The 144,179-nt window shown below is 47.1% G+C and overlaps 3 pseudogenes; all 3 read left to right on the forward strand.

Moving 5' to 3' along the window:
- The first annotated feature begins 4,897 nt into the window (after positions 1-4,897).
- Positions 4,898-5,117, forward strand: LOC139230682 (U2 spliceosomal RNA; annotated as a pseudogene).
- A 1,746-nt stretch (positions 5,118-6,863) lies between these two features.
- LOC139230673 (U2 spliceosomal RNA) lies at positions 6,864-7,096 on the forward strand (annotated as a pseudogene).
- A 24,932-nt stretch (positions 7,097-32,028) lies between these two features.
- On the forward strand, positions 32,029-112,703 carry LOC139230649 (uncharacterized; annotated as a pseudogene).
- The last annotated feature ends 31,476 nt before the right edge of the window (positions 112,704-144,179 follow it).

Consider the following 144,179-nt stretch of genomic DNA (forward strand, 5'->3'; position numbering starts at 1 on the left):
AGGTCTAGAGTCTCCAGCCAGAGGAGGCATCCTCTCAGCATCTAGCCTGTCAAGATTAGTGAAAAGATTAGTGAAGATAAACGTAGGTCCCTTGCAGTCAGATTCAGGTGAATTTATAATGGGGAACAAAGAAATAGCAGACCAGTTGAACAAATACTTTGGTTCTGTCTTCACGAAGGAAGACACAAATAACCTTCCGGAAGTACTAGGGGACCAAGGGTCTAGTGAGAAGGAGGAACTGAAGGATATCCTTATTAAGCGGGAAATTGTGTTAGGGAAATTGATGGGATTGAAGGCCGCTAAATGCCCAGGGCCCGATAGTCTGCATCCCAGGGTACTTAAGGAAGTGGCCCTAGAAATAGTCAATGCATTGGTGATCATTTTCTAACAGTCTATCAACTCTGGATCAGTTCCTATGGACTGGAGGGTAGCTAATGTAATACCACTGTTCAAAAAAGGAGGGAGAGAGAAAACGGGGAATTATAGACTGGTTAGCCTGACATCAGTAGTGGGGTAAATGTTAGAATCAATTATTAAAGATAAATAGCAGCGCATTTGGAAAGTAGTGACAGGATCGGTCCAAGTCAGCATGGATTTATGAAAGGGAAATCATGCTTGACAAATCTTCTGGAATTTTTTGAGGATGTAACTAGTAGAGTGGACAAGGGAGAATCAGTGGATGTGATGTATTTGGACTTTCAAAAGGCTTTTGGCAAGGTCCCACACAAGAGATTGGTGTACAAAATCAAAGCACATGGTATTGGGGGTAATGTACTGAACTGGTTGGCAGACAGAAAGCAGAGAGTCGGGATAAACGGGTCCTTTTCAGAATGGCAGGCAGTGACTAGTGGAGTGCCGCAGGGCTCAGTGCTGGGACCCCAGCTATTTACAATATACATTCATGATTTAGATGCAGGAATTGAATGTAATATCTCCAAGTTTGCAGATGACACTAAACTGGGTGGCGGTGTGAGCTGCGAGGAGGACTTGGACAGGTTAGGTGAGTAGGCAAATGCATGGCATTTGCAGTATAATGTGGATAAATGTGAGGTTATCCACTTTGGGGGCAAAAACACAAAGGCAGAATATTATCTGAATGGCGGCAGAATAGGAAAAGGGGAGGTGCAATGAGACCTGGGTGTCATGGTACATCAGCCATTGAAAGTTGGCATACAGGTACAGCAGGCGGTGAAGAAGGTAAATGGTATGTTGGCCTTCATAGCAAGGGGATTTGAGTATAGGAGCAGGGAGGTCTTACTGCACAGGGCCTTGGTGAGGCCTCACCTGGAATATTGTGTTCAGTTTTGGTCTCCTAATCTGAGGAAGGATGTTCTTGCTATTGAGGGAGTGTAGCGAAGGTTCACCAGACTGATTCCCGGGATGGCGGACCGATATATGAGGAAAGACTGGATTGACTGGACCTTTATTCACTGGAGTTTAGAAGGATGAGAGGGTATCTCATAGAAACATATAAAATTCTGACGGGACTGGACAGGTTAGATGCAGGAAGAATGTTCCCGATGTTGGGCAAGTCCAGAACCAGGGGACACAGCCTAAGGATAAGGGGTAAGCCATTTAGAACTGAGATGAGGAGAAACTTCTTCACTCAGAGAGTTGTTAACCAGTGGAATTCCCTGCCGCAGAGAGTTGTTGATGCCAGTTCATTGGATGTATTCAAGAGGGAGTTAGATATGTGCCTTATGGCTAAAGGGATCAAGGAGTATGGAGAGAAAGCAGGAAAGGGGTACTGAGGTGAATGTTCAGCCATGATCTTATTGAATGGTGGTGCAGGCTCGAAGGGTCGAATGGCCTACTCCTGCACCTATTTTCTATGTTTCTATGTTAAGCCCTCTAAGAATTTAATATGTTTCAATGAGATCACCTCTCGTTCTTCTAAATCTAGTGAATATAGGCCCATTCTACTCAATCTCTCCTCGTAGTTCAGCCCTCTCATTTCCAGGAATCAATCTCGTGAACCTTTGTTGCATCCCCTCTAAGGCAAGTACAACCTTCTTTAGATAAGGAGACGAAGGGCCCGAAATTCACCGTCCCCGAAGGGGCGGCTATCGCGGAGTTTGAGCGGTCGATTGAAAACATCAATGGGCTGCCACGTTCGGGTACTTTTCCCTCCTGTGGCCTGGAGTGGCTCATAGCCTTTGAAATATTTGTGAAACATGATATTTCATTGTCCCGCTCTCAGGCCTTGCATCTGGAGAGAGAATGGGTGCTGATTACTAGATGTCTCATTTCCTGAGTTGATGGCCCCCATTAGCAGGTGATGGATTTTGATCTCAAACTGATCTTGCTTAACTGGCTTATCTCCTGGAAGACAATGGCCCGGCCATTTCCTGCCTTGCACCAGTTTCGGTTGGGACTGAGTCGTGACTGTGCGTTAATAATGCAAAGGCATAGTCATCATCATAGGCAGTCCTTCTACTCCCAAAGTGAGTTCTTTGGTGGCTGAACAATCCAATATGAGAGCCACAGTCCCCGTCACAGGTGGGACAGACATTCATCGAGCGAAGGATTGGGTGGGGCTGGTTTGCTGCGCGTTCCTTCCGCTGCCTGCGCTTGACCTCTTCACGCTCTCGGCGTTGAGACTCGAAGAGCTCCATGCCCTCCCAGATGCACTTTCTCCACCTCGGGCGGTCTTCGGCCATGGTCTCCCAGGTGTCACTGGGGATGTCGCACTTTACCTGGGAGGCTTTGAAGGTGTCCTTGTAACGTTTCCCCTGCCCACCTTTGGCTTAGAAACATAGAAACATAGAAACATAGAAAATAGGTGCAGGAGTAGGCCATTCGGCCCTTCTAGCCTGCACCGCCATTCAATGAGTTCATGGCTGAACATTCAACTTCAGTACCCCATTCCTGCTTTCTCGCCATACCCCTTGATCCCCCTAGCAGTAAGGACCTCATCTAACTCCTTTTTGAATATATTTAGTGAATTGGCCTCAACAACTTTCTGTGGTAGAGAATTCCACAGGTTCACCACTCTCTGGGTGAAGAAGTTCCTCCGCATCTCGGTCCTAAATGGCTTACCCCTTATCCTTAGACTGTGACCCCTGGTTCTGGACTTCCCCAACATTGGGAACATTCTTCCTGCATCTAACCTGAGTAACCCCGTCAGAATTTTATATGTTTCTATGAGGTCCCCTCTCATTCTTCTGAACTCCAGTGAATACAAGCCCAGTTGATCCAGTCTTTCTTGATAGGTCAGTCCCGCCATCCCGGGAATCAGTCTGGTGAACCTTCGCTGCACTCCCTCAATAGCAAGAATGTCCTTCCTCAGGTTAGGAGACCAAAACTGTACACAATACTCCAGGTGTGGCCTCACCAATGCCCTGTACAACTGTAGCAACACCTCCCTGCCCCTGTACTCAAATCCCCTTGCTATGAAGGCCAACATGCCATTTGCTTTCTTAACCGCCTGCTGCACCTGCATGCCAACCTTCAATGACTGATGTACCATGACACCCAGGTCTCTTTGCACCTCCCCTTTTCCTAATCTGTCACCATTCAGATAATAGTCTGTCTCTCTGTTTTTACCACCAAAGTGGATAACCTCACATTTATCCACATTATACTTCATCTGCCATGCATTTGCCCACTCACCTAACCTATCCAAGTCGCTCTGCAGCCTCACAGCATCCTCCTCGCAGCTCACACTGCCACCCAACTTAGTGTCATCCGCAAACTTGGAGATACTACACTCAATCCCCTCATCTAAATCATTAATGTACAGTGTAAACAGCTGGGGCCCCAGCACAGAACCCTGCGGTACCCCACTAGTCACTGCCTGCCATTCTGAAAAGTACCCATTTACTCCTACTCTTTGCTTCCTGTCTGACAACCAGTTCTCAATCCATGTCAGTACACTACCCCCAATCCCATGTGCTCTAACTTTGCACATCAATCTCTTGTGTGGGACCTTGTCGAACGCCTTCTGAAAGTCCAAATATACCACATCAACTGGTTCTCCCTTATCCACTCTACTGGAAACATCCTCAAAAAATTCCAGAAGATTTGTCAAGCATGATTTCCCTTTCACAAATCCATGCTGACTTGGACCTATCATGTCACCTCTTTCCAAATGCACTGCTATGACATCCTTAATAATTGATTCCATCATTTTACCCACTACCGATGTCAGGCTGACCGGTCTATAATTCCCTGTTTTCTCTCTCCCTCCTTTTTTAAAAAGTGGGGTTACATTGGCTACCCTCCACTCCATAGGAACTGATCCAGAGTCAATGGAATGTTGGAAAATGACTGTCAACGCATCCACTATTTCCAAGGCCACCTCCTTAAGTACTCTGGGATGCAGTCCATCAGGCCCTGGGGATTTATCGGCCTTCAATCCCATCAATTTCCCCAACACAATTTCCCGGCTAATAAGGATTTCCCTCAGTTCCTCCTCCTTACTAGACCCCCCGACCCCTTTTATAACCGGAAGGTTGTTCGTGTCCTCCTTCGTGAATACCGAACCAAAGTACTTGTTCAATTGGTCCGCCATTTCTTTGTTCCCCGTTATGACTTCCCCTGATTCTGACTGCAGGGGACCTACGTTTGTCTTTACTAACCTTTTTCTCTTTACATATCTATAGAAACTTTTGCAATCCGTCTTAATGTACCCTGCAAGCTTCTTCTCATACTCCATTTTCCCTGCCCTAATCAAACCCTTTGTCCTCCTCTGCTGAGTTCTAAATTTCTCCCAGTCCCCAGGTTCGCTGCTATTTCTGGCCAATTTGTATGCCACTTCCTTGGCTTTAATACTATCCCTGATTTCCCTTGATAGCCACGGTTGAGCCACCTTCCCTTTTTTATTTCTATGCCAGACAGGAATGTACAATTCCTTGTTTACCATGAGGGAGCTCTGTGTAGAGCATTTGCTTAGGGAGTCTCTTTCTCGGCCTTTTGGCTAAGATCATGCGTAACTGACCTGACCTCAAGGTGGTTCTCCCTGGATCAGGAAGGTATATGCTTGCTTTTTTGGAAACAGGAGGTGGGTGGGGTGGCTTGACCCATCCACCTCCACGGAGGTGTGTGGGGGACCTGACCCATCCACCTCCATGGCACGAACCTGGTATTGCAGTACTTCCAGGAACGGTGCAGTGGCTCTAGGCCTTTTGGCTAAGAGCATTGGCGCAGAGTGATCCTTGACGTGTGCAAGGTGACCTCTGGCGTTTGTGATTTGACAAAGAATTGGAACGATTGGCTACGAATTTCCCCCCCAAAAAAATTGCTTAGGGAGTCTCGTATCTGGCATGCGAACTATGTGGCCTGCCCAGTGAAGCTGATCGAGTGTGGTCAGTGTTTCAATGCTGGGGGTGTTGGCCTGGACGAGGACACTGATGTTGGTGCGTCTGTCCTCCCAGGGGATCCGCAGGATCTTGCTGAGACATCGTTGGTGATATATCTCCAGTGACTTGAGGTACATCGTCCATGTCTCTGAGCCATACAGGAGGGCGGGTATCACTACAGCCCTGTAGACCATGAGTTTGATGGTAGATTTGAGGGCCTGGTCTTCGAACACTCTTTTCCACAGACGGCCGAAGACTGCGCTGGCACACTGGAGGCGATGTTGAATCTCTGCATCAATGTCTGCCTTTGTTGATAAGAGGCTCATTGGAATTCAGAAGAATGAGAGGTGATCTTATCGAAACGTATAAGATTATGAGGGGACTTGACAAGGTGGATGCCGAGAGGATGTTTCCACTGATGGGGAGACTAGAACTAGAGGGCATGATCTTAGAATAAGGAGCATAGTGTCTCTGAGTTACATCCCAGTGTATTGTTCCCAGTAATCACTTTAGATGGTGGTGACATCAATCGGCCTGGGTTCCCTTCCACCCAGCCTATCAGTGTGAAATGTCCGTTTGCATATGAATGTACCTAGTGCTACGCCCACTTTATTGCAAAGGGGATGGAGTATAAAAGCATTGAAGTCTTGCTACAGTTATACAGGATATTGGTGAGGCCACACCTGGAATACTGCGTGCAGTTTTGGTTTCCATATTTACGAAAGGATATACTTGCTTTGGAGGCAGTTCAAAGAAGGTTCACAAGGTTGATTCCAGAGATGAGGGGGTTGACTTATGAGGAAAGGTTGAGTAGGTTGGGCCTCTACTCATTGGAATTCAGAAGAATGAGAGGTGATCTTATTGAAATGTATAAAATTATGAGGGGGCTTGACAAGGTGGATGCAGAGAGGATGTTTCCACTCATAGGGAAAACTAAAACTAGGGGACATAGTTTCAGAATAAGGGGCCGCCCATTTAAAACTGAGATGAGGGGAAATTTCTTCTCTCAGAGGGTTGTGGATCTGTGGAATTTGTTGCCTGAGAGAGCTGTGGAAGCTGGGACATTGAATAAATTTAAGACAGAAATAGACAGTTTCTTAAACGATAAGGGGACTAAGGGGTTATGGGGAGTGAGCGGGAAGTGGAGCCGAGTCCATGATCGAAACAGCCATGATCTTATGAAATAGCGGAGCAGGCTCGAGGGGCTGTATGGCCTACTCCTGCTCCTATTTCTTATGTTCTTATGTCGTACAGTTCTTTCTTGGAGGTTTTGGTTTTGAGAATTCAAAGTATTGTTCATAAAAAATGGCCAGAAAGCTGGTGCTACAGCTCCGTTCTCCTTGCTCCAGTTCAGTGATGAGCAATGCCTGCGAAGGCTACGATTTCGGTCAGAAGTACTGAGGGAGCTCTGCACTGTCCTGGGAGAAGATCTGCAGCCTCAAACACGCCTCAAGACCGCTCTCACCGTGGAGACCAAGGTCACCATCGCCTTGAATTTTTATGCGACGGGGTTTTTCCAGTCTGCTACTGCAGACACTGGCGACGTCTCCCAATTCTCAGCACATCGGTTCTCGGCCTTTTGGCTAAGATCATGCGTAACTGACCTGACCAGCCACCATGACCTCCGGGTGGTTTCTCCCTGGTCAGGAAGGTATATGCTTGCTTTTTTGGAAACAGGAGGTGGGTGGGGTGGCTTGACCCATCCACCTCCACGGAGGTGTGTGGGGTGGCTTGACCCATCCACCTCCATGGCACGAACCTGGTATTGCAGTACTTCCAGGAACGGTGCAGTGGCTCTAGGCCTTTTGGCTAAGAGCATTGGCGCAGAGTGATCCTTGGCATGTGCAAGGTGACCTCTGGCGTTTGTGATTTGACAAAGAATTGGAACGATTGGCTACGAATTTAAAAAAAAAAAAAAAATTCTCAGCACATCGGTGCATCCGGCAGGTCACAGATGCACTGTACAGGAGAAGGGTCCAGTACATCTCCTTCCCGATGACAAGGGACAAACAGGTGGAGTGCCAGGATGGATTTGCCCGAATTGCAGACTTTCCGAGGGTGCAGGGTGCCGTTGACTGCACACACGTTGGGCTGAGGGCACCACATCATCACCCCGAGATCTTTGTGAACCACAAAGGCTTCCACTCACTGAGTGTGCAGCTCGTGTGTGACCACCAGTATCGGATCCTGGCAGCTGATGTGAGGAACCCAGGCAGCAGCTATCATTTGTTCATTCTGTGCCAGACCAGTGTGTCCGCCATCTTCACTGGCCTGAATCAGGATTGTGTTTTACTGCTTGGGGACAAGGGGTATCCCCTGTCAACTTGGCTGCTGACTCCACTGTGGAACCCCAGGACAGCGCCAGAGAATGCATCATCTTCTTCGGCGGTCCCTCGTATCGAGGATGTCATGTATGTACATTTGGGGTTTTGTAGCCACTAGATGGCGTCATTGTTGGAGGCCACTGGGCTTCATGCACATGGTGCAGCCCAAGTATAAAAGACCAGCCATTTTGTGTGTCAGGCACTTGGTATAAATAAAGCTGAGACAAGGTTGTACCTTTTGGAGTTAAGCAGTACTCAGTTTAACAGTTATTGCATACATAACGGAGGATGACTTGTTTCCATGCCAAAAAGGGATGAGTTCACAGATGTTTCAATGAAGGACCTAATATTCCAGGTCCCGAACTACATGTTAAAGGGTGGAAGATGCCTGTGTATGGATTTTTTTTTTTAATGTGTGGTGGCTGTTGCACACCAGCCACCACACGGGCCTGACAGAGCTCGGCCTTTATCCTGTGGCAAGGGTTAACCAGGACGGCTGGAGACCTGCTCTGCTGCACGGACCCAGTGCGCTCACATATCGCAGTGTGAGCTGGCCCTCGGCTCTTCTGGGCCTCGAACTCACGCCTCTCCTGGGCCCCGATCACATCCCTCTACAAACTCTCACCGCTCCTTCGCCCCAACCTCACCGCTCCTGCTGTACCTGCTCACGCTCCAATCTTGTCTTGTAACACTGTCTTGGGACATTTTACTATGTTAAAGGTGCTATATAAATAAAAGTTGTTGTTATAATTGGCTTGTTAGCAAAATTGAAGCAGCATGGATACAAAAGTTGCTCCGGGATAGAAAACAGTATTGTGGTGAATGGCTATTTTTCTGGAGGGAGGTATACAGTGGTGTTCCCCAGGGTTCAGTACGAGGACCACTCATTGTGCCACCAGGTGCATCATTGAGCAGTGTATCAGCATCCTCAAGCAGAGGTTCCGGTACCTGGACGCTCTGGTAGCACCTTGCAGTACTCTCCTCAACGGGTCTCCATAATCGTCGTGGTCTGCTGTATGCTGCACAACCTGGCCATCATGAGGGGACAACCACTGGAGGTTGAGCCAGCAGTACCACCTCAGGAGGAGGAGGAGGTGCAGCAGGAGGAGGAGGAGGATCCCCGTTGCCCCAGAGATAGGAGGCATCGTCCCCATCGCAACCCTAGAAGGGAGGTGCAGCTGCGTCTCATAGCTGCTCACTTCAGATAATCCCATCCACACATGTCCCTTCAGCTCCCACTTTCAATGGCCATCGCAATTAGTGCCTTAACGCAGAATTACCCACTCCCAGATGAAGCACCTGGCCAGATATATGTGCCAAAAATAAAGATTTATCCAATTATCCAAATCACTGCAAAAACAGACCATAAAGAATATAATAGTACTGTTATCATTTATAGCCCTGTGCATCTCACTGTAACACCTGTTACGCGTGACTACCCTAATACTAGGCCTAAGTGTTATCCCTGTGGCTGCATCATGGTCTAGGAAGGCTGCTGCGGTTGTTGTCTGGGACCTACAGCTGTCCTTCGAGGATGCCCTGGAACACCTCGGAGCCTGGAAGGGCTGGGTGCAGACTGGCCAGCACACTTCTGGGAGAGTATGTCCTCACATATATGGAGGTGCGTGACACCTCCCCTGCAAACTCCCTCCATGCATTATTTACTGCCTCCTGTCAGGTCTCCCCATGTCAGGAAACAGTATTTTTCTTCTGTCCTCCATACCGTCCATCAGTGTCTCCAGCTCCATATCAGTGAACCTGTTGGCTCTCCTTGCACCTCTTACACCAATCATCCTTCCAAATTCCTTCTCCCCTCAGGGCCTTGCTGCAAACCCTGGCCTTATGCAGTTGGCTCATTAGAAACCTTGCCTGCATGCTGAATTTCTCAGTGGTGATAACGCTCGAATTAATACAGCCACACCGCTGAAAAATCCACTTTGGAAGGCTCATTAGCGCTGGAACACATTTGCTCACTTTTGGAGCTGAATATGGGGTGGCCCAGCCACGAAAACATTTCAGCGCTGATGGCCCCAAAAAGGTGGGAGAGCACCAGCTTTCCAGTGGTACTGAATTTCGGGCCCAAAAACTGTACACAGGTGTGGTCTCACCAAAGCCCGATATAATTGCAGCAAGACTTCCTTACTCCTATACTCCAACCCCCTTGCAATAAAGGACAACATATCATTTGCCTTCCTAATCGCATGCTGTCCCTGTGATTGGTGTACAGGGATTAGTGCAGGAGACCCAGCTACAACTTGGAAGAGATACATGACCTCTGACCTCACCACACTTGTGGCCAGAAGTACATACTGGGCAAGATCTAATTAAGAATGACCTATTTATTTTATTCTACCGTTTCCATTCCCACGTGTGGCGAGGGAGAGAATAACCTGGACTTGCAATATCCATTGCGTGCGAGTCCTTTCAAACTCCATCATGGGTTCAACGAAACCCAAGTAAAAAATATTCTTCAACTCAAACATGGTCTTCATGAAAGAGGCGCTTCTGGCCAATATTTCACCGCTTAGCATTTATGTAAAAGGAAAGTTAGAATAATTCAAGATGCACATTGCATTCCAGGAACTGGCTTGACTTCAAAAGCAAAAGTTCCCTCTTGATTTCAGAACATCAAAACAAAGGGAAATGCACAATGGAGGAGCTGGGAATGACAGCACCACTGCCTTGTATTGAGACAGCTTCTAGTTGCAATCTGCAGGGAAATGCACTGCATCAACAAAGTGCAATATTGAAAATACAAAAATAAAAATCAGCTTTCTCTGTAAAAAAACACTTGCATTTATATACCACCTTTCACCTCAGGACCACCCAAAGCACTTTACAGCCAATGAAGTACTTTTGGAGTGTAGTCACTGCTGTAATGTGGGAAACATGGCAGCCAATTTGCGCACAGTAAGCTCCCGCAAACAGCATTGTGATAATGACCAGATAATCTGTTTTTGTTGTGTTCATTGAGGGATAAATATTGGCCAGGACACTGGGGATAACTCCCCCTGCTCTTCTTTGAAATAGTGCCATGGGATCTTTTACATCCACCTGAGAGAGGTCGGTTTAACGTTTTATCCGAAAGAAGGCATCGGTGGTGGGGAAAATGTTTGAATCAATTATTAAAGATGAAATAGCAGCGCATTTGGAAAGCAGTGACAGGATCGGACCAAGTCAGCATGGATTTATGAAAGGGAAATCCTGCTTGACAAATCTTCTAGAATTTTTTGAGGATGTAACTAGTAGAGTGGACAAGGGAGAACCAGTGGATGTGGTGTATTTGGACTTTCAAAAGGCTTTTGACAAGGTCCCACACAAGAGATGAGTGTGCAAAATTAAAGCACATGGTATTGGGGGTAATGTATTGACGTGGATCGAGAACTGGTTGGCAGACAGGAAGCAGAGAGTTGGAATAAACGGATCCTTTTCAGAATGGCAGGCAGTGACCAGTGGGGTGCAGCAGGGTTCAGTGCTGGGACCCCAGCTATTTACAACATATATCAATGATTTAGATGAAGGAATTGAATGTAATATCTCCAAGTTTGCAGATGACACTAAGCTGGGTGGCGGTGTGAGCTGTGAAGAGGATGCTAAGAGGCTGCAGGGTGACTTGGACAGGTTACGTGAGTGGGCAAATGCATGGCAGATGCAGTATAATGTGAATAAATGTGAGATTATCCACTTTGGTGCCAAAAACAGGAAGGCAGAATATTATCTGAATGGTGACAGATTAGGAAAAGGGGAGGTGCAACGAGACCTGGGAGTCATGGTACATCAGTCATTGAAGTTTGGCATGCAGGTACAGCAGGCGGTGAAGAAGGCAAATGGCATGTTGGCCTTCATAGCTAGAGGATTTGAGTATAGAGCAGGGAGGTCTTACTGCAGTTGTACAGAACCTTGGTGAGGCCACACCTGGAATATTGTGTGCAGTTTTGGTCTCCTAATCTGAGGAAGGGCGTTCTTGCTATTGAGGGAGTACAGCGAAGGTTCACCAGATTGACTCCCGGGATGGCAGGACTGACATATGAGGAGAGACTGAATCAACTGGGCTTGTATCCACTGGAGTTTAGAAGAATGAGAGGGGATCTCATAGAAACGTATAACATTCTGACAGGATGGGACAGGTTAGAGGCAGGAAGAATGTTCCCATTGCTGGGGAGTTCCAGTACCAGGGGTCACAGTCAAAGAATAAGGGGTAAGCCGTTTAGGACCGAAATTAGGAGAAACTTCTTCACTCAGAGAGTGGTTAACCTATGGAATTCTCTTCCGCAGAAAGTTGTTGAGGCAAGTTCGTTAGATATATTCGAAAGGAAGTTAGATGTGGCTCTTACGGCCAAAGGGAGCAAGGGGTATGGAGAGAAAGCAGGAATGTGGTACTGAGGTTGAATGATCAGCCATGACCTTATTGAATGGCTGTGCATGCTCAAAGGGCCGAATGGTCTGCTCCTGCACCTGATTTCTACGTTTCTATGTTTCTAAGGCACCTCCGACAGTGTACACTCGCTCAGCAGTGCACTGGAGTGTCATCCTAGATTTTTGTGCTCCAGTCCCTAGAGTGGAACTTGAACCCGCGACCTCCTGACTCAGAGATGAGAGTGCTGCCCACTGAGCCACGGCTGACACTATATAAGTTGACAGATGTGGCTCAATCTGATTCCCCTCCTGATTTTCCGGCCAGTCAGACCCCCACCACCCTCTGGGTGAAAACATTTGCCTTCATATCCCCTCTAAACATCCTACCAATTACTTTAAATCTATACCCCCTGGTTATTAACCTCTCAGCTAATGGAAATAGGTCCTTCCTATCCACTCTATCGAGGCCCCTCATTATTTTATACACCTCAATAAAGTCTCCCGTCAGCCTCCTCTGTTCCAAGGAAAACAAACCCAGCCTATCCAATCTTTTCTCATAGCCAAAATTCTTCAGTCCAGGCAACATCCTCGTAAATCTCCTCTGTACCCTCTCTAGTGCAATCGCATCTTTCCTGTAATGTGACGACCAGAATTGCATGCAGTACTCCAGCTGTGGCCTAACTAGTGTTTTATACAGTTCAAGCATAACCTCCCTGCTCTTGTATTCCATGTTTTGGCTAATAAAGGCAAGTATGCCTTCTTAACCATCTTATCTACCTGTCCTGCTACCTGCCCTCCTGTATGGTTCAGAGACGTGGACTATTTACAGCAGACACCTCAAAGCGCTGGAGAAGTACCTGCCTCCGCAAGATCCTGCAAATCCACTGGGAGGATAGACGCACCAACGTCAGTGTTCTCATTTTGGCTGCCCCAAAAGTTCGTCACCATCCTGCGCCTGCTCCATGACGACATGCAAGCCGTGATCCTGACCAATGGATCCACCACAGACCCAATCCACAGCCGGACCGGGGTCAAGCAGGGCTGCATCATCGCGCCAATCCTCTTCTCGATCTTCCTCACGGCAATGCTCCACCTCACGCGCAACAAGTTCCCCGCTGAAGTGGAACTAAACTATGGAACCAGTGGAAACCAGTTCAACCTTCATCGCCTCCAGGCTAGATCCAAGACTGTCCCATCCTCTGTCGTCGAACTACAGTGCATGGACAACGAATGCGTCTGCGCACATTCAGAGGCTGAACTCCAAGTCACAGTCAATATCTTCACGGAGGCGTACAGAAACATGGCCCTTACACTAAACATCTGTAAGGCAAAGGTCGTCCGCCAACCTGACTCCGCCACACAGCACTGTCTCCACTCATCAAGATCCATGGCACGACCTTGGACAACGTTGTCCACTTTCCATACCTCAGGAGCCTATCATCAGCACAGGGAGACATCGACGATGAGGTCCAACACTGCCTCCAGTCCACCAGCACAGCCTTCGGTCGCCTGAGGAAGAGAGTGTTCGAAGATCAGGCCCTCAAATCTGCCGGTCTACAGGGCTGTAGTGATACCTGCCCTCCTGTATGGCTCAGAGATGTGCACCATATACAGTAGACACCTCAAATCGCTGGAGAAATACCACCAACGCTGCCTCCGCAAGATCCTGCAAATCCCCTGGGAGGATAAATGCACCAACGTCAGTGTTCTCGCTCAGGCCAACATCCCCAGCATCGATGCACTGACTACACTCGACCAGTTCCGTACGGCGAGCCACATTGTCCGCATGCCCGACACAAGACTCCCAAAGCAAGCGCTCTACTCGGAACTCCTACATGGCAAGCGAACCCCAAGTGGGCAGAGGAAATGTTTCAAGGACACCCTCAAAGCCTCCCTGATAAAGTGCAACATCCCCACCGACACCTAGGAGTCCCTGGCCAAAGATCGCCCTAAGTGGAGGAAGTGCATCCGGGAGGGCGCTGAGCACCTCGAGTCTCGTCGCTGAGAGCATGCAGAAAACAAGCGAGGTGGGGTGGATTGACCCATCCACCTCCACGGAGGTGTGTGGGGGGCCTGACCCATCCAGCTCCATGGCACGAACCTGGTATTGCAGTACTTCCAGGAACGGTGCAGTGGCTCTCGGCCTTTTGGCTAAGAGCATTGGCGCAGAGTGATCCTTGATGTGTGCAAGGTGACCTCTGGCGTTTGTGATTTGACAAAGAATTGGAAAGATTGGCTACGGAAAAAAAAATGCAGAAAACAAGCGCAGGCAACGGAAGGAGCGTGCGGCAAACCAGTCCCACCCTCCCTTTCCTTCAAAGACTGTCTGTCCCATCTGTGACAGAGACTGTAATTCTCGTATTGGACTGTTCGGTCACCTGAGAGCTCCCTTTTAGAATGGGAGCAAGTTTTCTTCGATTTCGAGGAACTGGCTATGATGGTGATGTGGAGAGGAGACGGTAGAGTTCACAGTTCAGGTTTTTAACCTTCTGTCAGGGCCGTAACAGTGCCACCTGTTGGATTACACAAGACCGTGTTTGAAATTTAACTTTTGGATTGTAATCACCAATTTAAAAATGGATTTAAAGATTGCATCCATTAACGTGCGTAGCATTAAGTCAACTACGCGATGTGTTTCCACCTTGGGGTACCTCGCCAAGGTCAAGGCAGACCTGCTATTCTTGCAGGAGTGGGGCCTGCCGCACTTTAGCAGTTACCGGCAGTGGTGGTCTCACGGACCATCCGTCTGGTCAGGAGGCAACGATTGTCGTTCCTCCGGCCTGGGCATTCTGCTGCGGGGAGACCACTTCACCATCACCGAAGTTAAGGAGGTGGTGGGCAGCCGCCTCCTCGTAGCAGATGTATTGTATAAAAATGTTCCTCTAAGGCTAATTAACGTGTATGCCTCGCCTCTCAGACGCGAGCGGCTGGCCCTCCTCCAGCAGCTCCCACTGCTGCTGGCGACATCCAGACCGGTCGTTCTGGGCGGTGATTTCAACTGCATCATCGATGCAGCTTGACGATCCAGCAGAGCTGACAGCAAACTGGACGCCACGTCAAAACTCCTGATGGACGTGGTAAAAGATGCCAAGCTGTGCGATGTCTTCAGCAACCCTGCAGATGGAGCACCGCGCAGATACACTGGTCGAGACCAGACGGGTCCGTCCGTTCCAGAATAGACTTCCTGTTTGTGTCCCACACACTCAAGGTCAGATCCACCGACGTCATGCCGGTGTTCTTCTCTGACCACTGCCTCCTACTGGCCGACTGCCTCCCACAGGAAGACCAGAAAGTTGGCAGGGGGATATGGAAGCTGAACATGAAACTGTTGACCCCGGAAAACGTTGAGGAACACAAGAGGGATTATAAAGGTTGGAGAACTGTAAAACCTCTCTGTGATTCCCTGATGCACTGGTGGGAAACAATCAAGACAAACATCAAGAGGTTCTTCATCCTCAAAGGTGAGACAGAAGGAATCGTCCCAACTCCGGAAGAGTATGCAAAACCTGCTCCTGCTGCAGTTGATGGGGGTCGCGGAGGAACTCCCAAGAGGTGAAGGGCCAGCAAGCCTCGCTCTTTGCCTCAGAGTCCTCCAAAATCATTTTCCGCTCCAGAGTCTGCTCCGTCGAGCAGGATGAAACGTGTTCGCGTTTCTTCTTCCAAAAGGTACACGGAGAGCTCTGTGATCAGCAGCCTAAAGGAAGAAGATGGTTCTGTGACGTCGTCGCAGCCCAACATGCAGAGGATCAGCGAATCCTTCTATGCCGGGCTGTACGACGTCAAGCCCACAGACCACGCAGCCTCCCAGTCTTTCCTATCGTCTATCTCAGAGGTCTTAGACGACAGCGAGCGGGTGAGTCTGGACCAACCGCTAACTCTGGACGAGATGACAAAGGCCGTCCGGTCTCTCGCGACGAGTAAAACTCCCGGAAGTGACGAGTTGTATTCGGCTCTGTGGGCCCAGACCTGCTGGAAATGTACGGAGGTATGCTTATGGCCGGCAGCATGTCAGAATCAATGAGGAAAGACATCATCACCCTCATCTACAAGCAGAAGGGGGAGAGGGAGGAAATCAAAAACTGGCGGCCCATTTCGCTGCTCAATGTGGACTACAAGATCCTGCCGAAGGTCATCGCCAACAGGGTCAAGTCTGCTCTGGAGCTGGTGATCCACCCGGACCAAACCTGCGCTGTCCCCGGCAGGAAAATCTCTGATAGCCTCGCGCTACTAAGGGATACGATCGCCTACGTGCGGGACAGGAGGGTAGACACCTGTTTAATCAGTCTGGACCAGGAGAAGGCCTTTGACAGGATATCGCACACGTACCTGATGGACGTGCTCTCCAAGATGGGGTTTGGGGAGGGTATCCGCAATTGGATCCAACTGCTCTACACAGACATCAGTAGCACAGTTCTAATCAACGGCTGGGAAACTGAAAGCTTTCCGATCAGGTCTGTAGTCAGCCAAGGCTGTCCCCTCTCCTCTGTCTTGTTTGTGTACTGTATCGAGCACTTTGCTGAGTCCATCAGGAAGGATGCGGGCATTAGGAGGGGGTGACAATCCCAGGCAGCAGAGGCGCTCAGGTCAAGACCTCTCTGTACATGGACGACGTCGCCGTCTTTTGCTCGGATCCACAGTCGGTCCACGGATTGCGTACAATCTGTGACCAGTTTGAACTGGCCTCGAGAGTGATGGTAAATTGCAGCAAAAGCGAGGCCATGTTCTTTGGAAACTGGTCCGACTGATCCTTTATTCCCTTCACCATGAAGTCAGATTACCTGAAGGTTTTGGGATTATGGTTCGGAGCGGACGAGGTGTGCGTCAAAAACTGGAAGGAGCGTATCGCGAAAGCGAAACATAAACTGGGATGGTGGAAGCTACGCTCACTCTCCATTGCAGGAAAGAACCTGGTCATCGGGAGTGAGGTGCTCTCGCTGTTGTTGTACGTACCGCAGGTCTGGCCCATACCCCGCTCCTGTGCTGTGGTAGTCACCCGAGCCGTCTTCAACTTCGTCTGGAGATCGAAAATGGACCATGTCCGCAGAGACTCGATGTACAAATCTCTGGACAAGGGGGGAAAGGACGTTCCGAACGTGGCCCTCATCCTGATGGCCACCTTTGTGTGCAGCTGCATCAAGCTGTGTATAGACCCTTTGTACACAAACGCCAAGTGTCAGTAAGTGCTGAGATTCCGGTGTTGCAAAGGATGGGTCTGGCAAGGCTGCCGCATAACACTACGAGCAGTTGGACTATGCCTCAGCACCTGTCCTTCGTGGAAAAGTTTTTCAAGAAAAACACTTTTGACCACAAGGCCATAAAGCAGTGGTCAGCACGCAAGGTCCTGGACGCCATACAAAAGAAGGCGATGATCGATCCTGTCGGACGGTTCCCCGAGCAGACTATCGAACCCGTTTAGCAGAATGTCTCATCACCAGAGCTTTCACACAAGCACCAAGACGTAGCTTGGTTGGCAGTGAGAAGGGCCCTACCCGTCAGATCCTTCATGTTGCACAGCCGGGGTTTCAGAGACTCGGCACTCTGCCCCTGTGTTGGCTGTGGTGTGGACGAGACTGTCATCCATCTCCTTTGGGACTGCCCCTTTGCAAGGCAGGTCTGGAAGGAGATGCAGTGGTTGCTGTCGAGGTTCATGCCAAGCAGCTCCGTAACACAGGACTCTGTGCTCTATGGACTGTTCCCAGGGACACACACCGAGACAGACATCACCTGCTGCTGGAGGGCCATCAACTCTGAACGACACAGTTTGGTCTTGCCGAAATTTTCTGGTCTTCCAGAGCAAGGAGATATCCACGTCTGCGTGTTGCAGACTGGCGCAATCCAAGATCCAGGATTACGTGCTGAGGGACGCACTTAAAATTGGTGCAGTCGCCGCAAAGGCACGATGAGGAAGGGCCACAGTTTAAAGCCCTTCCGTCACGATAAACCCAGGGGCTGGAATCAGTATAAAACTCCCCTCGGGCTGTACTTGTAAACCTTTGTATACATAGAGCACCATGATCTGAAAACACCTATGCAATGCCATGTATAATGCAAGTTCAGCAACTGTTTAGTAATGTATGTTGTAAAGAAATGTAACTGTACCCTCACCCATTCCGTGTACCGTATAGTGCCACATGTAACGTAATCTGATGACTATTACAATGTATCCTGGATTGTACTGAATTGTACCCTGAAATGTAAAGCAAACAAATGTATTGAACGGAACTGCCGTCAGCATCCAAATGTATTGTATGCAATTGCTGACTGCATCCAAATGTACTGGACTGCCTTTCAATGTATCATGCAAATTTATATATGAATAACGTATATATTTTGAAATAAAAAAAAAACAAGACCGGTCGAGTTGTATTCAGCTCTGTGGGACTGGATGGGCCCAGACCTGCTGGAAGTGTACAAGGGTATGCTTCTGGTTGGCAGCATGTCAGAATCAATGAGGAAAGGCTTCAGCACCCTCATCTACAAGCAGAAGGGAGAGAGGGAGGAAATCAAAAACTAGCGGCCCATTTCACTGCTCAATGTGGATACAAGATTCTGTCAAAGGTCATCGTAAACAGGGTCAAGTCTGCTCTGGAGCTGGTTGTTATGTATGAAACCCTATGTAACCTGCACACTACCGCCACCAGAGGGTATATCAGGGAGTCCCAAGGGATCCCAGCAACCCTTGGGAGCACTGTATATAAGCATGCCTCCCATGCTTTACCAGTACTCTGGAGTTAGAATAAAGAGACTAAGGTCAGACTTACTCACGTCTACAGTACTCAGTCACATTGTTTTATTAAAGAGATAACAATTGATGAGATAATGAACCATGCAGAGAATGCAGAGAACTGTTGGTATCCTGGAGAAATTCTCAGAAGGGGATGATTGGGAGGCTTTCGTGAATCGACCAATACTTCGTGGCCAACGAGCTGGAAGGGAGTGTGAACACTGCCAAACGAAGGGCGATCCTCCTCACCGTCTGCCGGGCAACAACCTATGGCCTCGAAGAATTTTCTTGCTCCAGTGAAACCAACAGCCAAATCGCATGAAGAACTGTGTATGCTGGTCCAGGAGGACCTAAATCCGAAGGAGAGCATTCTGATGGCAAGGTATCGGTTTTACACATGTCAACGGTCTGAAGGCCAGGAAGTGGCGAGCTACGTCGCCGAACTAAGGCGCCTTGCAGGACATTGCGAATTCGATGGATTCCTGGAGCAAATGCTAAGAGACTTTTTTGTACTTTGCATTGGCCATGAGTTTATTCTCCGCAAACTATTGACTGTTGAAACACCAAATCTGAGCAAAGCCATAACATTAGCCCAGGCATTTATGTCCACCAGTGATAACACCAAACAAATTTCGCAGCATAAAGATGTTTCGACAAGTACTGTACACAAAGTAACGTTGTTTTCAGGCAGGAATGCATATGGCAGAATGTACACGCCTACAGCTGCACAACCTCAGATGACCCAGAGTCCGCCATCAAGAGTGAAATCGAGGCAATTAACCCCTTGTTGGTGCTGTGGAGGTGATCATCGAGCCCATCAATGCCGCTTCAAACACTATGCATGCAAAGGCTGTGGAACAATGGGACACCTCCAGCAAATGTGCAGACGAGCTGCAAACCCTGCAAACCACCACATTGCAGAGGAAGACCGATCCATGGCAGATCAAACTGAACTAGAGACTCAAACCGAGGAGGCAGAAGTGTACAGGGTACACACCTTCACCACGAAATGTTCACCGATCATGTTAAAAGTTGAACTGAACAGAATTTCAGTATCCATGGAATTGGACACGGGTGCGAGTCAGTCCATCATGAGCAAAAAGGCCTTCGACAGGCTGTGGTGCAACAAGGCACACAGGCCCAAGCTGAGCCCGATTCATACCAAGCTGAGAACTTACACTAAAGAGCTGATCCCTGTAATTGGCAGTGCAGCAGTAAAAGTCTCCTATGATGGAGCACTGCACAAACTACCACTATGGATTGTACTAGGAGATGGCCTCACAGAGTTCGGCAGAAGCTGGCTGGGAAAAATCTGCTGGAACTGGGACGACATACGAGCGCTTTTATCCGTCGATGATGCCTCATTCTGAGCAAGTTCCCGTTGTTGTTTGAGCCAGGCATCGGAAGTTTCTCGGGGGCAAAGGTGCAGATCCACTTGATTCCTGGTACACGACCCATCCACAAGGCACGGGCGGTACCATATATGATGCGAGAGAAAGTGGAGATCGAGTTAGTCAGGCTGCAACGAGAGTGCATCATCGCACTGGTGGAGTCCAAGGAGTGGGCCAGTCCGATTGTTCCGGTTCGCAAGGGCGATGGCACGGTCAGAATTTGTGGGGACTATAAAGTAACGATTAACCGTTTTTCGCTGCAGGACCAGTACCCGCTACCCAAGGCAGACGACCTATTTGCGACACTGGCAGGAGGGAAGACGTTCACCAAGTTGGAAGTTAATTCCTGGATTCTTTTACTTCAATCTGGTTCAGTAAAATTACTGAGTCGAATACCTCTTGTGCTTTGAACAAAGCAGTCTTTATTACCGGCCAGTAAGACCTATCAGACAGAAGATATACTCTCTGGATAGAGCGTACACACTCCCTACGGATAGGTGAAGTTACATCGTAAAGCGTTAACAGTTATACAGTTTTGAAATCAGATAACAAAATACAAATGGATTGACAGTCTAACTCAGCCACTCATTAGTCAATCTATATGAGATGTTCTTCTTGAAAGCTCAAGTATTGCCTCCAAATGTTTCAATCTAATGGTGTGACTATTTACTGAGACCTTGCAATTCTGCAGATGTATTTCATGTTACAATTATATATTATTGGCAGGATTAGTGACTTGAAACCTTGAGACAGACTGTTAGCTAAGCTGATGTTGCACTATTTGCAATCTGACATTCTCCCAGCTATTCTTCCATGGCTTATACATTTTCATATATCCCGTTTACTTTACTGTTCTTAATTCCATATATTCCGTTCAGATATCCACATCCCCCCTTTTATCATTCTATGATAACATTTAGGATCATTCTATGAGTATTGCATTGTTGAGTAGTTCTCTAGTTTGTTGGATCATAACCCGGGAACCCTTGACCACAAGAGGGTCTGCTAACCTTGTCATTGCTTTACAGCAGAGGTTAAGGCAACCAACAATCAAACAGCAGGTAATTATTATGATGAGAACAATTGCCCCATGTATTAGATAGGATCTCCAAGATCCACCCAGAAACCAATCAAACCTGCTAAGTTCTTTTGCTGGTGTGGATAACTTTTTCACCTCCCTCCTTATGTGATCGGCAAGGTGGGTTATGTTTTCTGAACTATCAGGAATGTAAGTGCAACATTCAGATCCTATCAGGGCACACGTTCCCCCTTTCTCAGCTAACAGGTAATCGAGGGCCATTTTCTAATGCTACGGTCCTTATCGCTACCATTTCAGCTGTGATGCCCTCCAGAGCCTCAGCAGTGCGGTTAGCTACCTGTTCCAATATCGTTTCTTTGAATCCATCTAACAGTCTCAGTTAGGGTCAGGGGAACGGTGCGCAAAGGAATTCCCCCTTTGGAATGTATAGGGATATGTGAACACACCCAGCATCTAGTGAAGTGCCCTTTTTCCGCATAAACGTAAGACATATACAAAAAGGTGTTTACATGGAGCTCTCGCCTTTGTCTTCCTTCCCGTGCACCAAAACTGTCATATCAACACTATTATGCAGACAGTAGCATACAGACACAATCTCATCTTATAAATAGTCCAATTATTTAGCTGATAAAAAGAGTTCTGTTTTCACGTTTCCCTTCAGGTCTCCGTCAGTGTATTTGGTCAAACTGATCCTCCTTCAACTGCCTTGTTCAGCTATAGGGAGGAGGAGATCTGGAACAGAAACAGGAATTAGACTAACCAGCAAAATTTGTTTAAATGGTGATGAGCTTGCAGTGGTGCAGGTGAACCCAGGCATTTTTCCCCTCAAACTTGGCTGCAGTGGGGGTAGTGAGTGACACCTAAAAAGGCCCCTCCCATTGTGGCTCTAATCCCTTCCGAATCCATACTTCCCTGGTGCCACGAGGGACAATTCGGGTAAAACTGGGAGGTCGAGGTGAGCATCTTGAACCTGGTTGTGAACTAGTCGCAGAGCCTGAGTCAGAGAAAGAACATAGGTGGTCATCAGTCTAGCTGAGATCTCATATCTAGGAACAATTTCCCTCATTAACACCTTAACAACAGTCTGAGTCTTATTGTCCAGGTTAGGGTAGGCTTCAATCCATCTGCTAAACACATCTACTATTACTAACACATATCTGTAACACTGAACTTTTTGCAACTCAATGTAGTTCAACTAAAATGTCTCAAAGGGACCTTCGGGTAGGGGCGTTTTACCCCAATCACAGGGGACTCCATTCCCTGGATTATGTTGCTGGCCAACCAGGCAACGACTACTGATGTTCTGGGTGAGCGCCTGGAGTTTAGGGTGCCACCAAGTAGCCAAAAGTGTATCTCTTGTTGCCCTTGCTCCACAATGAGTAGCAAAATGCAGACATTCTATAACCCATGAAGCCAACTCGTCAGACATGCAAGTCTGTTCCGCGGGAGTGGTCCAGAGTTTAGAAACATTGTCATAAGTACATGCATAATATTTCCACAACAGTTTATCTTTTTCAGGAGCGTCCCCCTGTGCTTTTATAACATCTTGGATGGTTGGCATTGGTTTTTCCGAGGCTAACTTATCCTTTGCAGGATTTTTAATCTGACTCATAATTTTGGGCACTACCATCTGTTGGTCACGAGAGGCCTGTTTGGCCTCTTGGTACAATGGCAATGCGTTTGGGGAACATGAGGGCTTGCAACAAATCAGATACTAACTGTTTATGAGATATCTCATTCCCCTGTGAGGTTAGGAATCCCCTATTTTTCCATAATTGTCCGAAATCATGCGCCACCCCAAAGGCATACCTAGAGTCGGTATAGATATTGACTTTGAGATCTTTGGCCAAGATACAGGCTTGGGTGAGGGCGAATAGTTCAGCTTGTTGAGCAGAATAGGCGGTTTCAAAGTGGCAGATTCCAAGACCTGATTCTCCTGGTTTACTATGGCGTATCCTGAGATTCGTGTATCTTCTGGATTAATAGAAGTACTTCCGTCAACATACATAAACAATCATGACTGGGTTCTTCCTCATCTTTGGTTGGCTCAGTAAGAATACAGTCTGGATCTTCCATTGGTACATCAACTAAATCTTCCCTGACTGATGTGGCCTCTTAAATTAAAGATAAACAATCATGACTGGGTTCTTCCTCATCTTGGGGTGGCTCAGTAAGAAAACAGGCCGGATTAATTGCAGTATAGTGCCAAAAAGTCATTTTAGGATTGCCTGTGATTTCAGTGGGTTCTGTCGGATTGCCCTGCACTGAGATCTCAATCGGATCAATGGGAGTATAACCCACTTGGGAGGGGTTCTCTGCCCACACATAGTCAGGTATGCCGGAGCCAGTATGATGCTGTAGAGTCGTTAAGACCTTCTCGGGGTCCCCATGAAATTTGCACATCCCGGCTGGTAGGGTCAGCCTCATCTATGGCCTTGCGTACCATAACTCCCAAATCTTTAGCATGGTGAGGGGCTAATACTTCACGAGCAATATGCGGTGCCATTGTTAGGGGCTGTTTCCACAGATTCTTATCCACTTCCACAAAATCTGCCTCTCCAGTCCAGTCACTCTAGCCCTTAATAGAATTCCCTTCATTTCCCCTTCGTGATCCTGATAAAAGTTCTGCAGGTCCTGATTCTTTCCACTGGGATCGTATGCTAGGGTCACGTGACAGGGTGCCTGCGGCAGGTCCAGAGACCACCACTGAGGGGTTCTAGTGGTATAATACTGCCGCTTAAGGGTTTCCTGTTTTACAATAATCCCGTTATCTCCACACTCCAAATGCAACTGGAATTTGCAGAGGATGTCTCTAGCCATCAAGTTACAGTCCAGATTGGTTGTGATAACAAATCGATGTTCCACCGATTCTTCCTGGTAACCCATTTTAACCGGTTCTGACACTGGGAATGTCGAGATTTGTCCCAGGAATCCTGAAAGTTCCTGTGTTTCAGTAGAAGCAGGGAGTTTAAGCTTTGATTGTACAGAAGACATGAAGGCTCCCGTATCTATCAAAAAGGGTTGCCATTCATTCAGAATGGGTTCGTCGTCCGGGGAGGATCCCTGCACAATCAAGCTGCGTAGTCAATCGGGGGACAATTGACCAAAGGGGTTGTTCTGGGAGAAGTTAGTGTAAGATCCTCCTCTCCCCCCTTGCCCCCCTGTTCTTCCTCCTCTTCCTTTTCCATGCTGACGGTAGGGGCAATTTTTATTCCAATGTCCTTCCTGCCCACAATTAAAACAGTCAATTCCTCTTACCCAGTCCCGGCCTCTTCCCATACCATGCCGGGGACAATAGGGAGGTTTATTAGCAGGGCTCGGGCCGTTTGGTTGTTTAGTATAACCGTATCCTTGCTTATCCATCCAATCCTGTATGCAACACTGCGGTTCTATTGATCCTTCCTCCCGAGATGGCTCTTCCTTTCTAGTCACGTATTCAGTTTTGACCCGGGTTGGGGGCGCACCTCCCCCCTCCCCTTTCTTTTTCTGCCAATAATATTTAACTGCCCTTTCCATCTGTCCGGATAGCGTGAGCAATCAAATAGTTGTTTGAAGATCACAGACATCTATAGAGAGGTGGTCTGCAGCTTGTTGTGCATCAGGGTTTGGCATTGGTCTGACAGGGAATTGGTGTCGGGACTTTGGGATCTTGGAAATCATTTCCAGGCCGGAGGATGTTTCAGAGCTGTCTGACTGCTTGACAGTTCTGCGTCTCGATCGGCGGGGGTGTTTGCTATGTCTTTCACAACTTGGACTGGTAGGTTGACTAGAAGATTTACGGGACTGTTTGTGATGTTGAGATATAGTTCTGCCCTTTCGAGTGTGAGATCTGGTCCTTTCGGCTGTATTGCTTGTAAACTGGGGATCCGAATCGCTATCAGAGGATGAGGAGTCAGTTTGGGTTTGTTGCTTTGGTGATATGTGGTTGTTCCTAACTTTTTTTTACTGGAGTGTTAGGTGGAGGGTGTTGGGAAGAGGACTGGAGCAAGAGGCCAGGGGGTGCGGGAGGCGCCGTTGGGCGCTGAGTCAGTGGCCACTCATCAATTTCATCATCAGCCTCGGTTAACACAAAGCCAGCCATTTTAACTTGTAGTTGATCAATACCTTTCTCAGAGGTCCCAGAGGATCTCTTAGCAAGTTTCTCGTGCGCACATTCATTCTTTTTTTTTAAAGACGTCTACAGTTTTAACATGTGTTCCCTCTGTCAATGCAAGTCCTAATTTAATAGCATTGTTTGCCAACTCGATAGAAGTGATGCATCTTTTAATTTCTGACAATAATGTCGCCAGGTTGCAATTAAATTTTTTTATCCCCTTTTCCTCGTCCCCTTCTCCAAATTAATCCCTGTGCTTTTTTTTTTACCTCTACGCTTCTAGTGTCACTTAGAGGCCACTGGTCATCCCCTAATAATTTGTTCAGGGCTCCTGATAATTTTCTAAAGTCTTCAGCTCTTTCAGGGAATTCCTCACATAACTTTTGTAGCGGACTATCCGCATCCGTGGTTTTATCTAACTGATTTCCCATTTTCACACTGCCCCTCGTATTACTGTGTCGCTACGCGTTCGTGTCGTCGTGCAATTTAAACAAACTTACAAATAGACACAGACTTTACAGAACTAACACGGACTTTAACTAACTCCAAATCTAACACTTACCCGCATCACCGCACGGTCCGCGTCGCCGCACGATCTTAATACTAAACTACCACGTCGCCTCGCAGTTCACGTCGCCCCGCAATCCGCGTTGCCTCGCAGCTCACGTCGCCTCGCAATCCGCGTTGCCTCGCAGTTCACGTCGCCGCGCAATCCGCGTCGACCCGTGGCTCGCGTCGCCGCGCGAGTTAAGATACTTTAACTTTACTTTAAACACTTACCCGCATCGCCGCACGGTCCGCATAGCCGCGCGATCTACAAAATAGACAAAGACTTCTAACACGTACCCGCATCACCGGACGGTCCGCATAGCCGCACGATCTACAAAATTACCCGCATCACCGCACGGTCCGCATAGCCGTGCGATCTTAATACTAAACTTAAAACTCTAAACACTTTAAGACTTACAGACTTACTGCCATTAGCACTGACTTTCGCGATTCGCGTTGCTGCGCCTCTGCGTCACTACGCGTCGGCGTCACTGCGCGTTTACGTCACCGCGCGTCTACGTCACTGCGCGTTGACGTCACTGCGCGTTGGCTTCACTGCGCGTTTACGTCGCTGCGCGTTCGCTTCGGCCCTTCTCTCGGCCGCGCGTTCGCGTCGGCCCTACCTTCCGAGTTGCTGCGGGGTTTTTTTTTAAAATTCAATCAGAGCCTAGACGGGCCAAGTGATATACAAGGTCGACGTCGTACCTGAGTTGAACACCTATCCTCTATTTAAATCCCCATTTTATTCCCTGTGAGCCTAATTTTCTAATTTTGATTTCTTATGAGCCTCAATTAATTTATTTTAGTCTCCAAATTTCCCTATCCTTTGACGTTACTGCGCAGTTTAAATTCAATCAGTCAATGAAAGCCCTAATTTAATGGAGTTTTTTTTTTCTGCCAATTGGACAGGAGTGATTTTATATTTTTCATAATTTAAAATCTCAGAACATTTTTTTCTTTCAGCACCTATTTAGTACGTTACTTTTTTTTATAACTAGAGAGAAGTCTGGCACGTAGGCTGTGGACTGCTTTTCGTTATCTCAATTGTTCCAGCCTCAAGGTCGTGTTATTTAATATAATTTTTTTTTAAATCCTTTTAAATCCATCTCAGTTGTTTTGCTGTGCCTTCTCTGAATGTTTGTTTTCAACAAGTTTTTCTTTTTTTTTTAACCACCGGGACCATGTAATTTTTTCTTTTTTAACAAATCTATCCTTTGGGCATTTCCTGGCTCCGCAACTTATCATCCGAATATACGTAATTCAATAAGGTTCACACTCTTAAACTTCCCACATACAGGACAACACTACGAAGGGTTAAAACAAACTTTCATTCTGTTTGAGATAAAACAAACCACAACTCCCCGGCTTTTTTTTTTTACAGTAAAAGTCACAGAAGCATTTCTCATTTAAACAGACATTCATAAGAGTCTCTTTTCTTTCCTATTAATTTTTTTTGGATCCATGATTGATCATCTATCCCTATCTAGCTCTAACTATCTTTCCCTTTCCAAGTCGCCGCTTGGTTTGCGTCATCGCACAATTTCCCTATCTCTATCCCTATTCTAAGTTTGAAAGGTATTCACCAGATTGTCCTGGATCTCGTTCAGACACTACCTGAGAACCAGCGAGTGGCTAAACTTTCCTCAGACTTTTGAAACCGGGGGAAACTGGAGCAGTATTGAAATCATACTCACTCCAGTGGCCATTTTCCCCTCGTCTCATCCAAGGCTAGTCTGGCTCTTAATTCGCAAGTTTTCGGCAGTCGTCCGTTGAGATCCCACTTCTGACACCAAAAGTTAATTCCTGGATTCTTTTACTTCAATCTGGTTCAGTAAAATTACTGAGTCGAATACCTCTTGTGCTTTGAACAAAGCAGTCTTTATTACCGGCCAGTAAGACCTATCAGACAGAAGATATACTCTCTGGATAGAGCGTACACACTCCCTACGGATAGGTGAAGTTACATCGTAAAGCGTTAACAGTTATACAGTTTTGAAATCAGATAACAAAATACAAATGGATTGACAGTCTAACTCAGCCACTCATTAGTCAATCTATATGAGATGTTCTTCTTGAAAGCTCAAGTATTGCCTCCAAATGTTTCAATCTAATGGTGTGACTATTTACTGAGACCTTGCAATTCTGCAGATGTATTTCATGTTACAATTATATATTATTGGCAGGATTAGTGACTTGAAACCTTGAGACAGACTGTTAGCTAAGCTGATGTTGCACTATTTGCAATCTGACATTCTCCCAGCTATTCTTCCATGGCTTATACATTTTCATATATCCCGTTTACTTTACTGTTCTTAATTCCATATATTCCGTTCAGATATCCACAGGACCAGACCTCGGCCTACATGACGCAGGAGCTGGCGGGATCTTCGAAAGGCCTCACCTGCAACAACACGCACAAAGGTCTGTTCATCTACAGTAGATGCCCCTTTGAGATTCGATCGGCCGCGGCTATTTTTCAAAAGAACATGGAGAGTCTGCTAAAGTCGGTTCCGCGCACCGTGGTTTTCCAGGATGACATATTGATCACATTTCGGGACACCATTGAACACTTGCAGAACCTGGAAGAGGTTCTAAGTCGGCTAGATCGTGTGGGACTCAGGTTGAAATGCTCGAAGTGTGTTTTCCTGGTGCCAGAGATGGAGTTTATAGGGAGAAGGATCACGGCAGACGGCCAAGACGGAGGCCATCACGAACGCGCCAAGATCACAGAACGTGATGGAGCTGCGGTCATTCCTGGGACTCAATTGTTTTGGTAATTTCCTACCCGGGTTAAGCACCTTGCTAGAACCCCTACACGTGTTGCTACGCAAGGGAGATGACTGGTTATGGGGGAAATCACAAGAGACTGCTTTTGGGAAAGCCCGAAATCTGCTATGTTCCAACAAACTGCTTGTCTTGTATAATCCTTGTAAACGTTTAGTGCTAGCTTGCGATGCGTCTTCGTACGGGGTCGGGTGTGTGTTACAACAAGCAAACGAATCAGGAACATTGCAACTGGTCGCTTATGTGTCCAGGAGCTTGTCCAAGGCCGAAAGGGCCTACAGCATGATTGAAAAAGCAACTCTGGCATGGGTTTACGGGGTGAGAAAAATGCATCAGTATCTGTTTGGGCTTAAGTTCGAGTTAGAAACTGACCAGAAGCCGCTCATATCGCTATTCTCAGAGAGCAAAGGCATCAATACCAATGCCTTTGTTTGCATCCAAAGATGGGCGCTACGCTGTCTGCATATAACTATGTAATTCGCCACAGGCTAGGCACGGAAAACTGCGCTGACGCCCTCAGTCAGCTACCATTGCCCACCACCGGGGTGGAAATGGCACAGCCTGCAGACTTGCTTTTGGTGATGGATGCATTTGAAAATGAAAAGTCACCCGTTATGGGCCACCAGATCAGGACCTGGACCAGCCAGGATCCTTTACTGTCCCTTGTAAAAAAAACATGGGAGCTAGTCCAGTGTCCCAGCGGAGATGCATGAAGAGATCAGGCCGTTCCAGCGACGCAAAGACGAAATGTCCACACAGGCGGACTGTCTTTTATGGGGTAATCACGTGGTTTTGCCTAAGAAAGGCAGGGAAACGTTTATACGCGACCTACACAGTACCCACCCAGGCATAGTAATGATGAAAGCTATAGCCAGATCCCATGTGTGGTGGCCCGGCATCGACTCAGATGCCAATGCAACACTTGCTCTCAACTGAGCAATGCACCCAGGGAGGCCCTACTAAATTTGTGGTCATGGCCCTCCAAACTGTGGTCTAGGATCCACGTTGACTTCGCTGGTCCGTTTCTCGGCAAAATGTTTTTGGTTGTTGTGAATACTTATTCAAAATGGATTGAGTGTGTAATAATGTCTGTAAGCACATCCACTGCCACCATCGAAAGCCTACGAGCCTTGTTTGCCACACACGGCCTGCCTGATGTCCTTGTCAGCGACAATGGGCCGTGCTTCACCAGCACTGAATTCAAGGAATTCATGACCCGCGATGGGATCAAGCACGTCACATCTGCCCCATTCAAGCCCACATCCAATGGCCAAGCAGAATGGGCAGTCCAAACCATCAAGCAAAGCTTGAAACGCGTGTCGGAAGGCTCCCTGCAGACCGCCTATCCCAAGTCCTGCTCAGCTACCGCACCAGACCCCACTCGCTCACCGGGGTTCCCCCAGCCGAGCTGCTCATGAAAAGAGCGCTCAAAACAAGGCTCTCTCTAGTCCACCCTGATCTCCATGATCACGCAAATTTGTCATACGATATTGAGGTCAATGACACTGTATTTGTACTCAACTATGGACATGGTCCCAAATGGCTTGATGGCACTGTCATAGCCAAAGAAGAGAGTAAGGTGTTCCAGGTCAAACTCACAAATGGACTAACTTGCAGAAATTATTTGGACCAAACCTAACTGCGATTCACAGACAGCCATGAGTAACCTGAAGAGGACACCACCAACTTCGACCCTCCGATACACACACAAGTAGCAACCGACATCACGGTTGACCACGAAGCTGAACTCATCATCCCCAGCAGCCCAGCAAGGCCAGCTGCACAGCAGCCCAGTGAAGAACCAACCAACTCACCTGCACCTGCTTTTGTACCAAGACAATCGACTAGGGAGCGGAAAGCCCCAGATCGTCTCACCCTGTAAATAAGTGACTTTGGAAGGGAGTGATGTTATGTATGCAACCCTATGTAACCTGCACACTACCGCCACCAGAGGATGTATCTGTTGGAGTCCCAAGGAATCCCAGCATCTCTTGGGAACACTGTATATAAACAGGCCTCCCATGCTGTACCAATACTCTGGAGTTAGAATAAAGAGACTAAGGTCACACTTGCTCACGTCTACAGTACTCAGTTACATTGCTTTATTAAAAATATAACACTGGTGATCCATCCGGGCCAGACCTGCACTGTCCCTGGCAGGAAGATCTCTGATAGCCTCGCGCTACTCAGGGATACGATCGCCTACGAGCGGGACAGGAGGGTGGACACCGGTTTAATAAGCTTGGTCCAGGAGAAGGCCTTTGACAGGATATCGCATGCGTACCTGATGGACATGCTCTCCAAGATGGGGTTTGGGGAGGGTATCTGAAATTGGATCCAACTGCTCTACACAGACATCAGTAGCACAGTTCTAATCAACGGCTGGGTAACTGAAAGCTTTCCGATCAGGTCTGGAGTCAGGCAAGGCTGTCCTCTCTCCTCTGTTTTGTTTGTGTGTTGTATCGAGCCCTTTGCCGAGTCCATCGGGAAGGATGCGGGCATTAGAGGGGTGACGATCCCAGGCAGCGGAGACGCTCAGGTCAAGACTCCCTGTACATGGACGACGTTGCCGTCTTTTACTCGGATCTGCAGTCGGTCCGCAGGTTGCTCACAATCTGCGACCTGTTGGAACTGGCCTCGGGGGGCGAAGGTTAATCGCAACAAAAGCGAGGCCATGCTCTTTGGAAGCTGGTCCGACCGATCCTTTATTCCCTTCACAGTGATGTCAGATTACCTGAAGGTTTTGGGAATATGGTTCGGAGCAGACGGGGCGTGCGCCAAAAACTGGAAGGAGCGTATCGCTAAAGCGAAACATAAACTGGGATGGTGGAAGCTGCGCTCACTCTCCATTGCAGGAAAGAACCTGGTCATCAGGAGTGAGATGCTCTCGCTGTTGTTGTATGTGGCCCATACCCCGCTCCTGTGCCGTGGTAATCACCCGAGCCGTCTTCAACTTCGTCTGGAGATCCAAAATGGACCATGTCCGCAGAGACACGATGTACAAATCTCTAGAGAAGGGGGGGAGAAAGGACATTCCGAACATTGCCCTCATCCTGATGGTTACTGTTATATATGTATGTTAATGTAACACTAGACCACTGAATGTACCTTCACCCTGTATACACCATGCCTGTACCACCAGAGGGTGCTACTGCTGGAGACCTAAGGGTCACCTGTACACTGCAGGTAACCAAGCATAAAAGGGAGCTCACCTCTTGGTGTCCTCACTCTAGGAGCTGCAATAAAGGACTAAGGTCACTACAGTTCAAGTACTATACCCTTACCACTTGGAGTCGTTATTAGAGTGCTTGCATATACAACAGTTACCTTTGTGTGTGGATGCATCAAGCTGTGCATAGACCCTTCGTACGTAAACACCAAGTGTCAGTACGTGCTGAGATTCTATCTGACCCCGGTGTTGTGAAGGATGGGTCTGGCCAGAATGCCGTGGAACGCTCCAGTTGGACCATGCCTGACCATCTGTCCTTCGTGGAAAAGTTTTTCAAGAAAAACATCTTTGACCACAAGGCAATAAAGCAGTGGGCGGCACATAAAGTCCTGGACACCCTACGGAAGGAGATGATGGATCCTGTCGGACGCTTCCCCGAGCAGACTATCGAACTCGTTTTGCAGAATGTCTCATCGCCAGAGCTTTCACACAAGCACCAAGACGTAGCTTGGTTGGCGGTGTGAAGGGCCCTACCCGTCAGATCCTTCATGCACAGCCGGGGTTTCAGAGACACGTCACTCTGCCCTTGAGTCAGCTGTGGTGCGGATGAGACTGTCAACCATCTCCTTTGGGACTGCCCCTTTGCAAGGCAGGTCTGGAAGGAGATGCAGTGGTTGCTGTCGAGGTTCATACAAAGCAGCTCCGTAACACAGGACTCTGTGCTCTGCGGACTGTTCCCAGGGATGCGCACCGAGACAGACATCATCTGCTGCTGGAGAGTCATTAACTCGGTGCAAGACGCACTTTGGTCTTCCCGAAACTTGCTGGTCTTCTAGAGCAAGGAGATATCCATGGCCGAGTGTTGTAGACTGGCGCAATCCAAGGTCCAGGAGTACGTGCTGAGGTGCAGTCGCCGCAAAGGCACGGTGGGGAAGGGCCACAGTTTAAGGCCCTTCTGCCACAGTCCCCCTCAGGCTGTACTTCTGCTTATATACATAGAGCACCATGTACTGAAAAACACGTGCATTGTGCCATGTATAATGAAAGTCTCTGCACTGTTTAGTAACTTGTAAAAATATGTAAATGTATTCTCATCCGTTCCGTGTACTGCTTTCAACTGCATAGTGCTACATGTAATGTGATTCTTGATCAGTATTGAAATTTATCCTGGAATGTAATGTAAACCTGTTTTTATCTGCTCCATGTAATACCCTCATTTGCACAATACAACATGTAACGTGATTTACAGATTGTACTAAACTGTACCTTGAAATTAAATGTACACTAGTGTATTGTATGGAACTGCTGTCAGCATCCAAATGAATTGTATGGAATTGTTGACCGCAATGTACTGAACTATTTTCCAATGTATTTTGAAAATTTTATATGAATAAAGTATATTTTTGGGGAAAAAAAGCATCATTGCGCGAGTATGTTTTCCGCAGCACCGCTCTCTACCGACGTGTGGTGTTGCAAACTAAGAAAATAAAATGTTCCAGATGATGGAAATATAAAACAAAAACAAGACGCAAGAGAAACTTTGCAGGTTAGATAGCATTCGTCGAGCGAACACAAGTCAATCTCATTTGGGATGTTGTACAGTGCAACAGCGCCATCTGTTGGATGAAACTTCTCGGCCTTTTGGCTAAGATCAAGTGGAGTACCTGTTGATTGGGCATTCATATGCAAATCGACTGACTGCAGAAACTCGTTTTTCCAGTTTTGCTGGCTCTGGCCTTTGGCTTGAGCCAGGCGCCAATTGGAGAGAGGAGACAAAATCTGCATGTCGACTAACGATTCGACGGGCCCTTGGGCCTGTCAGGGGGCGGACACGGAGGTCCGCCCGTGCCCCGGACTGGGGCAACGAGAGAATGAAGGCTTCGGCCAAAACTCACAGCGAAAGGAGGAACCTGCAACCCGGATGGCGGCCAACCGAGCGGCGAACCAGGGAGTCCGAAACACCATCCGAGTGACGGTAAAGAAAGTGGAAGGACAGACAATGATCAACCGGGAACTTTTCGTGAAGAAACTCCTGCTGGGAACATGTGGCATGAAACTCGCCGACGTCTTCGCCTTGCAGGACCTCCCGAAGAGAGGTTACTTCGATGTGACCTTCAGAACCGTCACCCTCTGCCTGAAGTTCCTGAAGGGTTTGAAGGAGGCGAGTGAACCGGTGCGCTCAGTGCTAACTTGGGAGCCGCTGTTCACCCTCCCGTCGCAGCGAAGACGCACTATCACAGTGCAAATGTTCGACCCCCACATCCCCGTCATCGATGTGCTGACTTTCCTCAACAGGTTTGTCGATGGGGCAGGAAGCAGCAGTGACGTGAAAGACGGGTACGGAATATGGACCAGCAAGCGCCAGATCCAGGCCACCTTGAAGGTGGACGCCAGCGGAACCATCCTGCACCCACCCTCCAGCTTTTCCATCGGAGGAAGCCGGGGCTACATGGTGTACGCTGGCCAACCCAACGTGTGCCGCACCTGCGGGAAGGCAGGCCGTGTGGCGGCAAGCTGCAAGACGGTCATCTGCCGAAACTGCAAGAACGAGGGCCACCAGTCAAAAGACTGCAAGGAGACCAAGTGCTGCAACCTCTGTGGTCTGGCTGGGCACCTTTACAAAAACTGCCCCAAACGCAATCGCAGCTATGCGCAGGCAGCAAAGAACTTTGCACCAGAGGAGGAGGAAGCTGACGAACACAACGCTCCAGAGGAGAGCCACACCCTCCCCCCGACCATGAACTCGGGACAAGACGGCGAGGAAGAGAAGACTGCTACCGCGAGCTGCGAGCCACCAGCAGCCAGCAGCGAACCTCGCCCCCAGAGACGAGCTGACATCAGACGAGGAAGCGGAATGGCAGATAGTCGGGAAAAGGCGCAAGGCCAAGAGGCGACCACCAAGCTCGGCAGAAACCAGCGACGGCAGCTTGTCTGATGAGGAAAAGTGCCACCGCCTGAAGAGGCAATGCGCCATCCCACGGCCACGGAAAAACAGGAGCAGGAAAGCGACCAACACAGCCCTGCCCCAGGAACCAGAGAGCAACAAAGGTCCCAGCGCACACGAGCTCCGGGAAACCGGGAGCGAAGGAGAAACCAACGCAGACCAGCCCCGGGATAACGGGAGCAGCGAAGTGCCCAGCACACCCCACCTCCGGAACACCGGGAGCGACGCAGCGGTCGACGCACACCAGCTCGACACCGCCGCGACTGAGGAAAAGGGGGAACCACCAACACCAGGCGAGGACAGTGCAGAGAACATTGAGGACTTAATCGCAGAACTGCAGCAGTCCCCTGGTCAAAACATCCCCACAGCAGAGGACGACGATGACCACGCCACCCCAGGTGCAGTAAATGTTGAATTTGATGTAAATAGTAATAACTTAGACATGCTGGAAATCGCCATTGTGGAATATGGGGAAACTGAAAACGGTTTACCTGAAATTGAAAACGATGTATCTGAACTGCAATGTATGTAAATGTAAAACATAGCGTAAAAATGGATTTAAAAATTGCTAGTATTAACGTGCGTAGCGTGAAATCGACTACGCGATATGTTTCCACCTTGGGGTACCTCGCCAAGGTCAAAGCGGACCTGCTGTTTTTGCAGGAGTGCGGTCTGCCGCACTTCAGCAGTTACCGGCAGTGGTCACGATGGTGGACCCATGGACCATCCATTTGGTCAGGGGGCAACGACAGCCGAGCTTCCGGCTTGGGCATTCTGCTGCGGGGAGGCCACTTCACCATCACCGAAGTTAAGGAGGTGGTGGGCGGCCGCCTCCTCGTAGCAGATGTAATGTACAAAAACTCCCCTCTCAGGTTAATTAATGTTTACGCTCCAGCTGTGAAGAACGAGAGGCTGGCCCTCTTCCAGCAGCTCCCACTGTTACTGGCAACGTCCAGACCGGTCATTCTGGGTGGTGACTTCAACTGCATCATCGATGCGGCTGGACGATCCAGCAGAGCCGACAGCAAACTGGACGCCACGTCCAAACTCCTGATGGATGCGGTAAAAGATGCCAAGCTGTGCGACGTCTTCAGCAACCCTGCAGACGGAGCACCGCGCAGATACACCTGGTCGAGACCAGACGGGTCCGTCCGTTCCAGAATTGACTTCCTGTTTGTGTCCCACACGCTCAAGGTCAGATCCACCGACGTCACGCCGGTGTTCTTCTCTGACCACTGCCTCCTACTGGCTGACTGTCACATGCAGGACAACCAGAAAGTTGGCAGAGGGATATGGAAGCTGAACGTGAAACTGTTGACTCGGGAAAACATTGAGGAACTCAAGAGGGATTACAAAGGTTGGAGAACCGTAAAACCCCTCTGCGATTCCCCGATGCACTGGTGGGAAACAATCAAGACGAACATCAAGAGGTTCTTCATCCTCAAAGGTGTTCAGGAGGCGAGAGGGAAACAGAGGGAATTATCCCGACTCCAGACAAATATGCAAAACCTGCTCCTGCTGCAGTCGATGGGGGTCGATGTCGCGGAGGAACTCGAAGAGGTGAAGGGCCAGCAAGGCTCGCTCTTTGCCTCGGAGTCCTCCAAGATCATCTTCCGATCCAGAGTCCGCTCCGTCGAGCAGGATGAGACGTGTTCGCGTTTCTTCTTCCAAAAGGTACACAGGGGGAGCTCTGTGATCACCAGCCTAAAGGAAGAAGACGGTTCTGTGACGTCTTCGCAGCCTGACATGCAGAGGATCAGCGAATCCTTCTATGCCAGGCTGTACGAAGTCAAGCCCACAGACCGCGCGGCCTCCCAGTCTTTCCTGTCGTCTATTTCGGATGTCTTAGACGACGGCAAGCGAGAGAGTCTGGACCACCCGCTAACTCTGGACGAGCTGACAAAGGCCGTCCGGTCCTTCGAGACGAATAAAACTCCCGGAAGCGATGGCTTACCGGTCGAGTTGTACTCGGCTCTGTGGGACTGGATAGGACCGGACCTGCTGGAAGTGTACGGAGGTATGCTTCTGGCCGGCAGCATGTCAGAATCGATGAGGAAAGGCATCATCACCCTCATCTACAAGCAGAAGGGGGAGAGGGAGGAAATCAAAAACTGGCGGCCCATTTCGCTGCTCAATGTGGACTACAAGATCCTGTCAAAGGTCATCGCCAACAGGGTCAAGTCTGCTCTTGAGCTGGTGATTCACCCGGACCAGACCTGCGCTGTCCCCGGCAGGAAGATCTCTGATAGCCTCGCGCTACTCAGGGATACGATCGCCTACGTGCGGGACAGGAGGGTGAACACCTGTTTAATCAGCTTAGACCAGGAGAAAGCCTTTGACAGGATATCGCACACGTACCTGATGGACGTGCTCTCCAAAATGGGGTTCGGGGAGGGCATCCGAAATTGGGTCAAACTGCTCTACACAGACATCAGTAGTGCAGTTCTAATCAACGGGTGGGAAACTCAAAGCTGTCCAATCAGATCTGGAGTCAGGCAAGGCTGTCCTCTGTCTTGTTTGTGTGTTGTATCGAGCCCTTTGCCGAGTCCATCAGGAAGGACGCGGGCATCAGAGGGGTGACGATCCCAGGCAGCGGAGGCGTCCAGGTCAAAACCTCGCTGTACATGGACGACGTCGCCGTCTTTTGCTCGGACACGCAGTCGGTCCGCAGATTGCTCGCAATCTGCGACCAGTTTGAACTGGCCTCGGGAGCAAAGGTCAACCGCACCAAAAGCGAGGCCATGCTCTTTGGTCACTGGACCGACCGAGCCTCCATTCCCTTCACCGTCAAGCCAGATTTCCTGAAGGTGCTGGGAATATGGTTCGGAGCGGACGGGGCATGCGCCAAAAACTGGGACGAGCGCATTGCCAAGGTCAGACAGAAACTGTCATTTTGGGAGCAGCGCTCCCTTTCCATCACAGGCAAGAACCTGGTCATCAGGAGCGAGGTGCTCTCGGTGTTGTTGTACGTGGCGCAGGTCTGGCCCATCTCACGCTGCAGCGCCGCGGCAGTCACCCGAGCCGTCTTCCACTTTGTCTGGAGATCCAAAATGGACCGTGTCCGCAGAGACACGATGTACAAATCTCTGGACAGTGGAGGAAAGGACGTTCCGAACGTGGCCCTCATCCTGATGGCCACCTTTGTGTGCGGCTGCATCAAGCTATGCACAGCCCACCAGTACGCAAACACCAAGTGTCACTACGTGCTGAGGTTCTACCTGTCCCCATTGTTGAGAAGGATGGGTCTGGCCACGCTGCCGCGAAACGCCCCCACCAGTTGGACCATGCCTGTCCACCTGTCCTTCGTGGAAAAGTTCTTCAAAAGAAACCCCTTTGACCACAAGGCCATCAAACAGTGGTCAGCACATAAGGTCCTGGACGCCCTCCGAAAGAAGGAGACGGTGGATCCTGTCGGGTGGTTCCCTGAGCGGACTGTCGAACTTGTTTGGCAGAACGTCTCATCGCCAAAGCTCACACACAAGCACCAAGACGTAGCTTGGTTGGCGGTGAGGGGGGCCCTACCCGTCAGAGTGTTCATGCACAGCCGACGCCTCAGCAGCACGGCACGGTGCCCCCGGGCCGGCTGCGGGGCGGACGAGACTGTCACCCATCTCCTTCAGGATTGCGCCTTTGCAAGGCAGGTCTGGAAAGAGATGCAGTGGTTGCTGTCGAGGTTCATCCCAAGCAGCTCCGTAACACAGGACTCTGTGCTCTACGGGCTGTTCCCAGGGACACACACCGAGACAGACATCACCTGCTGCTGGAGGGCCATCAACTCGGTCAAAGACGCTCTTTGGTCTTGCCGAAACTTGCTGGTCTTCCAGAACAAGGAGATATCCACGTCCGCATGTTGCAGACTGGCGCAATCCAAGATCCAGGATTACGTGCTGAGGGACGCACTGAAAATTGGTGCAGTCGCCGCAAAGGCACGGTGGGGTAGGGCCACAGTCTAAAACCCTTCCGCCACGGAAAACCCGGGGGCAGAAATCAGCACCAAACTCCCTCGGGCTGTATTTGTATTTGTATGTGTAATTTACACTTTGTGTACATAGAGCACCAAACCTGTAAACATCAATGTAGTGCCATGTACAATGTAAGGTGTGTTATGAAATGCAAGTTTGAAAAGAAAAAATGTAAATGTACCATCACCCATTCCGGGCTCTGTATTGTAACACATGAAATGTAATTTGAGTAAATGTACCACAATGTACCCTGTTTATTGTACTGAATCGCAGTTGAACAGAAAAACGAGAAATGTAACGAACGAAACTGCCGTCGGCACCCAGATGTATTGTATGGGATTGCTGACCGCAGCGAAATGTAATGAAATGCCATTGAATGTACTGTACAGATTCTTTTTATGAATAAAGTATATTTTGAAATAAAAAAAAATCTGTTGGATGAAACTGGCATATTTCTCCACAGTGCCGCTTTCAGCCAGTAGGCAGCAGTGTTGTACCCTGTAAAAATCGATATATTAAAAAGTAGCTCCTATATGCATCAAAGACATGGACCATGGTCCAGGCACCTCAAAGCACTGAAGTACCACCAACGCTGCCTCCTCAAGACCCTGCAAATCCACCGGTAGGATAGATGAACCAATGTTAGTGTTCTCGCTCAGGCTAACATCCTAGCATTGAAGCACTGACCACAATCGATCAGCTCTGTTGGTTGGGCTACATCGTCCGCATGCCCGATACTAGACTCGCAAAACAAGCGCTCTACTCGGAGCTCCGACATGACAAGCGAGCCCCAGGTGGGCAGAGGAAACGCTTCAAGGACACTCTGAAAGCCTCCGTGAAAAAGTGTAACATCCCCACCGGCACCTAGGACTCCCTGGTCCAAGACCATCCTAAGTGGAGGAAGAGCATCCAGGAGGGTGCCGAACACCTCGAGTCTCTTTGCTCGGAGCACACAGAAGCCAAGCAAAAGGAGCGGAAGGAGCGCACGACAACCCAAGCACCCCACCCACCCGTCCTTCCAACCACCGTCTGCCCCACCTGTGACAGAGACTGTAGCTCCCGCATTGGACTCATCAGTCACCTGAGAACTCCGCATGGAAGCAAGCCTTCCTCGACTCTGAGGGACTGCCGAAGAAAAAGTAGCAGCGCAATCTGTTGGATAAATATGTTCCCGCAGTACCGCTCACTGCCAGCGGGTGGTGCTAATGCACTGGTTATTTTTCAACTGCAATTAAAAGCTTATTGTGAGTCAGAGATTGCTGGAAATATTGGGGGAGGGGGAGACTGTGGGTGGATGATAGGTTAAAGTTTGGACTGAACGATCTTTATTGGTCCTTTTAAAATATCCAACAGGATAACCTGCTGTGGAAGAACATAAAATTGTGGGGAGGGAAGGAAACGTTTTGGCATTTGCCTGTTTTATGAAGGGTACTGAAGATTTAGCATTTTGCTCCGACAGTACTGGCTGTGATTAGATATTAGGGACCAAGGGAAGTGCAAATAACTAGAACCATTGTAGTCCCCTTGATCATTTATGTACACAATATTTAACATTAACTTTCTGCTGCTGTTACTCTCCCTGGTTCAGGCCCCCTTACTCGCTGACATTGCAAATGGTTCCACCTCCTCGGGTACTGTCCGCTTCCATTTCAAATCTTCCGTCATCAGTCCCCACCTCAGAAATCCACCCTCGGCCCCTCTGTCCTTGCAAATTACCGCCCCATCTCCAACTTCCCTTTCCTCTCAGGTCCTTCAACAAATCCAGGTCCATCTTTCTCGCAATTCCTCTGGAATCAGGTTTTCACTCCTGTCACAGCACTAAAACAGCCTTAATCACATATCCACTCTGTCACCATGGTCAGCTATCCCTTGTCGTCCTGTCCGCAGCCTTTGACATGATTGACCACACTATCCTTCTGTAATACCTCTCCTCCATTATCCAGCTCAGTGGGACTGCCCTCACCTTGTTCCCTGCTTAACTATCTGATCGTAGCCAGAGTATCTTTCTGCCCCCACGCCGTTCCCTCTGGAATCCCCCAAGGATCTATTTTTATCCCCCCCCTCCATTCCTCATGTCCCTTCGCAACATCACCCAAAAACACAAGATCAGGTTCCACATGTACACTGAACGTACCCAGCTCTACCTCACTGGGACTTCTCGACCCCTCCACAGCTTCTGTGTTGTGAGTCTGCTTGTCCACAATCCAGTATTGGATGGACCAAAGTTTCCTCCTGTTAAACATTGGAAAGACAGAAGCCATTGTCTTTGGCCCCCACAACAAATTTTGTTCCCTTGCCACCGACTCCATCCCTTCCCCAGCCTCTGACTCTGGTTGAATCAGATTCTTTTCAGTAGCGTCCTATTTTACCCAGAGCTGAGCTTCTGACCACATGTCCTCTCCATCACAAGACCGTCTATTTCCACCTCTCTAACTTTGTCCGTCTCTGCCCCAGCCTTAGCTCATCTGCTGAAACCCTCAACCATATATTTAAATCACCTCTATATTCAACTATTCCTTCAGCTGCCTGGGCCCTAAGCTCTGGCATTCCCTTCCTAAACCTCTGTCTGTCTAGCTCTCTCCTCTCCTTTAAGACACTCCTTAAAACTTATCTATTTGACCAAGCCTGTACTAATATCTTCAGTGGCTCGGTGTCAAATATTGTTTGTTAACACTCCAGCGAAATGGCTTGGGCCGTTTTACTGCGTTAAAAGGTGTTGTATAAATGTAAGTTGGCGTTGTTTCTCTCTTGGCTGGCCTCCCATCTTCCACTCTCCATAAACTCCAACTCATCTAAAACTCCTAACTCACATTCACCCATCACCCCTGTGCTCACTGACCTACATTGGCTCTTGATTCCCCAACATCTACAATTTAAAATTCTCATCCTTGTGTTTAAATCCCTCCATGGCCTCGCCCCTCCCTATCTCCATAACCTCCTCCAGCCCTAGAAATTCCTCGGGACTCTCTGTTCCTCCAATTCTGGAATCTTGTGCATCCCTGATTTTCATCGCTCCACCATTGGTGGCCGGGCCTTTAGCTGCCTAGGCTCTGAGCTCTGGAACTCCCTCCCTAAACCTCTCTACCCTCCTTTAAGACGCTCCTTAAAACCCACCTCTTTGAGCAAGCTTTTGGTCACCTGTCCCAATATCTCCTTATGTGGCTTGGTGTTCACTGTTGTCTGATTCTACATCTGTGAAGACTTTTTTCTACATTATACCGCTGTATAAATGCACATTGTTGCTGTAATGAGGGCAATAATCTCCCAGCTATGCCGGGGGAAAGTTCAGTGGACAGTGTAAGAGAACGTTGGCATTGTATTCTCTTACCTTCTACTGACTGGGCTTGACCTGGTCCCTTCCTCCATCCATGGTTCAGTTCAAATTTGGAAGCTCACCCTGTGAGCACCAGCCTGAGGCCTGGTCCTTTGCTGGGCACAAGACTGGGTGCACTGTATGATCTTTAAAAAGGGGACGTCCGACTGCGCCAACTACAGAGGAATCTCCCTGTTATCAGCCACTGAAAAAGTCATCGCTAGAGTCCTCCTCAACCGCCTTCTCCCTGTCGCCGAGGAGCTCCTCCCGGAGTCTCAGTGCGGATTTCGTCCCCTCCGGGGCACAACGGACATGATTTTTGCAGCGCGACAACTGCAGGAAAATTGCAGGGAACAGCACCAGCCCTTATACATGGCCTTCTTCGACCTTACAAAGGCCTTTGACACTGTCAACTGCGAGGGTCTATGGAGCGTCCTCCTCCGTTTCGGATGCCCCCAAAAGTTCGGCAGCATCCTCCGCCTGCTTCATCCGTGATACTTACCAACGGCTCCATCACAGACCCAATCCACATCCGGACCGGGGTCAAACAGGGCTGCATCATCGCCCCAACCCTCTTCTCAATCTTCCTCGCTGACATGCTCCATCTCACAATCAACAAGCTCCCCGCTTGAGTGGAACTAAACTACAGAACCAGTGGGAACCTGTTCAACCTTCATCGTCTCCAGGCTGGGTCCAAGACCACCCCATCCTCTGTCGTCGAGTTACAGTATGCAGACGACTCCTGCGTCTGCGCACATACAGAGGCTGAACTCCAGGACATAGTCGACATACTTACTGAAGCGTACGAAAGCATGGGCCTTACGCTAAACATCCATAAGACAAAGGTCCTCCACCAGCCTGTCTTCACCGCACAGCACTGCCCTCCAGTCATCAAGATCCACGGCGCGGCCCTGGACAACGTGGACCATTTCCCATACCTCGGGAGCCTCTTATCAACAAGAGCAGACATTGACAACAAGATTCAACACTGCCTCCAGTGCGCCAGTGCAGCCTTCGGCCGCCTGAGGAAAAGAGTGTTCAAAGACAAGGCCCTCAAAACAGCCACCAAGCTCATGGTCTACAGGGTTGTAGTAATACCCGCCCTCCCGTATGGCTCAGAGACATGGACCATGTACAGTAGACACCTCAAGTCGCTGGAGAAATACCACCATCGATGACTCTGCAAGATCCTACAAATCCCCTGGAAGGACAGATGCACCAACATTAGCATCCTCTACCAGGCCAACATCCGCAGCATTGAAGCACTGACCACACTCGATCAGCTCCGCTGGGCAGGCATTATAGTTCGCATGCCAGAAACGAGACTTCCAAAGCAAGCGCTCGACTCGGAGCTCCTTCATGGCAAACGAGCCCCAGGTGGGCAGAGGAAACTTTACAAGGACATCCTCAAAACCTCCCTGATAAAGTGCAACATCCCCACTGACACCTGGGAGTCCCTGGCCAAAGACCGCCCTAAGTGGAGGACGTGCATCCGGGAGGGCGCTGAGCACCTCAAGTCTCATCGCCGAGAGCATGCAGAAATCAAGCACAGGCAGCAGAAGGAGCATGCGGCAAACCTGTCCCACCCACCCTTACCCTCAACCACTGTCTGTCCCACCTGTGATAGAGACTGTAATTCCCATATTGAACTGTACAGCAACCTAAAAACTCATTTTAAGAGTGGAAGCAAGTCTTCCTTGATTCCGAGGGACTGCCCATGATGATGATGGGATTGCCTCGTGATCCCCATTAAGTGTTTATCCCTCTGTCTGTTCTGAGGGGAAACTGCTAGAGACCTGTGACTGCACATGCCAGGAAAGTTTTTGACTGAGCCTGAAGGTTTTATTTTCATCTTCTTTTCCCCCCTCCATTCCTGAAGGTGCTGACCCAAGCTGGAGGCGAAGCTCCGGGGGCTGGAGGGGGCGGAGCTTCGGGTGCTGGTGGGGCCGCAGCTTCGGGTGCTGGTGGGGCCGCAGCTCCGGGGGCTGGAGGGGGCGGAGCTTCGGGTGCTGGTGGGGGCAGAGTTCTGGGGGCTGGTGGAGGTGCAGCTCTGGGGCTGGTGGGGGCGGAGTTCTGGCGGCTGGTGGGGGCGGAGCTCCGGGGTATGGTGGGTGCGGAGTTCCTTTTCAAGCCCCCTCATAATCTTATGTTTCGATAAGATCACCTCTCAATCTTCTGAATTCCAATGAGTAGAGACCCAACCTACTCATCCTTTTCTCATAGGTCAACCCCTTCATTTCCGGAATCAACCCAGTGAACCTTTTCTGAACTGCCTCCAAAGCAAGCATATCCTTTTGTAAATATAGAAACCAAAACTGCATGCAGTACTCCAGGTGTGGCCTCACCAATACCCTGTACAGCTGTAGCAAGACTTCCCTGCTTTTATACTCTATCTCCTTTGCAATAAAGGTCAAGATTTCATTGGCCTTCCTGATCACTTGCTGTACCTGCATATTAACTAATCTTTTGTGTTTCATGCACAAGTACCCCCAGGTCCCGCTGTAATATGGCACTTTGCAATCTTTCTCCATTTAAATAATAACTTGCTCCTTGATTTTTTTCTGTCAAAGTGCATGACCTCACACTTTCCAACATTATACTCCATCTGTCAAATTTTTGCTCGCTCACTTAGCCTGTCTATGTCCTTTTGCAGATTTTTTTGTGTCCTCCTCACACATTGCTTTTCCTCCCATCTTTGTATCATCAGCAAACTTGGTCCCTTCTTCCAAGTCGTTAATATAGATTGTAAATAGTTGGGGTCCCAGCACTGATCCCTGCGGCACCCCACTAGTTACTGATTGCCAACCCGAGAATGAACCATTTATCCCGACTCTCTGTTTTCTGTTAGTTAGCCAATCCTCTATCTATGCTAATATATTACCACCAACCCTGTGAACTTTTGTGTTGTGCAGGAATCTTGTGCAATGGCCCACTCCTGCTCCTAATTATTTTGTTCTTATGAGAGATCAAATCCAGGGATCAGTACCCTAAGAATCGGAGTGGCCCCGGAACCGATGAATTTGGACTCTGGAACTTTCTGAAGCCGGTCTGTCTCGGGGCGCTGAGGCATTTACCATTTGTTCCTCTCGCGCATGCTCGTCTCTCCTCCAATCACAGCATCCCATTTCTCCTACACGCGCTTTGACCATTGGGCTTTGAACGCTCTGCCCCTCCCCCTGCACACGCTCGCTGCTCCACCAATCACAGCGTCCCATTTCTCCCGCACTTTCCTGGTTGCGCTTTGACAGTTGGTCTTTGAGCACTCAGCCTCCTCCTCCCGTGCATTCTTGGCTGTACACCAATCACAGCCTCCCATTTTCCCCACTCTCCCTCTTACGCTTTGAGCGCCCCGCTCCACTCATGCCCGCTATCCAGCCGCCTTCACTCACTCTGCAATGGGGCCACACATCTTCACTCGGCAGTGAAACACCACTTAAAGTCAGACACATCTGATCATAAAAGGTGGAGCAGGAAAATGGAGAAGCCCAGGGGGTTCGACGGGGACAGGGTCAGCTTTGGCGCCACATTAACATAACCAAAAGATGAAGGCAGAAAAAAGACAGAGCTGAGAAAAAGGCGAGAAGCTGGTTGAGGGAAGCAGCCTGGGATGAGGAGGTTCTGACAGCGAACTTCCCTCTGAGACCAAATCCAGAGACCACATACACCGAGAGACCAAATTCAGCGACCACTGAGAAAAGCAGAGAATTTTTTAAATAGTGAGAGATTGCAAAATGTTGGTGTTCAGAGGGACCTGGATGTCCTTGTACACGGATCACTGAAAGTTAATATGCAGGTACAGCAAGCAATTAAGAAAGCAATTACTATGTTGGCCATTACAGCAGTGACTACACTTCAAAAGTACTTCATTGACTGTAAAGTGCTATGATGGTTGTGAAGGCGCTAGATAAATCCAAGTCTTTCTTTCTTTATTCCAAGAGGATTTGAGTGCAAGATTAAAGACATCTTACTGCAATTATATTGGGCCCTGGTGAGACCACACCTGGAGTATTGTGCACAGTTTTGGTCTCCTTACCTAAGGAAGGATACACTTGCCATAGAGAGAGTGCAACGAAGGTTCACCAGACTGATTCCTGGGATGGGGAGATTGTCCTATGAGGAGAGATTGAGCAGATTTGGCCTATATTCCCTAGAGTTTAAAGAATGAGAACTGATCTCTTTGAAACATACAAAATTCTTACAGGGCTTGACAGGTTAGATGCAGGGAGAATGTTTCCTCTGGCTGGGGATTCTCGAACCAGGAATCATAGTCTCAGAACACAGGGTTGACCATTTAGGACTGAGATTAGGAGACACTAAAAACATCCCAATAGTGGATAATCAAGGGACTATAGGGAGGGAGGAACTTAATGCAGTCACTATCAGTAATGAAGTAATACTCGATAAAATTCTGTAATATCACTTGATCATTTTGCTGCAACAAGAACTGAGCATCTGGAAATGGTATCCATTGGTAAGGTTCAATCTGCAGCTCTTCCACTTTTGCATCATAAACGGACAACAAAGAACCCCCCATGAAAGTACGAGCAGAGCGGGTATCCTCATCTGGACCTTTGTCTGGGAAAGTTGCGTGTAAAATCTCTCCGGTTTTCACATTTACACCTATTCCATATACTTGGACAAGTCTCCTGGACATGATGGCTTACATCCTCGGGCCTTGAGAGACGTGGCTGCAGAGACAGTGGATGAATTGGTTGTAATCTACCAAAATTCCCTGGATTCTGGGGCAGACCCAGCGGATTGGAAAACTGCAAATATAACGCCCCTATTTAAAAAAGGAGGCAGACAAAAAGCAGGAAACTATAGGCCAGTTAGCCTAACATCTGTCGTTGGGAAAATGCTGGAGTCCATTATTAAGGAAGCAGTAGTGGGACATTTGGAAAAACATGATTCAATCAAGCAGAGTCAGCATGGTTTTATGAAAGGGAAATTATTTTGTTTGTCAAAAGTTTGACAAATTTGCTGGAGTTTTTTGAGGATGTAAAAAGCAGGGTGGATAAAGGGGAACCAGTGGATGTGGTGTATTTGGATTTCCAGAAAGTATTCGATAAGGTGCCACATAAAAGGTTACTGCACAAGTTAAAAGTTCATGAGGTTGGGAGTAATATATTAGCATGGATAGAGGATTAGCTAACGAGAAAACAGAGAGTCGGAATAAATGGGTCATTTTCTGGTTGGCAAACAGTGATTAGCGGGGTGCCGCAGGGATTGGTGCTGGGTCCTCAACTATTTACAATCTATATTAATGACTTGGATGAAGAGACCGAGTGTAATGTAGCCAAGTTTGCTGATGATACAAAGATGGGTGGAAAAGAAAATTGTGAGGAGGACACAAAAAATCTGCAAAGGGATACAGTCAGGCTAAGTGAGTGGGCAAAAATTTGGCAGATGGAGAATAATGTGGGAAAATGTGAGGTTATCCACTTTGGCAGAGAAAATAGAAAAGTAAATTATAATTTAAATGGAGAAAAATTGCAATGTTGCACTACAAAGAGACCTGGGGGTCCTTGTGCATGAAATACAAAAGTGAGTATGAAGGTACAGCAAGTGATCAGGAAGGCCAATGGAATGTTGGCCTTTATTGCAAGGGGGATAGAGTATAAAAGCAGATAAGTCCTGCTACGGCCTTTTGGTCTAAGATCAAACACATTGGCGCAAAGTGATCTTTGGCGTTAAGAATTGATCTGGAACGAAATTGGATAATTTAAAAAAAAAAGCAGATAAGTCCTGCTGCAGCTGTACAGGGTATTGGTGAGGCCACACCTGGAGTACTGCGTGCAGTTTTGGTCTCTGTATTTAAGGAAGGATATACTTGCATTGGAGGCTGTTCAGAGAAAGTTCACTAGGTTGATTCCGAAGATGAGGGGGTTTGATTTATGAGGAAAGGTTGGGCGCTCAGAAGAATGAGAGGTGATCTTATCGAAACATATAAGATAATGAGGGAGCTTGACAAGGTGAATGCAGAAAGGATATTGCCACTCATAGGCGAAACTAAAACAAGGGGACATAGTCTCAGAATACAGACCCGCCCATTTAAAACTGATATGAGGAGAAATTTCTCCCGAGAGTCGTGAATCTGTGGAATTCTCTGCCCCAGAGAGCTGTGGAGGCTGGGTCATTGAATAAATTTAAGGCGAAGATAGACTGATTGTTGAGCAATAAGGGAATAAAGGGTTATGGGGAGCAGAGAAGTGGAGCTGAGTCCATGATCAGATCAGCCATAAACTTATTAAATGGTGGAGCAGGCTCGAGGGGCCAGGTGGCCGACTCCTGCTCCTATTTTATGTTCTTAAACTTCTTCACTCAGAGGTTGGTGAATCTTTGGAATTCTCTATCCCAGAGAGCTGTGGAGACTCAGTTGTTGAGCATAACCAAGACAAAGATCATAGATTTTTGGATATTGAGGGAATCGAGGGATATGGGGATAGTGCAGGAAAGTGGAGTTGAGGTAGATCAGCCATCATCTCATTGAGTGGCCGAGTAGGCTCGAGGGGCTGAATGGCCTCCTCCTGATCCTAATTCTTATGTTCTTATGAGAGATCAAATCCAGGGGCCACTTACCCAGAGGCTATAAAGCGAGAACCGATCAATGTGGACTCTGGAACTTTCTGAAGCCGGTCTGTCCCGCGGCGCTGAGCCGTTTACCGTTAGTTCCCCTCGAACATGCTCGCCGCGCCTCCAATCACAGCCTCCCATTTCCCCCGCTCGCACTTTGACAGTTGGGCTTTGAGCGCTCAGCCTCTCCTCCCCCGCGCATACTTGGTCATTGTCCAATCACAGCCTCCCATTTCCCCCGCTCGCACTTTGACAGTTGGGCTTTGAGCGCTCAGCCTCTCCTCCCCCGCGCATGCTCGCCTCTCCTCCAATCACAGCCTCCCATTTCCCCCGCTCGTGCTTTGACCGTTGGGCTTTGAGCTCCCGCTCCGCTCGCGCCCGCTCTCCAGCCGCCTTCACTCACTCTGCAGCGGGGCCGCGCTCCTCTGCTCGGCAGTGAAACACCGCTTAAAGTCACACACAGCTGATCGTAAAAGGTGGAGCAGGGGAACGGAGAAGACCAGGGGGATCGACGGGGAGAGGTTCAGCTTCGGCCCCACATTAAAGTAACCAAAACAGGAAGCACCAAAAAGATAGTCGAGAAACAGATGAGAAGCTGGTTAAGGGAAGCGGCTGGGAAAAGGAGGCTGTGACAGTGAACTAGCTTCTGAGACCAAATACAGAGACCACTTACACTGAGGGTCCAAATCCGGAGACCACTTACATTGGGAGACCAAATCCAGAGACCACTTACATCAGGAGACCAAATCCAGGGACCACTTACACCGAGAGACCAGGAATCGGGGAAGTTATCCAATTTGGTGGGAAAAATAGAAAAGCAGAGTATTTTTTAAATAGTGCGAGATTGGGAAATGTTGGTGTTCAGAGGGACCTGGGTGTCCTTGTACACATATCACTGAAAGCTAATATGCAGGTACAGCAAGCAATTAAGAAAGCAATTAGTATGTTGGCCATTACAGCAGTGACTACACTTCAAAAGTACTTCATTGATTGTAAAGTGCTTTGAGACATCTGGTGGACGTGAAGGCACTATATAAATCCAAGTGTATCTTTATTGTAAGAGGATTTGAGTATAAGAGTAAAGACATCTTACTGCAATTATATCGGGCCCTGGTGAGACCACACCTGGAGTATTGTGTGCAGGTCTGGTCTCCTTACCTAAGGAAGGATATACTTGCCATAGAGGGAGTGCAACGAAGGTTCACCAGACTGATTCCTGGGATGGGGGTATTGTCCTATGAGGAGAGATTGAGGAGACATGGCCTATATTCCCCAGAGTTTAGAAGAATGAGAGCTGATCTCTTTGAAACATACAAAATTCTTACAGGGCTTGACAGGTTAGATGCAGGGAGAATGTTTCCTCTGGCTGGGGAGTCTAGAACCATAGGTCACAATCTCAGAATATGGGGTTGGCCATTGAGGACTGAAATGAGGAGACACTAAAAACATCGCAATAGTGGATAATCAAGGGACTATAGGGAGGGAGGAACTTAATACAGTCACTATCAGTAATGAAGTAGTACTCGGTAAAATAATGGGACTAAAGGCGGACAAGTCCCCTGTACGTGATGGCTTACAACCTAGGGCCTTGAGACGTGGCTGCAGAGACAGTGGATGAATTAATTGTAATCTACCAAAATTCCCTGGATTCTGGGGCGGTCCCAGTGAGTTGGAAAACCGGAAATATAACATCCCTATTTAAAAAGAAGGCAGACAAAAAGCAGGAAACTATAAACCAGTTAGCCTAACATCTGTCATTGGGAAAATGCTGGAGTCCATTATTAAGGAAGCAGTAGCGGGACATTTGGAAAAGCATAATTCAATCAAGCAGAGTCAGCATGGTTTTATGAAAGGCAAATAATTTTGTTTGTCAAAAGTTTGACAAATTTGCTGGAGTTCTTTGAGGATGTAACGAGCAGGGTGGATACGGGGAATCAGTGGATGTGGTGTATTTGGATTTCCAAAAGGCATTCGATAAGGTGCCACATAAAAGGTTATTGCACAGGATAAAAGTTCACGGGGTTGGGAGTAATATATTAGCATGGATAGAGGATTGGCTCACGAATAGAAAACAGAGAGTCTGGATAAATGGGTCATTTTCCGGTTGGCAGTGACTTGTGGTGTGCCGCAGGGATTGGTGCTGTATCCTCAACTATTTACAATCTATATTAGTGACTTGGATGAAGGTACCGCGTGTAATGTAGCCAAGTTTGCTGCTGATACAAAGATAGGTTGAAAAGAAAATTGTGAGGACACAAAAAATCTGCAAAGTGACATGGAAAATGTGAGGTTATCCACTTTGGCAGAGAAAATAGAAAATTATAATTTAAATGGAGAAAAATTGCAAGTGCTGCATTACAGAGGGACCTGGGGTACTTGTGCATGAAACACAAAAAGTGAGTAATCAGGAAGGTAAATGGAATGTTGGCCTTTATTGCAAGGGGGCTCGAGTATAAAAGCAGAGAAGTCCTGCTACAACTGTACAGGGTATTGGTGAGGCCACACCTAGAGTACTGCGTACAGTTTTGGTCTCCGTATTTAAGGAAGGATATATTTGCATTGGAAGCTGTTTAGAAAAGGTTCACTAGGTTGATTCCAGAGATGAGGGGGTTGACTTATGAAGATAGGTTGAGTCTATACACATTGGAATTCAGAAGAATGAGAGCTGATCTTATCAAAACATACAAGATAATGAGAGGGCTCGATAAGGTGGATGCAGAGAGAGTATTTCCACTCATAGGGGAAACTAAAACAAGGGGACCTAGTCTCAGAATAAGGGCCCGCCCATTTAAAACTGAGATGAGGAGGAATTTCTTCTCTCAGACGGTTGTAAATCTGTGAAATTCTCTGCCCCAGAGAGCTGTGGAGGCTGGGTCATTGAATATATTTAAGGCGGAGATAGACAGATTTTTGAGCGATAAAGGAATAAAGGGTTATGGGAGCGGAGAAGTGGAGCTGAGTCCATGATCAGATCAGCCATGAACTTATTAAATGGTGGAGCAGGCTCGAGGGGCCAGGTGGCCGACTCCTGCTCCTATTTCTTACGTTCTTAAACTTCTTCACTCAGAGGTTGGTGAATCTTTGGAATTCTCTATCCCAGAGAGCTGTGGAGACTCAGTTGTTGAGCATAACCAAGACAGAGATCGATAGATTTTTGGATATTGAGGGATATGGGGATAGTGCAGGAAAGTGGAGTTGAGGTAGATCAGCCATCATCTCATGGAATTGGGGAGTAGGCTCAAGGGGCTGAATGGCCTCCTCCTGCTCTTAATTATTTTGTTCTTATGAGAGATCAAATCCAGGGACCACTTACCCAGAGGCTATAAAGCGAGAATCGGAGTGGCCCCGGAACCGATCAATTTGGACTCTGGAACTTTCTGAAGCCGGTCTGTCCCGCGGCGCTGAGCCGTTCACCGTTTGTTCCCCTTGAACATGCTCGTCCCTCCTCCAATCACAGCCTCCCATTTCCCCCGCTCGTGCTTTGACAGTTGGGCTTTGAGCGCTCAGCCTCTCCTCCCCCACGCATACTTGGTCATTGTCCAATCACAGCCTCCCATTTCCCCCGCTCATGCTTTGACCGTTGGGCTTTGAGCTCCCGCTCCGCTCGCGCCCGCTCTCCAGCCGCCTTCACTCACTCTGCAGCGGGGCTGCGCTCCTCTGCTCGGCAGTGAAACACCGCTTAAAGTCACACACATCTGATCATAAAAGGTGGAGCAGGGGAATGGAGACGACCAGGGGGATCGACGGGGAGATGTTCAGCTTTGGCCCCACATTAAACTAACCAAAACAGGAAGCATGAAAAAGGTGAGAAGTCGGTTGAGGGAAGCAGACTGGGATGAGAAAGTTCTGCCAGCAAGCTTCCCTCTGAGACCTAATCCACATACACCGAGAGATCAAATCCAGGGACCACTTACACCGAGAGACCAAATCCAGGGAACACTTACACCGAGAGACCAAATCCAGGGAACACTTACACCCAGAGACCAAATCCAGGGACCACTTACACCGAGAGACCAAATCCAGGGACCACTGACATCCTGAGACCAAATCCAGGGACCACTTACACCCAGAGACCAAATCCAGGGACCACTTACACCCAGAGACCAAATCCAGGGATCACTTACATCCAGAGACCAAATCCAGGGACCACTTACACCAAGAGACCAAATCCAGGGACCACTTACACCCAGGGACCAAATCCAGGGACCACTTACACCGAGAGACCAAATCCAGGGACTACTTACACCCAGGGGCCAAATCCAGGGACCACTTACACCCAGAGACCAAATCCAGGGACCACTTACACCCAGAGACCAAATCCAGGGACCACTTACACCCAGAGACCAAATCCAGGGACCATTTACACCCAGAGACCAAATCCAGGGACCACTTACACCCAGAGACCAAATCCAGGGACCAGGGAAGATATCCATTTTGGTAGGAAAAATAGAAAAACAAAGTATTTTTTAAATGGTGAGGGAATGTGGAAAGTTGGTGTTCAGAGGGACCTGGGTGTCCTTGTACATGAATCACTGAAAGTTAAGATACAGGAACAGCAAGCAATTAAGAAAGCAAATGGTATAGCCTTTATTACAAGAGGATTTGAGTACAAGAGCAAAGACGTTACTGCAATTATATAGGGCCCTGGTGAGACCACACCTGGAGTATTGTGTACAGTTCTGGTCTTACCTAAGGAAGGATATACTTGCCATAGAGGGAGTGCAACGAAGGTTCACCGGACTGATTCCTGGGATGGTGGGATTGTCCTATGAGGATTGAGTAGACTGGGCCTATATTCTCCAGAGTTTACAAGAATGAGAGCTGATCTTATGTTCTTATTGAAACATACAAAATTCTTACAGGGCTTGACAGGGTAGATGCAGGGAGGATATTTCCCCTGGCTGGGGAGTCCAGAGCCAGGGGTCACAGTCTCAGAATAATGGTTGGCTGTTTAAGACTGATATGAGGAGAAACTTCTTCACTCAGGGGCTTCTTTAGAATTTTGTACCCCAGAGGGCTGTGGAGGCTCAGTCGTTGAGTATATTCAAGACAGAGGGTTAGAATTTCCGATCAGCCCGCAGTTCCGGATCACCTCCCAAAAAACCGCTAAAACTGGGAAGATTATTGCCGGTGAAAACTTCCCCCGAATAAAAAATCTGCCGGGCAAAAACATGGGCCTTGCACCCCCATTCTGGGCGAAAAAGTGCAATTTAGGGTCAATTTGGCGGTTGGTAAATAGAATGGGCAAAAAAATTAAAAATGAATAAAAATTTACCCCGAGGCTGCGGGTTGGGCGTAACACCAGAAAAACAATTAAAATAATTTTTCAACTAAAAAAAAAAATTAAAAAAACATTCCCAAGACACTTTAAAACTAAATCACCAGAACACATTTTTATAATAATTCGTAAAAAAACAATAACTAACCTTTTTTTCTTGCAGAGGTACTCACCTGCCGCCCAGCTCCGCTGATCCTCGTGGGCTTTTTAAAAAACTTACCTACGGGTCACCACTCAGCCAAATATCTCGCCAGGGCGATCTCAGGATGTTGCACGCCGGCGGTCTGCTCCCCAGCGGTACCTCGCAACCGCCGGCGTAACTCAGGTAAGGACATTTTCACTTACCTGATTACTGCCCACAATGGCCAATACAGCCCAGAAACCGGGCGGTAAGCCAAATGAAATTCTGGGCCGTTGATCGATAAGATTTTTGAATATTAAGGGAATCAAGGAATATGGGGATAGTGAACGAAAGTGGAGTTGGGGTAGAAGATTAGCCATGACCTTATTGAATGGCGGAGCAGGCTAGAGGGGCCGAATGGCCTAATTCTTGTTATATTGTACTCTATCACTCTGCATCTGTGTGTCAATCTATCTGTGCATCACTGTCCCATCACTGCATCACTCTGTATCTCTCTCTCACTGTGTGTCACTCTTTATCACTGCGCCACCTGTCACTCTGTCACTGCATCACTATCACTGTGCGTCACTCTTTATCACTGCATCACCATCAGTGTGTGTCATTCTGCATCGCTATCACTCTATGGCATTGCATCACTCTGCAACTCTCTATCACTGTGTGTCACTCTATATCACTGTGTCTCTCTATCGCTGTGCATCACACTGCATCACTCTATGTCACTCTGAGTCACTGTGCGTCACTCTGTATCACACTGCTTCACTTGATCACTCTGAATTGCACTCCTCTGCGTTGCTGCATCACTTTGCGTTGCCCATCTCCATTTGCCCAAATCCAGGGATCACTTACACAGAGAAATCAAATCCAGGGACCACTTACACACAGAGACCAAATGCAAGGACTACTTACACCGAGGGACCAAATCCAGGGACCGCTTACACCGGGACTGTAAAGTGAGAATCAGAGTGCCTCAGTGTGGGTTTTAGCCATGTTGGGAAAGCAGCTGGACTGGCGGGGAAAGGAAATACCATGGTGGGATCAGTTGGGATGAAACTGTGTGTTAGACACCTGCTGGTCTGAGAGTGAGTGAAGCCCACGGTCCTGACACCTGGGAGGAAGAAACTAAAAGTTGTTTTGTTAAAGCGCCGGAAGAGGTGAAGGATGAGATGGAAGTTAAGACCCGGAGAGCGGGAATCCATCGGAAACGCGGCAATGTGGCGTCACCATCTGCCTGTGGAGCAACATTACAGGCAGGAAGGTCAGCGGGTTCCTGCAGCTCACAGCTCATTCCACGCAGTGAGTCCCTCTCTATAATTCACCATCGATTTGTTTCTTCTCTCCCCTCCTTCTTTCCCCCAGCCCTACAGAGGCCCTCGCTGAACTTTCAGTTTCCAGTTCCCATGCAGGATGTATACCCAGAATGTATCTCTCTTTTCCCATTCACTTGCTTCACTTTCCCCTGTGTATTTCCAGCATTTGTCGATCAGGTTTCCAGCTGTATGTTTTTTTATTATTTTGATTGTTCAGGGTGTGGGAATGGTTATTAATTTCATGTTTACTGGTCCTTAGTTCACCTACAATAATAATTTTATGCAAATAGAGCAGGAAAACTTTCTTCAGTGAAGCAAATAAAGTGAAGAAATTGAGTTGCCAAGAGCCAGCTTGCCACAGTGCGAATTGTCCTCAGAATTGATCCCATATCACCTGTTACTGTTTCAGTTTGATTTTACCCTGTGTTGGTGTCCCAGGTATTTTTATGTTTGTCACTGGAGGTGTGAAGAGCCAGGGTAGAATTTAAAAGGCTGTGGTGTGGGCAGCTTATCAGAAAATTGAACTTTCAGTGCTGACGTTTTGCATCGTGTGATGTGGGAGGGTGGGAAATGGAAGGCAGTGTGCCCACAATGCTGTGTGCGCTGCATGTGAGGTCCCACTGGTGAGAGGGACAGCCGGAAATTTCACCTCAAATGACATCGTCCTGAAGAACTAGACTGAACGGGGGTGAAATTGGTCTTTGGGCAGGTGATTCAGCAGCCCGCTTTACACCCAGCAAGTTTATTTTCCATTGAGTGAATTCACTGCAATATCACAGTGAACATTTTGGGGCACAAGCCCAACTAACGGGTTTCCTCTGGTCAAATTATAGAACTGACTAGCCCTGGATGGTTGTTTGTGTGTTCTATCATGTGACCTAAGGCAAGTTTTCCCAAAGAAGTGGTTCGATATACTAAAAATAATAGAAATTTCAGCAGTGTTTGAAGAGCATGGACACGCCCCCTTCCTGCCATGCATTGGACATTAAAACATACAGAACTTTGAAATGCACCAGACATTACTTCACTGGTCAAGCCCGTGTGGTGGCTGGTATGCAACAGCCACTACACGTTAAAAAAATCCAAGCACAGGAATCTTCCACCCTTCACGATGTAGTTCGGGATTTGAAATATTAGGTCCTTCATTGAAGCAACTGTGAACTCATCCCTTATTGGCATAGAAACAAGTCATCCTCGCTTCGAGGGACTGCCTATGATGATGGTGGTGGTGTTCAGACAGCTTCTATAAACCAAATTGGTGGACCTTGTGGGGAAATGTAGACTTATTTTTGAATATTTGGGATTTAAAGTTTTATTTTCCAAGCTCTTACAAAGGGCAGACCGATGACAATATAGAATCATGGCCACTAACTTTATTAATGTGACATTGTTGGCATAATAAAATGGGAATAGAAACATTTTGGTAAACGATAGATTTACATAAAACGTATGCAAAGAGCCTGCATTACTTTTCACTCCGATAAGCTGCCTTCTAATCTAATAAACGCAGACCTTTGCACACACTGAGTGTTCTGTGGTTAATGCATTGTCAGGCATGTAACAAGATCAATCATCAAAGTGACTACAGATGTGTCAATGCCTCAATATTCTCGCTGAGTCAATGCCAGAAATTAAATTCATGTGGAAAGTTACATTTCTGTGTAGTTATGGACATTGACATGAAGTAAATTCTACTGACACTTGTAAACATAAATGGGAACCAAAACAAGATTCCAAGATCATTACAGATGACGAAGGCCATTCTGCCCATTTTGATCCATCCAGAGAGATCTTAACATCCCCACTTTGTAGCATCAAATTGTTTCCTAACTGATTCCCGGGTGTTTGTCTCTATTGCTCGATCTGGAACTTCACTCCACATTTGGTGACTAATTAGGGTGAATTTTCAGGGCTCCGGCAGGCGGAAACATGTTGGCAGTGCCCTCCAAAAAACCAGCACCGAGTCAGGTGGTAGGCCCATTTAAAATGCACATCAGGGTCATATGATGTACACATGACCCCCGATTGCCAATTTTTGACTGAACTGGGCAGAGTGTACACTGTCGCACTCCGAGTACTATCAGCTGGCAGCCCGACCAATTGGGGAAACAAATCTGAGAAAATTCCTCTCCGACCCATCCAGGCGATCAAAACTAGTTCAGGAGATCACCCTGGCCATATTCGATTCCCTGCAGTACTTACCGTTGTATCTGCGCCAGCCAACAAGAGGTTAGCCAGTTTAATCTCACTTACCAGCTCTATATCCGTAACCCTGCTTTAAGTGCCCATCCAAGCACCTTTTAAATGTGGTGAGGATTTCTGCCTTTACCACCTTTCCAGGCAGTGAGTTCCAGACCCCCCCACAACCCTATGCATGAAGAAGCCTCCCTTCAAATCTTCTCTGAACCTTCCACCAACCACCTTAAAACTATGCCCCCTCGTAATTCACCGCTCCACCAAGGGAAATAAACCCTTGCTATCCACTATATCTGTTATATATGTAAACTTGTATTTACTCTGTACAGCCACCAGAGGGCTCATCCCCTGGAGTCCCAAGGGATCCCATAATCCCTCAGGAGCACAGGTATTTAAGGAGGCTTCACAGGCTGGAGAGGCACTCTGGAGACCTGCAATAAAAGACTACGGTCATACTTTACTTTGAGCTCACAGTGTTCAGTCTGACTCTTTCTCCATACACAACAACTGGCAACGAGATACAGATAGCGAACCCATAGATGTAGAGAACAGTGGGCATCCTGGAGAAATTCTCGGAGGGAGATGATTGGGAAACCTTTGTGGAGCGACTCGACCAATACTTCGTGGCCAATGAACTAGATGGGGAAGAGAGCACTGCCAAACGAAGGGTGATCCTCCTCACCGTCTGTGGGGCACCAATGTATGGCATCATGAAGAACCTGCTCACTCCAGCGAAACTCACGGAGAAATCGTACAACGATTTGTGCACACTGGTCCGAGAGCAGTTGAACCCGAAGGAAAGCGTTCTGATGGCAAAGTGCCAGTTGTACAACCATAAAAGATCTGAAGGCCAGGAAGTGGCGAGTTATGTCGCCGAGCTGAGACGCCTTGCAGGACATTGTGAATTTGAAGGACATTTGGAGCACATGCTCAGAGACTTTTCCGTACTTGGCATTGGCCACGAAACCATACTTCGCAAACTTTTGACTGTAGAGACCCCAACCTTGAGTAAGGCCATAGCAATAGCCCAGGCGTTCATTGCCACCAGTGAAAATACGAAGAATAGTGCAGGGTAGCGATAGAGGTAATGATAACCAGAGTGTTACCGAGCATATAAACATTAGAGTGCATCGAGAAAGTGGGGTCAGAGTAAGAAAAAATGGTAATAAGACAAAATTAAAAACTTTATCTGAATGCAGCAGCATTTGTAACAAGATAGATGAGTTGACGGCACAAATAGAAATAAATGGTTATGATCTGGAGATTCGATGGTTTACATCAGACTCGGCTTCGCCAGTACATTTATACACCGGTGGACAGGATCGACCTAATGTGCAGGACAAAGCTTATCAAGGGAGGACGGAACTATTTAAAGAGGAGTTTCCCCGTGGAAATGCCTCTCTCAAACTGAAGAACATAAAAGCATCAGATGAAGGGAGCTACACGTGTTCCATTGACTCCAAAACATACCATGCGGAAGCTGTGATAGATCTACAAGTTGGAGGTTAGTCCCTCGAGTTGGAAACTACTACTGGATGCTGGGTATAAGACACAATATTCAAGTTCCAGTATTTTTTAAATCATGATTGACAATTAGCAAGCTCCATGTTATTTGAAAATGAAAACAACAAACAATTTACTGGAAAATTCAAGATTTTTGCTAATAATTCAAACTGCTATCTTTGGCACAGACTGGAAATATATACTAATTAAAATAAGGTCATGTCCCCTAGTGTACAGACAAGACAGGGAAGTGGAAGGTGTAATTGGACTCCACTCACCCAGGATTCGGCCTGGAATTTGATCCAGTCAATGGTAGTCGGGCCGCAGGCAGGCAGTGATGATATCAAGCTCTGCTCGACTATGCAGAGATACCAAAGTATAACGGCACTGCAAGCATAATCTTTCAGAGTTCAGACAACACAGCGCTAACACTCCTGAGTTCAGACAATGCCAGGCCAACACAGCAATTCACTTGTGAGCCCATTCAAATATGTGACCCCATGAACTGGCATGATGTCACCATTGGAAACCTTTTATCCATGTGCAGAGAAAGATGTCATCAGAGGGCATGTACAGAAGGGTAATATCATCGGCCGACTGAAAACCGAAAGTATTCACACTGTCGCTATTCATGCTGCTAATATAATTCAGTTGCCCAATTCATATTTTAAATCTAATGGGGTAGAAATTCATGGACCTTGTATGGCATTTCTGAGGCATCTCTGCCTCTTTTTGCAGACAACGCAAAATTCCAATGGAAAGGGGGAAGGTGCTTTGTGTGTCCACAACTTACTGGTGCTAACTTTGAAGAGGTGATGCCAGAAGTCCCTGTGCTTCATCTTGACTTGCACCCCATGAAAAGTAAACCTCCATGACATAGGTATACTTCTTTGCCAGGACAATATTCTGGCCTACAATGCCAGTTTCCTACCTATATTTGATTGTGGACAATTGACAAAGTGAAAAATTGCCCAGTTATATCCTGTCCTCAAAAAGCAGGACAAATTCAACCTGGTTAATGACGACCCTATCAGCCTACTTTCAATCATCATTAAATGGATGGAAGGACTCGTCACTGTGAATTCCACAGGTGAGATGAGAGTGAGTACCCTTAATGTAAGGCAGCATTCGGCTGAGTGGAGCACCAAGGAGCCCTAGTGAAACTGAGGTCAATGTGGACTAACTGGAAACTTTCCTGTGACTGGAGTCATAGCTGGTGAGGGATGGAGGTTCTGAGTGACTGTGCATGGTAAAAGGTAATGATTGACGGAAAATGCAAAATCGTCACTGGCAGAGGGTATCAGAAGAGTCATCATAGGCGGTCCCTCGAACGAGGATGACTTGCTTCCATGAGCGTTCACAGATGTTTCAATGTTCTGAACTCCAGTTGAGGGGGTGGAAGATGCCTGTGCGTGGATTTTTTTTTAACGTGTAGTAATCATTGCACATCAGCCACCACACGGGCTTGACCGAGCTAGGCTTTTATCCAGTGGCAAGGATTCACCAGGACGATCTGGAGACCTGCTCTGCTTCATGGACCTAGTGCGTACACATAGAAACATAGAAAATAGGTCCAGGAGTAGGCCATTCGGCCCTTCGAGCCTGCATCACCATTCAATAAGATCATGGCTGATCATTCACCTCAATACCCCTTTCCTGCTTTCTCTTCACACCCCTTGATTCCTTTAGCCGTAAGGGCCATATCTAACTCCCTCTTGAATATATCCAATGAACTGGCATCAACAACTCTCTGCGGTAGGGAATTCCATAGGTTAACAACTCTCTGAGTGAAGAAGTTTCTCCTCATCTCAGTCCTAAATGGCTTACCCCTTATCCTTAGACTGTGTCCCCTGGTTCTGGACTTCCCCAACATCGGGAACATTCTTCCTGCATCTAACCTGTCCAGTCCCGTCAGAATTTTATATGTTTTGATGAGATCCCCTCTCATTCTTCTAAACTCCAGTGAATAAAGGCCCAGTCGAGGGGATTTGAGTATAGGAGCAAGGACACTGGCTTTGCATGACTGAGTATTATTGTAAGGTAAAAATGGCTTCTGCTCCAAATGTTAATTCATAACAGCACCTGAGGTCCAGATGAATTCCAACCTTTACCTGGACGCAGGGCTGCAGGAACAGCGTGAGAAGGAGCAAACAGCACTTTGGTCTTTATCATTCTAGAATGAGAACCTAAATTAAGCAGTTGTTGATGATTAAGCCTGGTAGCCAACATTGGACTTGTGCATCTAGAGCATTAAGGTGGCTGGTAGTGCTGAAATATCCTGCACCTACCTTCCACCAGGTTGAAGATATTCTGCTGATCCACCACACTTCCAATTAGTGAGATGAATATTTATTTTCTTGGTATGAGCCTATGCTGTGGTCAGGAGAATGTTGGCAGTGCACCTGTTCATTGCATGGTAAAATTTAATTTCAGTTTTTCTTTTTTAAGCTGGAAATAAAGTGACCATGAAGCAGTTGGATTGTTCATTAATGTCCTTGAGTGAAGGAAACTTGCCATCCTCACCTGGTTTGGCTTATACTCAACACCAGTGCGACACCATTGTGGCTGACACTTAACTGCCCTCTGAAATCTCCTGGTAAGCCACTTTGTTGCATGAAACCACAAAAAAGCTGCGAGCTAGGCATTCAGTGAGATCATAAGAACATAAGAAATAGGAACAGGAGTAGGCCAGATGGCCCCTCGAGCCTGCTCCACCATTCAATAAGATCATGGCTGATCTGATCATGGACTTCGCTCCACTTCCCCGCCCGATCCCCATAACCTCTTATCCCCGTATCGTTTAAGAAACTGTTTTTCTGTCCTAAATTTTTCAATGTCCCAGCTGCCACAGCTCTCTGAGGCAGCAAATTCCACAGATTTACAATCCCCAGAAGAAATTTCTCCTCATCTCTGTTTTAAATGGGCAGCCCCTTATTCTAAGATCGTGCCCTCTAGTTGTAGTCTTCCCCCATCAGTGGAAACATCCTGTCTGCATCCACCTTGTCAAGCCCCGTCATAATCTTATACGTTTCAATAAGATCGCCTGGAATTCAGAAGAATGAGAATGAGTAGAAACTCAACCGACTCAACCTTCCCTCATGTCAACCCCCTCATCCCCGGAATCAACCTAGTGAACCTACTCTGAACTGTCTCCTAAGCAAGTATATCCTTTCGTAAATTATGGAAACCAAAACTATACACATTATTCCAGGTGTGGCCTCACCAATACCTTTTATAGCTGGAGCAAGACTTCCCTGCTTTTATACTCCACCCCCTTTGCAATAAAGACCAAAATACCATTGGCCTTCCTGATCACTTGCTGTACCTGCATACTATCCTTTTGTGTTTCGTGCACAAGTACCCCCAGGTCTCACTGTACTGCTGCATTTTGCAATCTTTCTCCATTTAAATAATAACTTGCTCTTTGATTTTTTTCTGCCAATGTGCATGACCTCATACTTTCCTACACTATACTCCATCTGCAAAATTTTTGCCCACTCACTTTGCCTGTCTATGTCCTTTTGCAGATTTTTTGTGTCCTCCACACATATTGCTTTTCCTCCCATCTTTGTATCGTCAGCAAACTTGGCGACGTTACATTCAGTCCCTTCTTCCAAGTCGTTAATATAGATTGTAAATAGTTGAGGTCCCAGCACTGATCCCTGCGGCACCCCACTATTTACTGGTTGCCAACCAGAGAATGAACCATTTATCCTGACTCTCTGATCTCTGTTAGTTAGCCAATCCTCTATCTATGCTAATATATTACCCCCAACCCCATGAACGTTTACCTTTTGCCAGTAACCTTTTATGTAGCACCTTTTCAAATGGCTTCTGGAACTCCAAAGACACCACATCCACTGGTTCCCCGTATCCACCCTGTTCGTTACATCCTCAAAGAACTCCAGCAAATTTGTCAAACATGACTTCCCCTTCATAAATCCATGCTGATTCTGCCTGACCGAATTTTGCTTTTCCAAATGTCCTGCAACTGCTACTTTAATAATGGACTCCAACATTTTCCCAACCACACATGTCAGGCTAACTGGTCTATAGTTTCCTGCTTTTTGTCTGCCTCCTTTTTTGAATAGGGGCGTTACATTTTCAGTTTTCCAATCTGCTGGGACCTCCCCAGAATCCAGGAAATTTTGTTAAATTACAACCAATGTATCCACAATCCCTGCCGCTACTTCTCTTAAGACCCTAGGATACAAGCCATCAGGTCCAGGGAATTTATCTGCCTTTAGTCCCATTATCTTACTGAGTACTACCTCCTTAGTGATTGTGATTGTGTTAAGTTCCTCCCCCCTATAGCCCCTTGACTATCCACTGTCGGAATATTGTTAGTGTCCTCGACCATGAAGACTGATATAAAATATTTGTTCAGAGTTTGTTGATCTGATCTATTGCCTAACTCCATATACCTGCCTTTGGCCCATATCCCTTAATACCTTTGGTACACAAAAAGCTATCGATCTCAGATTTAAAATTAACAATTGATCGAGCATCAATTGCCTTTTGTGTAGGAGAGATCCAAACTTCTACCACACTTTGTGTAGAAGTGTTTCCTACTTCACTCCTGAAAGGCCTGGCTCTAATTTTTAGATTATGCTCCCTAGTCCTTGACTCCCCAAACAGAAGAAATAGTTCCTCTCTATCTACCCCATCAGTTCCCCTTAATATCTCGGGCAAGGAATCCTCCTTCTGATTACCACTTACCATCATTCCTTCGTCGTCATCAACAGTGCTATTAAGCAGCACTTACTCACCAATAACCTGCTCAGTGTGGGTTCAGCCAGGACCAGTCGACTACAGAACTCATTACAGACCTGGTCCAAACATGGACCCAAGAGCTGAATTTCAGAAGGGAAGTGAGAATGACTGCCCTTGACATTAAGGCGACATTCGACTGTGTATGACACCACGGAGCCCAATAAAAGTGAAGCCAATGGAGACCAAAGGACAACGCTCTAGGGCTGCGGTCATACCTAGCACAAAGGAAGATCGTTGTGGTTGTTGCAGGTCAATCATCCCTGCCCCAGGACATTGCTGCAGGAGTTCCTCAGGACAGTGTCTTAGGCCCAACTATTTTCAGCTTGGTTGTAATTTACCAAAATTCCCTGAGGAGGTCCCAGCAGATTGGAAAACTGCAAATATAACGCACCTATTTAAAAAAAGAGGCAGACAAAAAGCAGGAAACTATAGACCAGTTAGCCTAACATCTGTGGTTGGGAAAATATTGGAGTCCATTATTAAAGAAGCAGTAGCAGGACATTTGGAAAAGCATAATTCGGCCAGGCAGAGTCAGCATGGATTTATGAAGGAGAAGTCATGTTTGACAAATTTGCTGGAATTCTTTGAGGATGCAACGAACAGGATGGATAAAGGGGAACCAGTGGATGTGGTGTCTTTGGACTTCCAGAAGGCATTTGACAAGGTGCCACATAAAAGGTTACTGCACAAGATAAAAGTTCATGGGGTTGGGGGTAATTTATTAGCATGGATAGAGGATTGGCTAACTAAGAGAACAGAGAGTCAGGATAAATGGTTCATTCTCAGGTTGGCAATCAGTAACTAGTGGGGTGCCGTAGGGAGCAGTGCTGGGACCCCAACTATTTACAATCTACATTAATGACTTGGAAGAAGGGACCGAGTGTAACGTAGCCAAGTTTCCTGATGATACAAAGATGGGAGAAAAAGCAATGTGTGAGGACACACAAAATCTGCAAAAGGGCATAGACAGGCTAAGTGAGTGGGCAAAAATTTGGCAGATGGAGTATATGTTGGAAAGTGTGAGGTCATGAACTTTGGCAGAAAAAATCAAAGAGCAAGTTATTATTTAAATGGAGAAAGATTGCAAAGTGTTGCAGTATAGCGGGTGCTGCTGTTCTGAAGGAGGGCATAATCCTAAGGATCACCTCCTGCTCTCCCACTAGGCATAGAATCAGGATATTGGTTGTTAATGATCTGCAGGAAAATGGACCTGATGGGACTAATATTCCTTAATCCCTGGGTGATATTATCTTAAATATCTTGCAAACCCTGTGCTGAAGATCTTGGTTATCCAGTAATTAATGCTATCTCCATTCTCATCATCCGAAGCCTGAGTGTTAGCGGTCAACTCCTGCCCATTGGAGTGATGTCTGGGTCTCTGTGTTCTGTGGGACATAATCAGATTCCTGCAGGTGCCACTCACTCGAGGCTGCTCTGAATTGTTGAGAAACTCTCTCTGATAATGCTGCAAAAGGGTCTTGGACTCTGTTGCTGGCACTACCTTTTGCTGCACATTTTCAGAGAGGCTTTGCAGTGCCTTTGTATGAATTTGATGCTCTGCTGACATTTTTTTCATGACCAGACCATTGAGATCGTTGTCTAAATATCTGAACATTCGTACTTGTTTGCACAAGCCAACTGTGGGACAAGGACCTCCCATGTCTCCTTCCCCTATTGCCATAGCTGAGTGGGATCCCAGAATTTCAAATGCCTCCTTCAGCTATTCAGTTAATGGGTGAATATCATGTCTTCGTTACTTCTAAACTTGACAAGATAATAAGAACATAAAAATTAGGAACAGGAGTAGGCCATCTAGCCCCTCGAGCTTGCTCCGCCATTCAACAAGATCATGGCTGATCTGGCCGTGGACTCAGCTCCACTTACCCGCCCGCTCCCCGTAACCCTTAATTCCCTTATTGGTTAAAAATCTATCTATCTGTGATTTGAGTACATTCAATGAGCTAGCCTCAACTGCTTCCTTGGGCAGAGAATTCCACAGATTCACAACCCTCTGGGAGAAGAAATTCCTTCTCAACTCAGTTTTAAATTGGCTCCCCTGTATTTTGAGGCGGTGCCCCCTAGTTCTAGTCTCCCCGACCAGTGGAAACAACCTCTCTGCCTCTATCTTGCCTATCCCTTTCATTATTTTAAATGTTTCTATAAGATCACCCCTCATCCTTCTGAACTCCAACGAGTAAAGGCCCAGTCTACTCAATCTATCATCATAAGGTGACCCCCTCATCTCCGGAATCAGCCTAGTGAATCATCTCTGTACCCCCTCCAAGGCTAGTATATCCTTCCTTAAGTAAGGTGATCAAAACTGCACGCAGTACTCCAGGTGCGGCCTCACCAATACCCTGTACAGTTGCAGAAGGACCTCCCTGCTTTTGTACTCCATCCCCCTTGCAATGAAGGCCAACATTCCATTCGCCTTCCTGATTACCTGCTGCACCTGCAAACTAACTTTTTGGGATTCATGCACAAGGACCCCCAGGTCCCTCTGCACTGCAGCATGTTGTAATGTCTCCCCATTCAAATAATATTCCCTTTTACTGTTTTTTTTTCTAAGGTGGATACGCTTAACCTATCTAAATCTCTTTGCAGCCTCTCTTGTGTCCTCTACACAACCCGCTTTCCCATTAATCTTAGTGTCATCTGCAAATTTTGTTACACTACACTCTGTCTCCTCTTCCAGGTCATCTATGTATATTGTAAACAGTTGTGGTCCCAGCACCGATCCCTGTGGCACACCACTAACCACCGATTTCCAACCCGAAAAGGACCCATTTATCCCGACTCTGCTTTCTGTTAGCCAGCCAATTCTCTATCCATGCTAATACATTTTCTCTGACTCCGCATACCTTTATCTTTTGCAGTAACCTTTTGTATGGCACATTATTAGAAGCCTTTTGGAAATCTAAATACATCACATCCATCGGTACACCTCTATCCACCATGCTCGTTATATCCTCAAAGAATTCCAGTAAATTAGTTAAACATGATTTCCCCTTCATGAATCCATGTTGCGTCTGCTTGATTGCACTTTTCCTATCTAGATGTCCCGCTATTTCTTCCTTAATGATAACTTCAAGCATTTTTCCCATGACAGATGTTAAACTAACCGGCCTATAGTTACTTGCCTTTTGTCTGCCCCTTTTTATAAACAGAGGCATTACATTAGTTGCTTTCCAATCCACTGGTACCTCCCCAGAGTCCAGAGAATTTTGATAGATTATAACGAATGCATCTGCTATAACTTCCGCCATCTCTTTTAATACCCTGGGATGCATTTCATCAGGACCAGGGGACTTGTCTACCTTGAGTCCCATTAATCTGTCCAGCACTACCCCCCGAGTGATAGTGATTTTCTCAAGGTCCTCCCTTCCCACATTCCCATGACCAGCAATTTTTGGCATGGTTTTTGTGTCTTCCACTGTGAAGACCGAAGGAAAATAATTGTTTAAGGTCTCAGCCATTTCCACATTTCCCATTATTAAATCCCCCTTCTCATCTTCTAAGGGACCAACATTTACTTTAGTCACTCTTTTCCGTTTTATATATCGGTAAAAGCTTTTACTATCTGTTTTTATGTTTTGTGCAAGTTTACTTTCGTAATCTATCTTTCCTTTCTTTATTGCTTTCTTAGTCATTCTTTGCTGTCGTTTAAAATGTTCCCAATCTTCTAGTTTCCCACTAACCTTGGCCACCTTATTCGCATTGGTTTTTAATTTGATACTCTCCTTTATTTCCTTGGTTATCCACGGCTGGTTTTCCCTTCTCTTACCGCCCTTCTTTTTCACTGGAATATATTTTTGTTGAGCACTATGAAAGAGCTCCTTAAAAGTCCTCCACTGTTCCTCAATTGTGCCACCGTTCAGTCGGTGTTCCCAGTCTACTTTAGCCAACTCTGCCATCATCCCACTGTAGTCCCCTTTGTTTAAGCATAGTACGCTCGTTTGAAACACTACTTCCTCACCCTCAATCTGTATTACAAATTCAACCATACTGTGATCACTCATTCCGAGAGGATCTTTTACTAGGAGATCGTTTATTATTCCTGTCTCATTACACAGGATCAGATCTAAGATCGCTTGTGCCCTTGTAGGTTCTGTAACATACTGTTCTAAGAAACAATCCCGTATGCATTCTATGAATTCTTCCTCAAGGCTACCCCATGCGATTTGATTTGACCAATCGATATGTAGGTTAAAATCCCCCATGATTACTGCCGTTCCTTTTTCACATGCCTCCATTATTCCCTTGATTATTGTCCGCCCCACCATGAAGTTATTATTATGGGGCCTATAAACTACGCTCACCAGTGACATTTCCCGTTACTATCCCTAATCTCCACCCACAATGATTCAACATTTTGTTCATTCGAGCCAATAACGTCTCTCACAACTGCCGTGATATCATCCTTTATTAACAGAGCTACCCCATCTTCTTGTCTATCTTTCCCTGTATGTTTAATTCCCAGTCTTGGCCACCCGGCAACCATGTTTCTGTAATGGCCACCAAATTATACCCATTTGTAATGATTTGTGCCGTCAACTCATTTACTTTATTTCGAATGCTGCGTGCGTTTATGTAGAGTGTTTTAATACTAGTTTTTAAACCATGATTTTTAGTTTTGACCCCTGGTTCCAGTCCTGCTCAGGTGCAGACCGTCTGGTTTGTACTGGTCCCACCTCCCGCAGAACCGTTTCCAATGCCCCAGGAATTTGAATCCCTCTCTGCTGCACCACTGCTCAAGCCACGTATTCATCTGAGTTATCTTGCGATTCCCACTCTGACTAGCATGTGGCACTGGTAGCAATCCCGAGATTACTACTTTTGAGGTCCTACTTTTTAATTTAGCTCCAAGCTCCTGGAATTCATCTCGTAGGACCTCATCCCTTTTTTTACCTATATCGTTGGTACCAATGTGCACCACGACAACTGGCTGTTCACCCTCCCTTTTCAGAATGTCCTGCACCCGCTCAGAGACATCCTTGACCCTTGCACCAGGGAGGCAACATACCATCCTGGAGTCTCGGTTGTGGCCGCAAAAACGCCTATCTATTCCCCTTACAATTGAATCCCCTATCACTCACTTTCCCACTCTTTTTCCTGCCCTCCTGTGCAGCAACTACTCCAATGCACTGCTGGCTGGCCTCACACATTCTACCCTACGTAAACTTGAGGTCCTCCAAAACTCAGCAGCCCATGTCCTAATTCACACCAAGTCCCGTTCCCCCATCACCCCTGTGCTCGCTGACCTACATTGGCTCCCGGTTAACCAACACTTCGATTTTAAAACTCTTATCCTTGTTTACAGATCCCTCCATGGCCTCGTCCCTCTCTATCTCTGTAATCTCCTTCAGCTTCACAACCCCAGAGATATCTGCGCTCCTCTAATTCTGCCCTCTTGAGAATCCCTAAATATAATCGCTTAACCATTGGTGGCCGTGCCTTCAGCTGCCTGGACCCCAAGCTCTGGAACTCCCTCCCTAAACCTCTCTACCTTTCCTTTCTCCTTTTAAGACGCTCCTTAAAACCTACCTCTTTGACCTCTTTTGGTCATCTGCCGTAATTTCTTTTTATGTGGCTCGGTGTCAAATTTATTTGTTTTGTCTTAAAACACTGCTGTGAAGCGCCTTGGGATGTTTTACTAAGTTAAAGGCGTTATATAAATGCAAGTTGTTGTTGTACCTTCTCCTGTTGCTTATCATTCCTGCTAGTTGTGTGCATTGTTTTCCTGCATGAGAATAGAGAGCTTGTTACAGAGTGATTTGTTTAACAATTATTGGATAATTTGTATCACACCACTTGCATTGATAAAAATGTTAATATAGTGCCTTGGAAAGTTGTTCTTTTGTTAAAGGCACTATATTAATACAATGTTTCTCTCTCCACAGAGGCTGCCTGACCTGCTGAGTATTTCCTGCATTTTCTGTTTTTATTTCAGATTTCAAGCACCGCAGTATTTTACTTTTATATTAATATAAGTCTTTGTTATGACTAATTTTATTTACCAATATAATGAAGTTCTCAGAGAAAATTATCCTACAAAAGGATATGCAAGCATTGCAGGATTCTCCAGTTATATAATTTCATTGTTCTATTCTGTAGGAGTCTGTACAATCCACTTAGTTGATATGTTTATACCTTTTTTGGGGGGGAAATTGCCCCCTTTAAGGCCCATTACTGCCTCGAAGGGGTAGTAAGGCCTTTCGGTCCGGGGGCAGGTGGCGGGGCCGACCCATCCGGAATTGCCCCCGAGCCAGGGGCGGTGGGAACGGATTTCCTCCCGGTCCTTTGTTTCCGCCCCGCCCGGCATGCCGATCCGTTGTTGGCTGTGCGCCGACCCCTTACCGACCAGCAACAGCTACTTTTCCGCCCCGTGGGGGAATTTGTCTCGCAGTGCATGGACAGCGCCGGTTCGTGCCACTGACAGCTTCAAGAGTCGGGAAACTGCCAGTGGCTGGGCAGTGCAGACGCCCATGAAGGCGAGGGCGCACCGCCGCGGCCGCCATTTTGTTTTAATTGCCGGCCGACTCATGAGTTGGCCCGACAACGGCGGCTGCTGGTTCGGCCGAGCTGCCCGACATCCCCTCTTGGGTGCTGGGCCGCTGGTCCAGCCGAACACCTTCCTGGTGGCCCAGTGGGCTCCACGTCAGCCTCGCAATGGGGAGGGACAATGCGACGCGGCACTTCCACGTCGCGCTGACGTCATCACCACCGCGCTGACATGGTCAGTGCAGCCGTGATGGACACCGCCCCGCTCCCTCACAAACCTGCCCCTATACCGCCTCAAACAGCGCTCAAACGCTGAGAGGTGTGTCAGAGTTAAAGAGACAAATTTTCCGGCTCTTCCCTCTGACTCCCGCCGGGCGGTAAATTTCCACTTGATTCAAAGTGCCCTCCCCAATTTCCCGCTGAGGGCAATTTCAGCCCCTTTACGGTTTTTACTGCACTTTTAGGGTTAATATCAGTCTCATCGTCTGTAAGGTTTGGTTCCTGTCCATTCCATTTTCCTTTTGACCCATCATTGGGTGCAGTGCCTTCAGCCACCTTGGACCCATTTCTGGAATTCCCTCTCCAAACCCTTCTACCTCTCCACCTCCATCTTCTCATTTTCAGATCCTCCTTAAAACTCAAAACTCACAAACGTGACAAAGCTTTTGGTCACCTCTCCTCATTTAACTAGTTTGTCCTCACACCACACGCATTAACAGAGAAATAGTGTTAATATAGTGCCTTGGAAAGTATTTCTCTTGTTAAAGGCACTACATTAATACAATGTTTCTCTCTCCACAGAAGCTACCTGACCTGCTGAGTATTTCCAGCATTTTCTGTTTGTATTTCAGATTTCAAGCATCCGCAGTATTTTACATTTAGAATAATGAAAGTCTTTGTTATCACTGATATTATTTACCAATGTAATTCAGATGGAAGTCAGCACCGGAGATTGCTGCTGAGGATTGATGAAGACCTATGAATAATATTTGCAACAAGAACCCAGTGTTTGTTGTACAGTATTGGGCTCCTCAAATCCGATACTGATTCTGTTTTTTCTAACCTTAGAGTTTTTCCCTAAAGTCGTCAACGTCTGGCTGGTAATTTTCTGGGTGTTTGCAGGCCTTGTGATTACAGCTGTTGCTGCTGATATAATTGTCCACAGAAAAGAAGATAAAAAGATTAAAGGTAGGAGCACAAATAATAGTTCAACATTATAGTGTTAAAAAGTCTATAAAACAATAGAATTATAATTGTAGTAGAGTGTAATCATCCAAAAATAAGACACAAATATGAAAACAATTGGTGAAAAAGTAGAAGTTAACTTCAGTGTGTTCAGGAATGATTACTTAATCAATATGCTGTAATTCCGATAAAGAAACAAGCATTCTTTGACTTGGCACTGGGTTATAAGGGAAGGAGGAAGACTTAAATGTCAGGGAACATTTGAGAAACATTTGAGCACGATATAATTGGGTTTAGTATAGGAAAAGATAAGTTGAGTACAAGGGTACTTGACTAAAAAATGCGATTTGTAATAATGTAAAAGGGACCTTGCCCAGATTGCAACGAAGAACAATTGTTAACTTGAACTGTTGGTCAGCATTGGGAAATATTTAAACAGTGAGTGGAAAGGACATAAATCAATTACATTTCAGTGAGGGGAATCTATTGAAGCCTGGGCTTGAATGGTGGAATAAGGCTGTTGAACTTTGAGCCCTTTACTGCCAATCCTTATCTGGTTTCCATCTGCAATTCAAACATGCCCTTCTATTTGGGGAACTGGATGGTGATCAATGAAGGTGCCCAGTCCAATATTTACCATTCCCTGGCAAAGCTGAACTCACTGAATCATGAACCATTTGAACTCAGGAGAGTTGCACATTTTTTATTTTGGCAGCTAACCACACCCATTATTTACAGCTTTCAGTGGTTAAGTAATGACATCACTTTACATTATCAGAGTCTCAGGAAAGGTTGCTGGTAAATTTGTCCCCAGCCCTGTACTGGATGCTATTGTAATCGTGCTACATTACAATCACATACACACACAGCTAATCTATAGCCTGCTGACACATCTACTTTGTGGGCAGATACTGTAATGCAGTCTGGCTGTGATCTCCTCTTCTCTCATTGAAACAACAACAACTTGTATTTATATAGCACCTTTTAATTTAGTAAAACATCCTGAGGCGCTTCACAGGAATGTTATGAACCAAAATTTGACAACAAGCCATATACAGAGATATTAGGACAGGTGAAGAGAGAGGTTTTAAGGAGTGTCTTAAAGGAGGAGAGGCTCAGGGAGGTAATTCCAGAGCCTCGGGCCCAGATAGCGGAAGACATGGTCACCAATGGTGGAGCGATTAAAATCGGGGGTGCGCAAGAGGTGGAGGAGCACAGAGATCTCAAAGGGTTATAGAGCTGGAGGAGGTTTCGGAGATAGGGCGGGGAGAGGCCATGGAGGTATTTGAAAACAAAGATGAGAATTTTAAAATCAAGGTATTGCTGGACCGGGAGCCAGAACAGGGTGGAACGAGAGTTAGTGCGAGTTAGGGTATGAGCAGCAGAATTTTAGATGAGTTCAAGTTTATGGAAGGAGGAAGACTGGAAGGTCACAGCAGAGCATTAGCATAGTCAAGTCTAGAGATAATAAAGGCATGGATGAGGGTTTCAGTAGATGAGCTGAGGCAGGGACGGAGAAAGGCAATGTTATGGAGGTGGCAGTAGGTGGTCCTGGTGATGGAGCAAATATGTGGTCAGAAGCTCACCTCGGGGTGAAATAAGATGCCAAGGTTGTGTGGTCTGGTTCAGCCTTGGACAGTGACTAGGGGGAGGAATGGAGTCGGTGGCTAGGGAACAAAGTTGATGGCGGTGTCCAAAGACAATGGCTTCGGTCTTCCCAATATTTAGTTGGATGAAATTTCTGCTCATCCACGAGGGATGTCTGACCAGCAGCGTGATAAATCAGAGACAGTGTAGGGTTGAGACAGGTTTTGGTGAGATAGAAACATAGAAAATAGGTGCAGGAATAGGCCATTCAATAAGATCATGGCTGATCATTCACCTCAGTACCCCTTTCCTGCTTTCTCTCCATACTCCTTGATCCCTTTAGCCGTAAGGGCCTTATCTAACTCCCCCTTGAATATATCCAATGAACTGGCATCAACAACTCTCTGCGGTAGGGAATTCCACAGGTTAACAACTCTCTGAGTGAAGAAGTTTCTCCTCATCAGTTCTAAATGACTTATCCCTTATCTTTAGATTACGTCCCCTTGTTCTGGACTTCCCCAACATCGGGAACATTCTTCCTGCATCTAACCTGTCCGGTCCCGTCAGAATTTTATATGTTTCTATGAGATCCCCTCTAATCCTTCTAAACTCCAGTGAATACAGGCCCAGTCGATCCAGTCTCTCCTCATATGTCGATCCAGTCTCTCCTCATATGTCAGTCCTGCCATCCCGGGAATCAGTCTGGTGAACCTTCGCTGCACTTCCTCAATAGCAAGAACATCCTTCCTCAGATTAGGAGACCAAAACTGAACACAATATTCCAGGTGAGGCCTCACTAAGGCCCTGTACAACTGCAGTAAGACCTCCCTGCTCTTATACTCAAATTCCCTAACTATGAAGGCCAACATACCATTTGCCGCCTTCACCACTTGCTGTATCTGCATGCCAACTTTCAATGACTGATGTACCATGACACCCAGGTCTCGCTGCACCTCTCCTTTTCCTAATCTGCCGCCAGTCAGATAATCTGCCTTTGTGTTTTTGCCACCAAAGTGGATAACCTCACATATTATACTGCATCTACCACGCGTTTACCCACTCACCTAACCTGTCCAAGTCACCCTGCAGCCTTTTAGCGTCCTCCTCACAGCTCACACTGCCACCCAGCTTAGTGTCATCTGCAAACTTGGAGATATTACACTCAATTCCCACATCTAAATCATTAATGTCTATTGTAAATAGCTGGGGTCCCAGCACTGAGCCCTGCGGTACCCCACTAGTCACTGCCTGCCATTCCGAAAAGGATTCGTTTATCCCGACTCTCTGCTTCCTGTCTGCCAACCAGTTCTCTATCCACGTCAGTACATTACCCCCAATACCATGTGCTTTAATTTTGCACACCAATCTCTTGTGTGGGACCTTGTCAAAAGCCTTTTGAAAGTCCAAATACACCACATCCACTAGTTCTCCCTTGTCCACTCTACCAGTTACATCCTCAAAATTCTAGAAGATTTGTCAAGCAGGATTTCCCTTTCATAAATCCATGCTGATTGGGCCGATCCCATCACTGCTTTCCAAATGTGCTGCTATTTCATCTTTAATAATTGATTCCAACATTTTCCCCACTACTGATGTCAGGCTAACCGGTCTATAATTACCCGTTTTCTCTCTCCCTCCTTTCTTAAAAAGTGATCTTATATTAGCTACCCTCCAGTCCATAGGAACTGATCCAGAGTCGATAGACTGTTGGAAAATGATCACCAATGCATCCACTATTTCTAGGGCTACTTCCTTAAGCACTCTGGGATGCACACTATCAGGCCCCGGGGATTTATCGGCCTTCAATTCCATCAATTTCCCTAACACTATTTCCCGCCTAATAAGGATTTCCTTCAGTTCCTCCTTCTCACTAGACGCTCGGTCCCCTAGTATTTCCGGAAAGTTATTTTTGTCTTCCTTCGTGAAGTCAGAACCAAAGCACTTGTTTAACTGGTCTGCCATTTCTTTGTTCCCAATTATAAATTCACCTGAATCTGACTGCAACCTACGTTTGTTTTCACTAATCTTTTTCTTTTCACATATCTATAGAAGCTTGTGCAGTCAGTTTTTATGTTCCCAGCAAGTTTCCTCTCATACTCTGTTTTCCCCCTCCTAATTAAACCCTTTGTCCTCCTCTGCTGTATTACAAAATTCTCCCAGTGCTCAGGTTTGCTGCTTTTTCTGGCCAATTTATATGCCTGTTCCTTGGATTTAACACTATCCTTAATTTCCCTTGTTAGCTACGGTTGAGCCACCTTCCCCATTTTATTTTTACTCCAGACAGGGATGTACAATTGTCGAAGTTCATCCATGTGATCTTTAAATGTTTGTCATTGCCTATCCACCGTTAACCCTTTACGTATCACTCTCCAGTCTATTCTAGCCAATTCACGTCTCATACCATCAAAGTTACCTTTCCTTAAGTTCACGACCCTACTCTCTGAATTAGCTGTGTCACTCTCCATCTTAATAAAGAATTCTACCATATTATGGTCATTCTTCCCCAAGGGGTCCTCGCACAACAAGATTAATAATTAGTCCTTTCTCATTACACGTCACCCAGTCTAGGATGTTTAGCCCTCTAGTTGGTTCCTCGACATATTGGTCTGGAAAACCATCCCTAATACACTCCAGGAAATCCTCCTCCACCGCATTGCTACCAGTTTAGTTAGCGCAATCAATATGTAGATTAAAGCCGCCCATGATAACTGCTGTACCTTTATTGCATGCATCCCTAATTTCTTGTTTGATGCTGTCCCCAATCTCACTTCTCCTGTTTGGTGGTCTGTACACAACTCCCACTAGCGTTTTCTGCCCTTTGGTATTCCGTAGCTCCACCCATACCGATTCCACATCATCCAAGCTAATGTCCTTCCTTACGATTGCATTAATTTCCTCTTTAACCAGCAATGCCACCCCACCTCCTTTTCCTTTCTGTCTATCCTTCCTAAATGTGGAATACCCTTGGATGTTGAGTTCCCAGCCTTGGTCACCCTGGAGCCATGTCTCCGTGATGCTAATTACATCATATCCGTTAACTGCTATCTGCGCAGTTAATCGTCCACCTTATTCCAAATACTCCTCGCATTGAGGCACAGAGCCTTCAGGCTTGCCTTTTTAAGACACTTTGCCCCTTTAGAATTTTGCTGTAATTTGGCCCTTTTGGCTTTTTGCCTTGGGTTTCTCTGCTCACCACTTTTACTTTTCTTCTTTCTATCTTTTGCTTCTGGCCCCATTCTACTTCCCTCTGTCTCCCTGCATAGGTTCCCATCCCCCTGCCATATTAGTTTAACTCCTCCCCAACAGCACTAGGAAACGCTCCCCCTCGGACAGTGGTTCCGGTCCTGCCCAGTTGCAGACCGTCCGGTTTGTACTGGTCCCACCTCCCCCAGAACCGGTTCCAATGTCCCAGGAAGAGAGAGGGACATCACGTTCCATCTCGACCGACTGGCTGCCACTCCCCCGGGGCAGAGCCTCAGCATCCGGGTGCAATCTGGTGGAATGCAGATTGCTGGCCTATTTCGGCACCATTAGCTTCCCGATGGACTGATGGGGCCCCATACACAATGGCAGCAGTCCGTGCTTGCGTGGCATTAATTTGACCCTGCAACACAGTAAGTACAATGATGCCACCACGCACTGACAGCCTGGCAGAATGCAGGATTTGTGTGGTCTCGTCCTGCCGCTCAATGGCTACTGCTATGTCACCATGGCCTGCGCCATTATGGCTGGGACCCCCATGGTCATGGGGCCTCCATCACCTATTGGAATATACGAAGGATGGGATCGATCAGTCCCCGAGGTGCAAATGCAAAGATTGAGGCGGCCTCCGCCACATATAAAACAAGTGCATCCACTCTCTGCGGGATCCTCGCCAAAGCACCCATTAGCTCACGGTGTATCTGCATTGACTCCCAGGACAGAGCCTCCAAGTCCAGGTTCTCATCTGCCGGTCTGTGAGCATAACTCATGGGCTGACTTATCTCCGGAGAGCTAGTCCCTGAGCTTCCCTCACGCTGGACGTTGCTGCAGGCCACTGGGGCCTGGAGTCTCAGGTTCAATTAACCCCGGGAAGATGGCCTCTTCCACTGAGGTGGACTCCCCACTCGCCAAAGAGGACGTCTCACGCTGTCCCAGCATACTGCTCTCCACCTCCTCCTCCTCTTCCCCGTCGTAATAAGATGTCGGCTCATGGGCAGGCTGGCGCTCATCATCTGTAAGCACAAAGCAACAGAAGTGCGGTTATCAGCTGGGGAGGGGTCAGGAAGACAAGAAGGAGGGGTGCTCGTTATTTTGGTTGCAACATGTTGTAAGCCATGTGGCCTCAAGGCTAAGGGTACTCACACAAAACGGCCATCGCATTCACATACCGACACTGCCGAGCGGGGGCTCTGCCTCTCTGCCCTCCACCGCCACGACTGCAGCGCCCATGAGGGCAGACACTCGCTCCTCCTCGTCAGTCAGGTCTTGGAGGTGAAATCACCTCCGCCCTGACAATGAAACTCACGCATATTGTGATCTGCAATGACCAACACAAAAAGTTGTTAGTGGCTGTGTAGGTGCTGGTGTGCCACATGTGTCTGCAGTAGGGTATTGCGAGTAATATACCGAAGTGAGCATATCTGCATTTCATCCTGCGTGACATCACACAGTGGATGTGTGACCGGTGGGTCTGGGGCACAAGCAACTACCAGTAAGTATGAGGCTTAGGCCTGTGACCACATCTGAAGAGTTGAAAGGTGCTGCTAGGTGGGCTCAGGCTGAGTAAGGAGCGAGAAGGTGAGAGACGCTTGGATGGGCAGGGCATGACTGGTGAGACAATGGAGAGTTCTCAGACTAGCTTCAGCAAGGAGGAGCATGGCCTGGTAGACATAGAGAAGGGGTTGGCACTGCAAAGTCTTTACATTGTGTGAGACAGTGAGATTCACTTGAAGGCGTTGGAAGATGAATAGAAAGGGTACTCACCCTGACGATCTGAGTAAGCATAAGTGGTTTACCTTAGATGTTTACGACGCACCCCCACGTTACACTAGTTCTAAACCTGGGAGTGATTACTGTATTGAACAGATGAATGAGTCACGGACAAATACCTCGGTCTCATCCGCCAATGCTTTATTAAAGCTAAAACACACACCTATCACCCAGTAAAACCACACAAACCCTGGTGTGTAAAACAAACAAATGCAGTACAATACACAGTGTGGCCTGTCGAGACAGACCCCTATCGCGATGTACCCCAATGTCTAAAACACCCCTGTAAACCCCTAAGAATTTGGTTGGGAGACCGCATGATACCCCCCCCACACCGTGGTTGTGATCTTAAAAGATGTGTGTGCAGCTTCCACTCCCAAAGTGAGTTCTCTGGAGGCTGAACAGTCCGATACAAGAGCCACAGACCCTGTAACAGGTGGGACAGACATTCGTCGAGGGAAGAGGAGGGTGGGGCTGATTTACCGCATGCTCCTTCCGCTGTCTGCGCTTGACCTCTTCACGCTCTTTGCGTTGAGACTCGAAGAACTCCACGCCCTCCCGGGTGCACTTTCTCCACCTCGGGCGGTCTTCGGCCAGGGTCTCCCAGGTGTCAGTGGTGATGTCGCACTTTACCAGGGAGCCCACCTTTGGCTCGTTTATCATGACGGAGCTCCGCATAAAGCATTTGCTTAGGGAGTCTCGTATCTGGCATGTGAACTATGTGGCCTGCCCAGCGAAGCTGATCGAGTGTGGTCAGTGCTTCAATGCTGGGGATGTTAGCCTGGTCAAGGACACTGATCCCCTCCCAGGGGATCCGCAGGATCTTGCGGAGACATCGTTGGTGATATATCTCCAGCGACTTGAGGTGCTTCTATACATCATCCATGCCTCAGATCCATACAGGAGGGCGAGTATTACTACAGCCCTGTGGACCATGAGCTTGATGGTAGATTTGAGGACCAGGTCTTCAAACACTCTTTTCCTCAGACGGCTGAAGACAGCACTGGCGCAATGGATGAGATGTTGGATCGCCGCATCAATGTCTGCCTTTGTTGATAAAAGGCTCCCAAGATATGGGAAATGGTCCACGTTGTCCAGGGCCGCACCGTGAATCTTGATGGTTGGAGGGCAGTGCAGAGCAGCAGGGACAGACTGTGAAGGACCTTTGTCTTACGGATGTTAAGCGTAAGGCCCATGCTTTCATATGCCTTAGTGAATACATTGACTATATCCTGGAGTTCAGCCTCAGAATGTGCACAGACGCAGGCATCATCCATGTACTGCAGCTCAACGACAGAGGTCGGGGTGATCTTGGACCTGGCCTGGAGGTGGCGAAGGTTGAACAGCTTCCCACTGGTTCTGTAGTTTAGTTCCACTCCAGCGGGGAGCTTGTTGATTGTGAGGTGGAGCATGGCGGCAAGGAAGATTGAGAAGAGGATTGGAGCGCTGACACAGCCCTGTTTGACCCCGGTCCGGACGTGGATTGGGTCTGTAATGGATGCGTTGGTGAGGATCACAGCCTGCATGTCGTCGTGAAGCATGCAAAGGATGTTGACAAACTTTTGGGGGCATCCGGAACGGAGGAGGACACTCCATAGACCCTCACGGTTGACAGTGTCAACGGCCTTTGTAAGATCGAAGAAGGCCATATATAAGGGCTGGCGCTGCTCCCTTAATTTTTCCTGTAGTTGTCGCAAAGCTTGTGTCTGTTCTGCCCCGTAGGGGACGAAATCCGCACTGTGATTCCGGGAGGAGCTCCTCAGCCACAGGGAGAAGAAGGTTGAGGAGAACTCTCGCGACAACCTTCCCAGTGGCTGAACCCCTCCCCTGTAAACCCTTAAGAATTTGGTTGGGAGACCGCATGATACCCCCTCACACCGTGGCCGTGATCTTAAAAGATGTGTGTGCAGAAATGCTCACCGATTTCACTGGCTTACTCGCTGCTTCTTCCGATGAAATGGTGCCTCTTCTGGTTTCTTCTCTCCTTATCAATATGGAGGGTTGGATTCTTGTAGGGGCAAAGCAGCGATGCGAGAGAGAGAGCTGTGTCCACATGGAATGCTTTTATATCGCAAGTTCGTTTGCCTTTTTAGGCTGAATAAAGTTTGTTTTGAGGCTTCCTGTGGGTGTGTCTTCTGCTTTTACCCAATAAAGTTCCTTATTTTCGAGGCTTCCTGTGTTTGAGTCCAGTGATGAGTTTTCACTTCCAAGCAGTCTGGGCATAATGGCTCTCCTATTATTCTGGTAATTCATCCAGGTAATCACTGATTGACGAGGTCACCTTGCCTAACAATGGACTCCATTAGCCCATCTCCTGCCTTATTGTCATTGCAGACTCCCTGCCCATCATTCTAAGTTCAACATGGAGCCGCTCATGGGCCCTTCCCACAAACAGCTTCCAGCTTTCTTTCAGTGGTGAGAAAAATATTAAGCACAATGTCCAATAAATCCTTGGAGGTTCGATGCTTCCAGTCTTTACATAAGGCCGTTGAATTTATTGTGACATTGCGTCGCTGTTGTGGCCACTGTGTTCCGGGCTGCAACGTGCTGTGCCACCTCCCTCCACAGCCCTGTTAAAATCCTAGGTGGTGGCCTTCATCCCCCTCCAGAGGGCATTCCAGCGACTCTCCACTGGCTCCAGCAAGGCATCAAGGACGGTGGGCGAGAACGGGGAGATAGCTTGCTTCCTCATTGCTCCTCCATTTTCACGCTCTGAAGACACTGTGGAGCTGGAGCTGCTCATGCACTAACTTACCTTGATGCACCTTTAAGACTCGGCTTTTCCCGGGAACTGAATCGGAGTTCGGTGCATGCGCAATGGGTCGGTTCAATTTAGTGCCGGAATTTTCATTCGCGCCCCCCCAGGTCAAGTGTGTAACGGCTGAATTTGCGCCACATTCAGCTCTTCGCAATTCCAACAAACTTCTTGATGGAAGGTGCTAAAATTACCGCTCTGCCTGGGTTACCGCCCCAACTGAGGTGCGAGCTAATTCCTCCCCTATAGAGTCTTGCAGTACAGAAGGAGGCCCTTTAGCCTGTCTTGCCTGTGCCGACTCTTTGAAAGAGCTTTCCAATACCACACTCCACCTTTCTCCTCATAACCCTGCAAATGAGTTCTCTTCAGGGACCTGTCCAATTGCCTTTTGAAAGTCACTATGGAATCTGCTTCCACCACCCTCCCAGGTAGTGCGTTCCAGATCTTAACATCCCTCTGTGAAAAACATTCTCCTCATTTCCCCTCTAGTTATGTTACCAATTATATTAGATCTATGCCCTCTGATCACTGACCCAATTGCCAGAGGAAGCAGTTTTTTCCCAACTTGTTCTATCAAAATCCCTCGTAACTTTGAATAACTCTATTGGGTCTCCCCTTAACCTTCTCTGCTCTAAGGAGAACAATTCGAACTTCTCCAATCTGTCCTCATCACTGAAGTCCCTCGTCTTTGGTATCAACCTGGTAAACCTCCTTTGTATCCTCTTCGAAGCCTTGACATCCGTCTAAAAGTGTGGTGCACAGAATTGTACACAATGTTCCAGCTGAGGCCTAACTGATGGTTTGTAAAGGTTTAGCATAACTTCCTTGTTTTTGCATTGAATGCTTTACAAAGCCAAGTATCACATATGCTATATTAACCACCTTATCAACTTGCCCTGCACCTTCAAAGATTTGTGAATATACACCCCCAGGTCCCTCTGCTGATGCTCCCCCCTCAAAATAGCACTATTTAGATTATACTGCCTCTCCATGTTGTTCCTCCCAAAATGTATCACCTTGCACTTATCCACATTAAGTTGCATCTGCCTTGTGCCTGCCCATTTCACCAGTCTCTTTATGTCTTCCTGAAGTCTGCTACTGTTCTGCTCACTATTTACGATGTTGCCAAGATTTGTACATCTTCAAACTTCAGAGTTGTAGTCCCTATACCCAAGGTAATTTATATTTAACAAGAAAAGCACTGGTCCTAATACCGATCTCTGGGAACCCCATTGCTTACTTCTCTCGAAATACCTTTTAGAAAGTCCACATATACAATATCTACTGCACTATCTTCATTAAACCTCTACTACTTCATCAAAGAACTCAATCAGGTTAGTCCGACACGATTTGCCGTTAACAAATCCACACTGGCTGTCCCTTATTAACCCATGTTTTTCTAAGTGAGAATTAATGTTGTCCTTGATAATGGTCTCTAGTAGTTTACCCACCACTGACATTAGGTTACCAGGTTTATCATTCTCTCCTTTTTAAAACAGAGGTGTAACATTTGCAATCCTCCAGTTCCCTAGCTCCAATCCCATAACCATGGAGATTGAAAGATTGTGGCCAGAGTCTCTGCTGTCTCCACCCTAGCTTCTCTTAGCAACCTAGGACGCATTCCATCTGGACGGGTGACTTCTTAACTTGGAGTTATGCCAACCTATTTGGCACCTCCTTTCTATCTATTTTTATCCTACCCAACATCTCTACTCCCCCTTCCTCTACTGCGACATTAACTTCATCCACTTCAATGGTGAAGACAGATACAAAGTGCTCACTCATTAATTTAGTCAGCCCCACTGCCTCCACAAGATGATTAGCTTTTCTGTTCTTAATCAGCACCACCATTCCTTGAACAATCCTCTTACTTGTTATATGTTTCTTAAAGATTTTTTGGTTCCCTTTATGTTACCCACTAATTTTTTCTCATAAACTCCCCTTTGCAGTTATTACATCGTTTTACAATTTCTCCCTGCACTGTATTCTGCCTGGTTTTCGACTGAAATCTATACCTGACATTTGTCATGAACCTCCTTTTTCTGTTTTAATGAACCTCTTTCCTTCGTCATCCAGGAAGCTCTACCTTTGGATGTCCAATTTTTCCTTCTTTTGGGAATATGCTTGGTTTGTACCCAAAGTATCTCCACCTTGAAGGCCTGCCATTGCTGATTTGTTGTTGGAGGTGAGGGTGGAGGAGACAAGGGAGGGGGGGTTTCAGATGACTGACTGTAGTGGAGAAGGGAAGCCCAGTGGGAGGAGTGGGGAGGGCAGGGGTTAGCTTTTCATTCCAGGTTGATCTTAAACCAGTTGTCTGCCATAAACGTCAAGTCTGTGTCCCTTGGACTTGAGGGACCAGAGATGAGGACCGTACCGAGAGAATGAGCAATGTGAGAAACAGTAATGGTTTTAATGAGGACTAGGGTATCAAAGGTGGAAGTGAGGGTGTAACTGAGCAGATCGGTAGCTGCAGAAAGTCATGGTGAATGGGAGGCCAAAGGCTAGACAGTTGAGAATTTGAAAGTGCCATTGCAAGTGACTTGGGGAGAGTTTTTAAGTGGATAAAGGGAAATCAGTAGATGTAGTGTATTTGGATTTCCAGAAGACTTTCTATAAGGTGCCACATAAAATGTTACTGCACAAGATACGAGCTCACGAGATTGGGGGTAATAATATTAGCATGTATAGAGGATTGGCTAACTAACAGAAAAAAGGAGTCAGGATAAATGGGTTATTTCAGGTTGGCAAACTGTAACTAGTGGGTTGCCACAGGGATCAGTGCTGGGGCCTCAACTATTTACAATTTATATTAATGACTTGGATGTAGGAACCGACTGTAATGTAGCCAAATTTGCTTCTGATGCAAAGATAGGTGGGAAAGCAAGTTGTGAGGAGGACACAAAGAATCTGCAAAGGGATATTGACAGTTTAAGTGAGTGGGCAAAAAATTGACAGATGGAGTATAATGTAGGAAAATGTGAGGTTATCCACTTTGGTAGGAAAAATAAAAAAGCAAATTATTATTTAAATCGAGAGCGATTACAAAATACTGCGGTACAGAGAGATCTGGGGGGGTGCGTGTATATGAAACACAAAAAGTTAGTATGCAGGTACAGCAAGCAATTAGGAAGGCAAATGGAATGTTGGACTTTATTGCAAGGGGGATAGAGTATAAAAGTAGGTAAGTCCTGCTACAACTGTACAGAGTATTGGGGAGGCCACACCTGGAGTAATGTATGCTGTTTTGGTCTCCTTATTGGAGACAGTTCAGAGAAGGTTCACTAAGTTAATTCCTGAGATGAAGGCGTTGTCATATGAAGAAAGGTTCAGCAGGTTGGGCCTATACTCTTTGGAGTTTAGAAGAATGAAAGGTGATCTTATTGAAACCTGTAAGAGTATGATGAGGCTTGACAGGGTAGATGTAGAGAGGATGTTTCCGCTCATGGGGGAATCTCGAACTAGGGGATATAGTTTCAGAATAAGGAGTCGCCATTTAAAACTGAGATGAGAAGGAATTTCTTCCCTGAGGATTGTGAATCTGTGGAATTCTCTCTCTCAGGGCGCTGTGGAAGCTGGGTCATTGAATATATTTAAGGTGGAGATAGATTTTTGAACGATAAGGGATTATGGGGAGCGGGCGGGGAAGTGGAGTTGAGGCCAAGATCAGATCAGCCGTGATCTTATTGAATGGCAGAGCAGGCTCGAGGGGCCAAATGGCCTACTCCTCTCCTATTTTTTGTGTTCTTATGTTTTCCAGGGGCAGACATGGAAGGAAGGGGGATGTGTGTGGAGAGAGATACAAGGAATTGATCAGAGATTGGCTGATCAGTGATTGGCATGATAGAAGTGGCAAGGTCAAGGGGGTGGCTATGGATGGGGGAGTTTATATGGAGATTAAGGGAGGATAGGAGGGCAGTGAATTCAGGAGAGAGAGCATGAGGAATTGAGATGGAGGTTGAAATCACTGAGAATGAGAAATCGCTCGATACAGGGGCTGAGGGAGGAAAGAGTGAAGATATCTGAGAAGCTTGGCATGGTACTTGAGTAGGTGGTAGTGAACAAGGATTTTAAAGGAGAGGAGAGAAGGGTGGAACAAGGTTAGATGCTCAAAGGAAGAGAAAGTGCCAGATCAGGAGGGGGACAGACCAAGCTGTGATTGGGTGATGAGAGCCATACCGCCATCACGGCGGTTTAGACAGGGCAAGTGATGGAAGCTATAGCCAGGCGGGAGGTGTCATCACCCATCAGCCAAGTTTCTGCGAAGGGCATAATGTCGATGCAATCATGTACAATAAGCTCATGGATGTCAAGGGCCTTGTTCACAAGGAATTCGACATTCTGGAGGGAAATGTGGATGTAGACATAGAAACATAGAAACATAGAAAATAGGTGCAGGAGTAGCCATTCAGCCCTTCTAGCCTGCACCGCCATTCAATGAGTTCATGGCTGAACATGCAACTTCAGTACCCCCTTCCTGCTTTTTCGCCATACCCCTTGTTCCCCCTAGTAGTAAGGACTTCATCTAACTCCCTTTTGAATATATTTAGTGAATTGGCCTCAACTACTTTCTGTGGTAGAGAATTCCACAGGTTCACCACTCTCTGGGTGAAGAAGTTTCTCCTCATCTCGGTCCTAAATGGCTTACCCCTTATCCTTAGACTGTGACCCCTGGTTCTGGACTTCCCCAACATTGGGAACATTCCTCCTGCATCTAACCTGTCTAAACCCGTCAGAATTTTAAACGTTTCTATGAGGTCCCCTCTCATTCTTCTGAACTCCAGTGAATGCAAGCCCAGTTGATCCAGTCTTTCTTGATAGGTCAGTCCCACCATTCCGGGAATCAGTCTGGTGAATCTTTGCTGCACTCCCTCAATAGCAAGAATGTCCTTCCTCAAGTTAGGAGACCAAAACTGTACACAATACTCCAGGTGTGGCCACACCAAGGCCCTGTACAACTGTAGCAACACCTCCCTGCCCCTGTACTCAAATCCCCTCGCTATGAAGGCCAACATGCCATTTGCTTTCTTAACCGCCTGCTGTACCTGCATGCCAACCTTCAATGACTGATGTAACATGACACCCAGGTCTCGTTGCACCTCCCCTTTTCCTAATCTGTCACCATTCAGATAATAGTCTGTCTCTCTGTTTTTACCACCAAAGTGGATAACCTCACATTTATCCACATTATACTTCATCTGCCATGCATTTTCCCACTCACCTAACCTATTCAAGTCACTCTGTAGCCTCATAGCATCCTCCTCGCAGCTCACATTGCCACCTAGCTTAGTTTCATCCGCAAATTTGGAGATACTACATTTAATCCCCTCGTCTAAATCATTAATGTACAATGTAAACAGCTGGGGCCCCAGCACAGAACCTTGCGGTACCCCACTAGTCACTGCCTGCCATTCTGAGAAGACCCCATTTACTCCTACTTTTTGCTTCCTGTCTGACAACCAGTTCTCAATCCACGTCCGCACACTATCCCCAATCCCATGTGCTTTAACTTTGCACATTAATCTCTTGTGTGGGACCTTGTCGAAAGCCTTCTGAAAGTCCAAATATACCACATCAACTGGTTCTCCCTTGTCCACTTTACTGGAAACATCCTCAAAAAATTCCAGAAAATTTGTCAAGCATGATTTCCCTTTCACAAATCCATGTTGACTTGGACCTATCATGTCACCTCTTTCCAAATGCGCTGCTATGACATCCTTAATAATTGATTCCATCATTTTACCCACTACTGAGGTCAGGCTGACCGGTCTATAAGTCCCTGTTTTCTCTCTCCCTCCTTTTTTAAAAAGTGGGGTTACATTGGCTACCCTCCACTCGATAGGAATTGATCCAGAGTCAATGGAATGTTGGAAAATGACTGTCAATGCATCCGCTATTTCCAAGGCCACCTCCTTAAGTACTCTGGGATGCAGTCCATCAGGCCCTGGGGATTTATCGGCCTTCAGTCCCATCAATTTCCCCAACACAATTTCCTGACTAATAAAGATTTCCCTCAGTTCCTCCTCCTTACTAGACCCTCTGACCCCTTTTATATCCGGAAGGTTGTTTGTGTCCTCCTTAGTGAATACCGAACCAAAGTACTTGTTCAATTGGTCTGCCATTTCTTTGTTCCCCGTTATGACTTCCCCTGATTCTGACTGCAGGGGAGCTACGTTTGTCTTTACTAACCTTTTTCTCTTTACATATCTATAAAAACTTTTGCAATCCGCCTTAATGTTCCCTGCAAGCTTCTTCTCGTACTCCATTTTCCCTGCTCTAATCAAACCCTTTGTCCTCCTCTGCTGAGTTCTAAATTTCTCCCAGTCCCCGGGTTCGCTGCTATTTCTGGCCAATTTGTATGCCACTTCCTTGGCTTTGATACTATCTCTGATTTTCCTTGATAGACACGGTTGAGCCACCTTCCCTTTTTTATTTTTACGCCAGACAGGAATGTACAATTGCTGCAGTTCATCCATGTGGTCTCTAAATGACTGCCATTGCCCATCCACAGTCAACCCCTTAAGTATCATTCGCCAATCTATCCTAGCCAATTCACGCCTCATACCTTCAAAGTTACCCTTCTTTAAGTTCTGGACCATGGTCTCTGAATTAACTGTTTCATTCTCCATCCTAATGCAGAATTCCACCATATTATGGTCACTCTTCCCCAAGGGGCCTCGCACAATGAGATTGCTAATTAATCCTCTCTCATTACACAACACCCAGTCTAAGATGGCCTTCCCCCTAGTTGGTTCCTCGACATATTGGTCTAGAAAACCATCCCTTATGCACTCCAGGAAATCCTCCTCCACCATATTGCTTCCAGTTTGGCTAGCCCAATCTATGTGCATATTAAAGTCACCCATTATAACTGCTGCACCTTTATTGCATGCACCCCTAATTTCCTGTTTGATGCCCTCCCCAACATCACTACTACTGTTTGGAAGTCTGTACACAACTCCCACTAACGTTTTTTGCCCTTTGGTGTTCTGCAGCTCTACCCATATAGATTCCACATCATCCAAGCTAATGTCTTTCCTAACTATTGCATTAATCTCCTCTTTAACCAGCAATGCTACCCCACCTCCTTTTCATTTTATTCTATCCTTCCTGAATGTTGAATACCCCTGGATGTTGAGTTCCCAGCCCTGATCATCCTGGAGCCACGTCTCCGTAATCCCAATCACATCATATTTGTTAACATCGATTTGCACAGTTAATTCATCCACCTTATTGCGGATACTCCTTGCATTAAGACACAAAGCCTTCAGGCTTGTTTTTTTAACACCCTTTGTCCTTTTAGAATTTTGCTGTACAGTGGCCCTTTTTGTTCTTTGCGTTGGGTTTCTCTGCCCTCCACTTTTCCTCATCTCTTTTCTGTCTTTGCTTTTGCCTCCTTTTTGTTTCCCTCTGTCTCCCTGCATTGGTTCCCATCCCCCTGCCATATTAGTTTAACTCCTCCCCAACAGCACTAGCAAACACTCCCCCTAGGACATTGGTTCCGGTCCTGCCCAGGTGCAGACCGTCCGGTTTGTACTGGTCCCACCTCCCCCAGAACCGGTTCCAATGCCCCAGGAATTTGAATCCCTCCCTGCTGCACCACTGCTCAAGCTACGTATTCATCTGTGCTATCCTGCGATTCCTACTCTGACTAGCACATGGCACTGGTAGCAATCCCGAGATTACTACTTTTGAGGTCCTACTTTTTAATTTAGCTCCTAGCTCCTTAAATTCGTTTCGTAGGACCTCATCCCTTTTTTTTACCTATGTCGTTGGTACCAATGTGCACCACGACAACTGGCTGTTCTCCCTCCCTTTTCAGAATGTCCTGCACCCGCTCCGAGACATCCTTGACCCTTGCACCAGGGAGGCAACATACCATCCTGGAGTCTCGGTTGCGGCCACAGAAACGCCTATCTATTCCCCTCAGCATTGAATCCTCTATCACTATCACTCTCCCACTCTTTTTCCTGTGGAAATCCCCAAAAGCTACCTGCAGCTCGTGAGCACAGCAGCTTCATTTATCTGTAGACAAATAAAAGTTACTGTCATGAACTTGGCTGCTGCTGCCCTCTCCTGATGAGTCATTCCCCCCAACAGTACTCAAAGCGGTGTATCTGTTTTGCAGGGGGATGACCATAGGGGACTCCTGCACTACCTCCCTTGCACTACTCTTCCTGCTGGTCTTCCATTCCCTATCTGGCTGTGGACGCTTCTCCTGCGGTAAGACCAACTCGCTACACGTGCTACTCCTGCCATTCTCAGCATCGTGGATGCTCCAGAGTGAATCCACCCTCAGCTCCAATTCCGCAACACGGACCATCAGGAGCTGGAGGCGGATACACTTCCCGCACACGTAGGGAGTGTCCCTGAGTTCCCACATGGTACAGGAGGAGCATAACACCCGACAGAGCTCTCCTGCCATGACTTAACCCTTAGATACACTTAAATTGGCAACAACAATGTTAAAAGTTACTGACTAATATAAAAAAGAAAAAGAAAAACTACTCACCAATCACCAGCCAATCACTTACCCCCTAGGCTGTGACGTCACCTTTCTGTTTCTTTCTACTTCTTTTTTGCCTTCTCCCTGTAGCTGCACAAGTCACGCCTTTTGTAGGCCTCTACTGATCCCCGGACTCACGCCTCAGCGACCACGAACTCCCGCTGCCTCTCGCGGCCTTTTGTAGGCCTCTGCTGATCCCCGGACTCACGCCTCAGCGACCACGAACTCCCGCTGCCTCTCACGGCCTTTTGTAGGCCTCTGCTGATCCCCGGACTCACGCCTCAGCGACCACGAACTCCCGCTGCCTCTCGCGGCCTTTTGTAGGCCTCTGCTGATCCCCGGACTCACGCCTCAGCGACCACGAATTCCCGCTGCCTCTCGCGGCCTTTTGTAGGCCTCTGCTGATCCCCCGACTCACGCCTCAGCGACCACGAACTCCCGCTGCCTCTCGCGGCCTTTTGTAGGCCTCTGCTGATCCCCGGACTCACGCCTCAGCGACCACGAACTCCCGCTGCCTCTCGCGGCCTTTTGTAGGCCTCTGCTGATCCCCCGACTCACGCCTCAGCGACCACGAACTCCCGCTGCCTCTCGCGGCCTTTTGTAGGCCTCTGCTGCTCCCCGGACTCACGCCTCAGCGACAGTGATAGCTGATCCACTGGCAGAGTCCACAGGGTCAGCATTGGGAGGGGTGAGTGGAACAGAAAAGAGATTGGCAAAATTAGCCCCCAGCTGACACACTGGCTGGATGGTTGGCGAGAGAGTAGGATGGAGCAGTTGGGGTTGCTTCTCGTTTGGATTCAGCAACGAGTGCCTCAATGGGCCCTTCGGAGGATGCCGAGAGGCACAGAGGGAAGCTCTAGGTTTGTCTAAGAGGGAGTCAGACCTAGGATGGTGGCAGGAGAGTAGGAAGGTTGAGGAGTGCTGAGGGATTGGGGTAGGGATTTGGTCAGAGTACCCAAGAGGGGTGAAATGAAAGGAGCAGGCCGAGCAGGGGTGAAGAGAAAAAGAGGAAATAGAAGTGATCGTCTCGGGTCTGGATCAGCATCCAAAAGGTGCACGTGATTGGACACCGGGAATCTCAAGTTACAGAGGTGGGGTTACACAGCAAGATTTGGATCGATCTATACTGGTAATAAATGGGGAATAGAGAGTGCAGAAACCCGGGGTTAAAAAGTTCAAATCATGAACATGCACACTAACTATTATCCTATCACTGCCCATGTTTCATTAGCTGGAACAGATAACGGGGTGGATTTTCCATTCCTTTGCGCTCCGATTTTTGCCCCGGAGCGATGGCAATGGCGGCGGTGAGGTTTCTTTGGGCGGGCGGTCAGCCTCCAGTGCCCCACGGGGGGGTTTTGGGGCCGGTTTTGCAGCAGAGCGGAGCAGCACCACCTGGTTGCAACACTGGCTCGCCTTTTGACTCCAGCCCAAACCCGTACACCCCGCAACGCGTCCCGCAGTGACCATCTGGGAAAACGGGCAGTCCAACCTATAACCGACTGCAGAGACACAAATAAAACAATCCTAAGGTAAATCTGATTGTTTTTTTCTTTTCATTTTTTTTTCGATTTATGTTGTGGTGCGTGGGCTATGTATTGGGAATGTTTTTGTGGAGTTTTTTTCAAGTTTTTTTCTTTCCCCCCAGGGCGTCCCTCGGAGCGCTTCTGGGCCAGCTTTTTAGCTCGGGAATTTCCCATGCTAATGCCCTAAGAGAGGTGTCCAATGCCTCCCTTAGCACTGCGCCCCAGACTCTGGGCCCAGCTCCCCAATTTTGAAGACTGAGATGCAAACTGTTCCCGGTTGCAAACTTTACCAAGCCCCAAAATCATCAAAGCTTAAAATCCAGCCTATATGAGTTGTTGCTGAGATACAGCCCATTCCCAGAAATCCTGGTCGGGTAAAAAGCTTTAAAAAGCGCACTTACCTGAAGCTGCTGTGCCCACGAGCGATCCCGGTCCTGAGGCCTCCATTGACTGTGCGTGCACATCAGGACGTGCACAGGGCTGGAGCTGCAGGCTCATGGCTCTGGGTAGCCAATCAGGTAAAGTATGTTCTCAGTCATAATAATGGGAACTCCGTAAGTTGGAGTTCCCATTATAGAAACATAGAAAATAGGTGCAGGAGCAGGCCATTCAGCCCTTCTAGCCTGCACCGCCATTCAATGAGTTCATTATTATGAATGAGAACCCCTCCCCCTCCAAACATACAGAACATTAATAAAAAAAATACTCTACATATTTAACATTAATTTAAATTAGTTATTAATGTATTATTAAAAATATCTTTTTTTTATTTAAAAAAAAAAGCTTTTAAAATTATGCTTTAAAATAAATTTAACGTAGTGGGCAGAGTTTTTAAAATAAAATGTGTTTTTTTAATTTACTTTTTATGTTTTAAGTGTGTTGTAAAACTCTTTGCCTGTAAAAGTAGGCTATACACCTGCTTTTATCAGGTGCAAGAGTTTTCCGGACATTTGTTAGGCAAGATATCGATAAATACCTCAATTTTGCCCATGTAAATGTCCTGGCTGCCGAGATACGGAAGATCTGTCAAGCTCCAGCATGCACATTGTGCACTGAAAACCAGCTTTTGCGATGCCTTCCCGGGTGCGTACTCTCCCAGGACGGACCCGGGAGGCCGGAATTTCTGCCCCATTATCACTGCAACATTAGATGACCGAAGAAAAACATCAATTTTAAATTCAGTCAGGATCTTAAAACTTCAGAGAGTTAGGGGTGGAAGTTTGGTCATGCCTCTGGTGCGACGTTAATCTAGGCAGAGCGGTAAATTTTGTGGTGGGAAATAGTTTGCGTCTCCAGCCACAAAATGTCCCTGAGTGTGGAGCGGGGGACTAAGAGAGGCGTCCCCACATCTCTTTTAGGGCGCTAGGCCGGTTCAGTAACTGAGAATTCTGAGCTGAACAGCCAGCCTTGGAGCGCCCTAACAGAGGCTTCCGTGGAAAAAAGAAAATCAGAAAAAACCCCATCATAACACTCCCAATACATTACTGACTCAACGTCAACATAAATCGCAAAAATAGAAAACAATCACACTCACTGTTGTGTATCTGTAAAGCATGCACTCCCATGTTCCGCCACCAGGGAGCTCATCCCCTGAATTTCCAAGGGATCCCGGCATTCCTTGGGAGCACTGTATATAAGCCGGCCCCTGAGGCCTGTTCTTCACTCTGGAATGTCTTATTAAAGACTGAGGTCACTGTTACTTTAACCTCCCTGTGTGCAGTCTCATCTGTTAGGAACACAACAACTGGTGACGAGTGTACGAATCCAACGCAAAGATGCAGCAAACTGGGCATCCTGGAGAAGTTCTCGGAGGGTGAGGACTGGGAAGCCTATGTCGAACGGCTAGACCAGTACTTTGTAGCCAACGAGCTGGACGGAGAAGGAAGCGCTGCAAAAAGGAGCACGGTCCTCCTCACGGTCTGCGGGGCACCGACCTACAGCCTCATGAAGAATCTTCTGGCTCCAGTGATAAGTCGTATGAGGAGCTGTGTACACTGGTTCAAGTGCATCTTAACCTGAGGGAGAGCGTGCTGATGGAGAGGTATCGGTTCTACACGAGCCAGCGATCTGAAGGTCAGGAAGTGGCGAGCTACATCGCTGAGCTAAGGCGACTTGCAGGACAATGTGGGTTTGATGGCTGCCTGGAGCAAATGCTCAGAGACTTTTTTGTACTGGGCATTGGCTACGAGATTGTAGAGACATCGACCCTCAGTAAGGCCATTGCGATAGCACAGGCGTTTACGTCCACCAGTGATAACACCAAACAAATCTCTCAGCACAAAAGTGCTAGCAATGTTCATAAATTAACTGGAACTGTGTTTGCGAGCAGAAACAGGGATAAAAATAAACATACCTTATTGGACAGGACTTTTAACGTATAAATGAGTGAGATAATTTCATTTTTGTATTTTTTTTTAAACTTTTAAGCTGGTAAAACAAGGTCTTAAGCCTACTTTTACCAGGCATAAACATTTCAAGGACATTCGCTGGGCAGAAGTTGAACAAATAGCCGAACTCTCCGCCCACAAATGCCCTTTTCTTTCAGATTCGTACGATCTATCGAGAGGATTCTTGACAGATCGCAAGTTCCTGCCTAAACCTGGAACTTGCAGGGCCCCTACAGGCATGTGTGCACCCTGTACGCGCCCGTAGGGGCCACAAATTCAGCCCCATTGTTCCGCATCTATAAACCTGCAAATTTATTTCATAATTACACCAAACATTTTCTCTTTCTTTACACTTCTCTGCTTACTTCTTTCTTTCTTGAGGGAGGGGATAGAGAGATTTTGCTGATTGGTTAACTCGCCAGATGACAGCTTATCTTGAGCAGAAATGATCTTCCTCCCCCAGTGACCTATTCAAAACTAGAGAGAGGCCACTCACTGCAGCCACCATTTGACTGTCAGTCCAGGCTGCATGTTGTCACAGGGATCTGCTCTAAAACCAGCTAGAAACAGGTGAAAGTGACAGCAGTATTATGGTTGGGTTGAGCTGTCATATTCTCAGCTCCCAACTTGTAATTGGTGCAGAGTTGGAATGTAATAATTGTGGGCTGATCACATGAGATGCTGTAAACCCTTCCCAATATTCCAGTCTCTGTGTTCAATCTGCAGCTCAGTCTTTTCATTGCATTGAATGGGATGATTATTTTGAGATGAACAGAACATTTGATCTGTCTTGTTAATCGTTGGATTGTAACCCAGCAGAATGGTGCAGACTGAGTGAGGGAATTCCTTGTTCCTATTCTCAATCTGTGAAGATACAGCTCATAGTTTTAACTGGCAGTCAGCAAGAAGTGTAAGATGTGAAATATTTTTGTTTCGGCAGGATATGATGAAGTGGATTTAGATTATGGTAAGTACAGAACCATTATACAATTCAATAAAGTTGTTCCCAAAGTTATAATACAAATTGAAGAACAGTTCCTGAATATTTTAATGTCACTGCTGAAACAGCTCATCAGAATACATTTTCTGAACAAACATTTATTTTGTCGGAGCTGCTTTACTCCAGCTGGTTAACTCTGCCAGAACCAGGGGTCACAGTCTAAGAATAAGGGGTAAGCCATTTAAGACCGAGATGAGGAGAAACTTCTTCACTCAGAGTGGTTAACCTGTGGAATTCTACCGCAGAAAGTTGCTGAGACCAGTTCGAACAGTTATATTCAAAAAGGATCAAGGGGTATGGAGGGAAAGCGGGAAAGGAGTACTGAGGTTGAATGATCAGCCATGATCTTATTGAATGGTGGTGCAGGCTCGAAGGGCCGAATGGCCTGATCCTGCACCTAATTTCTATATTTCTATGTTTCGAAGATGTTTTTTCAAACGGACAAAAAAGGTATTACAATCATGTGTATATTTTGAGACCATTGTATATTTAGGCACACATTCATGTATACATTTTACGAAGCCATTGTATATTTAGATATACATTCATATTTGTAATGCCCATCGTACCACAGGTACATTACGATGCATCATCATCGGCAGTCCCTCGAAAACGAGGAAGACTTGCTTCCACTCTAAAAATGAGTTCTTAGGTGACTATACAGTCCAATAAGGGAATTACAGACTCTGTCACAGGTGGGACAGACAGTTGTTGAAGGAAATGGTGGGTGGGACTGGTTTGCCGCACTCTCCTTCCGCTGCCTGCGCTTGCTTTCTGCATATTCTCGGCAACAAGACTCGAGGTGCTCAGCGCCTTCCCGGATGCTCTTCCTCCACTTAGGACGGTCTTTGGCCAGGGACTCCCAGGTGTCAGTGGGGATGTTGCATTTTATCAAGGAGGCTTTGAGGGTGTCCTTGAAACATTTCCTGTGTCCACCTGGGGCTCGCTTGTCGGGTGGGAGTTCCGAGTAGAGCACTTGCTTTGGGAGTCTTGTGTCAGGCATGCGAACAATGTGGCCCGCCCAACGGAGCTGGTCGAGTGTGGTCAGTGCTTCGATGCTGGGGATGTTGGTCTGATCGAGGATGCTAACGTTGGTGCGTCTGTCCTCCCAGGGGATTTGCAGGATCTTGTGGAGACATTGTTGTTGGTATTTCTCCAGCGATTTGAGGTGTCGACTGTATATGGTCCCGTCTCTGAGCCATACAGGAGGGCGGGTATCCGCCCTGTAGACCATGAGCTTGGTGGCAGATTTGAAAGCCTGGTCTTCGAACACTCTTTTCCTCAGGTGTCCGAAGGCTGCACTGGTGGTGTTGAACCTCGTCGTTGATATCTGCCCTTGCTAATAATAGGCTTCTGAGGTATGGGAAATGGTCCACGTTGTCCAGGGCCGCGCTGTAGATCTTGATGACCATGCTGGTGGGATGACTGCATTGACACGATTAGGTCAAGAGGTTGAGGCAAATTGTTGTTCTTGGTTTTTGGTGATTAGTTGAGTGGGGCAGGATGCCCTACACAACAGTGGTGTGTTATTTGGGATCATTGCCCTTTGTGGTCAATGGGTGGCTCACGGTGCTGGGAGTGTCACTTAGTGCTGATCGATCCTCCAGAATCAGACCCTAGATTGCTTGATATTTTTTCAGTTCCTTGCAGAAGGTGAACATTTCCTGCTGATTGGGAAAAGTTCTACATGCACTTGAAACATTAACTCTGTTTTTCTCCACAGATGCTGTCTGACCCGCTGTGATTTCCAGCATTTTCTGTTTTTATTTCAGATTCCATCATCCACAGTATTTTGCTTTTGTACATTTCCTCCACCAATGTGCCCTAAGGCTCTATGCCTGATCCTATCCAATTCCTCATTTCATCATCATCATCATAGGCAGTCCCTCAGAGTCGAGGATGACTTGCTTCCACACTAAAAGTGACTTCTCAGGTGACTGAAGGGTCCGATGCAGGACCTAAAGTCTCTGTCACGGGTGGGGCAGACAGTGGTTGAAAGAACAGGTGGGTGGTGTGCCTGGGTTGCCGCGTGCTCCTTCCGCTATTGAGGCTTGGATTCAGCTTGCTCTTGGCGAAGAGATTCGAGGTGTTCAGCGCCTTCCTGGATGCTTTTCCTCCGCTTTGGGCGGTCTTGGGCCAGGGATTCCCAGGTGTCGGTGGGGATGTTACATTTTTTCAAGGAGGCTTTGAGGGTGTCCTTGAAGCATTTCCTCTGCCCACCTGGGGCTCGCTTGCTATGTCGGAGCTCCGAGTAGAGCGCTTGTTTTGGGGGTCTCGTAGAAACATAGAAATTTACAGCGCAGAAGGAGGCCATTTCGCCCATCGTGTCTGCGCCGGCCGTCAGGCATGCGGACGCTGTGGCCCGTCCAGCGGAGCTGATCGAGTCTGGTCAGTGCTTTAATGCTGGGGATGTTGTCCAATGGAGTTGCAGGATCTTTTGGAGGCAGCGTAGGATAAAATTTCCCCCTCATCTCTGGGTAGTTATTCCAGTATTATAACCACTTCAGTACCACACCCATCACCTTTCCTGGCTACTCGCTTAGACCACACCTCGGTGTATGGAGCCTCGGTGTGACGCTTGACCCTGAGCTGAGCTTCAAACCTCACATTTAATCTATCTTCAAGGCTTAATTCCACCATTGTAACATCATCTGTCGGTGTCCTGACCTTCATCCTCTCTCCCTGTGCAGTCATTTTCAATTTCTGCTTTTCTGACATCGATCTTCTATGCATGCAGCCCCTCAACCCCATTGCCTCAGCGACAGCAGAGCTTTGAGTCATCACGCCCCTGCAGTCTGGGATTCTGTTCCTAAACTCTCCCTCATACTGCATCTCTCTCCACCTTCAAAAACCTCAAAACCTACCTTAGTGCTTCGGGGCACATCCCCCTGAGGCCTGCCCTCTCCCTGACCCCCTGTAAAGGATTTAATTCTATAAAAGGTGCAGGAACAGTGTGAGTTGTTGGCTCTGCTGTCTGCCTGTTGACGTGGGGTCAGGGTGTACGTGGGTGGAAACATGGAGCAACAGTCCCTCAAATCATCCAGACCAGAAATCACCCTGACACAGAAAAGGAAATGTTTAAGATGAGAAAAATGGGCAGATCTAATCGTGATGGGGGAATGGGCCCGAATCTGGCAGGTAGAAAATATTCCAGTTTTCAATCCTGATTTGGCCTGCGGTTTTTTCCGTCTTCTTGCCTCTCCCAGGCATTGTATGGCTGGTGGTTGGGTAGGGAGTGTTGGAGATCATGGCAGGAATTATACAATGAGAGAACTGGATAGGCGCAATGAATCAATTAGTCTTTTCCTGTCCTTTGTTATCGTTTGTTGAATTTTTGTAAGAAGTATTGGATTTATAACTGCTTAAATTTGATCGACTGTTCTTGGACTGTGATCAATGGTGATAATTGAGAGAAAATAGCTGGTGAAACCAGGGCCAATAAAACCAAATTAATACATGCTGCAATTAATGTTTTTGCTGCACAATCACTGTTACAGCTCTTCTATCTCACCTCCAAATCCAGAAATTAAATTTAAAACATAGCACCTTCTAAAACTTCATTTTTCTGAAACTTAAAAGTAAACGCTATTTGCTGATGCACAGAATGGTCTTAAACAGAGTGCATTTAAACCGAGTGTTAAACTTGGGAATTTGGAGAGAGTGAGAATTCGGATCAGAGGGGAAAGGAGGTGCTGCTTTTGCCTCCACAGGACAGCAGGTAGGTGATTGGTTGGTGAGTATTACAGTGTGTTTACTCTAAGCTAGACACTGGTTTAAACTAAGTTGGGGAACTTGAACTAATACTTTATTAAATTAATAAATTAATAAATAGATAAACTAATTAATATAACTAAATAATCGTTTGAATAAAAATCTCAACGAATTAAATTAATTCAGGTTGTCAATAAGCAAATCAATGATAAAGACTAGAGATGGCAGGGCAGGCTATGTGTCGGGGCTATAGTTTGTGGGAGTTTGTGGACAGTGAGACTGTCCCGGATTCCCACATCTGCAGGAAGTGTCTCTGTCTTCAGTCACTCCGGCTCAGAGACATGGAGGCGGAGAGCGAGTTAGACACTCCGAAACGTAAGGGAGGGGGAGGAATTTCTGGATAGGTTCATCCAGAAAACAGTCACACAACAGAAGAAAGCACCGATTCGGGAAAGGGAAGGTGTGACTGTTTTGGAGCTGGGTAATGAGGACTTAGGAGAGGATGAGAAGGAGGATCCTCAGACACTGGTCCTGTCCAATATACTCGCTACCTGTGGGAACAAGGAGAACGTCTGTGGGGAGGACAGCTAGCTACAATGCAGACCAAATCACCATGGCTCAGAAGACTGCCCAAGTTGGGGGGGGGGGTGGGTGAAGAGCAGAATAGATAGTGATAGGGGATTCTATAATTAGGGGACAGATAGCATCCTGTACAGCCATCCGAATGTCCCGAGTGTGTTGCCAGGGTAAGGGATATCTCGAGGCGGCTGGAAAGGGATTGGGCAAATCCAGTTGTCGTGGTCCATGTCAGAACAAATGACATCGTTAGGAACAGGCAGGAGGTCCTGCTGAGGGAGTATCAGAAGTTCGGAGCGAAATTAAAATGCTGGACCTCGACGATTATAATCTCCGGATTATTCCCTGAGCCACGTGCAAATTGGTATAGAAAGTCAGATTAGGAAAATTAATACGTGGCTAAAGGGCAAGTGTGGGAAAGAGGGGTGCCTTTTCCTGGGACACTGGCATAAGTACTGGGACAGGAAGGAGCTGTACCAATGAGATGGGCTCCAGCTGAACTGGGATGGGACCTGTGTCCTCGTGAAACAGGGAGGTGGCAAAGGCTTCAAACTATTAAGACAGGAGGAGGATCTATAAGAAATGAAATCAGCCTAAATATAAGCAAAACTGCAAAGGAGACCACAGGAAATGATTTTATCGATAAGGGAATCAAGGGTTATGGGGAGCGGGCGGGGAACTGGAGTTGAGGCCAAGATCAGATCAGCCATGATCTTATTGAATGGCGGAGCAGGCTTGAGGGGAAAAAATTCTCTAATCCTGCTCCTATTTCTTATATTCTTTTAAAATAATAAAGTAGGTGAGGACATTGATGGCCAGGGACTAAACAGAGTTATGGAACAATAAAGTGAGAGGAACTGCTATTAAAATGAGTTAAACTGTACAGCAATGCACACACTGTCCATAATAAAACAGGGGAACTGAAGGCAATGGTACGTTGTGAGGATCCAGACATAGTAGGGATTACTGAGACATGGCTACAGACTGATCAGGACTGGGAATTAAACGTTGCAGGGTATAACATATTTAGAAAAGATAGAGAGGGAAAAAGGGGAAGTGGAGCAGCTGTATGTAGTAGAGATGTTGGAGCGGATTTTTGGACATATATTTGATTGTATACGGGACCAAACATTTATTTTATTTTCCCCTTTAAATGAATTTTGTAAGGGACAATACTGATGCATTATGCTTTAAACAGTTAGACTTTAAGGCATGCTGGCCTTGAGTTAATGCAGATTGGAAAGTGAGATAATGAACACTGGAGAGTTAAGTGTTAGGTATGTTTGTTTAAACTGGTGCCTTTTGGCTAAGATCATGCGTAACTGACCTGACCAGCCACCATGACCTCCGGGTGGTTTCTCCCTGGTCAGGAAGGTATATGCTTGCTTTTTTGGAAACAGGAGGTGGGTGGGGTGGCTTGACCCATCCACCTCCACGGAGGTGTGTGGGGTGGCTTGACCCATCCACCTCCATGGCACGAACCTGGTATTGCAGTACTTCCAGGAACGGTGCAGTGGCTCTAGGCCTTTTGGCTAAGAGCATTGGCGCAGAGTGATCCTTGGCATGTGCAAGGTGACCTCTGGCGTTTGTGATTTGACAAAGAATTGGAACGATTGGCTACGAATTAAAAAAAAAAAAAAAAAACTGGTGTCAAAAGCCTGCACTTGTTTATACTGCCCTGTCACAGTGCAGGATGGGTTATATATCAAAAGCTTAGTCTTCGATAGTAACAGCTTTGTAGTGCTAAAGCATGTGTTGTAAAGCGACGTAATTTGTAAGATAAAAGGACTTCACTGCAGATACCAATTTGAGAAGATGGTTCAAAGACAGGGGTCTTTAACACTTCTCCCAAAGCTTTGTCTCCGATTTAATAAACCTCTCTTTATATATTATACAGTCTCGGAAATATTTTTCCACAACAAAATGGCGTCACGACAGGATACTGTCTGATCAGACGTGATCACTTAAGACAGTATCTGGAATCTGGTGTTAGAGACTGAAAAGAGGTGTACGGTCACGACGGGATAGTGTATAAGATACGAGTAAACAGATAGCGGGAAGAGGCTGACTAACCAGTTTGAGTTGTCCCTTTAGTAAATAAGGTCGGTGCAGAAGGGAACTGATCGATCCAACCTAGAGCCGAAAACTCCGGTGGTAAGGAAACACGCTAGCTTTGTTGCGAAGACAAAGGGTCTCCACAGAGTAGTCGTGGCCGTGAGTATTACAGAAACAAAGGGAAACGTCCGAGACTGGCGAACATGGAAGGTAAGGAAGGGAATGTAAAACGCGGGCTGCCCAGGTCATTAATTAATTCCTATCATTAATTGTAACTTGCGTAATTACGTAATGCCATAAAAAAGCTGATAGTGACTATCTTAAGTGACATATGGATCCAGACATAAGCTTTGTTGAATGAAGAGAGACTTTTGTGAGTGTCTATTTTGAATGAAGAGAGTACTCGAGTAATTTTGACTGTGGAATGAATGAAAGCCTGTTTTAAGAAGGTGTGGAGTTGCCTGCCTGTTTTAGCTCCACCCACTCTTTTCAAACAGAGTGAAATGTTTTTTTTTTAAACCCTTCGTAGTGTTGTCCTGTATGTGGGAAGTTTAAGAAACTGTGAACCTTATAGTATGACATTTTAAGTTAGAAACGAAGGTGTGGATATATTCGGATGATAAGTTACGGAGCTAGGAAAGGCACAAAGGATAGGTTTGTTGAGTAAAAGATAAAAATACATGGTCCCGGTAGTAAAAAAAAAAGAATTTGACACGCTCACTTACTTGTCGAAAGAAAACATGCAATTGGGTTGAAAGACATAAATTTAGTCCAGGAATGAGATAAAGAATGCCTTTTAAAACGCTCCCATTTTCCTTTGTGTAAAACCTTGACACGAAAGCTTCTAGCTCAGTAAAAAAAAAGTTTTAAATTTAGAAATACCTTCAGGGATTAGGTCAAACTCCTGGGCGAGTGGTGAGCTATCTGTGAAGGTGTAAAAGGGACTTTTGAAAAAGGCTAAAACAGTAAGTTTTAGCAGTTTAGAAAATGTTAAACACAGGAAAACTGAGAACCGTATCTAATATGAGACGGGCAAAGTGGGAAGCAGTCCTCTTAACACCTAACAAAGCGGTAACCATAATTAGGGATGTAGGAAACAACCCGCAGAAGGTATGATGGGTGAAGGGGAACCCCACTTTTGCGAAGAGGTATGTGAGGATATGGAAGAGGATAGAATAAAAGACGCCCCTCTTCAAACCGCAGAACAAACCTTGTTTGTGGACGGCTCACGAAAATACGTAGAGGGACTACCTCGTACTGGATAGGCCGTAGTTAACCAGGATCTAGAGACAGTTGAATCAGGGTGAATTAATGGGGGGTCGTCAGCTCAAGTGGCAGAACTGGTAGCCCTCACCCAGGCACTGGAATATGATTGTTAATATCTATACGGACAGTAGATATGCATTTGGGGTAGTACACGATTATATGACAGCATGGGGGAGAAGGGGTCTTTGCGATGGATAAAGACATAACTTACTAAATACCAGTTGATATCAGCTGTGAAAAAGATATTGGTTTAATTGAAAAAAAAAGAATTTGAAGAGGTAAAAAAACACTCTCCATTGATAATGATTTTAAATTATTAAAATTAAGTCAGTGTCACTGGGGCCCGAGACGAACAGGTAAGTATTGAGAAACTACACCAGGTCACTTCTGAGGAGGAAATAGGTATGTGGACAAAGCAGGGTGCAATGCAAGGGAAGGATAACGTTTGGAGACGAAACGACAAGGTAATGGCACCTGAATGCATACAGAATACCTTATTGGAGTTGCATCATGACCTGTCCCATTCAGGATGAGAGGCCATGACCGGGAGTCTTGGGAGAGATTGGTGGTGAAAAGGGATGGGGAGAGATATTGCTAAATATTGCCATCGATGCGTTACGTGCGCGCAATATAATCCAGGCAGGCCCATTAAAATGAAAATGGGACACCAGCCCCGTCCACGGGGGCCATGGGAACACGTACAAATTGATTTCACAGGTCCTTTGCCCCCATCCCATGGAAAAAGATATTGCCTAGTGATTATAGATCAATTTGCCCGGTGGGTGAAAGCTTTCCCCACACGTGATTGCACTGCCTCAACAGTGGCAAGGATATTGACCGAGCAGGTGATTCCCTGATGGGGAGTGCCTCTTCAGATAGATTCCGACCAAGGCACTTCACCGGAAAAATTGTAAAAACAATATGCCAGCTGATGGGCATAAAACAAAAATTCCACATCCCCTACCACCCGCAGAGTTCTGGGATGGTAGAGCGCATGAACCGTACCCTTAAGAACACCCTGGCAAAGGCCATGAAAACGTCAGGAAAAACGTGGACAGAAGTATTACCCATTATATTGATGAAGTTAAGAGCCACGACAAACTGGACAACCGGATTAACTCCTTATGAACTAATGACAGGAAGGGCGATGCAATTACCAGAGAACATCATAACAGGGGGGCCGATGTAGGCCCATTAAAAGATAAAATAAAACGGTATGTTTTGGAACTAAGTACTCAATTAAAAGGGATGCATAAATTAGTTAGGGACAATCAGGAAGAAAGAGACGCGGAAGCAGAGCTTACAAAGCTCCCTGAAGTCCCGTTGGCGGGAAGTCGCGTTATGGTAAGGGTCCTCCTGGGAAAACCGGGGTTTGCCCCAAAAATGGATAGGACCGTATGAGGTTATAATCAGCAGGGACACTTGTGCCTGCATCGATGTTAAAGGGAGCGGACAATGGAAGCATTGGACCCAGCTTAAGGTTTTTGAACCAGCCGTTTAGCACACATATTAGTTGTTGTTGTTTGTCTATTTACAGATTGACAGCGAGAGATTCTTCAAGCAAGCCATACGGCCATTTTGCCTTTGACTATTTGTTAATTATAGAGTAATAAGATGAAACTATATATTGCGATCGGTGCGATTATCATAGTTCGTGTTAGGTCCGGCCTGCTAGCTAGACCGAAACGAGAGTTACATGTAAATACCTTTTTGTACATCTCCCTTAACATCTCGGAAGTAGCAGAGTGGGTAATGCGGCAAAACGGTACAGGGGAAGTAAATGATACTTGGAACCAGAGTGGGGATAAAGAAACGTGGAGATCGGGGGGTTACCTTTTGGATGCATTGACGGATGGTACCAGCTGGAATACAATAGGTCGGTACGACCCCGTTCCTGGTTTTGACCAACACCTCAGGAGTTGGAAGGCCCACCGCTGACATTTGTTTCACTAGAAACCTGACCAGTGAGGAAACAGGTTTTGTAGCAGGATACTTTAATCTCGCCAGGTGGAACATAATAGCCAGCGAAACAACAAACCAGGGGTTCTTTGAAATAGAGGGTTTGAAGAATCAGACAAGTAGCCAGGACTGGGACCCTAAGATTAGGTGGCGACGGGGGCTGAGAGAGAGATTGGGATCGAATCTAACAGCATACAATGGCACTTATTTTGTGTGCGGGCATAAGGCCTACCCCTGGTTGCCTCAGAACTGGAGGGGGTCCTGTTATTTGGGATATGTGGTCCCTTTTGTCAGACGGGTACGTACTTTAGCAGAAGTACAGACACCAGGTCGACTAAGACGAGATCTTACCCCGGTAGAGAGGCTATTTGGGGTCATGATGCTCCCATTCGGGATAGGACGTACCATGGATGAATTACGTAATCTAGAGAGGATACTGGAACAGATAGTTAACGACACTGCTGAAGCAATGGAGGGCATAACGGCTGAAATGGTAGCCATACGCACAATGTGCCTTAATTGGAGCTGAATGTTGCACTTACATTCCCGATAATTCAGAAAATATAACCAACCTCGCTGATCACATAAGAAGGGAGGTAAAGAAGTTATCCACAACAGCAGGAGGATCTGGCTGATTTGACTGGCTGTTAGGGGGATCCTGGGGGTCCTATCTTATGCATGGAGTAATTATTCTGGTTGTTATAATAATTACTTGCTGTCTGATTATCGGGTGTTTTAATATCTGCTGTCGTTATGATGGCCCGACTAATGCCAGTCGCCAGTGTAATCGCCGAAGAAGAAGCACACCTGATGGAAATACCTGAAGACACCAAGGATGAAGAAACAGACGACAATGACACCGACCACTATCTTTGAAGGGTAGCCTAGAGCTACAGGCAAGGTGGATATACGGAACATCAGGGAAGTAACATACCCCAAAGGACGAATATATGCTACTATCATTGTGGTCATATGGATTTCGTAAACATCCTCCAAGACCAAAAGGGGGAATATTGTTGGAGCGGATTTTTGGACATATATTTGATTGTATACGGGACCAAACATTTGTTTTATTTTCCCCTTTAAATGAATTTTGTAAGGGACAATACTGATGCATTATGCTTTAAACAGTTAGACTTTAAGGCATGCTGGCCTTGAGTTAATGCAGATTGGAAAGTGAGATAATGAACACTGGAGAGTTAAGTGCTGTATGTTTGTTTAAACCGGTGTCAAAAGCCTGCACTTGTTTATACTGCCCTGTCACAGTGCAGGATGGGTTTTATATCAAAAGCTTAGTCTTCGATAGTAACAGCTTTGTAGTGCTAAAGCATGTGTTGTAAAGTGATGTAATTTGTAAGATAAAAGGACTTCACTGCAGATACCAATTTGAGAAGATGGTTCAAAGACAGGGGTCTTTAACACTTCTCCCAAAGCTTTGTCTCCGATTTAATAAACCTCTCTTTATATATATATTATACAATCTCGGAAATATTTTTCCACAACAGAGATAACATAATGGCAGTAGAAAAATGTGATGCAGGTATCAGCAAGACAAAAATAGATCCACATGGATAGAGATAAAAGTTAATGAAGGATCTATCACACTCATAAGGGTGGTCTGTAGTGGAAGGGAGGTGGAAGAACAAATATGCAAACAAATTAGGGAAATGAGTAAAAAGTATACAGAATAATAATTATGGGGGCGGGGGTTTCAATTACCCTGATATTAAATGGTCAGAAGAGATACGTAAAGGGGATGAGGGAATGGAGTTCCTACATAGAATATACGACACAGAACAGGCCATTCGGCCCAACCAGCCACGCCGACATTTATGCTTTACTCAAGCGTCCTCTTGTCTTTCCTCGTCTAAATCTATCAGCATAACCCTCTATTCCCTTCTCCCTCATATGCTTATCTAGATAGCCTCCCCTTAAATGCATCTAGACTATTCAACCAATCCCTGTGGTAGCGAGTTCCACATTCTCACCACTTTTAGGTAAAGAAGTTACTACTGAATTCCCTATTGGATTTCTTGCTAACTATTTTATATTGATGGCCTCTAGTTATGCTAGTCCCCACAAGTGGAAACATTCACTCTGCATCCACTCTATCAAAACCTTTCATAATTTTAAACACCTCTGTTAGGTCACCCCTTGGTCTTTTTTCAAGAGAAAAGAGACCCAGCCTGTTCATCCTTTCCTGATATGTATACTCTCACATTTCTGGTATCATCCTTTTAAATCTTCTCTGCACCCTCTCTGGAGCCTCTATATCTCTCCCTCCATGTGACCCCCCCCAACCCATAGTCACGGCCACCCCCTTGACCTTGCCATCTCTCGTGGCCTTGCTGTTCATACCGTATCAACTGCAGATAAGGCCATCTCTGACCATTTCCTTGTTTCGCTCTCCACCCACGTCCCTCTTCCCCCACCCAAACCTACTTCCTTCTGTGTCCACCCCTGGAAAAAACTCTTTCCAAACCCTGCGCTTATCAACTCCTGCCAGCGATCTGCTCAACCACACCCTCACCACCACCTTTGATGCCCTACTCCCTATTAAAACCATTACTCTCTCTCACCCTCGCCATTCCCCCTGGTACAGCCCTCATCTTCGCTCCCTCAAGTTCAAGGGACGCAGACTTTAACGGTTGTGGCGGAAAACGGATGGACCACATTAAGCATTATTGGGTCCTACTCTTGTCTGCCAAAACTGCTCACTAGAAACATAGAAAATAGGTGCAGGAGTAGGCCATTCGGCCCTTCGAGGCTGCACTGCCATTCAACAAGATCATGGCTGATCATTCCCTCAGTACCCCTTTCCTGCTTTCTCTCCATACCCTTTGATCCCTTGAGCCGTAAGGGCCACATCTAACTCCCTCTTGAATATATCCAATGAACTGACCTCAACAACTCTCTGTGGCAGGGAATTCCACAGGTTAACAACTCTCTGAGTGAAGAAGTTTTTCCTCATCTCAGTCCTAAAAGGCCTACCCCTTATCCTAAGACCGTGTCCCCTGGTTCTGGACTTCCCCAACATCGGGAACAATCTACACGCATCTAACCTCTCCTGTCCCGTCAGAATCTTGTATGTTTCTATGAGATCCCCTCGCATCCTTCTAAACTCCAATGTATAAAGGCCCAGTTGATCCAGTCTCTCCTCATATGTTAGTTCGGCCATCACAGGAATCAGAGTGAACCTTCGCTGCACTCCCTCAATAGCAAGAACGTCCTTCCTCAGATTAGGAGACCAAAACTGAACACAATATTCCAGGTGAGGCCTCACCAAGGCCCTGAATAACTGTAGTAAGACCTCCCTGCTCCTATACTCAAATCCCCTAGCTATGAAGGCCAACATACCATTTGCCTTCTTCACTGCCTGCTGTACCTGCATGCCAACCTTCAATGACTGATGAACCATGACACCCAGGTCTCGTTGCACCTCCCCTTTTCCTAATCTGCCACCATTCAGATAATATTCTGTCTTCGCGTTTTTGCCCCCAATGTGGATAACCTCACATTTATACATTATACTGCATCTGCCATGCATTTGCCCACTCACCTAATCTGTCTAAGTCACCCCGCAGCCTCTTAGCATCCTCCTAGCTCAAACCGCCACCCACTTTAGTGTCATCTGCAAACTTGGAGATATTACACTCAATTCCTTCATCCAAATCATTGATGTATATTGTAAAGAGCTGGGGTCCCAGCACTGAGCCCTGCGGCACTCCACTAGTCACTGCCTGCCATTCTGAAAAGGACCCGTTTATCCCGACTGTCTGCTTCCTGTCTGCCAACCAGTTCTCTATCCACGTCAGTATATTACCCCCAATACCATGTGCTTTGATTTTGCACACCAATCTCTTGTGTAGGACCTTGTCAAAAGCCTTTTGAAAGTCCAAATACACCACATCCACTGGTTCTCCCTTGTCCACTCTACTGGTTACATCCTCAAAAAATTCCAGAAGATTTGTCAAGCATGCTTTCCCCTTCATAAATCCATGCTGACTTGGACCGATCCTGTCACTGCTTTCCAAATGCGCTGCTATTTCATCCTTAATAATTGATTCCAACATTTTCCCCACTACTGATGTCAGGCTAATCGGTCTATAATTATGCGCTTTCTCTCTCCCTCCCTTTTTAAAAAGTGGTGTTACATTAGCTACCCTCCAGTCCATAGGAACTGATCCAGAGTTGATAGACTGTTGGAACATGATCACCAATGCATCCATTATTTCTAGGGCAACTTCCTTAAGTACTCTGGGATGCAGACTATCAGACCCCGGGGATTTATCGGCCTTCAATCCCATCAATTTCCCTAACACAATTTCCCGCCTAATAAGGATATCCTTCAATTCCTCCTTCTTACTAGACCCATGGTCCCCTAGTATTTCTGGAAGTTTATTTGTGTCTTCCTTTGTGAAGACAGAACCAAAGTATTTGTTCAACTGGTCTGCCATTTCTTTTTTCCCCATTATAAATTCACCTGAATCTGACTGCAAGGGACCTACGTTTGTCTTTACTAATCTTTTTCTCTTCACATATCTATTCCTGGATCATTCTGGAATACAAAGATAACCCCTGGCTACTATTCTCTACTGCTAACCATCTTCTTAAACCCCTCTCCCCTGTCTTCACCACACTCACCTCCAACAACAAGTGCGAGGAGCTCATGGACTTCTAGGTCTCAAAGATTGAGACCATCCGATAAACTGCCTCTGCCAGTTCCCTTCCTTCCCCTAGCCCACTGGGCCAAACTTCCTCTGAGGGTCCCCCCTACCCTAGCCCTAAACTCGTTTCTCTCTGATCTCCTCTCTTGGCCTCTACACGCTCATCTTGTCCATGAGACACACTTCCTGCTCCCTTGACCCTATTCCCAGTAAACTGCTGACCACCCAACTTCCTTTTCTGTCTCCCATGTTAACCATTCTCTCTCCTAAGGTACTGTCCCCCTCTCCTTAAAATCTGCCATCATCACTCCTCTTCTCAAAAATCCAACCCTTGACCCCACTGTGCTTGCAACCGCCCCCACCTCCAATCTCCCTTTCCTCTCCAAAGTCTTTGAATCTGGTTTCCGCCCCTGCCACAGTACCGAAACGGCTCTCATCAAAGTAACAAATGACAACCTTTGTGACTGTGACAAAGGTAAACTATCCCTCCTTGACCTTCTCGACCTGACTGCAGCCTTTGACGCAGATGACCACTCCATCCTTTTCGAACGCGCCTCCACCATTGTCCAGCTAGGTGGGACTGCACTCACCTGGTGATGTTGGTATTGGGGCAGATCGTGGTGGGATTATGAGGACCAAGGTAAGTCTTTTTCCAGGGCATCGATGCAGCTGGAATAGATGGCAGATGAGGTTGAAATGACAGAAGCGATCTGTCAATGGTGAGAGAGTTACACCAAGGAGGTGACAGTGATTCGACAGTTCACTACAAAGACTTCCAACCTGCATCCAGGCCGAAATTTCCTTCCATATCCTGAAGGCATTGGAAAATGAACAGCTGTAAAATGGTAGCTTTTATACCATTTCTGCAGCTGTCAACTTGCCAAAGCAACAGAGAGTCACTGAGATCCGGAATCCACTGAGGGACGGCAAACCCGTCAAAAAGTTGGTAAAATTATAAATGTCTGCTTTTAATCCTCTTAAATAGCACTAAATTACCTATTATGTACCTTAATGAAGTGGCCCGTCGTGGGTCTGCAATCCGTATGCCGATGTGACAGGTGAGAAACTGACACGGAGGCGGGTTCAGAGCGGGATCTCGACCCGCTGTCAATCACAGCTATTTTGACAGCAAGCTCGCTTCCAAGCCGACACTCAGAACGGGGAAGATTCTGGCCAGAGAAAGTGTTTCCACTTGTGGGGAAGGGCAACAGTAGAGGCCGTCAATATTGGATGGTCTCCAAGAAATCAAATGAGGAATTCAGAACGAACTTCTTTATCCAGAGAGTGGTGACACTGTGGAACCCCGGCATGGACAGATTGGGCCAAATCACCTGTTTCTGTTCCGTATATCCTATGTAATCCTGTGTAATATGCAAATCTACCAAAGCTCGACATTTTGTCACAAAACTCACCTGGACTCAATTCTATCTGATATCACTGCTACAAAAGTAATAGAGCTTTTCTGCCTCCTTTTTCTTGGGTACTTGTTGCTCGTTTACTATCGGGTAACTTTTTTATTTTAGTGATATTTATATTTACTATATATATGTGTATTAAACACGTACACACACAACCGTGGAGCGAGTTTCACTCCATTACATTAGTAATCAGGGAAGGAGTATGTATCATGTTTAACTTTTTCAAACCCAATTTGCAAACGACTACATTAATAGATTCCTACATTACAACAGGGAATCCAATTTTAAAAAGCACTTAATTGTCTGCAAAGCGCTTTGATGATGAAAGGTATTCTATAAATGCAACGGTGTTTAGTTGAAAATTGAAGCGCCAGGCACAGCATTTGTTCATTTTGTTGTTGGTCCCCACAAAATGCCACATTAATGGTGGGGGCGGGGTTTAATGTTTGATATTTTCAGCAGCTGTTTCCGTGTGACCAGCCATCCCAGTGTTTTCTGCTGTTGTCTGATTCCCGGTTGATTTGAATTCTTTCCCCCGCATGCGGTGGGAACAGTCTGGGCATGGGATCAAGATAGTGACGGTGTTCCCGCCACGTTTCCACCTCCCACTATTTTAACGTGCCGATTTTCAGGCACTGGAAGGGCACCTGCCCAGAGTAGTGTGGGCCGAGTTTAAATGGCAAGGTCCTGTCTCATTGATGATTCTTCTTAGACAGTCCCTTATATCGAGGATGACTTGCTTCTACCAAAAAGGGATGAGTTCACAGGTGATTCAATGAGGGACCTGATATTCCAGGTCCCGAACTGCATATTGAAGGGTGGAAGAAGCCTGTGCATAGATTTTTTAACATGTGGTGGCCATTGCACATCGGCCACCACACAGGCTTGACAGAGCTCGGTCTTGGTCCAGTAGCAAGGATTAATGAAGAGGACTGGAGACCTGCTCTGCTGCATGGACCTAGTGCGCACACATCGCAGTGTGGGCTGGCCCGTGCTGCCCCTGGGCCCTCGCCTCTCCTGGGCCCCGACCTCGCCACTCCCGCTGTACCTGCCCATGCTCCAATCAGGGATCGGGATTTTGGTGACGTCCAATCCAGTCGCCCTCTTCACAGCCGCAGCCTTCCCGGATCGACTCGCGCTGTACCTTGCAGTGGCCTGCTCGTTTTATGGCCCCGACCTGCCACAGATGGTTCCTCACAGGTCAGGGCTCCGCTGTGGGCCGGGCCAATGATTCATGGGATGAGCACACCATTTTTAACACAGGCCGATTAAAGGCCGCAGTGTCGAGCTTGGCAATAAGAGCTGGTGACAGCAGGCATCCCGGGGGCAGGAGATCCAGGCACGGTCATCCAAGTAAGCTCCTCCTGGCACAAAAAGACACATTGTGCCTTTCGTATGCCACAGGTTAACCCCTCCGATCGTCTATGCCCACATCCTTGCTTACCTGACCAGGTATCGTATCCGTGGGTCACTTGCAGTATACCCCGACCTTGAGTGACTTTTCCCCCACCCTGGGTGACTCTCTCCCCCACCACCCCACAGACATTCTTCCCCCTCCCCCATCCACACTGAGAGAGTCTCTCTGCCCCCCCGACCACCAGAGTCTCTCTGCCCCCGACCCCGAGTGTCTCACTGCCCCCCCGACCACGAGAGTCTCTCTGCCCCCCCGACCCCGAGTGTCTCTCTGCCCGACCCCGAGTGTCTCACTGCCCCCCCGACCCCGAGTGTCTCTCTGCCCTCCCGACCCCGAGTGTCTCACTGCCCCCCCGACCACGAGTCTCTCTGCCCCCCCGACCCCGAGTGTCTCTCTGCCCCCCCGACCCCAAGTGTCTCTCTCCCCCCCCGACCCCGAGTGTCTCTCTCCCCCCCCCACCCCGACCGTCTCTCTGCCCCCCCATCCGTCTCTCTGCACCCCCCGACCCCGAGTGTCTCTCTGCCCCCCGACCCCGAGTGTCTCTCTACCCCCCCGACCCCAAGTGTCTCTCTGCCCCCCGACCCTGAGTGTCTCTCTGCCCCTGACCCCGAGTGTCTCTCTGCCCCCCGACCCCGAGTGTCTCTCTGCACCCCCCGACCCCAAGTGTCTCTCTGCCCCCCCGACCCCGAGTGTTGCTCTGCCCCCTGACCCCAAGTGTCTCTCTGCCCCCCCACCCCAAATGTCTCTCTGCCCCCCCCCCCCCGACCCCGAGTGTCTCTCTGCCCCCCCGACCCCGAGTGTCTCTCTCCATAGGCACATTTTAAAAGTTTAAAAATATTACATAAAATCTCTCTCTCCAATCCCGGGTGAATCTCTCTAATCCCGGGGGAATCTCTCTAACTCTCTGCTTTTTCTCCCAGTCTCTGTGACCCTGGATGTGGAAACAGCGCATCAATGGCTCGAGGTGTCTGAGGATCTGAAGAGCGTGAGATGGACCGGGACCTGGAGGAATCTCCCTGACACTGAGAAGAGGTTTACAGCCCGGCCCTGTGTGCTGGGATCGGAGGGATTCACATCGGGGAGACATTACTGGGAGGTGGAGGTGGTGGGGAATCAGTACTGGAGACTGGGAGTAGCCGCAGAGTCTGTGGGGAGGAAGGGACGGGTCACACTGAGCCCGGAGAATGGATTCTGGACCATCGGGCGGTACAATGATCAGATTATTGTAAACTCCTCCCCTCCATCCCCTCTCCCTGACGGTCAGATCCCCGGGAAGGTGGGAGTTTATCTCAGTTACGAGTCCGGGACAGTTTCATTTTACAGCGCGGACACCAAGTCCCATCTCCACACCTTCACTGGGAATAAATTCACGGAGAAACTTTATCCTTTCTTCTGGCCTGGGGATGAGAACAAGTGGCTGAGAATCTGCTCCGGTTCCAATCCGGGTCTGTAAAAGGGGCGGGTCCTCGGGCCGGCCCGCGTCATCCATGACCTCACAATGACTTGACCCCACGCGGATAGGGTCAGGAGCAGAGGTCAGGGGTCGGGAGTTAGAAAATGTAATTTCCAAATGATGCATTGTAAGATCCCAATGAGACTGTAAATACAACCCATACAAATATAAAATGTCAGGAGACTTAAATAAAAAGTAAAAGCCGACAGCAAGTCCATCCCAGCCCTTTCTCATCACTGCCCCGCTCCTTTGTATTAAAAAGCAGGTATAAGTTGTGCTCTGACAATGAGCACATTCCTCAGGTATTCAGCACCACGCACCATTGGTGATGGGAAATACACAAACTATCTCTCCTCAAAAACACCGGGAGTTTGGTCATCTTCGGTTTAAAGGACTAAATGTTCACTTTTACTGCAGTGTGGGCTATAAAACGGGCGGCCGGTCTGCTAACTGCTATTTTGCGCTCAATGGTAAAAGTGAAAATTCACCCCCGAGTGTTTAACATTCCCTTGCAGTCACTGTAGTGCCACATTCAGCCAGGAGATGGTGATGGCGAGCTGTACAAAGTTCTGTAAAGTTTTACAGTGCAATATCACCGCCTGCTGGTGGAAACCGGTACTGCGGCAGTACCAAAAACAGAAAATGCTGAAACACTCGGCTGATCAAACAATGCAGGCAGGACATTTCTTCAGAACTGAAAGATAATTGCATCAGAAAACAAACACGCACCTAACTTCCCACTTCTGTGCTCCCGGCACACAACGAGTTCCAGTCGGAAAATTCCGCACTCCCAGCCTGTCCAATGTTCAAAAAAGCACAGACTGGGAGTGTGGAATTTCCCAATATGGGCTCCTGGTTTGTGTCAGGAGAGCTGGATTTAAAAATCTAGGCCTGTATTCCGAGCACAGAGAGATTAATCGGTTAAATGAGTTTAAAAATCACTGAACTGGATGCTGAAGACATTAAATTTATTTCCTGGACTTTCCGGGAGATACTTTTGTCAAAAATGAGTGGAAACTAGTTCCTGGATTATCGCAGGCAGTGCCCGGGGTATGTGTCAGACTGTTACTTCACCCCTTGGTCCTGCATTTGAGTTAACCAACAACCTGCAGGTTATGGTGACCTGGAAATAGATTGTAGAATCATAGAAATTTACAGCACGGAAGGACCATTGCAGCCCATCATGTCTGCGCCAGCTGACACTTTCCAGCGCTTGGCCCATAGCATTGTGGGTTACAGCACTTCAGGTGCACATCCAAGTACTTTTTAAAAGTGGTGAGGGTTTCTGCCTCTGTCACTCATTTAGTGAGTTCCAGACCCCCACCACCCTCTGGGTGAAGACATTTCCCCTCAAATCCCCTCTAAACCTCGGACCAATTACTTTAAATCTATGCCCTCTGCGTGTTCACCCCTCTGCTAAGGGAAAAAGGTCCTTCCTATCCACTCTATCTAGGTCCCTCATAATTTTATGTTTTTCCCTTAGCCTCCTCTTTTCCAAAGAAAACAAACATAGAAAATAGGAGCAGCAGTAGGCCATTCGGCCCTTCAAGTCTGCACCGTCATTCAATATGATCATGGCTGATCCTCTATCTCAACACCATATTCCTGCTTTCTCCCCATACCCCTTGATGTCTTTTCTTTCCAGAAATCTATCAATCTCCCTCTTAAATATATTCAGTGACTTGGCCTCTACAGCCTTCTGTGGTAGAGAGTTCCACAGGTTCACCACCCTCTGAGTGAAAACATTTCTCCTCATCTCAGTCCTAAATTTCCTGCCCCGTATCCTGAGACTGTGACCCCTTGTTCTCGACTTCCCAGCCAGTGGAACCATCCTCCCCGTATCCATTCTATCCAACCCAGTCAGAATTGTACACGTTTCAATGAGATCCCCTCATATTCTTCTAAACTTTAGTGAACACAGGCCAACTCGACCCAATCTCTCCTCATACGACAGTCCTGCCATCCCAGGAATCAGTCTGGTGAACCTTCGCTGCTCTCCCTCCATGGCAAGTATATCCTTTCTTGGGTAAGGAGACCAAAACTGTACACAATACTCCAGGTGTTTCTCACCAAGGCCCTGTATAACTGTAGTAAGACATCTTTGCTCCTATACCTTTTCTGTCCATATGAAAAAACATCTTCCGGCAGAGTTAACCAGCTGGAGTAAAGCAGCTCCAACAAAATAAATGTTTGTTCAGAAGATGTATTCAGATGAGCTGTTTCAGCATTGACATTAAAGTGTTCAGGAACTGTGCTTCAATTTGTATTATAAATTAGGGAACAATTTTATTGCATTTTATAATGGTTCTGTACTTAGCATAATACATATACACTTTGTCATAACCTGCTCAAAAAAAACATATTTCACAGCTTACATTTCTTGCTGACTGCCAGTTAAAACTATGAGCTGTATCTTCACAGATTGAGAATAGGAACAAGGAATCCCTTCACTCAGTCTGCTGGGTTACAATCCAACGATTAACAAGACAGATCAAATGTTCTGTTCATCTCATTCAATTCAATGAAAAGACTGAGCTGCAGATTGAACACAGAGACTGGAATATTGGGAAGGGTTTACAGCATCTCATGTGATCAGCCCACAATTATTACATTCCAACTCTGCGCCAATCACAAGTTGGGAGCTGAGAACCTGACAGCTCAACCCAACCATAATACTGCTGTCACTTTCACCTGCTTCTAGCTGGTTTTAGAGCAGATCCCTGTGACAACATGCAGCCTGGACTGACAGTCAAATGGTGGCTGCAGTGAGTGGCCTCTCTCTAGTTTTGAATAGGTCACTGGGGGAGGAAGATTATTTCTGCTCAAGATAAGCTGTCATCTGGCGAGTTAACCAATCAGCAAAATCTCGCTATCCCCTCCCTCAAGAAAGAAAGAAGTAAGCAGAGAAGTGTAAAGAAAGAGAAAATGTTTGGTGTAATTATGAAATAAATTTGCAGGTTTATAGATGCGGAACAATGGGGCTGAATTTGTGGCCCCTACGGGCGCGTACAGGGTGCACACATGCCTGTAGGGGCCCTGCAAGTTCCAGGTTTAGGCAGGAACTTGCGATCTGTCAAGAATCCTCTCGATAGATTGTACGAATCTGAAAGAAAAGGGCATTTGTGGGCGGAGAGCTGGGCTATTTGTTCAACTTCTGCCCAGCGAATGTCCTTGAAATGTTTACGCCTGGTAAAAGTAGGCTTAAGACCTTGTTTTACCAGCTTAAGAGTTTTTAAAAAGATACAAAAATGAAATTATACCACTCATTTATGCATTAAGACTCCTGTCCAATAAGGTACATTTATTTATTATCCCCATTAAAACATTTCAAAATATTTAATTTGTTTAAAATATTTAATTATATAGCAAAGAATAATTAGATACTGATAGCAAAAAGGAAAGGACAGTGTCTAACCCATTGCACCATGGGGTTCCAAAGCTGAAAGGGACAGGATCTGATCCACTGCATTAGCCAACCACAAAGGTGAAAGGACAGTTGGAGTAAGCTAGGCGGCATATGTGGAGAAAAATACCAAAGGAAGGTTGATGGTTCTGTGATCTAACGGTCCAATATTTACAGTGTCCAATCCAATGCACCAACCGGTTTCAAAAATGAAAGATCAGTGCCTAACCCAACACTCCACCCAAGCCCAGAGGTGACAGTTCAATGTCTAACACACTGCACCAACCAGCAGGAGGTTGTTCTAACTAAACAAGGTGTGAAGTTTACAGAAATGTAAAATGGTCAAGGCGTGTGTATGCTTTTCAGGGAAAATAAATGTGATTGTAGAACTCTTTCATAATTCCTGGATTCCCATGCAATCAAACTGGCATGTTCTTATTCAGTCACTTATTCAGGCCAAAACTAGTGGGAGGACAGAAGATTGGGAAGCTTTTAAAAGCCAGCAAAGAATGACTAGAAAAATGATTAAGAAAGGGAAGATAGACTATGAAAGTAAACTAGTACGAAATATAAAAACAGATAGGAAGAGTTTCTATAGGTATATAAAAATGAAAAGAGTCCCAGCCTATCCAATCTTTCCTCAGAGCTAAAATTCTCCAGTCCAGGCAACATCCTCATAAACCTTCTCTGTACCCTCTCTAGTACAATCACATTACAATCTTATAATGTGGTCACCAGAACTGCACACAGTACTCTAGCTGTTGTCTAACTAGAGTTGTATACAGTTCAAGCATAATTTCCCTGCTCTTGTATTCTATTCATGGTAAGTATAGAACTACAATACAAAACGACAGAAACTTACATTTATATAGCACCTTTAGCGTAGTAAAATGACCCAAGGCGCTTCACAGGAAGGTTATCAAACCAAATTTGACATTGAGCCATATAAGGAGCTTGGTCAAAGAGTTGGGTTCAAAAGAACGTCTTAAAGGAGGAGTGAGAGGCGGAGAGGTTTAGGGAGGGAATTCCAGAGCTTGGGGTCCAGGCAGCTGAAGGCACGGCTGCCAATGGTACAGGGATGAAAATCGGGGATATGCAAGAGGCCACAACCGGAGGAGCATCGTAATCTGAGAGGGTTGTGGGGCTGGAGGAGATTACAGAGATAGGGAGGGGCGAGGCCATGGAGGGATTCGAAATCAAGGATAATAATTTTAAAATCAAGGCGTTGCCGGACCGGGAGCCAATGTTGGTGAACAAGCACAGGGGTGATGGGTGAATGGGATCCGCTGACTGCACAGCGCAGGCACGACCAGTCTCCTTCGTGCCAGGGTCTGGGAGTCCACTCGGATAACTAAATACCCGGTAGAGTCTGAATGTTGTGGGTTCAAGCCCCACACCTGGCTGAGTACATAACCTGAGCTGCTACTCCAGTGCAATACCGAAACAATCAGAAGAAAAGAGCTTGCATTCAAATTGATCTTTCACAACTTCAAGACATCCCAAAACATGTCACAGTCAATGAATTGTTTTTGAAGTGCAGTCAGTGTTATTCAGACATGCCATCTCTAGATTGAGGTGTTAGAGGCCCTGTCTGCCTGTGCAACTGAAAGATCACAAGTTTACCCATGTCCCGACCAACATTTCTTCTGCAATCAGTTGATGGATCGGGAGGAGTTGGACAATGGAACGTGCACTTATTTACAAAACTGACATGGTACGTTGGTGGGTTTTTGGGTGAATGGTCTCAAAATGTACAGTGGGATCTCAGTTATCTACAAGAAAGTGAGTGGGAGTCAGGCTGGGTTTGCATCAAGTGAGTAAATACAACTGGGTGTTTGTAACTGATTTCCCACAGACTCCGGGTTACTGGCCCAGCAGGATCAGTAATTGTTATCTGGATGGCCAGTACCGGATGGAATTTACTGTTCTTGTATTGAGGTCAATTCAGTACACCAGGGGAATACAAGTTTCATGTCTGAGACCAGCAATGTCTGGTTGCTAACACTTTATTTCTAGAAAATCCATTTTACATTTAAAATAGAAACATCTTGTGTGCATAAACTGAGACTTGATTGTGGACTCAAAATAAACCAAATAATAACTAATAATAACTTTTATTTATATCGCACCTTTAACGTAATAAAACATCCCAAGACGCTTCACAGGAGTGTTACAAGACAAAACAGATAAATTTGACACCGAGCCACAAAAGAAGAAATTAAGGCAGATGACCAAAAGCTTGTTTAAAGAGGTAGGTTTTATGAAGCATTTTAAAGGAGGAAAGAAAGACGGAGAGGTTTAGGGAGGGAATTCCAGAGCTAGGGCCCAGGCAGCTGAAGGCACGGCCACCGATGGTTGAGCAGTTATAATGAGGGATGTTCAAGAGGGCAGAATTAGAGGACCGCAGACATCTCGGGAGGTTGTGAGGCTGAAAAAGATAAAGAGATAGGGAGGGGCAAGGCCATGAAGTGATTTGTAAACAAGGATGAGAATTTTGTAATTGAGGCGTTTAACCGGGAGCCAATGTAGGTTAGAAAACACAGGAATGATGGGTGATCGTGACTTGTTAGGACACGGGCTGCTGAGTTTACGTAGTGTAGAATGTGGGAGGCTGGCCAGGAGTGAGTTGGAGTAGTCAAGTCTAGAGGTAACAAAGGCATGAATGAGGGTTTCAGTAGCAGAAGAGCTGAGGCAGGGGTGGAGGCAGGCAATGTTACGGAGATGGAAAAAGGTGGTTTTAGTTATGCCACAGATATGTGGCTGGAAACTCATTTCAGGGTCAAATATGACACCTAGGTTGCAAACAGTCTTGTTCACCCTCAGATTGATGCTCGGGAGAGGGATGGAGTCAGTGGTTAGGGAACGCAGTTTGTGGCGAGGACCAAAGATAATGGCTTCGGTCTTCCCAATATTTAATTGGAGAAAATTTCTGCTCATCCAGTACTGGATGTCGGACAAGCAATCTGACAATTTAGATACCAAGCAGGGGTCGACAGAAGTGGTGGAGAGGTAGAGCTGGGTGTCGTCAGCGTATATGTGGAAACTGATGACTGTGTTTTCGGATGATATCGTCAAGGGGCAGCATATAGATGAGAAATAAGAGGGGACCAAGGACAGATCCTTGGGGGACACCAGAGGTAACGATGTGGGAGTGGGAAGAGAAGCCATTGCTGGAGATTTTCTGGCTATGAGGCGAGTGCAGTCCCACCTAGCTGGGCATTGGTGGAGAGGCATTGGAGGAGGAAGGAATGGTCAACTGTGTCAAACCAAAGGGTAAAAAGCTCAGTGTCACAGTAAGTATGGGGTCCCGGATTATCCACCCATTTCCACTATCTATTGGGGGGTCTCCTCCAACATAGCAGATGATTGAAGTTCCATTGTAGTTTATTTCTCGAGAGCGGAGATAATTATGGCGTCTCTCTGTGCTGATTGGATCAATTCCTACTATGTGATTACAGTTTAAGGTTTAGAATTCCCTGTGTGTGTTCCTGGTGGCTCAGTGGGTACATTTTTTTTTTTTTCGTTGCCAATCTTTTCCAATTCTTTGTCAGATCACAAACGCCAGAGGTCACCTTGCACCTGTCAAGGATCACTCTGCGCCAATGCTCTTAGCCAAAAGGCCTAGAGCCCAAGCACCGTTCCTGGAAGTACTGCAATACCAGGTTCGTGCCATGGAGGTAGATGGGTCAAGCCCCCCACCCACCTCCATGGAGGTGGATTTTTTTTATTTTTTTATTTATTCATTGCCAATCTTTCCAATTCTTTGTCAGATCACAGAGGTCACCTTGCACCTGTCAAGGATCACTCTGCGCCAATGCTCTTAGCCAAAAGGCCTAGAGCCACTGCACCATTCCTGGAAGTACTGCAATACCAGGTTCGTGCCGTGTGTGTGTGTGTGTGTGTGTGTGTGTGTGTGTGTGTGTGTGTGTGTGTGTGTGTGTGTGTGTGTGTGTGTGTGCGCCCCCCCCCCCCGTGGATGGGTCAAACCACCCCACCCACCTCCTATTTCCAAAAAGCATAGGAGAACCACCTTCCTGATCCAGGGAGAACCACTTTCTGGTCATGGTTACTCCCCTGTCAGGTCAGTTACGCATGATCTTAGCCAAAAGGCCGTGGCTCAGTGGGTAAATGCACAGCCTGGTGTGGCACTGAGCCGTGCAGAGCTGGGAGGGCCCCAGCCTGTACTGAGTTAACTGGTCTCACACAGAACAGTGGTGTGGATACTACGGTTGTCAGAGGATAGCCTGGGTGATGGATTTCTATTATAGAGTACTACATATTATTTACAGCACAGAAACAGGCCACAAACACAAAAGCAAAATACTGTGGATGCTGGAATCTGAAATAAAAACAGAAAATGCTGGAAATCTCAGCGGGTCAGGCAGTATCTGTGGAGAGAAACAGAGTCAACGTTTCGGGTCTGTGACCCATTGTCACTACGGGAAAAGTTCGAGATGCAACAGATTCTTAAGGAAGTGCAGGGCAGTGAAAGGGGGAGGGGAGGAGAGAACAAAAGGGAAGGTCTGTGATAGGGTGGAAGGCAGGAGAGATTAGAGAGACAAAAGGGGATTATGGGCCAAATTGAGACGGTAACAGCACAAGTTAGGAAATAAAAGATGAGTCTAGATGGGGCGTGAATGCGGAATAATTACCAGCTGCCGTGGGAAAGAGAAAAAAGGGGGGTGTTTGTAAAATAAAAAGGAGGAAAGGGAATAAAATAGGGACAGAAACTGGCCATTTGGCCCAACCGTGTTTATGGTCCACATGAGCCTTCTCCCTCCCCTGTTCATCTAACCCCATCAGCATAACCCTCTATTCCTTTCTCCCTCATGTGTTTATCTAGCTTCCCCTTAAAAACATATATACCATTTGCCACAACCTCTCCTTGTGGTAGTGAGTTACATGTTCTAACCATTGTGGGTAAAGACGTTGCTATTGTATTTCCTATTGGGTTTATGGGTGACTATGTTATATTTATGGCCCCTAATTCTGGTCTTCCTCGCAAGTGGAATTATCTCCGCTAAGTCTACCCTAACCCTTTCCTCATTTTAAAGACAACTATCAGGTCACTATTCAGTCTTCTCTTATCCATAGAAAAGAGGCCCAGCCTAGGTGCTAACCAGGACTTGAGCACTAAATGTTGATTGATAGCTCTCAGCTTCTTGAACTAATTTTTTACTCATGACAAGATCTAGCAATCCGCGTGTAGCCATATCTCCCTCCCTAATATATCGGTTGTCTCCAATTTCACCTCAAGGTCTGAGATCTTGAATCCAAACTATTTGGAGATACTTCCTACAGATGCATTTGTCCGAGTCAGCACCTGCTCCTCAAAACTCCCACACATCAGGAACCTCACAGCATTGCCTCATCTTGGACGGAGATTTAAACATCAGCGGAGGCAGCTCAAGCCTAGAACATAAGAACATAAGAAATAGGAACAGAAGTAGGCCATACAGTCCCTTGAGCCTGCTCCACCATTCAATAAGATCATGGCTGATCTGATCATGGACTCAGCTCCACTTCCCCACCCGCTCCCCATAACCACTTATCCCATTATCATTTAAGATTATCATTATCATTATTTCTGTCTTAAATTTATTCAATGTCCCAGCTTTCACAGCTCCCTGAGGCAGCAAATTCCACAGATTTACAATCCTCTGAGAGAAGAAATGTCTCCTCATTTCTGTTTTAACTGGGCGGCTCCTTATTCTAAGATCATGCCCTCTAGTTCTAGTCTCCCCCATCAGTGGAAGCATCCTCTCTGCATCCACCTTGTCAAGCCCCCTCATAATCTTATACGTTTTGTTAAGATCACTTCTCATTCTTCTGAATTCCAATGAGTAGAGGCCCAACCTAATCAACCTTTCCTCATAAGTCAAGCCCCTCATCCCCAGAATCAACCTAGTGAACCTTCTCTGAACTGCCTCCAAAGCAAGTATATCCTTTCGTAAATATGGAAACCAAAACTGCACACAGTATTCTAGGTGTGGTCTCACCAATACCTTATATAGCTGTAGCAAGACTTTCCTGCTGTTATACTCCATCTCCTTTGCAATAAAGGCCAAGATACCATTGGCCTTCCTGATCACTTGCTGTATCTGCATACTATCTTTTTGTGTTTCATGCACAAGTACCCCCAGGTACTGCTGTACTGTGGCACTATAGAGCAGCTGGAGGGAGATTTAAACATCAGTGTCTCTCTGACAACGGAGGCAGCGTGAGCCTGGAGCAGCTGGAGGGAGAATTAAACATCAGTGTCTCCCTGACAACGGAGGCAGTGCAAGCCTGGAGCAGCTGGAGGGAGATTTATAGCACAACGGAGGCAGCACAAGCCTGGAGCAGCTGGAGGGAGATTTATAGCACAACGGAGGCAGCACAAGCCTGGAGCAGCTGGAAGGAGATTTAAACATTGGTTTCTCCCTGACAACGGAGGCAGCTCGAGCCTGGAGCTATTACAGGTCCTGTCAAGGGGACAAAATGAGAAATAAAAGATAATAAAATTATGATATCGCAAGGATGGAGGATAGTGATATTAATATTCATATTAATTGAATCACTGGACAGGGAATGTATCTTAAAGACAGCGAATAACTGATTTAATTTGCTTCAATTGCTGATTTTTACATTTTAACTTAATTTATAATTATATATCTTATTTAATTTTGTTTAATTATAATTAATCTTTATTATACTAATTTTACTATTGTATACTCCTTATTGTATTATTTACAATGTAATATTAATTTTTTTTAGTATTTTTCGCCTGTGTCTATCTGCGTGCGCATTTTGGATGCTGCTTTGGACCCAAGCCTTTAACCTCTTTTTACACTTCCTTCTCACGCTTTTTCTCTCTTTCCCTTAATGGTCAATATCGAACGTGTTGTAAAATGGTTGTGAAGCGTCTTGCGATGTTTTACTATGTTAAAGGCGTTATATAAATAAAGGTAATTATTATTCTTTGGAGAGCCATTCTTGCTACACGTGCTAGAGAAGTTATAGTTTTGTTTTATGTTTATATTTATCAATATATAATTTCACTTAAACTAGTATGCCTCTCCTTCACCCTCGGCACCTAATTCCCACTCAAATCAAATTTGGGTTTTAGGTGTACTCCTCTCACTGTATTCCCACCTCACTCTGTTATCAGCTGGCTCAGTGGGTGATCGCCACTCAAACTTGTGAATCCCCCGCTCCCTTCATCCCATCATTGGAGACTGTACCTTCAGCTGCCCAGGTTCTATGCCCTGGCGTTCCCTCACTAAACCCCTCCATCCTCTCTCCTCTTTTAAGAACTTTCTTAAAACCCACCTCTTTGACCAAGCTTTGGTCCCTCCAACTAATATTTGCTTCTTTAGCTAGTTGTTGGTTTCCCTTTGCGCCTTTATGAAGCCCCTTAGGACTTTTATCTACACTCAACGTGTTGTGTAAATGAATTTTTTCAATGTTAAAAGTATTTTAAAAAGCGAGTTTATGATTTCACTAAACACAGCAATCAGAGGGAACCCTTCCCACATGGTTTATAATATCGCTAACACACAGCGACCAGAAGAAATCCCTGTCCCTCACTCTAGTTAGACACACGCATCAATATTGGAGCATCAGTTTACAGAACAGAGACAGCTCTACAACATTTCAGAGTTACTTGCTGTTGGGCGGGGTGAAGGGGGGATTTAAAGTTCTAGTGTTGGTGCAATATTTGATGTGATTCGTGCCTGTGATTGTCATAGCACGAAATATAGCTCACAGGAATATAATACATTTTATAGTGTATTAATGTATAGAAAATGTTTTACAGCATATATAACAGTATGTTTAATGGTATATAATACATTGCTAGGTTTACAGTAAATATAATACATCAACAGCATGTTTTATGGTACACATAATAGGTTTATAGTATATATAATACATTGAAAGTATACTTCATGATATATATTTAGCAGTTTTTATTGTGTGCATATATATACATTTACAGTGTGTTTTACATATCATACATTTTATAATATTCTGATCATTATTTTCCAGTGTGCAACTCTGAAATACTGTTTGAAGAATTAGCTGAATGCAGTTGCTCCCTCAGCTGGACATGTTTTACATTTACTTCTGAAACAAGCCTTAAAATGATTGTAATAACATCACTGAAATGTTCAAGAGTCAAATTATTGCGGTAATATTAACACCATTTTACTAAAATTAGCACCAAAACCTTTTTATATTTAATTTTTAAAATGATTTATTTCTGCTCACCCCGACTTCCCTGTTTCCTTCAGTTCTGTCTGCCTTCCCATATTCTCTCCTTTATTTCAACTGGTAACTTTACTGACGGTGATCTGGAGCAGACTGATAGCAGGACATCCCATCCCGCCCTGCTACACCTGCAGCAGCAGAGTAGGGCCGCATGAATAACAGCCTCAGAGGTGTCAGTCGTGGTACAGTGGATAGCGCTCTCTCTCTCGACTGGAGGTAGAAGGGGATCAAGTCCGACTTCATGAGAGTTGTGTATGTAATCCAAGCTGACTCTCCCAGTGCAGTGCTGAGGGAGTGCTGCATTGTCGGAGGTATTGTCATTCAGATGAGACATGCAATCGAGGCCCCATCTGCTCTCTAAGGTGGACGTAAAAGATCCCATGGTACTATTTCAAAGAAGAGCAGCGGAGTTTTCTCCAGTGTCATGTCCAATATTTATCTCTCAACCAACATCACTAAAACAGATTATATGATCCTTGTGACATTACTGTTTGTGGTAGCTTGCTGTGCGCAAATTGGCTGCCACTTTTCTGACATTACAACCTTGATGATACTTCAAAAATACTTAATTAGCTGTGCATTGGACCAAAAACTAGAGCTATTCATGGAGGCAGAAGAAATAGCTGAGGTACTGAGTGAGTACTTTACAACTGTCTTCACCAAGGAAAAAGATGCTGCCATAGACATAGTAAAGGAGGAGGTAGAGGAGATACTGGATGGGATAAGAATTAATAAAGACAAGGTACTAGAAAGGCTGGCTGTACTTAAAGTAAGTAAGTCACCAGGACCGGATGGGATGTATCGTAGGAAGCTGAGGGAAGTGAAGGACGAAATCACTGGCCATAATCTTTAAATCCTCCTCAGAAACGGGGGTGGTGCCAGAGGACTGCAGAATTGCAAATGTTACACCCTTGTTCAAAAAAAGATGTAAAGATAAACCCAGCAACTATAAACCAGCATGGATTTGTTAAAGGCAAATTGTGTTTAACCAACTTGACCGAGCTTTTTGATGAGGTAACAGAGAGGGTTAATGAGGGCAATGCAGTTGACGTGTACATGGATTTCCAAAAGGCGTTTGACCAAATGCCAGCAAAGTTGAAGCCCATGGATTAAAATGGACAGTGGCAGCATGGATAAGAAATTGGCTAAGTGACAGGAAATGCAGAGTAGTGAACGGTTGCTTTCGGACTGGAGGAAGGTATACAGTGGTGTTCCCCAGGGGGTCAGTTCTAGGACCACTGCTTTTCTTGATCTATATTAATGACTTGGATGTGGGTGTTCAGAACACAATTTCAAAATTTGCAGATGACACAAAACTTGAAAGTATAGTGAGGAGAATAGTGACAGACTTCAAGCTGACATAGACAGGCTGGTAGAATGGACGATCACGTGGCAGATGAAATTTAACGCAGAAAAGTGTGAAGCTATTCGTTTTGGTAGAAAAAATGAGGAGAGGAAATATAAACAAAAGGGTACAATCCTAAAGGGGTTGCTTGAATAGAGAGACCTGGGGGTATATGCACACAAATAGTTGAAGATGGCAGGGCAGGTTGAGAAAGCGGTTACAAAAGCTTATGGGACCCTGGGCTTCATGAGTAGAGATATAGTGGTAGAAATTGCCCTCCCGCCCGAAATGGGGCACTCCCACCCCGTCTCGATGGTTTTTACCACAGCTGCGGTTCAGGTTGACTCTTTTACAAAATTCTGCTCTTTGTTTTCTTTTGGATCGGTGTCAAAGGGGACGGTGACTACACCTGAGGGGCTTAGACGTGCCGGTGACAGTAACTGAGGGACGGCAGTTGGGAGCTGTGCGGATTCACGGCTGCGATGGTGTCATCACAGCGCTGCATCACCACGGCTCTCCCCTTCACTTAAAAGGGGGAGAGCCGTCACCATTTTTAAACTTCGGCCCACTGGGCCACCAGAGAGGGTTTCAGCCGGGCCAGCGGCCTGGTACCCAAGAGGGGGTGCCAGGCTGCCTCTGTTGACGGCCCAGACGAATCCGGGGGCATAATTGTCGAGCCGACACGGCAGTCGGCTGACAAAAAAAAAAACTTAGCGGCAGTGAGCCCTCCCCTTTAAGGAAATCTGTGCCACCGCTGAAGAAGGGCACAGCCTCACTGGACCACTGGTAAAAAGCTTATCCTGGCATCGCCGGGCGGACTGAAGATTTTCCGAGGGGAATGTCACCATTAGGGGGGCTAGATCGGCGGTGCGCACAGTGATGACGTGCTTAACACCGATTGGCAGCATCGGAGCGGTAAGGGGAGGGGGGGGGGAATCGGGGCATCGCTGGGAAAACTCGGGAGGGCAATTGGGCTAGCAGCGGCCATTCCACCAAAGGTCGGCGGCCACTTCACTCCACAGCATGGCCGGCCGATTTGCGGTGGTAAAGGAAAGGGGCAATTTCAGCCCCATGGAGCACAAAAGCATGGAAATTATGATGAACTTGTATAAAACACTTGTTTGGCCTCAATTGGAGTATTGTGTTCAATTCTGGGCATCACACTTTAGGAAGGATGGGAAGACCTTAGAGAGGGTGCAGAAAAGATTTATGAGAATCCAGATATGAGGGACTTCAGTTACGTGGATAGACTGGACAAATTGAGATTGATCTCCTCAGTGGTTGCAGAGATTGTGGATGTGTTGGTTGCAAACTACCAAAATTCCCTGGAGTCTGGAGAGGTCCCAGCAGATTGGAAAACTGCAAATGTAACGCCCCTATTTAAAAAAGGAGGGAGCCAGAAAGCAGGAAACTATAGACCAGTTAGCCTAACATCTGTCGTTAGGAAAATGTTGGAGTCCATTATTAAAGAAACAGTAGCAGGACATTTGGAAAATCATAATGCAGCCAAGCAGAGTCAGTGTGGTTTTAATAAAGGGAAATCATGTTTGTTACATTTGCTGGAGTTCTTTGAGGCTGTAATGAGTAGGGTGGATAAGGGGGAACCAGTGAATGTGGTGTATTTGGATTTCCAGAAGGCATTCGATAAGGTGGCACATGAAAGGTTATTGCACAAGATAAAAGTTCACGGAGTTGGGAGTAATATATTAGCATGGATAGAGGATTGACTATTTTTAACAGAAAACAGATAGTTGGGATAAATGGGTCATTTTCTGGTTGGCAAATGGTAACTCGTGGGGTGCCACAGGGATCAGTGCTGGGGCCTCAACTATGTTACCATCTATATTAATGACTTGGATGAAGGGACCGCCCATTTAGAACTGAGATGAGGAGGAATTTCTTCTCTCAGAGGGTCATAAATTTGTGGAATTCGCTGCCCCAGAGAGCTGTGGAGGCTGGGTCATTGAATATATTTAAGGTGGTGATGGACAGATTTTTGAATGATGAGGGAGTCAAGGGTTATGCGGAGCGGACACGGAAGTGGAGCCGAGCCCAAGTTCAGATCAGCCATGATCTTATTAAATGGCGGAGCAGGCTCGATGGGCCAAATGGCCCATCCCTGCTCCTATTTCTTATGTTCTTATCAGAGCAGAGAAGTTTGAGAGGAGATTTGATAGAGGTGTTCAAAATCATGAGGTGTCTGGACAGAGTAAATTGAGAGAAACTGTACCCATTGGCAGAAGGGTCGAGAAACAGAGGACATGGTTTTAAGATGATTGGCAAAAGAACCAAAGGCGACATAAGAAAAAACTTCACACGGTGTATGGTTAAGATCGGGAATGCATCATCATCATCATAGGCAGTCCCTCGGAATCGAGGAAGTCTTGCTTGCACTCTAAAAATGACTCTTTAGGTGGCTGAACAGTTCAATACGAGAACCACAGTCCCTGTCACAGGTGGGACAGATAGTCATTGAGGGAAGGGGTGGGTGGGACTGGTTTGCTGCACGCTCTTTCCGCTGCCTGCGCTTGATTTCTGCATGCTCTCGGCGATGAGACTCGAGGTGCTCAGCACACTCCCGGATGCTCTTCCTCCACTTAGGGCGGTCTTTGGCCAGGGACTCCCAGGTGTCAGTGGGGATGTTGCACTTTATCAGGGAGGCTTTGAGGATGTCCTTGTAACGTTTCCTCTGCCCACCTTTGGCTCGTTTGCCGTGAAGGAGCTCCGAGTAGAGCGCTTGCTTTGGGAGTCTCGTGTCTGGCATGCGAACAATGTGGCCTGCCCAGCGGCGTTGATCAAGTGTGGGCAGTGCTTCAATGCTGGGGATGTTGGCCTGGTGGATGGCGCTAACGTTGATGCGTCTGTCCTCCCAGGGGATTTGTAGGATCTTGTGGAGACATCGTTGGTAGTATTTCTCCAGCGACTTGAGGTGTCTACTGTACATGGTCCATGTCACAGGAGGGTGGGTATTACTACAGCCCTGTAGACCATGAGCTTTGTCATGTATGTAACCTCAATGTAACACCACTGTAATACTGTATATACTCAAGAGATGCACACCTTGACCACAAGGGGTGAGATTGTGGGAGGCACTCCTTACCTGGTCACCCAGGTATATAAAAAGGGAAGTCCCACGCAGGGTCAACACTTCTTGGTCCTGTGAATAAAGGTTAGGGTCATGGAGTGACCTTGTCTCCAGAATGTGCCACGTGTGGTTTCATGTTATGGAGTAAGGACTTTACATTGGCGACGAGAAACGGGAATCAACGACCCACGAGAATGGCCACCGGTAGCACAGAGGAACGGTACTGTATTGGTGAGGACTGGGATGATTTTATCGAGAGGCTTCAGCAAAGCTTCGTTACGAAAAAATGGCTGGGGGATGCAGCGGCCGACAAGCGAAGGGCCCATCTTTTGACCAGCTGTGGACCTAAGACTTACGTGCTCATGAAGGACTTACTAGCACCCGAAAAGCCGGCGGACAAAACCTTTGAGGAGCTAAGCAAATTGATCGGGGAGCACCTCAAACCAGTGAGTAGCATACATATGGCCCGACACAGATTCTACACCCACCGACGTCGTGAAGGACAGAGCATGCCGGACTTCGTAACGGACCTCCGGCGTTTGGCCAGTCTCTGTAAGTTCACAGACGCCTGCAGGGGGAAGATGCTAAGGGACTTCTTTATTGAAGGGATCGGTCATGCGGGAATCTTCCGCAAGTTAATTGAGACCAAGGATTTGACCTTGAAAGCTGTGGCGTTGATGGCTCAGACTTTCATGGCAGGGGAGGAAGAGACGAAAATAATATACACGCGCAATTCTGCCTCCAACGCAGCAATGGATCAGGGAGTCAATATCACAAACGCGACGCAGAGCCCCGCAGGCAGGCAGGGGCAGTCCGACACTCCCCAGGCAGCAATAGACCCCAGAACAGGTTTTCAACGGAGACAATGGCAGGCTGAACGGACATTTACGCCATCACAGTGGGCAATGCGGCCCCGATGGGGCCATTGGCACCCATTAATAGGGTACTTAAGAGCAGTCAAAGTTGCAGTCAGCACGGAATGCCTGGCCACAGCCCCTCTGTTCCCAAAAATGGAAACTTCAGCTCATGCTGGAGGTGTGAGGGAAGACACTCAGCTAGGTCCTGCAGATTTCAACAGTTTGTCTGCAGGAACTGTAATCTCAGTGGCCATCTAGTCCGAATGTGCAGGAAGCCTGCAACCAGACTGATATATGAGGCGGTTGGACCAGAAGAGAGTTCCTTGAGGCAGGATGACTTTTGGGACAAATCGATGGACGCTGAAGTTTAGCGGGTTCATGTGACAAACATTCACAGCTCATATACCAAAACGCCACCCATGATGATGAGGGTTTTATTAAATGGCATCCCTGTACGCATGGAGCTGGACATGGGGGCCAGCCAGTCACTCATGGGCGTTCAGAAATTTGAGAAGCTATGGCCACTCAAAGTCAGTAGACCCAAACTAGAACGCATTGAGACACAATTACGGACTTACACTAAAGAAATCTTTCCGGTGTTAGGCAGTGCCGTGTTGGCAGTCACACACAATGGATTAATGAATCGGCTGCTGCTCTGAATTATCCAGGGCAATGGTCCCGCACTGTTGGGGAGGAGCTGGTTAGCCGAGATGAACTGGAAATGGGGGGATGTTCATGCAATGTCTTTGGTGGAGCGAGGTTCGTGCTCACAAGTCCTACAACAATTCGAGTCACTATTCCAACCTGGCGTCGGGACTTTCAAAAGTCGCAAAGTAGTGGTACGCATCACCCCGGATGCCAGACCAGTGCACCACAAAGCCAGAGCGGTGCCGTATGTGATGCGGGAAAAAATCAAGAGCGAATTGGACCGGCTGTTGAGAGAGGGCATCATCTCGCCCGTTGAATTCAGCGACTGGGGGAACCCCATTGTTTCCGTCCTAAAAGCGAATGGCTCTGTCAGGATCTGTGGCAACTACAAGGCCACCATCAATCGGATGTCCCTACAAGACCAATACCCGCTCCCGAGAGCGGAAGACCTTTTCGCCACGCTGGCAGGCGGCAAGCTGTTCACCAAGTTGGATCTCACTTCAGCCTACATGACCCAGGAACTGGCCAACAAATCTAAACTACTGACCACCATCACCATGCACAAGGGACTGCTCGTTTATAACAGGTGCCTGTTTGGCATTCAGTCAGCGGCCGCAATTTTTCAACGGATCATGGAAAGCCTGCTCAAATCCATTCCTGGAATGATCGTATTCCAGGACGACATCCTCACAACCTGGAGGAGGTGCTACGCCATCTGGACCGGGTAGGCCTGCGACGCAGGAAGTCTAAATGTGTGTTTTTGGCTCCCGAGGTTGAGTTTCTGGGCAGGAGGGTTGCTGCAGATGGGATTCGGCCCACCGAATCCAAAACAGAGGCAATTCAGAGAGTACCCAGACCCTGCAACACATTGGAGTTGTGTTCATTTATGGGACTGTTGAACTATTTCGGGAACTTTCTGCCGAACTTACACATGCTCCTGCGTAAGGGTCACGATTGATTTTGGGGGGACTATCAGGAACGGGCTTTTGATCGGGCGCGAAACCTACTTTGTTCAAACAAGTTGTTGATGCTGTACGACCCCTGTAAGAAATTGGTTCTGACATGTGATGCATCGTCCTATGGGGTTGGGTGCGTGTTGCAGCATCGTAATGCTGAGGGCCAACTACAGCCTGTGGCTTATGCCTCCAGGTCACTCTCTCAAGCAGAACGGGGTTATGGGATGGTCGAGAAGGAAGCGCTCGCATGTGTCTATGGTGTAAAAAAACTGCATCAGTACTTCTTTGGTAGGAGGTTTGAATTAGAGACGGACCACAAGCCATTAACATCCCTGTTGTCAGACAGCAAGGCTGTCAATGCCAATGCATCAGCTCGCATACAGCGATGGGCTCTCACGCTGGCTGCTTATGACTACTCCATACGGCACCGGCCTGGCACTGAAAACTGCACCGACGTGCTCAGCAGGCTTCCACTGGCCACCACCGAGGGGGCAGCGGAGCAAAGCGCTGAGATGGTCATGGCTGTCAATGCCTTTGACAGTGCAGGCTCCCCCATCACAACCCGCCAGATCAAAATCTGGACAAACAGAGATCCACTCCTATCCCTGATTAAGAAATGTGTCCTGACTGGGGATTGGGTGCCCGCACATGGAGCATGCCCTGAGGAGGTCAGACCGTTTCACAGACGGATGGATGAGCTCTCCATCCAAGCAGACTGCCTACTATGGGGCAGCCGGGTAGTCATGCCCCAGAAGGGCAGGGAGGCATTCATCAGGGAACTCCACAGAGAGCACCCAGGCATTGTGCTGATGAACGCCATTGCCTGGTCACACGTTTGGTGGCCGGGAATTGATTCAGACCTGGAACACTGTGTTCGCAGGTGCATGACGTGTGCCCAGCTGGGCAATGCCCCCAGGGAGGCCCCGCTCAGCTTGTGGCCCTGACCCACCAGGCCATGGTCACACATTCATGTAGACTATGCAGGCCCATTCATGGATAAGATGTTCCTCATTGTGGTAGATGCGTGCTCGAAATGGATCAAGTGCATCACTCTGAATTCATGCACGACATCCACCACTGTGGAGAGTCTACATGCGATCTTTGCAACCCATAGTTTGCCGGACATCCTGGTTAGTGATAATGGCCCATGTTTCACAAGCTACGAATTCCGGGAGTTTATGTCAGGCAATGACATCATCCACGCCAGGACTGCGCCGTTCAAGCTGGCTTCCAATGGCCAGGCGGAACGTGTGGTCCAAATCATAAAACAAGGTATGCTCAGGTTTCAAGGACCCTCCCTACAATGCCGCCTATCGCGCCTCCTGATGGCCTATAGTTTCCGACCGCACTCGCTCACGGGGTACCGCCCGCAGAGCTACTAATGAAACGGACACTCAAAACTCGGTTGTCCCTCATTCACCCAGTCCTGACCGACATACTTGAGGGCAAGCGCCAGTCCAAAAACGAGTACCATGACCGTAATTCGAGGGGGAGGTGTATAGAAATAAATGATGCTGTATTCGTCCTCAATCACGCCATGGGGCCCAAATGGCTTGAGGGTACTGTAATTGACAAAGAGGGGAATAGAGTCATCGTGGTAAAACTCAACAATGATCCGATATGCCGGAAGCATCTGGACCAAGAAAAGAAAAGATTCAGCGTGGACACTGAGGAACCTGAAGAAGACCACGAGATGGAGCTCACACCACCCCCAGTGAACGAGCAACAAATACAATCAGAAGAATGCACAGTCCCTGCGGCCAGTCCGGACAGGCCGGAATCACCACAGGTGACAGACACTCACGCCAAGGTCCAACAACCAGAGTCCCAACTGCGACGCTCCACGAGGGAGCGTAGACCACCTGAAAGACTAAACCTATGATCCTAATAAGACTTTGGGGGAGGTAATGTCATGTATGTAACCTCAATGTAACACCACTGTATTACTGTATATACTCGAGATGCACACCTTGACCACAAGGGGTGAACTTGTGGGAGACCCTCCTTACCTGGTCACCCAGGTATATAAAAAGGGAGGTCCCACGCAGGATCATCACTTCTTGGTCCTGTGAATAAAGGTTAAGGTCATGGAGTGACCTTGTCCCCAGAATATGCCTCATGTGGTTTCATGTTATAGAGTAAGGACTTTACAAGCTTGGTGGCAGATTTGAGGGCCTGGTCTTCAAACACTCTTTTTCTCAGGCGGCCGAAGGCTGCACTGGCGCACTGGAGGCGGTGTTGAATCTCGTCATCAATGTCTGCTCTTGTTGATAGGAGGCTCCCGAGGTATGGGAAATGGTCCACGTTGTCCAGGGCCGCGCCGTGGATCTTGATGACTGGCAGGGAGCAGTGCTGTGCGGCAAGGACAGACTGGTGGAGGACCTTTGTCTTATGGATGTTTAGCGTAAAGCCCATGCTTTCGTACGCCTCAGTAAATAAGTTGACTGTGACTTGGAGTTCAGCCTCTGTATGTGCGCAGACGCAGGCGTCCTCCGCGTACTGTAGCTCAACGACAGAGATTGGGGTGGTCTTGGACCTGGCCTGGAGACGGCGAAGGTTGAACAGGTTCCCATTGGTTCTGTAGTTTAGTTCCACTCCAGCGGGGAGCTTGTCAACTGTGAGGTGGAGCATGGCAGCGAGGAAGATTGAGAAGAGGGTTGGGGCGATGACACAGCCCTGCTTCACCCCGGTCCGGACGTGGATTGGGTCTGTGATGGATCCGTTGGTAAGGATCATGGCCTGCATGTCGTCATGGAGCAGGCCGAGGATGGTGATGAACCTTTGGGGGCATCCAAAACGGAGGAGGACACTCCATAGACCCTCACGGTTGACAGTGTCAAAGCCTTTGTAAGATCGAAGAAGGCCATGTATAAAGGCTGGTGCTGTTCCCTGCATTTTTTCTGCAGCTGTCACGCTGTAAAAATCAGTTCCGCTGAGCCCCATAGGGAACGAAATCCGCACTGCGACTCCGGAAGGAGCTCGTCAGCCACAGGGAGAAGGCGGTTGAGGAGGATTCTAGCGATGACTTTCCCAGTGGCCGATAACAGGGAGATTCCTCTGTAGTTGCTGCAGTCGGACTTGTCCCCTTTTTTAAAGATGGTCACAATTACTGTGTCTGAACTGAAATTACAGTCTCTGTCACAGGTGGGACAGGCATGTGGTTGAGGGAAAGGGTGGGTGGGGAGTCTGGTTTGCCGCACCTTCCTTCCGCTGCCTGCGCTTGCTTTATGCATGCTCTCGGCGACGAGACTCGAGGTGCTCAGCGCCCTCCCGGATGCTCTTCCTCCACTTAGGGCAATCTTTGGCCAGGGACTCCCAGGTGTCGGTGGGGATGTTACATTTTATCAGGGAGGCTTTGAGGGTGTCCTTGAAATGATTCCTCTGCCCACCTGGGGCTCGCTTGCTGTGTAGGAGTTCCGAGTAGAGCACTTGTTCAGAGAGTCTTATGTCAGGCATGCGAACAGTGTGGCCTGCCGTACAGAGCTGGTCGAGTGTGGTCAGTGCATCGATGCTGGGGATGTTGGCCTGGTCGAGGACGCTAACGTTGGTGCGTCTGTCCTCCCAGGGGATTTGCAGGATCTTGTAGGGACATTGTTGCTGGTATTTCTCCAGTGATTTGAGGTGTCTGCTGTATCTGGTCCACATCTCTGATCATAGAGGAGGGCAGGTATCACTATAGCCCTGTAGACCATAAGCTTGGTGCCAGATTTGAGGGCCTGATCTTCGAACACTCTCTTCCTCAGGCGGCCGAAGGCTGCGTTGGCGCACTGGAGACGGTGTTGAACCTCATCGTTGATATCTGCCATTGCTGATGATAGGCTCCCAAGGTATGGAAAGTGGCCCACGTTGTCCAGGGCCGCGGCGTGGGTCTTGAAACATAGAAACATAGAAAATAGGTGCAGGAGCAGGCCATTCGGCCCTTCGAGCCTGCACCGCCATTCACCTCAATACCCCTTTCCTGCCTGGGGGGCAGTGCTGTGTGGCGGGGTCAGGTTGGTGGAGGACCTTTGTCCTACCGATGTTTATTGTAAGGCCCATGCTTTCGTACGCCTTGGTGAAGGTGTTGATGATGACTTGGAGTTCAGCCTCTGAATGTGCGCAGGCACAAGCGTCGTCAGCACAATGTAGCTCGAGGACAGAGGGCAGTGGGACTAGCTGAAGCGCTCTTGCAGAGAGCTGGCATGGGCTCGACGGGCTGAATGGCCGCCTTCCATGCTGTAACCATTCTGAGTTTCCAAATGCTGTGGGCATCCTGAGGCCGTGAAAGGCGCTGTATAAATGAAAAGGACCGTTAAAAGAGGAAGGCAAGCGTATGAAATTATAATCACTAAGGAAATTAAAACTAATGGTGAAGAGGTGGAGTAGGGGTGGCGGAAACAGCAGGAGTGTGTAGGGTGACTGGCGACAGAAAGAGGGGTCAAGTTCTGCACAGATAGGAAGGTAGCTGAAAATGTGCAAGTTCCATCCTTCCAAGAGAAAAAGACAGTATGGGGGAGACGCTCAGTAATGTTCCACGAGAGACAGATTGAGGCATGTAATAGAATTAGCATTACTGCTGAGCTGCTAACTGCGTACTTGAATAAGATCCAAGTAAATAAAGTGCTTGTCCAGATGGGATCCACCCATGGGTTCTTAAAGAACTCAAGGATGAGCTGGCAACGAGCAGAAACATTTAGGGGGTTTGCTGGTAAAGGGTGTAGGAACGCACAATGGGACCGGAGAATGACAAACGTCGAGCCCTTATTTAAAACGGAACCGCCAGATTCGAGCAATTATAAACCAATCAGCCTCGCATGGGAAAATTCTCCAATCAGTTACCAAGGACAGGATAGTGGAAAGACAGGATGTGAACTTAGTAAGAACAAACGTAAGTTTACAAAAGCAATTTGTGCCCAAGCAAAATAATAGATTTATTTGATAAAGTGGGAATAGGTGTGGATCAATTAGTTGGGATGTCCTCCGGCCTTGCCCCTTTTTATAGCCCCCTTAGTGCCTCCGCGGGGGTGCTAACTGGGTGCGGCAGTGTTTGCCCGGGGGAAGGGGGCGCTACCATCTCCCGGGAATATGCCCGGGAGGTTTCGGAGACGCTGCCTTGGCAGCGCCGCACCCCACGGTTAGCGCCCCCGGGGGAAATTGCACCGTGGGCGGCGAGGGCGTATGTCACGCTCTCAGGGCTGCCTAAAAGGGAGGACCGCAGCAGCCGGCCGCCATCTTTGTTTGTCGGCCGACTCGCGGGTCGGCTCGACCATGACGCCGCTAGCGTGGCCCGGGCCGCCATCGTGCAGCCCGGCACTTCGTCTTGGGTGCTGGGCCGCTTGCCTGTTCTCATGCTGCCCGGGTGGTCAAGTGACGGCCAACAAAGGGCCTGCAGAGTGCACTGCGGCTCTCCCCTTTAAGTGAATGGGAGAGGCATTGTAGCGTGGAGCATTCACATAGTGTTTGCCTCTGCACTGTTGTAGCACCTTCCCCCCTCCCCGCCCCCCCCGAGACCCGTCCCCAGCAGAAGTGGAGCGCCGGTGATAGCGCTCCGCCTCCTTTGAGGGGCGGTAGGCCCAATTCAGCGTCGGGGGCGGAACTTCCCCACCGAGCGCTAAAAGTCCCGGCCCAGGAAGGTTACCGGCCTCAATCAGGGCACAGCACTTTCATCCCCTTAGTGTTTTGATAAGGTACCTTATGGAAAGCTAGCACACAAAATCAGCAGAGGGGCACGGCAATTTGCACCTTCACTGTTTGGGTGGTAAACTGGCGGAGCAGATTGACCATCTATTTATACCCATGCTACTTACAATTCCAATCATCCTGGGAACTGACAGCCAGGAAAATCCACTCTTTTACTTAAGCTTTCTATGTTTCAGAACATTGGTAGAGGGCAGTGCAGCAATGTCCATAGCTGTATGCTAGCACATTGAATGATTTACTTCTAGCTATATCACTGAGCAAGAGGGGGGAAGGACAGTGTGTGACCCACTGCACCACCCAGTCCCAGAGGGGGAAAGGACAGTGTGTGACCCACTGTACCACCCAGTCCCAGAGGGGGAAAGGACAGTGTGTGACCCACTGTACCATCCAGTCCCAGAGGGTGAAAGGACAGTGTGTGACCCACTGCACCACCCAGTCCCAGGGGGGAAAAGGACAATGTGTGACCCACTGCACCACCCAGTCCCAGGGGGGAAAAGGACAATGTGTGACCCACTGCACCACCTAGTCCCAGAGGGGGAAAGGACAGTCTCTGAACCACTGTACTATTCATTTCTCTGAAATGTTCATTATTACTCATTGTTTAAAAGTCACTCATAACTAAGGACCTTCTTCACTTGTGGAACATTTGCTTTATTACTTGGTTATCATAATCAAAATGATTTATTATTCTGTTTATAAAGGAATCTTCGTGATGTATCACAATGGAGGCTCCCCTAGTGGGTAATGGATATCAGCAGGTAATTGGGAATTTTGCTTTTGTACAATTAGTGCAGGAATACCTTTGGTATCGTATTACCCTACCTACCAGGCACAGGAGTGTAGTGGTTCTGTTACTGCACTAGTAATTCAGAGGCCTGGACTAATGATCCAGAGAATGTGAGTTTAAAATCTCACCATGCCAGTTTAAAAAAAATCTAGAAATATATAGGTGTCTGTAAAAGTGACCAAGAAGTTGTTGGATTGTTGGAATAGACCCAATTGGTTCACTATTGCCCTTTAGTGAAGGAAACATGCCGTCCTTACCCAGTCCGGACTACATGTGACCCCAGTCCCACACCAGTGTGGTTAACAGCCCTCTGAAGTGACCGAGAAAGCCACTCTGTTGTGTCAAATCACATGCAGTGCTATAAGCAGGATGTCCATCACCACCTTCTCAGGGCAACTAGGGATGTGCAACAAATGACAGCCTTGCCAGTGACACCCACTTCCCAAGAATGAATATACAAAATAGGAATGAAGATAATAGTCTCAGAATTATGATGCCGTTTGATTCAATAGGGAAACAAGATGAAAGACAAATAACAAGAGAAACTGTGTCATTGGTTGATGTCTCAAGCAAGGCTTTGTTCTGCAGCAGACCTTGTTAATACTGGATAATTAGGATTGTGAATAATAGGAGCGCAGATAATGGAGGTCCCACTGTATATTTAGAACATTAATAAAACAAAAGTCAATAGTAAGAAATACAGTAAAACTCATTTATTAACAGATAGCTAAGATCATAATCCTTTCATTATGCAGTCTGTGATAATTCCCCTCTCATTATACCACTTGCTATCTGAATCCCTGATTATTTTAAATCCCTTCTGATAACATTTTAAATGACGATCTTCTCATTATCATTCTTCACTACACATTAAGGCCCTTACCAGGCTATTTCTTGACAATAACAAGTTGTTTGATATAATGTGATTATTATTCTCTCACTAATCTCAAATCGTAGTCAGGGATTCTTGTCAGTTACATTTTTGTGCCAGATGCGTTTCTGGAATTTTCTCAGTCGCTTTCTGTAGAAAATATTAAAAAACAATGAACCTGTGCATATACAAGAGGTACTACATTGAAAAATCTTAATGAAAATAGGAACCTTCACACTATATGGCAGTGGAGTGGTGCAACGTCAGGATTACAAATGTGCCTATTGAGATATGATGTCTTGCTTGGGTTGGTCATATTATCTTTATGCCAACATATTTGCTTGGAGATGAGCAGCCATGTTTTCAGTGATTTACTGGTGTTGCTATGGAGTTATATAAATGCGGCAGGCTAGAATACAGCATTCATCACCTTTGTGTTCCACAGGTGAAAGGACAGTGTGTGACCCACTGCATCACCCAGTCCCAGAGGGGGAAAGGACAGTGTGTGACCCACTGCACCACCCAGTCCCAGAGGGGGAAAGGACAGTGTGTGACCCACTGTACCAACCAGTCCCAGAGGGGGAAAGGACAGTGTGTGACCCACTGCACCACCCAGTCCCAGAGGGGGAAAGGATAGTGTGTGACCCACTGCACCATCCAGTCCCAGAGGGGGAAAGGACAGTGTCTGACCCACTGCACCACCCAGTCCCAGAGGGGGAAAGGACAGTGTGTGACCCACTGCACCATCCAGTCCCAGAGGGGGAAAGGACAGTGTCTGACCCACTGCACCATCCAGTCCCAGAGGGGGAAAGGACAGTGTGTGACCCACTGCACCACCCAGTCCCAGAGGGGGAAAGGACAGTGTCTGACCCACTGCACCACCCAGTCCCAGAGGGGGAAAGGACAGTGTGTGACCCACTATACCACCCAGTCCCAGAGGGGGAAAGGACAGTGTGTGACCCACTGTACCATCCAGTCCCAGAGGGGGAAAGGACAGTGTGTGACCCACTGCACCACCCAGTCCCAGAGGGGGAAAGGACAGTGTTTGACCCAGTGCACCACCCAGTCCCAGAGGGGGAAAGGACAGTGTGTGACCTACTGCACCACCCAGTCCCAGAGAGAGAAAGGACAGTGTGTGACCCACTGCACCACCCAGTCCCAGAGGGGGAAAGGACAGTGTGTGACCCAGTGCACCACCCAGTCCCAGAGGGGGAAAGGACAGTGTGTGACCTACTGCACCACCCAGTCCCAGAGGGAGAAAGGACAGTGCGTGACCCACTGTACCATCCAGTCCCAGAGAGGGAAAGGACAGTGTGTGACCCACTGCACCACCCAGTCCCAGAGGGGGAAAGGACAGTGTGTGACCCACTGCACCACCCAGTCCCAGAGGGGGAAAGGACAGTGTTTGACCCACTGCACCACCCAGTCCCAGAGGGGGAAAGGACAGTGTCTGACCCACTGCACCACCCAGTCCCAGAGGGGGAAAGGACAGTGTGTGACCCACTGTACCATCCAGTCCCAGAGGGGGAAAGGACAGTGTGTGACCCACTGTACCACCCAGTCCCAGAGGGGGAAAGGACAGTGTGTGACCCACTGCACCACCCAGTCCCAGAGGGGGAAAGGACAGTGTGTGACCCACTGCACCACCCAGTCCCAGAGGGGGAAAGGACAGTGTGTGACCCACTGCACCACCCAGTCCCAGAGGGGGAAAGGACAGTGTCTGACCCACTGCACCACCCAGTCCCAGAGGGGGAAAGGACAGTGTCTGACCCACTGCACCACCCAGTCCCAAAGGGTAAAAGGACATTTGGGGACAGGTATGAGCCTGAGCAGAACATTTTCCCTAGTTGCATCCATGACCCTGTTGGACTTTCCAGAGTCAAGTGTAGTTGCAGGAAATGGACTGAGAAGACAAGATCCTGGAGGACCCAAACAGGTAAGTAAGCTTTCTTTTTGTCAGTTCTCCCATTGGACCTTTGGGACCAAAGTCCTTTTGTCTGCTCTTTTTTGGGCAATAGTCGGGAGGCCCCCAGGCCTGGAGGCAACATCATTGCTACAGCTCTCTGGTCAAGAGCATCTATAAGAACATAAAACATAAAAATTAGGAGCCGGAGTGGGCCATACGGCCCCTTGAGTCTGCTCCGCCATTCAATTAAATCATGGCTGATCTTCTACCTCAATTCCACTTTCCTACCCGATACCCATATGCCTTGATTCCTCCAGAGTCCAAATCTATCTACCTCAACCTTGAAATTACTCAACAACTCGGCATCCACAACCCTTTTAGGAAGAGAATTCCAAAGATTCACAAACCTCTGAGTGAAGAAATTCCTCCTCATCCCAGTCTTAAATGACCGACCCCTATCATGAAACTATGCCCCTAGTTCTAGACTCCCCAGCTAAGAGAACCAACCTCTCAGCATCTACCCTGTCAATTCCCCTCAGAATCTTATATGTTTCAATGACATCACCTCTCATTCTTCTAAAATTCAGAGACTTTGGCCCAATCTACTCAATCCCTCCTCATAGGATAACCCTCTCATCCCAGGCATCAATCTAGTGAACCTTCGTTGCATCACATCTGAGGCAAGTATGTCCTTTCTCAGATAAGGAGACTAAAGCTGTGCACAGTACTCCAGGTGTGGTCTTACCAAAGCCCGGTAGAATTGTAGAAAGACTTCCTTACTCTTTCTTGTACTCCAATCCCCTTGCAATGCAGCCCAACATGCCATTTGCCTTCCTTATTGCTTGCTGTACCTGTATGCCAACTTCCTGTGTTGTCTGTACGAGGACACCTAAATCTCTCTGAACACCATTTAATAGTTTCTCACCATTTAAAACATTTTCTGTTTTTCTATTCTTCCTACCAAAATGAACAAGCTCACATTTCTCCACATTATACACCATCTGCCACCTTACTGGCCACTCACTTAACCTGTCTATATCCCTTTGCAGGCTCTTTGTGGCTTCCTCACAGCTTACTTTCACACCTAGCTTTTTATCGTTAGCAAACTTGGATACATTACACTCAGTCCCTTCTTCTAGGTCATTAAATAGCTGAGGACCAAGCACTGATCCTTGTGGCACCTCACTAGTTACAGCCTGCCAACCGGAAAAAATGACCGGTTTATCCCTACTCTCTATTTTCTGACCAATCCTCTATCCATGCTAATCTTGAATTTCCAGTTTTGGGTGAGACCTGATAGAGCTGTACCCAATTCTGCCGGGCTTTGATAAGACAAATGGGGATGCCGTTATTTTCTCTGGCTGGTGCATTAGTAGATTAAAGATCATCACCAAAACAAAGGAAGAGTTAGGAGGTTTGTTTGAACACAGAGGTTTGTTAGGATATGGAATTCCCGACCAAAAACAGACAGGGAAGCAGAATCCATAATAACTTTTAAAAGACAAATATTTGAAAAAAGCAAAATTAAAAGGCTAGCGGTGTGGGATTAAGTGAAGAGTTCTTTGAGAAATGATGCTGCTATACTGTCTGCTTCTGTGCTGAAATTTTTCTTAGATTTCTCTCTGTGAGTTTAAACCATTCATTCTCTTCAGAGTGAGGCTTTTACATGTTTAACATAAGAGACAGAATCGTTCCCTACTTAGAAAAGAGGATAATTTTTTGAACACGAAGAATTAGAAGTTATTAAAAATATATTGAGGCACCACTGTTTAGCTCCAGTTAAAGGTGGCAGTTAAATAGACGCTGTAAAGGCACTGAGTGCACAGAACAGCCAGTACATCTGGTACAGGAGTGCCTAGAGTGAGGAAGGTGAGTCCAGACTGGTGATAGTTTGTTTTTAACCTTGGCAGCTTGAATTTAAATTTCAGTTGGGAGTGGTTTCCGGGCCACTGCAGACAGCCAGTTTTGTGGCTGTTTCTTTGAAAAAAAAATTATATTGTGTAAAGTTCAGCTTGTTCGAGATATTTCACCTCTATTCATTTTGCCGGTGGCTTTGACCTAGCGGGAAGCGATACCAATTGTGCCAATTGGAACACAACACCACAATCAAGGCAGAATTTTTGGCATTCGAATCAGGCAGGGTAAATTAAATCACCAGCAAAAGCTGGGATGGGGGAGGCGGACTTGTGACAAGTACCCTGATGGGAACCCCCCGGGCCGATAACCCAATTTAACATAGAAAGATGGCAACAGGAGTAGGCCATGCAGCCCCTCGAGCCTGTTCTGCCATTCCATTAGAGCATGGATGAACTGTGTCTTAACTCCATCTACCTGCCTCAGTTCTGTAACTCTTAACCAATAAAGTTATATCAATCTCAATTGTGAAATTTTCAATTGACCCATCAGCCTCAACAGCTTTTTGGGGAAAGATTTCTCCTATGCTTTGTGTGAAGCAGTGCTTCCAGAAATCACCCCTGAATGGCCTCATTTTAAGGTTATGCTCCCTCTTGTTCTGGACTCCCCCACCAGAGGAAATAGTTTTTCTCTATCTACCCTATAAACTCCTTCAACAGGTACACTGGACTAGATTTCCAACTTGCCACCCAACATGATGCTGGACATCAGGCAGCTTCTATAACACGCGGCCAATCCACAATGCCGGTTTTACCAGATGGCATGAAGCCATTGCATCATTATCCTGAATGGTGCATGGTGCTGCGGCTAAACTAGCTCCTATTTACAAAGGGCTTACCTGAATTAAAGGCTCCAGGGTTTTCTGGAAGGCCCAGTGGATGCTATCTTCCATGTGTGTGCTGGGTCATGGTAAAAACAGCTCACGATGGCTAGTCAAGGAGCCGGCAAAGAAATCCTGAGATGGGGGAACATGCCTCATCCTCATTTTCATCAAGATCATCATCATCACTTTCTAATGCTAGGTTATCTGACAAGCTATGGTAGATCAATCTAAAGAACCAGCTCCTGCAATGACACAACCATTCCCCCAAACTACTCTACAAAAGGGTCCTGGGTGACAGATCTCAGTGACTGTCAGAGATAAAGAGGAACACATGCAGAGAGATACACAGACAGACAGACAGAGACACACAGACAGAGAGCTACTGAGAGAGACACACACAGGCAGACACTGAAAGAGACACATTGACAGAGAGAGATACCGACATAGAGATACTGAAAGAGACAGACAGAGAGATACACAGATTGAGAGAGACACAGACAATCAGAGACACATAGAAAGTGAGAGTCAGAGACAGAGAAACACTGAATGAGACACAAACAGACAGAGAGACACTGTGAGAGACAGACAGAGGCACATAAACAGGGAGTCACACTGCGAGAGACAGACAGAGACACTGACATAGAAACACAGAGAGAGATACGCAAACAGAGACAGAGACAAAGAGAGATTGAGAGAGACACAGACAGATAACGACACCTGGATAGAGAGACACCGAGAGAAACATACAGACAGAGACACATAAACAGAGACACAAAGGGAGACAGAGACATATAGACTGAGAGACACTGAGAGAGAGAGAAACAGACAGAGACACATAGGCAGAGATAGTGAGTGCAACAGATAGATAGCAAGATAGAAACACAGAGAGAACTACATAGATTAACAGAAATAGGCCACCAGGAGTCATGATGTTCAGCATTTAAAAAAATAGACAATCATCAAAGGTGAAGATGTATTTGTTCCTAACCCACAGGCGATTG

Source organism: Pristiophorus japonicus, chromosome 19 (assembly GCF_044704955.1).
Source record: "Pristiophorus japonicus isolate sPriJap1 chromosome 19, sPriJap1.hap1, whole genome shotgun sequence".
Lineage (NCBI taxonomy): Eukaryota > Metazoa > Chordata > Chondrichthyes > Pristiophoridae > Pristiophorus > Pristiophorus japonicus.